A 144179-nucleotide genomic window follows, 5' to 3' on the forward strand; every position below is an offset into this window, starting at 1 on the left:
GCAGCATGGTCTGCTGATGGTGTTGCTTCCACCCATCTGTGAAATCTGTCTATTATCACCAGCATGTACTTTTTTCTTGTTACTTGTCTTACCACATCCACATAATCTATTACCAGGTGCTTGAATGGTCCATCTGGTACTGGTATGTGTCCTATTGGTGCTGATGTTCCTTTCCTAACATTGTTTTGAGTGAAAAATTAATTTCTTTATTTTTAACTGAAAACAATGTTAAAAAATATAGAAAATTATCCAGCATTGCCTTTAAATAAAGAGACCAGTATCCATGTTGTTTTAGTTTTCTTATCATTTCCCCCCTTGCACAATGGACAAAACCATGCACATCTGAAATAAGTACAGTGAGAAGCACCATGGGTGCAATCATATGTCCTTCATGTGAGCGCCATATGCTGTTTGCATCTCTAGTAGCACCTCTCTGTTGCCAAACTGAATGTTCATAAGTATTTGCCTGATGCTGTATACGAGCAATATCATGTTGAGGCTGAATAAGGACCATCTGTGCTATCACTGCTATCTGGCAGCCTGAGGCCTTCTTGGCCTCCATATCTGCAGCATTATTACACTTGATAATAAAATCATTGCCTTTTTCGTGTAGCTGACATTTAATGATTGCTAATCGTTTTGGATATGTCATAGCAGAAATCAATTGAACTATTTGCTCAGCATGTTGGGCCCATCACTCTTTCTAAAGCCTCTTTGTTTCCAAAAAGGCTCCAAATAGCTGACATACACCATGGGCATAAGCAGAGTCAGTGTATATACAGTATTGGCAATATGACCCTATGCCAACTGACATGCTGTAGTGAGATCTTTTAATTCAGCTAATTGGGCAGAGCATGGTTGGTCACAATGCTATGTAATTACAGTAACAAAATCTTATTTTTGTTTTTTCAATTTTTGTTGCTTTGACCTTTTTGATTGTGACAGCTGAGTCGGAGTCCTGAGGCGAGGAAACCAAATGACCACAGGTAAGTTATCTTTCATCACTATTTATCGTTAATGCTGCTGAAAATGTCTGGCCGAGTTTGTGATATTTAGGCAGGTCTCAAAAATGTATTAATTGGAAAAAAGTAACTCAGCAAGTGATGATTAACTTTACCTATTGTGACAGCTACATGAATATCAAGTGCTGCTTCCTCAGTTTTACACAACTAGTATCATGTGTTTATGTTGGCTGTGAAATATGGATTAAGGTTATTCTATAATTTTCTGGCTCTGCATTTTATCTGAGGTTCTGAGTTAGGGTTAGCTAGCTGGATGCTGTGACCAATCACAGTGTGAATGAGTGATGCTAACCTAGACACTCACTTGACTCATTTGGTAATGACAGTACTATTCTATAAATGTTGATTACAACATTCATAGTCCTGTAAAAATACAGCAAGTGGCTGGCAACTGAGCTGCCAGTATTTTGCTGTAAATTTACAGTGAAATGTTTTACAGTGTACATTCTATTCTACGTGAAAATACTAGGAGATCAACACTTTTTGAAATACTCAAACCAGCCATGTCAAACATTAACTGAAGCTCTTGTATCTGTACTATTTTATGCATTGCACTGCTTCCACATGAATGACTGATTGGATGACTGCATGAATGAGCAGTATACAGTATACAGATGTTCCTATCAACATGGCCAGTTAGTATATCAACACTTACTACTGGTTCTGGCAGTGTTTTAGATTGTATTGTCTTTTGACATAGGCTCATATGCACTAAGAATATGTTTTTCAAGTAGAAAACCAAGCACTTCTATACTGTATGTTAGTCTGGATAAGACTTTGGCCGAAATGTTGTAATTGTAAATGCATAATGGTTGCTCAATTAAAAGTCCTTTAAGTGTGTATTTATTTCTTCAATATAGCATCTGCTCATTGGCAACAGCATAAAACTGTCCAGGATTTTAACATTACACAATAGTGCAAATGTTATTTGAAAAAGCTATCCCAGAATTGCCATCTTTGTGTTCTATCTTGTCATGTGATGGAGTCAGAGATGGATGCAGTTACAGTTAGAAAGTTTAATAAAACTGGTAAACATATCCAAAATGTGGGGCAAACTCATAATCGGGGAAGGAAGAAAGTCAGGCGAACAGCAAACAACAATACAGAGACAACATCCAAAATGCAAAAACCAGAAAACAAAGCAAGATTAAAAAAAGAAAAAAAAAAAGAAAAAGAAAAACAGGATAGCACACACATCAACAAAGGCTTGGTAAGTCAGGTAATGAAACACTGAATGTTACTTCACAAAGTTCCCATGTGAGAGTCCATGTTTATACATGTGTGTGATTGGGAACAGGTGTCTCTCATCAGTATTTGGGTGAGCGTGAAAGTGCCGGTGGGGAGCGGTGTTGGGGATTGTATGTATGCCATGTTTGAATGCCGTGGCGCAGTCTAGGGGTGCTTCTCAGTAGTCAAATTGATGCTTCCTTGTTTCGTCGATCCTCCACACTCCAGCCTGTGACTCAGAAATCCATCGAAGTCATTCATCGTGAAGGACATATCAATTCTCTAATTGCACCACAAGGAGGCAAGAAATGATTGAGGAAGCTTTCAGAGGAGCAAGGATACACAGGTGAATGCAGGTCTATGCAGAACTGTTTCTTGCGCATATAAATTCCCCTCCTCCTTTGCATCTGCCACAATCTCAAACAAAAACTCCTTTGGTGATGTGATGGAATTTTGTGTGAAATATTATGAAATAATAATATGCTTACAATGAGTATTGTAATTAATTGATCCTTGCATGTTTGAATATGCAAAGCTGCACAAAAGATGTGATAAATTATGTATTGTTCATTAATTCATTGTTGAATAACCCAGACATTTAACAAACTATCAGTGCAATTTGCTTTATTAAGAACGTTTTTATTAACCAAGCTCCAACAACATAACGGCAGATCCCTGAAGCACAGTGAGGTGACACTTGAGAGAGTGAGGATATTCCATTTGACTTGTTTTGATTCCTCCCTCCTCGCATCTCATCTTTGCATCCTTCCCTTGTATCCTAAGGGGTTGGAGCTAAGATGCAAAAAAAAAAGCAAACAAGGAAAAGAAACAAGGATGCACAAATAAGAAATGAGAAGCACCTTAGGAGGTAGAGTTCTCTGTGGATTCTGGCATGGGTGTGACATATCTCAAATGTTATGGTATGGTTTAATTTAACAAATGTTCTACACTTTCAATTGAGTTTGACCTTCCAGTAGAGATCCTCTCTGCTACTGACCTGCTGTGCATTTCAGGCCACCACACACCCCATGCAGATGGTCTGTGTAGCTGAATATGGACCTCCACTACACTGATTTTAGGTCGATCTGATTACTCTCTGCAGGAATTATAATGGCCTTGCTTAAAGGTTTGGATCTGCAGAGGAGGCCATTATCTGCTTAACATTTCAACTTAACTCCTCAGTTTAAATTTCTAAATTGTGTAGTGTGTGCCCAGCATTACTCAATTTACTTGCTCTTTTCATACTTAAAAGTATACTTTGAGTATTTTTTTTGGTAGTGTATATATATATATATATATATATATATATATATATATATATATATATATATATATATATATATATATATATATATATATAATATTATATATATATATATATATATATATATATATATATATATATATATATATATATATATATATATATATATATATATAATATTATATGCTGATGATACCTAGTTGTACATACCATTGAAAGCTGGTGTCTCCATTCAGCCATTGTTGGACTGTCTGGTCGACATTAAGAAATGGTTAACAAATAATTTCCTCCAACTTAATGAAGACAAAACCGAAATAATTGTTTTTGGCCCCCTGAGATTGAGAGATGGTCTCATTAATGAGCTTCGTAACCATTTCCCCTCAATTTCTTCCCAGGTTAGGAACCTTGGTATCATTCTGGACTCAGAATTATGCTTAACCAAGCAAATAAATGTGGTCGTTAAACATAGTTTTTATCAACTACAGATTATTTCTAAACTTAAAACATTTTTGTCTTTCCAAGATTTGGAGAAGGTCATTCATGCTTTTATCACTTCGCACTTATTGTAATTCATTATACTTGGGTCTTCCTCAGTCATCTCTTGCTTGTCTCCAGATGGTTCAGAATGCAGCTGCAAGGCTGTTGACTAGGGCAAAGAAATTTGATCGTGTCATCCCAATTTTAGCTTCGCTTCATTGGCTCCTGGTCCGTTTTAGGATTCAGTTTAAGATTCTAATGTTTGTTTTAAAAACTCTTAATGATCAACCTCCTTCCTATCTCAAGGATCTTCTTAAACCCCATTTATCAAACAAACTTCTAAGATTTTCTGATAGGTTTCTTTTGCGTGTCCCTCATTCCCGGTTAAAAACAAAGGGGGATAGAGGTTTTTCAATTGCTGCCCCTCGTCTATGGAATCAGTTGCCACTGGACATCCGCCTTGCACCTTCTATTACCACTTTTAAAAAGAGGCTTAAAACATATCTCTTCTCCCAGGCGTTTTAATCTAATCTTTACTATTGTCTATTGTCTGTTATTATTTGGTTTTATTCAGTTTTCTATTTTCCTTACCTAACTCTGTTCAGCACTTTGGTCAGCTTTGCTGTGTGAAATGTGCTATATAAATAAAATTTACTTACTTACTTACTATTGTCTACTTCCAGTCATTGATTGTTGAGTTTCTAAACTGGAGTTAGAGGTTGGAAAAAAAAAAGGTCAGAATGAGGCCTCTCCTTCACCAGGAACAGCTCCAATCCTTGTGAAAGAATGAGGTCAATGCACTAGAGATGGCTTCAATTGGGGGAGAGAGATGAGGAAGGGTCAATGTATAAATTCTGTTGTATTGGAAAAGAGTTTAGCTCCCTTCCCCCTTCCTAACACTTGTCACACTATAAGTTGTGTTAAATATAAATTATTTGAATCATTCTTATATTGTCTATCTACCCTTTTTAAATGATTTAAAATTTTAATTAAATGCCAGTGAACGTTCTTCAGAGTGCCATGTCATGACACAAAGAGCACAAACACCCATACAGTAACATGAGTCATTAGTGCCTCATAAAAGGCAAGCTAGCAGTTTGATTAGCAGTAATCAGATTATCTTATCAAATTAATATTTATAATGTTTATCATTATTTTGACTATGCTCTCTATGGCTAGCTGTCATATTTGTCAAGTGATTGTTAAAATACAAAGTAAAATTCTTCCAAGAAATTAAACTGGTTTCAGCCCATTACATTGCCCATTAGTAAAACAGGTGCTTATATTTCCCTCTGAGCTTTCTCTATTTTTCTTCACAGCATGGATCCCTTTTACTTTTACACATTTACTTATGCAATATCTTTCAGGTTGAATTAACCTGTTGAATGAACAAATTTTATTGTAGTCATTTAATTTTTCTTCTGTTTTTTTTGATGAATATTTTATATTGCTCCCATAGTTAGTTTTTGCCACAAATGGTGTTACATATAGTTAAAAATAAAGGTTACTTAAGAAATCAATAAAAAGCTCAGATCATGCTTATTACTTTTCAACAATACACATTCACTCGCTTTGTTTCCAGTCAAGTGGATCAAGTGCATTATTAGCCATGAAATTTTAATTAGAAATTAAAAAGTGTTACAAAAACATGCAGCACTGATACAATCAGAAAAGGAGACAATAAGGAGACAATATTTAATATACAACATTTAATAGTTTAATAATAATCTGCAGTGTACATTCAATGATAATTCACTTTTTATGTTGCCAGATGCTGTTGGTGAGACCAGCAAAAACATTCAGGTACAGGATCTATATCATTTGCATTTTAACCATCTGAATCTATCTTAAAGCAGTCAGTTTTCCAATTTTGAATTATGACATTCCATTCCTCAGTCCAACATTTCCATCTAATCTATGTAGTCCTGTCAACAATAAACATACTGGCATCACTGTGCTAGTCATAACTGGAATGCTTTTTAAATCTATTCAGACACATGTAGCTACAGTAAGCTACATAAAGCTATTACCCATGGAATATATCGAGTGCCTCAAATAGTACTTCACAAATGAGTGGAGTACCTTTCCTTACTTAAAAAACAAATGTGACCCTTGTCCTTAAATTTTAATTATGAGCAACAATAAGTTAACTTGTGACATTAATGTTTGCGTAGATTCTTTTTTTTTCCTTTGTAACATTTCCTATCTCACTCTAAGCTCATTGTACTGAAACACTACTGTTGGAGCTGACATTGCTTTTTTATTTACTTGTTTTTTATTTATTTTTTATTTTTTTTTGTCTTTTCCCTGCATTTTACCCACACAGAAACTTAATGGCACAAAAACTGACCAATAAGATACTTTTTACAACAAGACTGAAATAAACAGTTACAAGGGGTAACACATTAAACAGAAATCTAAGATCAGTTGAAAGCAAAAGTAATCAGTTATTTAAAAAGCCTGTTAATTTCAAGTGTATCTTGTTGATAAAAGAACAACAACAGCATTAAATATTATCATTATATATATTTAAATTATTTATAAAATATATTTTCACATTTCTTTCCTTTTTTGTGTTTGTGTAACAAATGCTACTGTAGCTTCAGTTGAACACCAGGGTTTATTTTTTTGTTTTTGTTTTTTTGTTTTTACTCAACAAAACATTAAAGGGATTGTCACATAACAACAGGTTATTAAAAATTATCATAGTAAACCCTATACAGAGTTTCACATAGCAAGACATGAATGACGACCTCTTCTATGCTAGTCCCATAGATAAGTTAAAAACAAAAAACAAAAACAATAACAACAAATATAAAGCAAGGGGAGAAAAAAAACAAACAAGACCAGAGCACAATGCTCCATTGGCTACAGTCAAGAATGTGCACAGAAGATTTCAAAGGCAAGGAGTCTTTTTTCCCATGGAACATGTTTCACCAACTTCAGAGAATTGTGAGAATTAACTTAATTTGCGGTAATAAACATATAAGTTTTAATTGCTTATTATATTAAACAATGTATTGAGGAAACCCGAAGAGCTTTGTCCTATCTGATGAGGAAAGAAGAAAGGAAATGAAATGAGATTTGCAGAGCATTCCCACACATTCACGTACACCCAATGTTGGAAGAGCTGAGCTGGGCAGTGCAGAACATGAGAAAGTTCTCCTCCAGAACAATGGATTATTCTCTCTGGGTACAATGGGGCCATTTGGCAGCTGAAGCAAACTGCACACTGAAAAAGGTATTATCCAAAAGAAGTCTATTATGAGTCTAAAAGGCAATGAGTGTACTCAGATGGTACCCCTGGTCCACCAAAATATCTTTCCTGCATAATGATTAAAAAAGACTGAGTGAGACAAAAAGGGGGAAGGGATTAGCATGCACACAGCTAACACTGACCCGTTTGTCCACTGTTTGCCATAAGAGAAACAGAAGTAAAACAAACAAATAAGACAAGAATTCTTGTTACTGCAAAGCCTTGGCTTCTGCTGCCTGAGCCTGGCAGATACATTTTCAGTCCAACATACTCTTCCATGGTGCTTACTAAATGTATGCACTTTTTCTCTCTAGAGACAAAGCTGTGTGCCCCTTCTTTCTCTCCCATATAAACACACACTCAGAACAGCACTTCCAGCCTAGGTGCGAGTGTCTGCGAGCTAGTTAAAGCACAATATCCTTCAGGCGCTTGCTACTAGGGGATTCCTTCTCCCGTCCATCCTGCAGTAATGTGTTGATCTCACGCAAGGCTGGCTCGCTGTCTTTGCCCTCTGGCTGGCGTAGCAGACTATGGTTTGCGATACGCTCAACATCGCAGCATTTTAATGAGTTGTAGCCAGTGGGTGGCTTGGACTGCGGGCTCTTAATGTGTGCTGGTGATGTGATGGGGCTAATAGCCTCACGCCCATTTCCAGCCTCACGAATGCCACTGTTAGCTTTAGGGCTGCAGATGCCTGTGGTCATCTCATTTGTCCTCTTGCCTTTTGGCTCCTCATCTGGCCCGTCCTTGCCAAAGGTGGCAAAAGTCCTTTTGGTGGTACCACAATCCTCATAATGTGGCAAATCCATGCCAGTAGCCTCAATAGACAGGGCAATGACATCACGACTGTGTTCGGGTGACTTGACATGCGCTGGCACTGGCACACGTGGCATCCAGCAGCGGTCTGAATGGCCCAGGATCCGACACTCGTCCTGGCAGTGGAAGCCTTCTGAGGGATCTGAATGGATGAGAAATAGAAAGTTAGTTTTGTTTCTTAAATTTATCACAAAACTCTTCTTCTTCTTCGTTGATTGTTACATTTCTCACTCTTTCTTCTTACATATCAAAGCAGTCATGAAAAAGTATGCAAAGAAAGTGGCAAGTTCAGAACATCCACTCTAATTTCATGCAAGTAGTTTCTATTACAGGGAATATCACAACATTGCATCTTTCCTCATAGCCAATTTATACTAGTTAAAGCTAAATACAGTCATGGGAAAAAAAAAAGTACACCCTCTTTCATGTCCATGTTTTTATTTTTCAGTGTCTAAATAAAAATTGTGTGGTCCTCACCAAAGTCTTTAAACAAACAAATAACCCCAAGTGACAACAAAAAACACTTCCTACTTCCACAATCATTAAGAGAGTAATTAGCAGCCAAGTGTTACTAAAAATGCACAAGATTAGTTAATCATCAAGAAGTGTGACTACCTCCATAAAAACTGAACTCCTGGCCGTTTGGTGTTCTGGAGCATTCAGGTGTGTGTCTACATCATGCCAAGAAGAACGGACATCAGCAATGACCTCAGAGAAGCAATTGTTGCTGCGACTTTACACTGGTTCTCATTCACCCATTCACACACACACACACCAATGGTACCAGAGATGCCATGCAAGGCGATAAATTGCCATCGGAAGCAAATTGGGGTTCAGGGTTCAGAATTACTGCATCAATGTGGTGTGGCATGGAAGCAATCAGCCTGTGGCATTGCTGAGGTGTTATGGAAGCCCAGATTGCTTTGATAGTGGCCTTCAGCTCGTCTGTATGTTTGGGTCTGGTGTCCCTCATAGATTCTCTATGGGGTTCAGGTCAGGCGAGTTGGCCGGCCAATCAAGCACAGTACTACCATGGTCAGCAAACCAGTTACTAGTAGTTTTGGCACTGTGCGAAGGTGCCAAGTCCTGCTGGAAAAGGAAATCAGCATCTCCATTAAGCCTGTCAGCAGATAGAAGCATGAAGTGCTCTAAAATCTCCTGGTAGATGCTGCATTGACTCTCGACTTCAGAAAACACAGTGGACCAACACCAGCAGATGATATGGCACCCCAAATCATCACTGACTGTGGAAACTTCACACTGAATTTCAAGCAACTTGGATTCTGTGCCTCTCCACTCTTCCACCAGACTCTGGGACCTTAATTTCCAATTGAAATGCAAGATTTACTTTCATCTGAAAATTGATTGTGAATGTGTGTACTGAACCAGACTGAGAGATTAAAGGCTCAGGAAACCATTGCAGGTGTTTTGAGTTAATTAGCTGATTAGAGCTCTTCTCATGTCGACATTTCTGTATTACAAATTCTTTATTCTTATATTTTGAGATACAGGATTTATGATTTCCATGAGCTATAAGCTGTAATCATAAAGATTAAAATAATTTAAAAAAAGGCTTGAAATATTTCACTTTATGTTTAATGAATGTAGAATATATGAAAGTTCCACTTTTTGAATTAAATTACAGAAAAAAATTAACTTGTCCACGATATTCAATTTTTTTGAGATGCACCTGTAGGAGTTGGTGAGGACCACACACACACACACACACACACACACACACACACAGTTGCAATCAAAATTATTCAACCCCCACTGCAGTTTATTGTCAAAATGTACAGACTTTCAGCTTCATGAACAAATGAAAAAAAGCAATTGAAATAGCTCAACACAAAGAATGCTTCAAGTGGTTTCCCCAAATTCAACTGAAAATGTAACTTATAATGATTTCTCCAGTTTAAAAATTATTGAACCCCTTCATGGCAAACATCTTTAGTACTTATTAGAGCACCCTTTTGCTGTTATGACCTGCTGCAAATGAGATGCATAGCCAGACACTAGCTTCCTGAGGAATCTTAGTCCATACCTCATGAGCAATGGCCTTCATTTCAGTAATATTCTTGGGTTTGTGTGCTGCAACCGCCTTCAAAAATCCCACCAGAGATTTTCTAAGCGGTTCAAGACAGGTGACTGTGATGGTCCTGCACAATCTTCCAGGACTTCTTCTGCAACCAAGCCTTGGTGTAATTTGAGGTATGCTTAAAAAATATTATAGTAAGTATAATTACCAAGTATAATATTTTCCTCTCAATTGTTTAATTGGGTTCTCATTTTACGTTTACTTTTAGGACTTGTGTTAAAATCTGATGAAGTTTTAGATCATATTTATGCAGAAATACAGAAAATTAAAAATTCACAGCAAGGCCAATTCATTTGGTTTTAAGATCAAAAGACGGATATGAGACACGAGTTCAGGGATTTTATTTTCCTGGTATTTACATCTAGATGTGTTAAGCAGCATAAAACATAGAACCTTTTGTATCAGACCACCCAATTGTAGATGAGAAAAAGTATAAGAACAGATAAGTCTTGAGGTAAATTAAGTAAATAACTTGGTTATATTTGGTTGCATGTCCACTGCTTGCAATAACTGCATCAAGTCTGTGACTCACTGACATCACCAAATTGTTGGTTTCTTCTTTTGTGATGCTTTTCCAGGCTTTTACCACAGCCTCTTTCAGTTGTTGTTTGTTTCAGGGGTTTCAGTCTCCTCTTCAGGAGGTCAAATGCATGCTCAATTGGGTTAAGGTCTGGTGATTGACTTGGCCAGTCTGAAACGTATTACTTTATCTCCCTGATAAAATCCTTTGTTGAGTTGGCAGTGTGTTTTGTATCATTGTTTTACTGCATGATAAAGTTCCTCCATATTAATGTGGATGCATTTCTCTGTAAATTGGCAGACAAAATATTCCTGTAAACTGCTGAATTCATTCTGCTGCTACCATCACGAGTTACATCATCAATAAAGATTAGTGAGCCTGTTCCAAAAGAAGCCATGCAACCCCGAGCCATGACATTTCCTCCAGCATGTTTCACAGATGAGCTTGTATGTTCTGTATCATGAGCAGATCCTTTCTTTCTCCACACTTTGGCCTTTCCATCAATTTGGTAGAGGTTAATCTTGGCTCCAGAACGTTTGTGGCTCCTCTCCGTATTTTTTTGCGAATTCCAATTTGGCTTTCTGAATCTTACTGCTGATGAGTGGTTTGGATCTTGTGGTATGGCCTTTCATATTTCAGCTCTCTAAGTCTTCTTCAAACGGTGAATTGTGATACCTTCACCCCTGCCCTGAGGAGGTTGTTGGTGATGTCACTGACTGTTTGTTTTTCTATCTTTCACAATGTTTCTGTCATCAGTTGTTGTTGTTTTCCTTGGCCAAGCAATTTGGTGTCTGTTGCTCAGTACCCCAATCATTTCTTTCTTTTTCAGGACATTCCATATTGTTGTATTGGCTATGCCCAATGTTTGTGCAATGCTTCTGCTCTAGTCTTCATGTTGGTTTATCCTTTTTAACAGTCTTCACAGGTAAATCCCAGAGTACAAACCAAGAGTAGATCTTAAGAGCTATTAACTGTTTAAACAATCAATCTAACAGGACACACCTGGGTAACAAGAAACACCTGCCAGCCATGGTGCTATGTTCTATGGCATTTAACACATCTCCTTATAAATATAAATAAAAGCTGAAATTCTAAACTCTCTTCTCATATTCATCTTTTGGTCTCAAACCCAAATGTCTCAGTCAACAGCAAAAATAAATTAATTGGCCTTGCCTTTCCAATAGTTTTGGACTATTGCACTGTTCATTCGTGTCTGTGAGCTCTGTCATGGTCTTTTTATCTTCCACTTGCTTTCACAAAGAAGAATAACAAGAATTATTCCAAATTGTCTGCTTCTTTCTATGCGCACGCACACACAAGCATGCACACTCCCTACTCCTTACTTCCTTTTATCTCCTCCACCACACCCCTTTTTTTATTTGCAATGCATTTAATGTTAAAATGAAAGTTATATATTATTAAATATATACATTAAACCGGGCAGAGAAATAGTCTAATACAAAGTGCAGTTAAAGGAATCCTGAACGTCCACATACTGCATCACCCTAAGTTCCTGTGTCCTTAAACTGCACTTTCAGTGCTTTAATGTTTCCCCAGTATATTCATGATCAACAATTATGTTCAGTGCCTTCTGTACACTAGGGGTATAACACAATACCATTATCTGTATTTATACCTATCTGTTTAATTTGCAAAATATTCATAACTGTTTTCACATTCGAACCGGAAGTGGGTGTGGTCTATACCGGAAGCTTTTTAAGCCTTTTTTTTTTGTAAATAAAATGAATAATTCACTCTGAACAATGAAGGCGAAATCGTCACGTGACTGAGGAAGAAAGTGTGTAACCTCCAAGTCATCTAAGGCAGGGTAGCATTTTAAACACCGTGGTAACCAAACTGATGCCCGAGGACAAACTTATGTCTATATCCAAAATGCTCCACTGTGTGCAAGGGGTTGGGGAAACTGGTGCAAGCTGCTTAAAAGGTTTATATATATATATATATATATAATGTGTGTGTGTGTGTGTGTGTGTATATATACAGTATCTCACAAAAGTGAGTATACCTCTCACATTTTTGTAAATATTTGATTATATCTTTTAATGTGACAACACTGAAGAAAGGGATGCACCGAAATAAAAATTCTTGACCGAAGCCGAATATAATGAAAAACTTGGCCGGAGGCCAAACACGTTTTTTTCCCACATTTTTCCCATTTATTTTACCATTTTTTTCAGCACTGCATAAATTAAATAGGCAAAATGTGCTTTTTACTATTTTGTCTTGCTTTCCAAAGAAAAAAATCAATTAGAAAAGCTACAATTTCAAAATATTTATTTAACACTGAACATTTTTTTTTTCATTCCATCAGGCATAGGCTACCAACAAGGCACAATATAACTTTAAAGAAATAAATGAGTAAAATAAAAATATTTTTATGTGGTCATCTTTGAGCCCCCCTTGAATAGCCTATGTTAGGCCTATTCAAGTTAGGCCTAGGCCTATTAGGCCTATTCAAGACTGCTGAAAGAATGTAACACTCTGTAGCCTACAACAAAAGAGTGCATTAAAAAGTGCATTGACAAGAGTGCAAAAAATGGTTATATTCGGTTATATACGGCTGATTATATTCGGGATATATACCGCTCACGTCCTTGAACACCTCGCGGAGTATTATAGTAGATGTAGTATAGTTAGATACGTCGTTAATGTTATATTCCCTTAAATAAATACGTCTTTACCTGCTTCCGTACTCTACTCCCTTACGTCTCGCGACGTGACAGAATACTCCGGAACAGAAACAAAACAAACGCACGTGTCCACAGTAAACAATGTCACGGTTGTCAACATCCGAAGAGCATGCGCTCGTGCACGTAGCTCGTGCATGCACGCCCCCTCATCGCTCCGAGCGCGCTGCCGGAAGTGGAGGTCGTGAAATTTGCGCATTTCACTCTGGTTGCTAGGCTTTTCATCAAACACGTCATTGTTCGGTCAAATTTATTCGGCCTTTTCACTTATTCGGCCGAACACCGAAAGTGCTTTTTTTGCTATTTTCGGTTGCCAAACATTCGGTGCATCCCTAGAAGAAATGACACTTTGCTACAATGTAAAGTGGTGAGTGTACAGCCTGTACAACAGTGTACATTTGCTGTCGCCTCAAAATAAGTCAACACACAGCCATTAATGTCTAAACCACTAGCAACAAAAGTGAGTACACCCCTAAGTGAAAATGTCCAATTGGGCCCAAAGTGTCAATACTTTGTGTGACCACCATTATTTTCCAGCACTGCCTTAACCCTCTTGGGCATGGAGTTCACCATGGAGCTGGCATCACGGAGCTGGTGGATGTTAGAGACCTTGTGCTCCTCCACCTTCCGTTTGAGGATGTCCCACAGATGCTCAATAGGGTTTAGGTCTGGAGACATGCTTGGCCAGTCCATCACCTTCACCCTCAGTTTCTTTAGCAAGGCAGTGGTCGTCTTGGAGGTGTGTTTGGGGTCGTTATCATGCTGGAATACTGCCCTGCGGCCCAGTCTCCGAAGGGAGGGGATCATGCTCTGCTTCAATATGTCACAGTACATGTTGGCATTCATGGTTCCCTCAATGAACTGTAGCTCCCCAGTGCAGGGACACTCCCACCACCATGCTTGACTGTAGGCAAGACACACTTGTCTTTGTACTCCTCACCGGGTTGCCGGCACACACACTTGAGACCATCTGAACCAAATAAGTTTATGTTGGTCTCATCAGACCACAGGACATGGTTCCAGTAATCCATGTCCGTAGTCTGCTTGTCTTCAGCAAACTGTATGCGGGCTTTCTTGTGCATCATCTTTAGAAGAGGCTTCCTTCTGGGACGACAGCCATGCAGACCAATTTGATGCAGTGGGTGGTGTATGGTCTGAGCACTGACAGGCTGACCCCCCACCCCTTCAGCCTCTGCAGCAATGCTGGCAGCACTCATACGTCTATTTCCCAAAGACAACCTATGGATATGACGCTGAGCACTTGCACAAGGCCTGTTCTGAGTGGAACCTGTCCTGTTAAACCGCTGTATGGGTCTTGGCCACCGTGCCGGAGCTCAGTCTCAGGGTCTTGGCAATCTTCTTATAGCCTAGGCCATCTTTATGTGGAGCAACAATTCTTTTTTTCAGATCCTCAGAGTGTTCTTTGCCATGAGGATCCATGTTGAACTTCCAGTGACCAGTATGGGGGAGTGTGAGACCAAATTTAACACACCTGCTCCCCATTCACACCTGAGACCTTGTAACACTAACAAGTCACATGACACCGGGGAGGGAAAATGGCTAATCGGGCCCAATTTGGACATTTTCACTTAGGGGTGTACTCACTTTTGTTGCCAGCGGTTTAGACATTAATGGCTGTGTGTCGAGTTATTTTGAAGGGACAGCAAATTTACACTGTTACATAAGCTGTACACTCTCTACTTTACATTGTAGCAAAGTGTCATTTCTTCAGTGTTGTCACATGAAAAGATATAATCAAATATTTACAAAAATGTGAGGGGTGTACTCACTTTTGTGAGATACTGTGTGTGTGTGTGTGTGTGTGTATATACACACACACACACACACACACACACACATATATATAATTTATTTTATAGTATTTATGCATTATTTTTATGGATGCACAAAAAGCACCAAATTACACTAAAGTCCTAAATTAATAATATATATTCTGGTGTGTGTGTGTGTGTGTATTGGGTTCTTTTCTGTTTTGGACAAACAGTTGTGTAAAGTTTTAGTCTGAAGTTTATATTTGTAACACTCAGTTTATGGATTTTATTTTAAAATGTACCAAAAAAAAAAAGAAAGGTATTGAAAGTTTGCCCCGCCCCCATCCGATTAATCAAAAAAATATTTGACCAACTAATCGATTATGAAAATAATGTAACAGTTGGTTTAAAATTGCTCACAGTTTTTACAGTAAGGTACCTTCCACAATTAGGGCCACATTTGAGCAATTTTATTGGGAAATCTGCAACAATTTTGGAGACTAAACTGATACACATGCAGTTCCGTCAACTAATGCATGGGTGAACAGCTCTCAGCTTGACAATTAAGCCAATTAACATCTCTAATAATCAGTTTTCCAGCATTTCTGGACTGAGAACCACCTTGTAATTTGTAAATTGATATTTAACTCTGAGATGAAGGCAAATGGTGCTCACACATGATCATGAGGCAGAGAGTAGAAAGAAATGGGAAAATGTTGAATATCACAGCCATCCTTTGCTCACATTAACAGCAAAATGTAGATATCAAAAAGGAATGGAAGATTAGGCTCTATAGGCCAAGGTTGGCTGAAGTGACTTACATGAGTTCATAATTACTAGGCCTGATGAGCGCACACAGCGCACACAAGTAATGGCTTGAAAGCGCTTTTTATCACCAAAAGTCAATGCCATCACCATAGCAACATCTGCGAGCATTAGTATTATCCATATATATACAGCAGCAGTGACTAGCTAGAACACCTTCCAAAACACGAAATCTTCTTCACATGAATGAATATGCTTCACTTTTATGAAACATGGATTTGTCTACATCCTGCACCTCAATATGTAGCACATTATAGAGCCTCAAAATTGCTTTTGCCCCAGATGAATGATTTGGGGATAATGAAAGTCCCTTTTTAAATATTTTCCTTTGTAGTATGAAGGACATGCTTATACCATGTAGCAATCTTTTGCCACATTCCTTTTCGTGGTCTCCTGTGGTGGCATTGTAAATGACATCTTTCTGAAAAGCATTAACAGCCCTCTCACATCCTGCTACCACTTTATCCTCAAATCAAAGATGTTTCTGTCAAAGGTCTTCACTAACTATTACAAATAGCAACAGAACATGCCACCCTGCCAACCCCAGATAAAACTATATATCTAGCTTTTTTGCCATGAAAAAGATAACAATGTCAAAAGTGAAAGCAATTACATGCTCAATATTGCTGAACTTCAAGCAAAGACAGAAAAAGAGCAGCACATACAGAATACCACTTAAGTACATGCCCTCACAGAGAAATTCATCTATTGAAATTCATCAGGAAAATAAGCTTGCCAATCAGATCTATTAAATAAAAAAAGGTGTAAAGTACAGTTCATTGCTTCAAAGTAATATGTCAGCTCTGGGTTGGGATATTTTTCACCCCTCTGTAAATAAAGTTGACTTGTATATTAAAAAAAATGCATCAGTATCCAAGTCTCACAGCACTGCTGTGATAAATCAGAAATATTGCAGTTTAGTACCCTAACTTGTAGGATCATTTGGAATATATGTACCTAGATACAGTGGTGCTTGAAAGTTTGTGAGCCCTTTATAAATGTCTATATTTCTGCATAAATAGGACCTAAAACATCATCAGATTTTCACACAAGTCCTAAAAGTAGATAAAGTGAACCCAATTAAACAAATGAGACAAAAATATTAGTCTTGATCATTTATTTATTGAGGAAAATGATAGAATATTAAATATCTATGAGCGGCAAGAGTATATGAACCTTTGCTTTCTATCTTTGCTTTCTCTCGTTTGACCCCATTGTGTAGCAATAACTGCAACTAAAGATTTTCAGTAACTGTTGGTCAGTCCTGCAGACCAGCTTGGAGGAATTTTAGCCCATTCCTCAGTACAGAACAGCTTCAGCTATTGGACGTTTTGGGTTTCCTCACATGAACTGCTTGCTTCAGGTCCTTCTACAACATTTCTATTGGATTAACGTCAGGACTTTGACTTGGCCATTCCAAAACATTAACTTGATTCTTCTTTAACCATTCATTGGTAGATGACTTGTGTGCTTAGGGTTACTGCATGCCCCACTTTCTCTTCAGTTCATGGACAGATGTCTTGACATTTTCCTTTGCTGGTATAAATCAGAAGTCCTTGTTGCATCAGTCAGTACTTTTACATGGACAGCAATAATCCGATATTAACCCGATTAAGACAATACTCTGATTAAGAAACTACCATGTAAACAGTAATTATTGATTACCTTAATCCGACTAAAGTCATACTCGAAGTAAACACAAATCAAATTAAGACATGTGGAGTATTCCTATTTTAGTCACATTATCGACGTGCATTATAGACATGTACACACCTCAATCACACTTAACATTGTATGGGAGTTTTCACCGCATTTTGTAACAGGACACATACACACACAGGAGTGGTCAACCATTTGGCGGCAAACAAGAGAGCATGGCTGCATCCAAAACTGCGTACTTATACGTGTATTTCGACTACTATATAGTAGGTAAGTATGTGGTTTCAAATGCAGCCCATGGCTTCAAGCAGTTGTCTATTTGCACGTATAGCATGACAAATAATTAACTGCACTTGGACCTTTCGTAAAATTAAAAATGAAACACCCAAAATTGTATATGGTACCATAACAAAGACAAACTGTATGTTGATACGTGAAATTCTGGAGGGAACATTGGACACCATAGCATAGGCACGTACTGACGTGCCATTAATCGAACTATGTGCTCTAACATGTCAAATGGGAACATGAAAGGAATATTCTAAAAGCAACTCATCTAAACACCTTAATCACAATATTGTCTTATTCAGAATAAGGTCAATAATTAGATTATTGCTGTCCATGTAAACGTGGTCAGTGATGGCAAGTTTTTCAGGCCCAAATGCAGCAAAACAAGACCAAACCATATACTACTACCACCATGTTTCACAGATAAAGTTCTTATGCTGGAATGCCATGTATTCCTTTCTCCAAACATAATGCTTCTCATTTAAACCAAAAAGTTCTATACTGGTCTCATCTATCCACAAAACATTTTCCACCTGACTCTAATCTCACCTTCAAATTAAACTGCAAATCCTAGAGGTTCACATACTTTTGCCACTCAGATATGTAATGTTGGATAATTATCCTCAATAAATAAATAACAGAGTATAATACTTTTCTCTCATTTGTTTAATTGGGTTCTGTTTGTCTGCTTTTAGGACTTGTGTGAAAATCTGATGATGTTTTAGGTCATATTTATGCAGATATATAGAAAATTCTATGCACACTAAAGGGGCTAAATAATAATACATATTTCCACTTCAAATGAAAAAAAAATTCTCTTGTTCTCATTTTGAGAAAATCTGTAAAATTTGTTGAAAGTTTAATTGGAAATGGCAAAGCACATTGTAGCAAAGTAAATAGTACATCCTCCTCTAAAGTATGGAAAGGCTTTACATTACACTATGTTGTTGGGCTCATGACATAACTTGTGTTTTAATGTAAGTAATTTTTTTTATTTGTAATCATTCATATTTGTTGTCCTACCTTATCCTGTTTTGTAGTTGTATTACATGTTTATGGTCACATACATACATACAGACAGACATATATATATATATATATATATATATATATATATATATATATATATATATATATATATATATATATATATATATATGTGTGTGTGTGTGTGTGTGTGTGTGTGTGTATACACGTGGAGTCCAAGTGGTGCTATTGACCTAGCCAGGTGATTCAGCCTGAGTTTCATATATCAGCTGTGAGCCCTAAGCCCTGAGGGACTACAAGATGGAGTATGATGGTCTTGGTTTTACAAACCGGGGGCAGCACCACCAAGCAACAGATGCACAACTTGGAGCATGGGCTTTTCCATCTACAGCAGATGACCTCCCATTCCCCTCCTGTACCTTGCTTCTTTTACACTCCTTCCACTTATCATCTGATGTGCTCTCTCTTTGCTCTTTTCTCTAGCCCCTTCATCCAAATGACCTTTAATTATTTCTACAGTCAAATATTAATTATTGAGGATATTATAATCCTGCCATAGGCCTGTTAATACTGCTGAATGGATGGCAATTCAACATTTAATATCTTAGCATTACTACAAGTCAATTTAATGGGAAGTGAATTAGTGAAAAACACAACCAGCAGTTGTGCCTTACACACAGTCTCCTCCATCAAGCCACCATGCAGCTCCTCAGTTTAATTTATAACTGTGCTATAGGCTTGTGTGATATAGATTTTTCCCTGCTCACAATATTCCATAAAAAAATTGTGATAAACAATGGAATCCTCCAGCAAAAAAAGGAAAACGAACATTTCTACCATTTCAGGTTTAAGGAGAATATGGGAGGGCATAATCATATTATCACCTGGCAGCTGCAATCATGAAAACTCAGCTTGATGGTGGATTTTTAAGTGATTCTGCAGTAATGCACAGTAAACTACAAAAAATACAGTACATTTTTTATATAATATTTTTTTTTATATAATCCTTTTTTGTTCAAAACACCTGCACAGATCATTCCACATTCACATGTCAATTGGCTCATGTCCTATTTTGTTGGGGAGAAAAATACTTTTTGGCTTATTTTTGAGTTATAACTCATGCAAGCATGCTGTATATTAAGCATAGTGTAATATTGTGTAGGGATAAAAAAAAAGAAAAAATGGCAAAAGATGGCATTCATACATATGACAGGCTTTATGCTAAATAAATGCCAGATCTGACGGCATTGGCTGATTGGACAATATTTATTTTTTATCCTTTACTACCACAACTAATACAATGGCCATTTGAATCTGACTTACTGTGAAAATGTGATAAGCACACTTGAGAGGTCTCAGTTCTAGATTTCAGAAGATGGCTTAGGATTTCCATGCCTCTCAATGCAGCTATAATCAGAGAGGCACTGAGCTGAGGAGATTTCCCTGGGGAGTGTTATGTTTGGATGTCACCGCATTTCTACTGTGGAGCCAGTGTCTCTCCTGTAGAGGCGGCGAACAATTTGCGCAGGGTCATGCCAACTTTGCGGAAGCCACTGAAACAAACCAGAATTTATGTCACTTCTATGGCACTAAGAAAGTGCTGACTCCCCCATTAGAGAAAGACAAGCACAAAAGAAGCCCCTGCAACAATACTCAATCCCCAAGTCCTTTTTCTGATGGCTGCAGCTAACAGCCTCTATATCAGGGATGCTGAACGAGGTAGTACATTTTGGTGCAATCACATGGACAGATCTCTCCCTATCTTTCCTTTTTTTTTTGTCTGGGGGGATTAGTTGGGAAGGACCTCTTTAAATACACTGTAAAAAATTATGAATTCTGTGTTTAGGCCTGACTGAGCTATCTAGCTCATTTACTCAGAAACCCTTGAGTCTATGAAGAACAAAGTGACAAAAGCAGTCAGAAAATTACATCTCTGAGGGAATGAGCTGGGCTTTGGGGGTTGAGGAGGATGGGGGAGAAAAACCATGGTGGACCAGTGGTGCAAACCAGTGGCTGATTGGACAAAAAGAATGGAATGATCTGTGAAATGTGCACTGCTAAAGAGCCTTTGTGAAATGTCTAGGGGACAGGGCAGCTTTAGTTACAACAAGCCTATGAGCCTTTTCCCTGTTATGCCTTTTAATTGCTATTTAAGCTGAGACAATGTGAGTATTTTCAGGGCAGAAATGAAATATATGTATAAATAGGAGGTTATACATAAATGTGTTAACTTTATATCATATTAGAGAGCCTACAGAACATTAGAAAGTTAAGGTAACCAATACTTCTGTAATACTAGTGTTCGATTATTTAAACAGTTACGTATTTCCATCTGCAATTGTTGAAGAGGCTTCAAATGTCTATTGTTGAATAGGTTAGAAACCAGAAAAATTAACCTACAGTGAGGGAAAAAAGTATTTGATCCCCTGCTGATTTTGTATGTTTACCCACTGACAAAGAAATGATCAGTCTATAACTTTAATGGTAGATTTATTTGAACAGTGAGAGACAGAATAACAACAAAAAAATCCAGAAAAACGCACATCAAAAATGTTATGAATTGATTTGCATTTTAATGAGGGAAATAAGTATTTGACCCCTCTGCAAAACATGACTTAGTACTTGGTTTAAAAACCCTTGTTGGCAATCACAGAGGTCAGACGTTTCTTGTAGTTGGCCACCAGGTTTGCACACATCTCAGGAGGGATTTTGTCCCACTCCTCTTTGCAGATCTTCTCCAAGTCATTAAGGTTTCGAGGCTGATGTTTGGCAACTCGAACCTTCAGCTCTCTCCACAGATTTTCTATGGGATTAAGGTCTGGAGACTGCCTAGGTCACTCCAGGGCCTTAATGTGCTTCTTCTTGAACCACTCCTTTGTTGCCTTGGCCATGTGTTTTGGGTCATTGTCATGCTGGAATATCCATCCACGACCCATTTTCAATGCCCTGTCTGAGGGAAGGAGGTTTTCACCCAAGATTTGACGGTACATGGCCCCGTCCATCGTCCCTTTGATGTGGTGAAGTTGTCCTGTCCCCTTAGCAGAAAAAAACCCCCAAAGCATAATGTTTCCACCTCCATGTTTGACGGTGGGGATGGTGTTCCAGGGGTCATAGGCAGCATTCCTCCTCCTCCAAACACGGCGAGTTGAGTTGATGCCAAAGAGCTCCATTTTGGTCTCATCTGACCTCAACGCTTTCACCCAGTTGTCCTCAGAATCATTCAGATGTTCATTGGCAAACTTCAGACGGGCATGTATATGTGTTTTCTTGAGCAGCGGACCTTGCGCGCGCTGCAGGATTTCAGTCCTTCATGGCGTAGTGTGTTACCAATTGTTTTCTTGGTGACTATGGTCCCAGCTGCCTTGAGATCATTGACAAGATCCTCCCGTGTAGTTCTGGGCTGATTCCTCACTGTTCTCATGATCAATGCAACTCCACGAGGTGAGATCTTGCATGGAGCCCCAGGCCGAGGGAGATTGACAGTTCTTTTGTGCTTCTTCCATTTGCGAATAATCGCACCAACTGTTGTCACCTCCTCACCAAGCTGCTTGGCAATGGTCTTGTAGCCCATTCCAGACTTGTGTAGGTCTACAGTCTTGTCCCTGACATCCTTGGAGAGCTCTTTGGTCTTGGCCATGGTGGAGAGTTTGGAATATGACTGATTGATTGCTTCTGTGGACAGGTGTCTTTTATACAGGTAACAAACTGCTATTAGGAGCACTCCCTTTAAGAGTGTGCTCCTAATCTCAGCTCGTTACCTGTATAAAAGACACCTGGGAGCCAGAAATCTTTCTGATTGAGAGGGGGTCAAATACTTTTTTCCCTCATTAAAATGCAAATTAATTTATAAAATTTTTGACATGCGTTTTTCTGGATTTTTTTGTTGTTATTCTGTCTCTCACTGTTCAAATACAACTACCATTAAAATTATAGACTGATCATTTCTTTGTCAGTGGGCAAACGTACAAAATCAGCAGGGGATCAAATACTTTTTTCCCTCACTGTATTTAACCATAAATCTACTTTCTAAATGAAATGTCAAATCTTTGTTGACCAACCTTAAAATGCAATGCTCATGAGATTGCAAAACATTTGCCCCTTTCTGTTTGTCTATGCTGCCAGCTTAGCTGAGAAAGAAAAAGAAGCTTTAGGAAAGCAGCTGTGACTGTTATCACTTGCTCCAGAATACCCTCTTATTTCAAGGTGAGGAACGTAATGCCTAAGCCCACTCATAGTCTCATGCCGGGTGTGACATTAAATGCTCTTATCGTTGGCAGAAGAGTAAGAAAGAGCACAGAAAAAAGTCACCAGTTGTTTGGAGTCATCCAGCACTCTACTGTCACCATTTTAACCGAACTGTATAAATTCAACCTGACGTGACTCTCTTCCAGTAAGGGAATGTGGGTTTCAATGGAGAGAAGAGGTGAAGTGTATGCAAGTTTGTGTTGAGTAACAAGAACAGCCAAACAACATAAGAAAACTTAGGCACAATTATGGACTCTTAAGATTGCATGTGATAATAATCTTACATGGCAGAAAATTAAATGAGGTGTCCACTGTCAATGTTAAATCCCAATGTCTACTGAGATAGAGATAAAAGTTAATCTTTAAGTTAATGTGAACTGAATAATAGGAGTATGAACCTTTCATTATTGTGATGCATATTCCTGACTCTAAAAGGTTTCTAAACCTTCCAGTTTGATGTTTATCCTATACATGAGTGTTGATCCCTTTGACCCAACCCAATGTTGTAGTCCACTGCAGAATAATCAGTAATAAATAGAACAATTGTGCATGAAAGTAGTTCATATCACTAGGCTCTTCACTCTCCCATTAAATTTAGCAGCCTATCAACCCTATTACTTTTATCTTTTCATCCTCCTTCTAGAAGCTTGAATGCAATGGCCTAAAGGCAGAAAGGTTAAATAGTTACCCAGAGAAATGACTGAGTTCAATCATTTCCATGGGAAGGATTGAAAACAGAACATGAAAGAGGAACTACTGGGGAAAAATATCCATTCCAATGGCTAGCTCAGAAGGTGTGGCAGTTTTCTTTCATAGGTTTAAGGTTGCATAAAAGTCAGCAGAGAGAAGACTGCTGAGGAGATCATTTGCACATGAAGGTTTGCTGAGTGAGATGGGGTTTAACTTGTAAACAGACTGGATTTATCATCTGCAGTCACAGAGGCCCCTGGGCAAAAGGGAGGGGGAGGCTCATGCTGTATACATCAACAGGAGATAATCTGTTCTTACTGAAAGATTTTTGGAAGTGACTAAGTTTGGTGCAAAATGACATTCTAACGTGCTGCGCTCATACAGGACATGGTGATTGATGCTGATGAGAAAACAGACATGTAGCATGAGTGATTATTTACTGTGGCATGTCTGTGCATGGTTCTGTCACTCTCCATTTGCATAATCTGTAGATTTGGTTCACAGAGTTTTTGCATCTTTTTGACTTCTCCACCATTTCTCTTAGGAGAGATTTATGTTGCAATGAGATTAAGGTGACAACAGTTTAAATCACACAGAATATGTATGAGTGCACTGGGTTGTGAAACAAGCTGCCGAGGGCCACAAACTTTAATTTACTGTTGCAATTATCTTACATGAGGAACTACAATTTCACTGCAACAGATTCAGAGGAGTTTAGAGTAAAGATAAGTGACACATGGGGTGTCAAATTCAGAACTGAGGCCATCATGCAGAACATAAATTGCAAATGTACTAAAATGCATGCAATGTATAACAGATGGAGCTGATAAAAATGTTGTTTTTTTTTCTGTCCATAAAGCTTCTAAGTAATAGCAGCACTAATTTTATGAAATTAACAGTTGGATGTGCCAAAACTTCCTTCAGTTAAACAAAGACAAAACAGAAGTCATTGTGTTTGGAAACAATGATGAAAGTCTCAAGTTGAACACGTACCCTGACTCCAGGGGTCTAAAGACAAAAAATCAAGTGAGGAATCTTGGTGTCATTTTGGAGTCTGATCTAAGTTTCAGTAGTCAAGTGAAAGCAATAACCAAATCAGCCTACTATCACCTCAAAAATATAGTGAGAAGTAGGTGTTTCATTTCCAGTGAAGACTTGGAGAAACTTCATGCATTCATTACCAGCAGGGTGGATTTCTGCAATGGACATCTTTCCGGCCTCCCCAAAAGGATTCTCACCCAAACCAAAAAATCTGAGCATATTACTCCAGTCCTCAGGTCTTTACACTTGCTTCCAGATCCCTTCAGAATTGATTTTAAAGTACTATTACTAGTTCATAAACCACTCAATGGCCCAGAACCTAAATACATTACAGATATGTTTACTGAATATAAACTGAACAAGTGTCTCAAATCATTAGGCTCAGGTCAGTTATACCAACGGTTCACTCAAATCAAGGTCAGAAAATGTTTAACTATTATGCCACCCGTGGGTGGAACCAGCTTCCAGAAGAAGTAAGATGTGCTCAAACTCTAGATCACATTTAAAACCAGACTGAAAACACATCTATTTAGCCTCACATTTACTGACTGAACACTATGCTGCACTCTACTGATTGATCAATATCATTTTAGCTCTGTAACTTTCCCCCTTTTTACCCATTACATTTTTTTATATTCTTTTTTATCTCCTGCTCATTTTAATGCATTTTTCTAATTTTTATTTCTTACTTTTATTTCTTGTTCTTATATTTTTTAATACCTTGTATTTTCATTATCATTTTAATGTAAAGCACTTATACTTACCAATGTGTATGAAATGTGCTATATAAATAAACTGGCCTTGCCCTAAAGAATATCACACATATACTGCTGTGGTGATAGAACGGTCCTCTGTCTCCAACTTTTTCATTCTTTTTTTATTCCCAGCTGCAGTGATAAATGTCTGTGTATCTCACACAGAACACTATGTGCTTTTCCTTTAATCAGTGCAGGATGCATGTAAAATTATCTGCCTTGAAATAAAAAGGTTGAAAAGTGAAGGGGAGAAATATAATGTGGTAAACATTCATCTATTGCCAAAGTACATGATGAGCACATTTTAGTGTGTTTCGTCACATAAGTGTAGATGTATTTGTAGAACAGACTCCTCATGTATGACCTAATTGTTTTGATGTGTATACTCTTTGGCAGCTGTGTGCATCAACTTTTTTTGGTGATGAGTTTTAGCAAACTCAGCTGAGCTGATCTGATAAAACTTAATGGATTCGAGTGAGATTTGGGTGGGGGCTGTGGACCATCTGCCGGCAGGGATCTCGTTCCACTGCCTATTATACTTGCCCACTGATAGAGCCTCTGTCCAATACCATCACTGTTAAAATGAGGGCAAGGGTCCAGTGAGGATTAGGGTTAGGTGTAGACATATCATTGGTTGTGGACAATGAAAGGCCTAGATTTCCTGCCTTCTTACACTATTCCCTCTCCTTAGTCTTTTTCTCCCCACTGGATTACTATCTACCCATCCCTACATCCATCTCTTACATGTCATGTTCCTTTGGAGTTAGTGGTAAACAAACACTTTTTTATTCTCTTCTTCACTTCACTCACTCACTAACTGACTTTAAACTGAAGAAGAGCCATGAATTCCCTTAGTTAATATTGACCAGTACAATATAGTAATAGCTCACTCTAATCTCCGTTCAGGCACAAATAATAAGCTTGAGGCTCTGGAGGATCAATCCATGTGGAATTGCACACTGCATTAAATACCTGTTTAAATACCTGCTTGATTTCTGAAGAGATTATTAACTGTCCATATGCCAGGATCATGAATAAGCAATATTTGTTCTACCTCATCTTTATTTTGATTGTTCCCTCTTTTTCTCCTTCTTGCTCCAGGTGGCAGTACTCTAAGATTGTCTGGAGAAAGAGCTGTCAACTGAGGGTTTGCAATGAGATATCAGCTTCATTGCCGACCCTGGAAAATAATGAGCTATTTTTCATTTCAATTAATTTTTATTATGATGTTTATATTATTTAATTTCCATCTTCAATTTGCTGTCCATAACAAGCACAGGGGAGCAAAAGCGATTATTCACCCAGGCGAACAGTAGCTGTTAAGTGTTTCTTCCTTGATTTTTAGTTTAAACTAATTTTAGCATCGATTGTCAGATAGAAGCTGTTCCTTGTTGCTACGAGCTGTTTACACATTGCTAGATTAGAGCTAATTCCAATATTCATATTCAGTTTCGGTTGGGAGTCGCTCGTTCACGTGATTACACTTTGTTTTGCTAATTAAAAAGGTGTGCCCAGCTGTGAAGCACCCCACCACAGTACTTAAGAACTAGGAAATGCTGAGGCAGAAGCGTCAGCCATTGTTGTGTGAAGACCGAGCTCGTGTAAAGACCTGCGAGTCTACTTGCGTGATTCCATCGTGCAAGGACACCAACAAGACACCACTCACGCTTTAAAGTATACTTTTCCTCCTCTCTTCCCCTTGCTGTTTACCTGTTTACACACTAACACGTGTCATCAGTTTATCCCTGTTATTTACCACAGGCGTAGACCACGGCACACTCCTAGTAAAGTACGTAACTTGGACAACCTACTCTCTACATGTGGCCTCTGCAGATTCCTTCTCATTCTCTATCGGACTTTGGAACTGCCAATCTGCCGTCAACAAGGCAGATTTCATTCTTGCCTTTGCAACCCACTTCAACCTCAGAGTGCTGGCTCTGACTGAGACCCGGATTCACACTGAGAACACTGACACACCCGCTGCCCTAGCCTCCAACTTCAACTTCTCCCATACCTCACATCCCAACAGACGAGGGGGTGGTACAGGTTTGCTTCTCTCCAAAACATGGAAATTTACATGTCTTTCTCCCCCTTGCTCCTACACTTCCTTTGAATTTCATGCTGTTACAGTTACTGACCCTGCCAAAATGCACTTTCTTGTTGTTTATCGTCCTCCAGGTCAACTGGGGAAGTTCATCGAAGAGTTTGACATGCTACTGTCCACCATCCCGGATGACGGAACTCCTAGACAATTTCCTAAACATTTACCTACATAGACAAGCCGCATGCAGCTGATTTTCTTGCACTCCTCCCCACTTTGACCTCAAGCAGTTTGCCACACCAGCAACTCACAAGGTTGGCAAACAGCTCGACCTCATCCTCACATGTAACTGCACCACACAAAATCTTCTTATTACTCCTCTCCACACCTCTGTCCATTTCTTTATCCAGTTTTCTATTTCTCTCCCCTCACCTCACTATCTCCACCTTCTATCTCCTTTCATCGCAATCTTTGCTCCCTTTCCCCTTCACACTTCACCACTGTCACAACCTGGAATTAAAAAACACTGCAACTGACATGCTATGTTCCACTCTAACATCTCTTGACAGCATCTGCCCCCTAACCTCCAGACCAGGTCGCACATCACCCCCTAGCCCTTGGCTCTCAGAAGCTCTGCGTAACAACCAGGCTAAACTAAGAGCAGCTGAAAGGAAATGGAAATTAAAACTTTTAAATGCTTGTTTTGTGCCGTATGCAAATTTAGTTTACTTTAACTGGTTTCAATCCTCATTATTTGGAGGCTTATTAAATAGCACTTGATCCAGCACATCCTATTTTTTGCACGGTGATGAATTGTGCACATGCAATATAATACAAAATTTAACATGGCCACAAGATAGTAAATCTGTCCAAACAGTGCTATAGCTTAGCCTATAGACTAAGCTTAAGTCTGACTAGGAATGAAATCTCTTCACAGTTTTGGTGTCATATTACTTAGCAGACCATAAACCTCAATAATTATCACAAACATGTTGATATTTGTAAACAATATGGCTGCCACTGGTCAATTAATACCAATGAGGCAGAGCCTTACTTACTCAAGCAGTTGTAACTCATAAGTGCTTGCATGGATTCGCACGAAACTGGAAAAGCATATACAGGAGGAGATTCTCCCGTCAAAGCTAAGGTTAGATAATTGTAATTGTTAATAGTTTAAATTTAGTATATTCCTTCTATGTGCTAATCTTTCAGTAGATTTGTAATGATGAACTAATTAATTTAAAAAACATGGCTGCCATGCTTTCAGCAGGCATTGGCAGGATTAACAACATCGTCATGAACCTTGAATAGTAGGTTCCAGTGGTGACCTACTACTAACTGATGGAACTGATCAAACTAGAAATAAACTCAGAAAAAAAAGAAACGTCCCTTTTTCAGGAGACTGTATTTTAAAGATTTCAACAGTTTACATGCGGTAGGCAATTAAAGTCATAGTTACAATAACTTGGGACACTAAAGAGACCTTTTGACTGACTCTGAAAAACACCAGGAGAAAGATGCTTAGGGTGTGTGCTCACCTGCGTGAACATGCCATAGGCCTGTTGCAGGGAGGCATGAAGACTGCAGATGTGGCCAGAGCAATACACTGCAATGTCTAATGAAAGATGCCTAAGACAGTGCTACAGAGAGACAGGAAGGACAGCTGATTGTCCTTACTGTTTAAAATTACATGTAGCCATGTGTCCACCCAGACGTTATCGAGAACTTGCAAATGCCTTTGATAGAAGAGTGGGGTAACATCTCACAGCAAGAACTGACGAATCTGGTGCAAAACCTAAATGTACCGGACCGAATCAGAATTTCTTTGCCTCATTTCGATGCCACTTAAATGCCTGAGCTGTCGATTAAAATATCTGTCCTCTGGTGCTCCGAAACGGACGTAAGAAGCATCATCACCGCACGTGATTGCTAGTTAAATTATACTGCATTCATGTGGTGTCAGAATAATCAGAAAAATTATTTTCCAGCTGAGAAAATTCATGTGAATGCAAGTCGGAACAACAACACGGAAAGTCGAAGAACATGGCAGACAACAGTTATTGGTTGATGGTAAGAAACTTGTATTTAATGGGGCAAAATCACATACTGCATATGAATTTTTTGCTAACATGCCATTTGTAATATGGTATTAGTTTATAACGGTTAGCTGCTGTCCAGGTAGGTTGACTTAGATTAATTAGAAGTGTTGTTTATTAGCAATAAGCCTGGTAAAGGTAAAGCAATATTTAGTGGTTTCAGGTAATATACTGGTGTAGTAACAACTCTGGGACAAAATGAATTTGTAATATAAAGCTCTGATAATATAAATCAAACACATCTTTGTAGTAATGTTAGTGTCCATGTTGTTTTCATATTCCTACTTAAAAGCACAATTCGGGAAATGAGACCATCCGAGGAGAGCCTGAATGCAGCAATTACACTTGCTCTGATGGCAGCAGGTAGCGTACTGTTAGCTAGCTACATTAAACGTGCTTAAATTAAAATGTCTAAAGCTAAACATTCTAAAGTGTGGCTGTATATCACAAGAAAGGATTCAGACACTGTGACGTGCAATAAATGTTTTACAACAATCGTGTGTAAAGGGGGAGACATGTCAAACCTAATGAAACATTTGAAGGCACACTTGAAAGCAGAACTTGAAAGGATAAACTTGAAAGCAGAGGGATGCACCATGTTTGACAGCTTATGGACATCAGCTGGCAATGTGGGGGTCCCCAGCCCCAGTCAGACCAACCCTACCATTGATTATGACGACGACAGCAGCCTTTCCGCAGGTTAGTAGGCTGGTGTAACGCTGATTGCAAATCTTGCATTTATGCTAACAAATGATTTGTAAAATATTTAACATGAATTGTGTTTATAATTTTGGCTCTCCAGCTAGTAGTACTGGTAGTACAGTGACCCCATTCACCTTGGCAAAGAAGGCTACTTTGACAAAGGAGAAGGTGGAGGAATTCCACAGGGCTGTGACCAAATTTGTGGAATCTCCATGGTTCAGGTAAAAACATTTAAGTCGTGAAAAAATTATGTCTTTACTTGATGTGTGTAAAAACTGTGCTATTAAATTTGTAAAAAGAATCCTTTATTTAATACAGAGAGATGACCACTGCCCTTAATCCGCGCTACTGACTCCCATCCAGGAATGATCTGTCCAGCACTCTTATTCCTGCATTGTACTCTGTTAAGAAACAAAACGTTATTCAGGAGTTAACACAGGTGAGTAAAGCCTTATTCACAACGGTCCGTTTAACAGCCCAATGGCTGTCAATGAGAGTGTTCACACCCACGCGTAAAACATGTGGCATCAAAGTGTCAATTTTTTTTTAACGCCGAGGGGTTCTCTGCCGACCAATGAGACTTGCACTTTTGTTCACATACAAACACACACACACATACACACACACACACACGCACACACAAATACATACGTGTTGTGGCTATTTTTTATTTTCTTGATGACACTAAAATGCAAGCATATATTCTAAGTGATCCATTTAATTCTTTCAGTGTTGCTTTCTACACTAAATAACATTGTTTGTTTCTTTGTTCTTCCTTGTAAATGAAAATCTGCTGATTGCTAGTCCATTTTATTTATTTTGCACCTGGCATATATATGCATATAAGTATTCTTGACCTCTTATTCAAAAAGCTAAAGCCCCATTATTATAAGTATTTGTAGCAGTGGCCAAATCACCAAATACCATACATTTTGCAAAAGTGCATACATGCTTTAACCAGTTCACAAAAAAAGTGTGTGAACGGCTTTTTGCAAAGACGAAAATACTGTCTCTTTTCTTCTTATCAGTGATAAGCGGGTGTCAGAAATGGAACGTTGCGCAGCACCACCTTGTACCGGGGTATTTCTGCTTTTCAATAAATGCCATCTACTGTCAGGAAGTGTATATGCACTTTTATCCAGTGTGTCGCCCACGTTTGAAGCCTGGGTGTGAACACAAACACACAAAAAAAGTGGTGAAAAGCGGACCATTTAACATACTGCGAAAAACGTCCGGTGTGAACAGCCCCTAAGGCTGCTATTACATGTGATGGGTGAACCAATGTGGCACAGGATCACTATTTAACAGTTACTGTGCACTTACACCAGTGATGGCCACATTAAGCGGAAGGTGCTAAACACCAAAGCTGTGTATGAGTCACAGACAGGCCTCGTGGTGGCAGACAAGATAAACTGCATTCTGTAGGAATTCCAGATAAACACTGAAGTTGTAGCTACCACAGTAGACAACGCCAGCAATATGGATGTTGCACTGAAGAATCTGAAGCTTTTAAAGGTGGGATGCTTTGCCCATACCCTAAACCTTGCAGCACAGAAGGTTTACAGCATCCGTGCCATTACAAAGTGGTTTGCCACACTTCAAGCTATCGTGGTATGGCTAAAGAGGTCCTCCATGGCTAAGACCATCCTGCGGCAGAAGCAGCAATTTCTCAGTAAGTAGCATAGCCTTATAAATCTTAAAGTTATGTTTGTTTCAAACATCTTCATTAGATTGTAATTCAAAATGTGCATTTGTGTTTCAGATCTACCAGAACACAGTGGCACTGCCTTTTCCTGATGGTGGAGAGGTTTTTGGAGCAGTACCCAGCCATCCAGGCAGCATCACTTGACCAACGACTCAGGAAGCCAATGGAGAAAGACAAGTGATAGACAAGAAGATCAGTTCTTGAAACAATGAGTGAAAATATAATAGTTGATATTTTATTCTTATCATCATATTTTCTTTTTCCCTCAGGCTGGAAAGGCTCAAGATGACGACTTCCAGAAAGCAGAGGATTTTGTTAAAAACATTAAGTTGTTGTACACCACAACCCTCAGTGTATCCAGTGAGAAGTCCCCCACATGCGTCCAAATTCTCCCCATACTGACTAAGCTGGAGGCGCATTTCACGGTGGCTCAAGAGGACACTCTGTTTACCAGTGCTTTGAAAGAGAAGGTCTAGGGAGATATGGAAAAATTATATCAGGCATTTTCCATTTCTACTAAGAGCTTATGCTTAAAAAGAAAGAAGGCAAACCACATCATTTTAACTGTTAGACCCTAAATAGTTTGTCATGTTTTATTACAGGATGCAGACATTCAGAACTTCCTCCAGGAGGTCACTTTGATGGACCCTCACTTCAAAGGCAAACTTGGATGTGCTGTTGCTGATGCTTGGGGCAGGTTGGAGAAAGCAGCAGTTTGAAATGTAACAGAACAGGTATTTTATGCTCAGCCTTGTTTCCTATGTGTGCCATGTTACAGTTTCTATGATGAAGTATTGCTATTTATATGTGTAACATTATTTTTACAGCTTCTAATGGAGGGTCTTCAGTACACTGTGGAAGAAGGATCGGATGACCATGAGGAGAGAGAGGAACATGTAAGGTCATAATCTTTCATTTTTTTAATGAATTTTTTGAAGCATGTTTGTCTAAACACTACTTTTATCCTTTTTTTCAGTCTCCACCTCACAAGAAGCATGCCAAGAAGTCAGCCATAGAAGAGCTGTTTGAGGATGAGGGCCGAGAGCTCCTTCAGGCAACTAAAAGTGGTGCCCCCTCCGTAGCTGAACAGGCACAGAAAGAGACTGAGATCTACACAAGTCTGCCTTCAATCCCATCAGGACAAGACCCCGTAACCTGGTGGTGGGGGAAGCAGGACAGCCTCCCCATATTGTCTACACTTTCAAACACATAACTGTGTGTACAGGCCTCTCTGACACCATCTGAGATGGTTTTGTCCTGTGCAAGACATGCAATAAGTCAGGAGAGGTGTCGTATTTTGCCAGAGAAGGCAAATATGGTGATATTTCTGCAAAAGAATAGTTGGAATTTGAAGCTGGTTTGTAGCATACCAAGAATACCGACTACTTTGGTAGAGCGGGCTGTCCACTAATCGTAGGGTTGTTGGTTCAATTCCCAGCCCACAGGGTTCCACATGCCGAAGTGTCCTTGGGGAAAACACTGAACCCCAAGTTGCTCCCGATGGCAAGTTAGCACCTTGCATGGCAGCTCTGCTGTGTGTGTGTGTGTGTGTGTGTGTGTGTGCGTGTGTGAATGGGTGAATGAGAAACAATATGAAGCGTTTTGGAACCGCTAAGGTTAAAAAAGCGCTATATAAGTGCAGACCATTTACCATTATTGGATGTAATTAGTACTGTAACTGTTATTTAGTGTTATTTATTATAGTTGGGTTAGGTGGCTTAGGTTGTATTGTGAATTTGTTATGTAAATTTGTTGTGTTTTGTATTTACTTTAGTATTTTACTTTGTATTTTAGTACACTTTAAACTTTTAATATATTGTTAAATAATAATAAAAAAAATCAATAAAAAAGCCGTTCTTTAATATCATCCACCGTCGTTTTGTGGCTCTTTTTATTTATTTATTTCATTTTTTAAGACTCAATTGGGCACCGGTATCATAAAAAACCCAAACGATACCCAACCCTAATGTTAATACAAATATTTACACATGTTAAGAAATTTGCTGGAAATTAAAGCAGTTGAATGTGAGAGGATGTTTCTTTTTTGCTGAGTTTAGTGCAAGGTCCTTAGAAGGTCTGTAAAAGGTTGGGGCATGGTCATACATAGGGGTAGAATTTAAGTCCAAATAACTGTTTCTCAAGAACCATAAGGTCATTCAAGCTGGAATTTGGTGGGGTGCATTTATGTGCAATCTGTAAGTGTATTTTTCATGATCCCTAATTACTAAAAAGCCATGGCCACCATTGGCAAATTGGGTTTTAGCAGGCATTTGACGAGGTTCCCATTAAGCTGTCGTCATGAAACATGAGTTGTAGTTTCAGGAAGGGACCTATTAATAGCTAATGTAGTCTCACTCAAATTGACCACTGGGGGCGCTATTCATATTAACAGGGATTACTGTTCAGTTCAAATAGCTGTTTTTCAGGAAGTCCAACTGAGCTGAAATTCAGTGTGATGTATCAATCTGCTAATCTGTAACTGGATTTTTAATCATCACTGAATTTAATCAAAAGTATGGCCACTTTCAACAGGTATTTTATGGTATATTTTTCGATGTATCTTGGCAAGCACTAGCCACTGGGGGCACTATTTGTTTGGAGTGCGACTGGAAATTGACTGGTGTGTAAATAAGTCAAATCTATTAGCAAATTAATGCCCCATTTTAAAGGAAAATATGTCAGAACGTAATCAAATCATTAACTTCAGGTAATTACCTTTACCATTTCTGGACAATTTAAATTTACCATGCTTGTGAAATGATGCTTCCCTTTTGCAAAGACTCCTGAGAATGATATACATTTGCATGACAGAAGGTGGGGGTGTGGGGTTATACAACCCTGCCTTTCCTACCTCTGTTTCTGGAATGAGTGGTTAAAAGACATAAGCACAATAGTTAAAAAAAAAAAAGAAAAGAAATAAGAAAGAAAAGAAAGCAGAAACTTTATCCAGACTATATCCTAAGCCTCTTTGTGTCCGTTAATGGCTTCATTGTATAAAAAGATGGTAGACCAGAGCTAGGCCCATTAAAAGTAGCTAAATAGAGGCAAGAGGTATATTTGTAAGCCCTGACTGGAAAGACCTATATTTAGTAAAATAGTAAAGTAGCCAATACTTATGCAAGTAATAATGTTGTAGTAAAGTAGTAAATAGCCAATACTTATGGGTAAAATAGTAGTAGTAAAATAGCCATATTACTCTCATATTACTTATGAGAGTAATAATCCTGTTAATCTAATTGTTCTCATAGAACAGCCTTGATATATCATTGTTCATTGTACCAGTGTATGAGCAACCCTTTCAAAAGCTTTAGCAATGCAGCAAAAGGCCTGAGATTGTAATGGAATGATGATTCCATTTCCAATGTCCTTATTTTTCTGCATATCTAAGGACATTTTGGGCTATTCATTAAAAATTATCACTCAGCCTTATTACAATTCTATTTGTGCACCACCAGAGAGAGAGTCATTAAACTCAATGCAAGTGCAGGCAGGAAGTGTAGGCAACTGCAACGGGCAGAAAGTGTAGGCATTTTCTTGACATTAATTAGTAAAAACGCATGTTCACACCGACTACTGTAACTGGACAAACATATGATGCTATTGCTCTTGCTCTCTCTCTCTTTTCACACTCACTGCAGTTGCTTCTATTAACACCATCACCTTTATTTACACTCACTGAGCACTTTATTAGGAACACCTGTACACCTACTCACACCCAATCCACCAATCGTGTGGCAGCAGTGCAATGCAAAAAATCATGCAGATACGGGCCAGCAGCTTCAGGTAATGTTCACATCAACCATGGTGCAATAAAAAAAAAAAAAAAACATGCAGTGAGTGGTAGTCCTGCAGATGGAATGGTTGATGAGAGAGGTCAACAGAGAATGGCCAGACTGTTTTAAGCTGACCAAGTCTACAGTAACAGTAAAAATATATATACAGTTTGTAAATAATTCTGTGGCTGATTTGTTTTGGAACACTGTCCTCTCTCCTTTTTCCTCTCTCAAATCTTCCCCAGGCAAGTCAATACAATAGCAACAAGGGCAGAGGGCAGTTACAGGGAGCGCAGAGCCAGACCATCTTTCTGGCCTGAATACCTTCTTTACAAACATTTTTAATTCCACTCTAATTTTCCTAACCAAATGTCAAGTAATTCTTGTATTCACATGGAACAGCTTAAGCCTGTTGGCTTATGAAAGAAGACATATAAAAGAACACAAAGCAGTCAAATAATTAAACAGCTGAGAACACTGTTTTAAACCCCACTCTTATTCAGTGCAGTGCCACTCTTTAGCACTCTCTAACATGGAATAAGTGAGTGGCAGGAGCTGAAAGCAAACATGACCCCCTACCAACTCCTGCCAGCCAACTAGATGTCTTCGTAAATGTGAGTTAAAAAGACATATAAACATTAATTCCCTGCTAGATGAGCCATCGGAATAATGCATGAGGGTGTGAGTGAGAAATGTAGATCTCCAACCTTCAGCCTTTACCAGTCTAATTACTGTCATTCAGGCCAGTCTAGAGGCAGTTTCTATCCTAATGGCCTTAAGAATGCACGTTTTTCAGTGGTTTCACGCGATTCATCAAATGTGATCATGTGCCACCCTGCAGGCACGCTTCTTAGAATTCAAATTCATGAATTGTACTTCACACAATAACCACCTGGTGGCACATGGAACAACATACTGTAGCTCAACACAGCATACTAAAAAAATTGAATGTGTTTGGTTAGATTTAAGAAAAAAATATTACGTCTGGTTTGTATTTAAATGTTTACATATAAATATTATGTTTCTCATCAAAACATGATTTCATTGCTTATGCTAAACTTAATTAAACAAGTTTCTAATTTCAAGACTGAATTATGTAAAGTGAGTGTTATAAATTCACATAGTACAGGAACTATAACTATAGTATTTAAATGAACATAGCTAAAATGTGTGTTGTAGTATAGCAGAGTGGTAACATGGTGGTTGCATAATGTCAGCAACAAAGTGTGGATTTAATGAGGTTTTTTTTCCATGTGGAAAGTCGATTCATCTGTGCACGTGTAAATATGAATGTCCTTCCTCAAAGTAGCGTTGAATTAATTCCATTTTCTCCTTTTTTGCCAACAGAAACTTTTGTTCTTTTCTTAAATTTAAAGTTTCACTATTGAAAAAAATTAGTTTAAAGTGAACACAGAAGTCCAGGCCAGATCAGACTGCTCTTGGCCACTTCAACTTGGCAATGATTAGTCTTGAATCGATCTTTAAATATGCCTAGCCTTATAGATTATTACATTATATATTTAACATAGAATTCACATCATGCTCTGATGGAGTATGATCATTTATTAACTGCATGTTTAATGTCGTGATTGAGAAAACAAAAAATATCCAAAATAAAATATAAATATAAAATAGCTTAAAAACCGACACAAGTATTTAGTAATAAGGACATTGGAAAATCATGAATGAAATACAGTAAACTAAAACTTACTAACGGCTTAATTAACTCACCCAAACGCATCCTATAAAAGATTAATCAGATTCATATACAACATAAACGCAATATTACAACCTGCATCTGCCCAAAATGACATGAATGCACAACTATACATGATAGTCAGGATGTGTGAATCACGTTGTGAATATGCTCTTTCTGTAACAACACATTTGATAAATGTTGTCACATGTTTAAATTAATATAAAAATGTTTGAATATTTGGTTTAATTTCCACTCTTATAAACTAAAATATTATTTTCAACCATTTTAGTTAGAGTACAATTTACAAAAGTTTATGAATATGGCATGACAAAATATTGACTAAATTCTGCAGCAACCACTTTACCACTGCCCTATTCTACCACACACATCTTAGCCATGTTAAGTTAAATACTATAGTTATAGTATCTATACTATGTGAACTGAAAACTCACATTTTACATAATTCAATTTTGCAATTAGAAACCTGTTTAAATTAGGTTTAGCATAAGCAATGTAATCACGTTTTGAGGAGAAATGTAATATTTTTATATAAACCATACGTAATATTTTTTCTTAAATTTAACGTTTAATGTGCTCTGTTGCTTGCTGCAAAACAACTCTAAGAGAGGTTCACAGATCTGCTGGCCAAGCACAAGAGATTTTGGGCTTCAGAACAAGAAACAGCACTGTTTGGTTGGAAAAAAGAGTATATGCTGTATACAGTATATGTCCTGGCAGAACTACTGTATCTTCTAGCAGGCCGTGTTTGTTCAAATGAAACATGACTGCCCCCTACTGGTCTTGTCATTCCTGCGGCTGCAGCATGCGAGTGATACCGCGTGATACTGCACGAAATCGCAGGATCCCCTTTCTTTTAACGTGCATTCTCAATGGCCACATCTGTACCATTAATATCAAAGGCTGGACTGGGTTCAGAGCAAGCTTATTACGTTAATGAAGCTACTACAAGGAACAGGCCAGGGTATGATTAAAACAGGTCATCAGATTAAATCTGGAGGCCCTGATCTAGCATCAGTGTAAGAGAAGTAAAAAAAGTATGCTCATACTGAACAACCTCTAACTAACCCCCTGCCACTCCCATCTTTATTTTTCGTTGCTTGTACCCTTTCACACACACACACTCATACCTGGATCTGATAGTTGGCAGCTGTTGGGAGGCACAGTCATATTGAGTACATCATTCACAGCTGTGTCAGCATAGTGGCCCCTCTGTACGTCATGCTCACTGTCCGTCTGGTCACTTTCTTCATGACCACTGTCCTTTAGGCTGTTACCCTCCATGTCCTTAAATGTTGATGTACTAAAAGGAAGGAGGTGAGGGGCAAAGTTTTCAATTAGCTGTTACATTGTGTTCAATCTGACCCCTCTGTTTTCACTCTGTACAATAATAGTGCCACTGCCTCGATTCAGGCTGAGCTGGAAAGTTAGAGTATAACTCAGATCCTACTGCAAATTTAATACTCAAAAAAACCCTGTGGTTATGAAGTGGCTTTCATTAAAGATGTCCGTGTGCCCAGCCTCTCTGCCAGTCACTAGTCGGCCAGGTGGATCAAGGAATGCCAGCCAAGTCTTTACAGGACAGCGGGCCCATTGTTCCTTATTGTTCCTTTCCACAAAAGGAAACCTTTCTTCTTATCTCAGTGGCCTTACAATGTCCTCTCTGTCTGTGTGCACTGATTCTGCACCCACTAACCTTCTAGCCACATATAAGGTTCCTTTAGTGTACTCTGTTGATGGAAACTGTAGACTAATTTTAATATTGTCTTATAGTCAAAATACATACATGTTTAGGACATTCTTAAGGCAAGTTCTTAAGGTGCTTGAAAGTAGAATTTTCAATATATCTGCATCTAACAAATTATCAGAATTTCACACAAATCCTAAAAGTAGACAAAGAAATCCCAATTAAACAAATGAGACAAAAATATTATACTTGGCCATTTATTTATTGAGGAAAATTATCCAATATTTAATATATGTGAGTGGCAAAAATATATGGACCTCTAGGATTAGCAGTAAATTTGAAGATGAAATTAGAGTCAATCAATGGGATGACAATAAATGGTGTTTTCAATCAATGGGATGACTGTCAGGTGTGAGTGAGCACCCTGTTTTATTTGAAGAACAGGAATGTATCAAAGTCTCATTTTTACAACACCTATTTGTGGAAGTGTATCATGGCATGAACGAAGAAGATTTCTGAGGACCTCAGAAAAAGAGTTGTTGATGCTGTTGAGGAAAAGATTACAAAGCCATCTCTAAGGAGTTTGGACTCCAACAATCCACAGTCAGACAGACTGTGTACAAATGGAGGAAATGGTTGACCAGCAAAGATCACTCCAAGAGCAAGACATGTAATAGTCTGCAAAGTCACAAAGAAACCCAGGGTAACTTCTAAGCAAATAAAGGCCTCTTTCACATTGGCTAATGTTAATGTTCACACAAATTGTTCTGCCAAAGAATAGTCAAAGAAGAATAAATTTAATGTTTTGGAATGGCCAAGTGAAAGTCCTGACCTTAATCCAATGGAAATGTTGTGGAAGGACCTAAAGCAAGCAGTTCATGTGAGGAAACCCACCAACATCCCAGAGTTGAAGCTGTTCTGTACTGAGGAACGGGCTAAAATTCCTCCAAGTCAATGTGCAGGACCGATCAGTTACCAGAAAAGTTTAGTTGCAGTTATTGCTGCACAAGGGGGTCACACCAGATACAGAAAGCAAAGGTTCACATACTTTTCACACTACCAGTCACAGAAATGTAATAATGGATCATTTTACTCATTAAGTAAGTGACCAAGTATAATGATATTTGATAAATTATATTTTTGTTTCATTTGTTTAATTGGGTTCTCTTTATCTACTTTGAGGACATCAAATTCTAAAGGATTCACAAACTTTCAAGCACCACTGTACGTGTTAAGTGATATGGACACTTACAAAACAACAGAAACACAGAGTGCTACATTGGTGTCTACACATAGCCACTGGTGCTCACTGGATAAACTGGAGGTCAACATCAAATTATAAAGATGAAATACTCCAAGGCACTCATGTGGTGAAGTAAAAAGCCTTTAATTAAATGGGCTAAATCATTAAAAACAATTAAAAGAGTAGACCTACACATTTCATCCATCTGATGTTCTATAAGAGGTGGAAATAGACAGAAACGGCTTCTGCAATGAGAGACTTTTTGTATTTACACACTTGAAGGGACTAAGTCTCCAGGAGATAATGAAGACATTGATTTCTTACCATTTTTGTAATGATTCATATCATGCTGATGTGCATGTTCATATTGTGATGTGTGTGTATATACATATGTATGTGAAGTGAGTTTTGTGTTGCTATGCTTTGTATTAAGAGGCTAGTTATAGCCACTCCCACAGATCGACCAGCTGTCTTTGATGATCCACTAATTACTAGTAGTTTAAGAAGACTTGTTTGACCAATTGATATGTATCCTGAAGAAGGCTGCGTAGCCGAAACGTATAGATCTACACTTTTAATTGTTTTTAATGATTTAGCCCAGTTAATTAAAGGCTTTTTACTTCACCATGTTAGTGTCTTGGAGTATTTCATCTTTATAATTTGATATGGACACTTAATTGTTAACAAAAACAAATATACTGTATACATGCTGCTGATAACTACTCATAGAATACAGTATTATTGAATCAAACTAAAAATATTTAAATATGAGTCTTTTACAATCTTACATGTTTTTAATCAGTCAATTATTGTGACAAACTATGTGACATTGCCTACAAAAATCTATGGATTATCAAGTGGAAGTGAAATATTTAAAAAAGAAAGAAATCATACCTTTTGATGAGGTGTGCTCTGCTGTTTACATAGCTGGAGTCAATGGAATAATTCTCTGTCTGGAGAGAGAGAAATGGGGGGGGGGGGATTTAATTATACAGCAACTAAAATAAAATTATTGCTTACTGCCTTTCAATAGAAATGCTATTTTGCACAAAGACCCTTGTGAACGGCCTTAGCTGTCAAAGGCAAGTTCTTATTCTTTTTCCGAGTACATGTAGTCTGCTATGCTGCAGTGAGCCCACTCCCCCCACCGTCCTCTCCGTTCTTCCACCATCTTCTCCTTGTCTCCACTCACTTCTCCTTATTCAATTTGACCACAATTTTCAGAAAGGGAGGACAGTGTTGCTTGAACAGAATAACAGAGCGAGTAAAGATAAGAGAACAATGGAAGAAGGATAACTTTTGTGTTTTTAAATAATGTAACAATAAGAAAAACACTATTCTTATATTTCAGAGGAGAATTTAGATATTAAAATCACATACAGTGAGATTTCTTCTGTTTTTGTATACATACTAAATAGTTTTTTTGATGGTGTAGTGGCTGGCCGCCTTATGTCATAGGGTGCCCTCATGTCTGTGTTACCTTCTGGCTCTTCCTTATAGATATGCTGTCATAGCTAGTCTTGCCGGAGTCCCTGCTTGCACTCATGCAAAGTACATTGTCCTTAACTATTACGGGACAATAAGCATACTTAATAATCTCTCCCTCTCTTTCCCTCTCTCTTTCTGTTGAGATACACATGATACTCCTGATCCTGACCCCTTCTGCTCACCGGACCTGCCAAATCCATCCTGATGCCCTACTTCTGGTTGAAGTTCTCATCAACTGGAAGTCAAATGCTTAAAAATCATAAAGATAGCTTGGAGCTCAATTCATGTGAACAGCTATGCTACGATGGGTAGGACTGCAATTGCTATTTTAGCTTTAGGACTACAATTGCCACAAACATTTTTGCACTCAAGTCTCCATCAGTGAACAGTGGATAAGTTCAGCAAAACAATGGTTATGTATGTAACCACGGTTCTATGAATTTCGGCCGCCAGAGGCGGTGCTTTATGCACTTGGATGTCCATCATGTGTACATGTAGGTCGAGTGTTTGTATCAACAAAGTCACCCGTGACCTGGGTAACGTATGCCTTTTGTCCGGGTACTAAAGGCGTGTTCACCATGGAAGCGACCTCATGGCAATCTTCTTGTAAATATGTGAACAGATCAACCAGTCGTCCAGGTATGGGAAAATTTGCATACCCCTGGCCTGTAATGCAGACATTGCCACTGTTACACAACTGGTGAAGACCCTTGGCACCAGGGAGATCCCGAATGGGAGCACACAAATCTGGTAAGCCCTTCCGTCGATGGTGAAACAGAGGAATTGCCTGTGCTGGGGCACGATTGCAACGTGAAAATATGTCTTTCAGGTTGATGGTTGTAAACCAATCTTTCTGCCTGATGCCTTGCAGCACGTCCACTGTACATGGAGCTTGAAAACCTTGAGGTGTCTGTTCAGAGGTATTACATCCAGTATGGGGCGAAATCAGCAGTATTTTTTTTTGCGATAATAAAATAAGTGGAATAGAATTCACTGTTCTGTAAAACGCTGTCTAACTACTTGATGGCACCCTTCTTCAGGAGAGCCCAGACCTCCTGGTGTAGGGCCAAAGCCTTGTTTGGGTCCTTGACTAAGGTCATTTTGACTCCACGGAACCCCGGCGGTCGACGTCTGAATTGAACGTTGTAACCCTGTAACAGGGTTGATAAAACCCAATGGTCTGACGTAAACGCTTCCCAGCACCTGAGCTGCTGGCTGGTGAAGCATCAGACTGTGGGAGTGGTATGGTCATTGTCTACCCCCTCGCCCCTTGTAATTCCTGGAGGGGCGATGGCCAGAAGTCTGGCCTTGCTATGCCAAGCGAAGGGGCTGGGTGGGGGCTGGCTGGACGGCTGGCGAAATCTCTCTGGGCGTTATTTATCCTACTGAGCCGTATTTGTTGCCATAGAGGGTCTCTGTCTAGTGGGGTGTTCACGGCACAGACTAGCAAACTGTTGTCTGGCCTGTGTAACCTGTAGACTGCGCTCCAGGGCTTGCTGTGTAGCAGGGCCAAACAGCTCCCCAGGAATGACAGAAAGAGAGCAGAAGCCTCTCCTGTAGGGTTACAAAAGAAGAGACTGGCCAGCCATATTTGGCATTGAGCAAGGGTTAACAAAGACATTAGCCTACCCAAATCCCTGGTCATATAGACGAATGACTGCCAAGAGGCGTCACTCAGACTCTGGGCATAAGTGTCAATCTCTGAAGTCTGCAATGTCTGGGACAGGGCCAGCATAAGGTGTGACATGGAATTCCATCCATCCATCTTCTATACCGCTTATCCTTCAGGGTCACGGGAAACCTGGAGCCTATTCCAGAGAGCATCAGGCACAAGGCAGTGTACACCCTGGACAGGGTGTACACTGCAATCCATCACAAGGCACAATCACATACACACTCACACATCCATTCACACACTACGGACACTTTGGACATGCCCATCAGCCTACCATGCATGTCTTTGGACTGGGGGAGGAAACCGGAGTACCCGGAGGAAACCCCCGCAGCATGGGGAGAACATGCAAACTCCGCACACACAGAGCCATGGTGGGAATCGAACCCCCAACCCTGGAGGTGTGAGGTGAACGTGCTAACCAGTAAGCCACCGTGCGCCCGACGTGGAATTCCCAATACGTCCAATACGTGCTGCTGTGTCATAGCTTCTCACAATGAAGTCATCTATCAAACAGCACTGTAACCATGGTTGGTTATCCATGGTCGGATGCATACTGCATGTTAGCTAGTGCTCTACAGTCTGTCAATGGTGCTGAGGGTGGGACACAGAGAGCTGTGGACTGAGAGGTCTTCCTGAAAAAAAGCGCTCTGAGGAGTCACCTGGACAGGTGCCGCATCTAACTCCAGACATGCCAAGGCCATTTTTACCACAGGCCTGACTGGTCTCCGAGCCCTTCAGTGTACTGTGGCTCGTCCCCTGAGAATTGGGATAAGATGAATGCGGGGTTTCACCTGCCCCCTCCTGGTCATAATCTCCACTGATACCTAGGTTCTCCGAGGCCCTAGTGGAGAGTGCATCCTCCTCCTGGATCTCAAAGGCTGGTGACAATATTGGAGGCAGTGCCATATGAAGAGACTGCAGTGCGGCTGCAGCGGGACCACTTGTAGGCTGTGCACTGGGTGGTTGCACATTAAGGGGGAGAGACGTAATCTCTGCCAAGTTGTCTACCTTCTGGGCTAGGGGATCTAACTTTCTGTGTTTACCCTTACCAGGGGGCCTCCGCATATCAGTCTAATGGCACTTATGAGAGCTAGGTGACATGGCCTGTGTAGGATGCAGTTGAGTGCCCAACCTGCCCTCTATCTGGGCCAACCTGGTTGCTCGTGCTGTTAAGGTCATGGAGCTGCAGTTCATGCATGCCATCTCAGACAGTCCCTCTCTTAAGTGTTCAACCCCCAGGCAAGAGGGACATCTCTCATGGCCATCCTCTAGTTCAACAGGAGCCTGGCAATCAATATATGTCATAAACATGGGTACCACCAGTGATTAATATCCACGTGGTTTTCCGCATGTGAACACTTTGCCAGATGGTAATTGAAAATGAAAGAGAGAAATATATACTATTTGCAGTCTATCTGTATGGTAACACAGCTGAGATCACTATGATGCAATATGGTACAGTTAAGAGCAACACTCTCTTGCACTATAAGTAATAATTAAAGAAATCCATGAACTAAATCACGGGGACGAAAAACAATCACCCCTTTCAATCATCCTCATCAGGGTGCATTGTGTAGCCTGTCCTACCAACAACGAGTCAATTATGAAAATGAAACAGTGAAAATATTGGGGAATGATCCCTCTATGATCACTCTGTACTGTGGGGCAATATGGTGCACTATGCACTGTAGCCAATAAGTAAACAAATTCATGAACTAAATCACAGGGATGAAAAACAATTCAACGAAGCCCAATCGAGATGCGTTGCTTACTGACAGCGCGTCAAACAAATAAACAACCAAAATCGTGGGGAATGACTCCACGGTACGTATAAACAGAAAACTATGGGAGGGGATTCCAACCCGACCTCAAGTATTTAGCGCTGTATCAGCGTTAAGGCAAGAAAAACCAAACTGATCATGAACTATAAACTACAGATTGCTAAATTAGAGTATGTCCACTCATAAACAGCACTGATCGAAGAGTTCACTCACTTCTTGCTGGATAGCGCCCTATCTGAATTTAAATAATCACAAAAAAGGCTAGTCTTTGGAGGACGAACATTCATAGCTCCAACCCTACTTTGGGTTACAAGACTACCAGCGGTGCCTGCACTCCTGAAACCTGCTTACCGATGCAAGAAGATAACAAGAGGTCACTTCCAGGGTGAACGTGCCTTTAGTATCGGGGCAAAAGGCATACGTCACCCAGGTCACAGGTGACTTTGTTGATACAAACACTCGACCTGCATGTAGACGTGATGGACATCCAGGTGTTTAAAGCACCGCCTCTGGCAGTTAGTAGAAATCGCACAGAACAGACTTCATGCAAAAATATATATATATTTTTTTTTCTTGGTTACACAACTGCACAATTTGGCTATGTAGTATTAGCAGATTTATAGAAGGTTTATTTATTTATAACTGCACTATCTGCTGTCACCCAGATTTGGATGGGTTCCATTTTGAGTATGGTTCCTCAAGGTTTCTTCCTCATATCATCTCAGGGAGTTTTTCCTTGCCACCATTACCTCTGGCTTGCTCTTTAGGGATAAATTCATACATTTAAAATCAATATCCTGAATTTATATATTTCTGTAAAGCTGCTTTGGGACAATGCCCATTGTTAAAAGTGCTATACAAATAAAACTGAATTGAATTGAATTGAATAAAACAAAGGCAACCTGAGTAAGACACACAATACAGTTTTTATTTATTTTTATTGAAGCAAAAAAGTTTTCCAACCCAAATCGCCAATGTGAAAAATTAATTGGCCCTTAAACTTAAAATCTGGTTGTGCCACCTTTAGCAGCAATAACTGCAACCAAACACTTCTGATAACTGGAGATCAGTCTTTCTTACTTCTGGGAATAGGACTTACTCTTATCCTTTGGATCAACTTACGGACTGAAGACCGGACATTCTCCTTTAAGATTTTCTAGCAGAGAGCAGAATTCATGTTTCCCTCAATTATTGGAAGTTGCCCAGGCCCTGAAGCAGCAAAGCATCCCCACACTGTCACACTTCCTCCACCAAGCTTGACCATAGGTATGATGTTCTTTTTGTGGAATTCTGTGTTTGGTTTACGCCAGATGTAACGGGACACCTGTCTTCCAAACAGTTCTACTTTTGACTCATCAATCCACAGAACATTCTCCCAAAAGGTTTGAGAATTATCAAGGCAAAATCCAGACGAGCATTAATGTTCTTCTGGTTTAGATGTGGTTTTCACCTTGCCACTCTTCCATAGATGCCATTTTTGCAAACTGTCTTTCTGATAGTGGAGTCATAAACAGTGACCTTTTTTTCATGCAAGAGAGGGCTGTAGGTAGTTCCTATAATGTTGTCCTTGCTAGATGAGTAGTTGCTGTGCTCTTGGAACTGTATTGTGTTTACTCAGGTTGCCTTTGTTTTATCTTAGATTTTGAGTTCTGAAATAATTTCATGTGAGATATACACAAAAACATAAGAAATCAGGATAAATCTCTTTTTCAAACCAGGGAGAGAGGGGGGACAGAGCTGACAGAGGTCGCACATAACACACACACCTACACATGCTGGAGTGTGAGCTTGGACAGTGTTGATGGGAAAGTGTTTTATTTTGATTTTTCTGTTGAGTGTTGAAACTGCGCTCAAACCTCTGTCAGTCTTCATGTCTCCTAAATCCTATTTCCCACCTACCTTCATACACACATACACCCACACACTGGGTTCTACAGAGTCTCATATTCTTCATTCCTCATTATTTGCTACACCCTATCAGAATGTAGAATTCTCTTTTGCTCTCACCATTTATCTCTCCCTTTTCCCCCAATTTCACACCTACATCTGATGTTTTGTTACTGCCACTTCATCAGGTTTGGCTCTGCTCGCTATTCCTTGCTGCAACCAGGGGCGGACTTTACCATTGAGCAAAGGTTGGCAATTGCATTGGGCCCCGAGCTACCAAGGCCCCCCAAAATGCTGCATAAACTTATGGTTAAGAAAGTTTTATTTTTTTACTTTTCTCTAATTAATTATGTTTTTTCTAAAAATCCATACATTAATGACCCCCTCCCCCCCTCAGTACCCACTACATTGGACTATTCCACAATTTTATGATTCAGGAAGATAACAGCCAACTCGTGCAAACATCGGCGACGTCACGTGTAGCGTACAGACAGAGCAAAAACGAAGCAAAGCAGCGGTGCTAAAAAAAGGAGAAAGCAGGAGGAAAGCAAAAAGTTTTTTTTATCAAAACCTGTGATGTCTTTTAGTTAACAAATTTTCCCTTTGGCGTGCAGGCAAGTTGCAGTTCTGCAGGGGCTGACGGCTCTAGCATTACAGCCAAAGAACAGTAAGGCTGGGACAGGCAGCAGGATCCATTCTCTCTCTCTCTTTCTCCAAGTGAAACTGAACTCTGCAGTCATGATCATATGTGAGTTTAATGTGTGCCATTCAGATGTGGATTCATGGTCAGTGCTACTCCAAATGAATATGTTTAATATTAACATAATTTAGAAAAAAAAATATTTTAATAAGCTGCTGTCCTACTGTACCATACAGCAACTTATTGTTTGCCCTTGGTTAGTGGTTGTAATGAAATAGACTTCTTTATTAATATAGGCCTAATATCAAGATTAATTTCCTAATATTAGAAAATAAAATACATTATTATTATTATTATTAGTAGTAGTAGTAGTATAGAAATTGGGGGGGGGGGGGGTGCAGGGGGGTGGTAAAATTATTAGATGTGGATTCATGTTAGTGCTAAAATATAAAGTTTCAGTCCTGATTCAGGAGATGTACAGCTGAGTGGGGCAGCTCTCCTACACTGCACCCAGATGATTCCTCCTGACTAGCTAACATGCTGTCTTGATTGTTTTATATTCTTTGTCACACTGTTCTTCTGTTTCTATTTGCCTATTTTACTATGACTATGACTTGATATCTGTTGTGCTACTTCAAAGAAATATGTTTAAATAGCATTTATGTTTCTTTATTGTGTTATATTTTTTGCTAGTAACTGGTGTTAAAAATGGGTCTAACAAACAATGAGCCGGTGTGTTATGATGTGGCATGTTGTGGGCCCGGTGTGGTGGTCCGCTCTGGGCCAGAAAGTCCAGGGCCACTTTTTGGTCCCAGTTCACCCCTGATTATTGCTATTAATGCTAAATAACCTATGCTGAAAATTTAAATATCGATGTTAAAACACCAAAATGAAGGTCCAATTCCTATATTTTGCCTATGGCCGCCAAATCACTAAAGCTGCCCCTGGCTGCAACCATTTTTTTCAGGACAGCATAACAGATATTGCATCATCAGGTAGGCATGGTCTGTGATCACAGGGATTTTGTGCCCAAATACCCTTTCCAATCATACTGCTATATCTTCAGATATCAGTCCGTGATCGCAGGGGTTTCGTGCCAAATACCCTTTTACAATCATACTGCTATATCTTAGGACACCTGTCCGTGATCGCAGGGGTTTCATGTTTGAAAAAATACTATTGTTATTAAATGCTTGTTTCACTTAAATAAGCTCAAAGTCTTTCAATTCAATTCAATTCAATTCAATTTTATTTGTATAGCGCTTTTTACAATAGACATTGTCTCAAAGCAGCTTTACAGAAACATATAAACATGGTATACAGATTTTAAATGTGCAAATTTATCCCTATTGAGCAAGCCGGTGGTGATGGTGGCGAGGAAAAACTCCCTAAGAGGTAAAGAGGAAGAAACCTTGAGAGGAACCGGACTCAGAAGGGAACCCATCCCACCCATAACAACAGATAGTGTAAAAGTAAAGTTCATTATGGTTTAATATGAAGTCTGTTTGGCCTTATAAGCAACCATAGACCCAGCAATCACAGTGAGTGTGTCCATCTGGAATTGGAGTAGATGAGAGCTCCATCCAGAGGTAGAGCATCTGAACGGATCAGGCAGGTCCGTCTTACTGACTTTACATCAATTCTATCATGTGTCCTATCATCAGACTAACAATCTGCAGTGAAACCTTAGTTTATTTTAACCTCAGCATCATTTCCACTGCTGTTGCCCCATTATAAAATACAAACTCATAATTATCCACGTTTTCATACTCAACTTTATTCACACAGAAAGAGCAAAGTTGACAGTTTGAAGAACCAGTTAATTTAGCATTTACAGGATTAAAAAAATAAATAAATAAACATAAAAAAAAGTTACCGATATGACCATTTTGTCCTTCATCTTACATCACTGATCCTGGGAATGCCCCCACACAAAAAAAAAGTATTCTGCTTATGTTCGGTGACCTGTAATTTTTTTGTGAAAAAAAGGCCACACCTCCAGAAACGGCCATTTTATGTCGCGGTACTGAAACCCTTGGAATTTAGTTAATTCCCAACCATGACATCAGCAAAAGAACATTATATATTCATTCTGTTTTGCTATAAGCAGCATTATCATGTTTTTTTTTTTTTTTTCAACTCCCATCATCATGGAAGGTGAAAATACTCCTTAGTGGTGTTGGGTTGCCAACCCCCTAATTATAGAATTTCCAAAAGATGCACTGCCATATATTAGATAACAGATTTCCCGTTCCTTTACAGAATGTACAAGCCTTCAGAGAAGCATAAAAGGGTGAAGGACTGCCTGAGGGTTACCCTTACTACTGGAGGACATAATACCTTACTTTATCTGCCCTGACTGCTGAAATCATGATGAATATAAGTACTTGCTGTTATTTTATAGCCATTGTCATTGCAGTCCTTGCAACAATTTGTCACTTACTTGTCAATATGTAATGAACTTGGTTTACTTCATTCAGAATCCAGCCATGCATTTTAACATTTTGTGACAAAATCGCAAAATGGTCTTGCCTGTACAAACTACATATCAAAAATTGTCCCAGGGCCACTTGTGTGTTCGATTAACTGTATCAATGATTACAATTATCTTTTGGGATAAAGGAAACACTATATAACAGATCTGTAACACAGTACTCCTTCCTGCTTTATTCTACTAGTGTTTGTTTTGTCAAATGAATGTATTAATACCCTGTCCAACCTTGTGCCCGATGCTTCCTGGGATAGGCTCCAGGTTCCCCCGCGACCCTGAAGAAGGAGTAAGCGGTAGAAGATGGATGGATGGAATGTATTAATTTAGATTAATTGATGAAAAAATGAATAAGGGTAGGAGAACTGCTTTAATGTGTGCCTTCAGGTAAGGTCAGCAAAACCGACATTTGCAGGTCCGGTCTTAAAGTACACCCAATCATTCAGGAAGCATCTTAATCCAACATGCATCTAAAATACAGATAAATTGCACTATTATGCCTCTGCTCATTTCACTTTTTGCATCAAAGTCACCAGAGCAGCCTGCTGGTGCACATATCTTGGTTTAGCTCAGCATCGCTTCCATGGAGGAACGTTGCCTCAATGTGATAAACAGAGAGGCTGAATTTTATCTTGCTTTTCAGTTTTGATTTGTACAAAAATACTCATTAATTAATTAATCATTGATCATTTCCATAGGTGAACATTTTATGGAAATAATTCAAGGTACCCCGTTTTAAGAATTTTAGAGTACTCTGTACAAAATGGCCAGAATGATTGGGTTTCAATAAGATTTTCAAGTTTGTTAACTTTTCTCTATTCATGTCTTACAATTAATACTTTGTGTCTGTCTGACATTGGATCTTGACATCTGTCTGACCTTGGTATTACATTATCCAAGTTTCTCAGTATGCTGATTTGTCATTTACAACAAAAACCTAGCTCTGTTAAAAGTTTGATATCATGCCAACAAAATACATACTAACCAAATTTTAACATCTTTTTTTAAAGTTGGAATTTGACAGATAATGATAGGTTTTGGGCAGAATACTGTGGCTTAGGGGTTAGCACGTTCACCTCACACCTCCAGGGTTATGGGTTCCAATCCCACCTCCACCCCGTGTGTGAGAAGCTTGCATGTTCTCCCCGTGTTTCAGGGGTTTTCTCTGGTTACTCCGGTTTCCTCCCCAAGCCCAAAGACTGACTTTGTAGGCTGGCTGATGTTTCCAAGTTGTGTGTGTGATTGTGCCCTGCAATCGACTGGCATCCCCCGCCCTGTGACACAAGTTCCCTGGGATAAGCTCCAGGCTCCCCCGCGACCCTGTGTAGGATAAACAGTACAGCAAATGGATGGATGTTGGGTTTTTGACAGATATCTGACTATGATTTGCAACCAAAATTCAATGTCTGTCCAACATTGGAGGTAGACATCAAGCCAATGTTGGGCTTTGACCCAACCCAACAAATTTCAATTCAAACCAAAATTTTATGTCTGTCTAACATTGGAATCCAACGTCATTCTAACATTAAATAGATGTCCGGTGCCAGCTGGGATGGAATCTCATCAAACTAAAATGAAGCCACTTTATAGAGACTGGCTTCCAGGATTTTAAATGCTAATTTAGACACCAGAACAAAAAAATATTTCCATATCCATACAAGAAATTTCAATATGCCCTGAAGGTCAGGGACAAGTTTTGGTGAGCAGAAATCCCCACCCTTTTAATTTTAGGTCTGCTTCATCCAGTGTACTAGTAAGTCCTGGAAGATTCTACAGGGCCATTACAGTCACCTGACCTGAACCCCATACAAAATCTCTAGTGGGATTTGAAGAAGGCGGTTGCAGCATGCAAACCCAAGAATATTACTGAACTGGAGGCCACTGCTCATGAGGAATGGGCTAAGATTCCTCAGGAACGCTGTGAGAAGCTATGCATCTCATTTGTAGCAGGTCATAACAGCAGAAGGGTGCTCTACTAAGTACTAAATATTCTTGCCATGAAGGGGTTGAATAATTTTGAGACTGGAAGTCATTATAAGTTGCATTTTCAGTTGAATTTGGGGAAATCACTTGAAGCATTTGTTGTGTTGAACTATTTCCATTGCTTTTGTTTGATTTGTTCACTGCAAACAGCTGAAAGTCTGTAAATTTTGACAATAAACTTGATTTGCAATGGGAGTTGAATAATTTTGATTGCAACTGTATATGCCAAATGATCAAAGCAGTAAGGGAGGGAGAAGACAAAAACTCAACAAGACATTGTCTCATTATCCATCTCTGTCTTTCTCCCACTCTATATAATACACATACTCACTCTTTCACTTTCTATTTGGTATAGCAGTGCCAGAAAAAAGAGATGAGGGATGTGAACACCTTCACATCATTGTAATATGCCAGCACTAGGGCTTATGCAGCAAGCTCGACCTCATCCATTTTGGATTCCGCTTTTGTTATGAGTATAAATCAAATCCTTGCCTGACACTTTGACCCAAAGTAATGATACCACACCTCGGGTCAGTCCCCTGCAAATATCTGTCAGTGGAGCTGATATCTAATATATCATCTTCCTACTCCACTCAAACCTATCCTCTTCTCTACAGCACCAGTGTTTCCCGTCACTATGGGATATCTTCCAGACAATTTTTAGACTAGATACAGATTTTCAGTGGTTCATTATAGACTCTGAAGCGTTTCTCGTCTGCTTTCTCCCCTGCTGTCTGTCTCACTGTTTCTCTGTGTCCCAGACATGTGCTCTCTCTTTCTAACACTCTCTGCAAGATGAATTGAGTCTGCCCTATTATCAGCATCCCTTAATCTGATGCTCAGTAGCAGATGCCTCAGAGCTCATGCTGTCACTCTAGAATCTCTACAGCAGAGCCACTCTAGAAACAGTTATAAGAAATTCAGGTGCAGCTTCATCATTGCTCATTAATCACTTCACCCCGGCTGATAATAAACTGATGTTTATCACTCACTCAGCTTCAGGCTATGGATTTTTTCAGTCATTCCCTCTGATCATGGGAGATAATGCCATGCACCACATTACTGGGGCAATTTTGTGAGTATTACCTCTGAATGGTAGCTTTGTTGACCAGGTTGGGTCTCCTTGTGTCCATTGTCTCATGATTGCAAATTTCTCCATCCCCACACCATCACACTTCCACTACCATGCTTATGTTCTTCTAATGTTCTTCTGGGTTAGCAGTAGTTTTCACCTCACCACTCTTCCATGGATGACACTTTTGCCCAGTGTCTTTCTGATAGTGGAGTCATGAACTGTGACCTTTACTGATGCAAGAGAGGCTTGTAGGTCCTTCGATGTTGTCCTTGGGTCTTTTGTGACTTCCGGGATGGGTAGTTGATGTGCTCTTTGAAGAATTTTGGAAGGTCAGCCACTTCTGAGAAGATTCACTACTGTGCAGAGTTTTTCCCATATGGAGATAATGGCTCTCACTATGGTTCTTTAGCATCCCAGAGCCTTTGAATTATCTTTGTAACCCTTCCCAGACGTATTTTAAATCACCTTCTTCCTCATAATTTCTGGAATTTATTTCAATTTTGGCATATTGTGTTACTAGGTAAGACCTTTTAACCAAGTTCATGCTGTTGAAAAAGTTCTATTTAAGTATCGATTTGATTGAACAGGGTTTGAAGTAATCAGGCCTGGTTGCATCTAGTCCAGCTGAACCCCATGATGAATGCAGTTTCATTGATTTGGGGAATTAGTAACTACGGGGACAAATACATTTTCACACAGGCCCAGTTGGTATTGGATAACTTTTTTTGCTTCAAAAAATATAACTATCATTTAAAAACTGTATTTTGTGTTTACTCAGGTTGCCTTTGTTTTATCTCACAGCACTGTATATTTTTACAGAAGATTTAAAAGCTGCCAACATATGTGGCTATATTTTATTGAGAGGAGTTCTGTGTAGAGGCCAGAGTCTAATAGACAAGTTGGGGCTAAAACGCCCACATGAATCACAACCAGGCTAACCCAATAGCCCAACTCATGATCCAGTAATTGAAGTCTAGTGATTAGCACTATGATTCATCCATACTGGGCATATCTTCCATTTAATTTGAAACATCGGGATTGATAGAAGAGCTTTACCTCTCTGCACGTCACTGGCACATCTGTAGACTGAAAAGCAGACTGCAATCAGTGAACCAACAGGCCACTGATAGCATTGCAAGAGTAATGTTGTTTCATGCCATTATGGTAGGTGCTGCAGAGCACAGAGAAATAAAGCTATCTTTATTACTTGCTATTTTGAGCATGTATCACTCATTCTCCAATACTTCCAGACTAAAGCTAGATTTGACTGCCATTTACTTGCAAGGTTTTTTGAATATATGTAATCAGTAAACCCTAATCAGTCTACAACACACACTCTTCTAGGCCATTAACAAATACATGCAAATAGGTAGCAACATACTTTTCATAATGTATGTTAAGACACATGCACACAAGTAAGTATATAAAACTCTCACACTTTTTCAAAAAATGCTGACCTCAACAGTCTTTAGAGTTTACACACAAATCTAAGGCTACAACCTTGCTAGAGCTCGGAGGAGAACAACTGGAACACATTTGAGGGGAATATGACGAGACAGCAGATAATCGATGGAGATATTCTTCTGACTTACAGCCATTCTTACAAATATTCTTCTGACTTACAGCCCATATGTGGAAATTTCCTGTTTATCTACGCCTTAACTAATCAGAATCATTCAACTTGACCTGATGACTACCTTAGTGATTGTGTGAGAGCTTAACTGTTGCTGTAATGAGTGTGTATGCAGAGTGGCCTACGAACTCCTTGCTGAATGTGAAGCTGACTTCTGCTTGATGAAACTGCAAACTATTCTTCAGTAAAATTTTCTTCAATTGATCGCATCTCTTGACTCCTGCTCTTCATTCATCCTATCTGGTCCTGGGGTCTTTAACTGTACATTCCCTTACATTATGTTTATGGGGCTACGTAGCTGTATTGCTAAGATACACCCTCACATCATGTTTTTTGCATTTGCTAGCAGGTTACAGGAGAACAGTTTTTGAGTATCAAAATTCATTTGGTAAGTTTTGTTCAGACAGGTCTCAAGATGACATGAGCCAAATTTGGTGACGATTGGACAGAATTTGGAGGAGGAGTAGCAAAAATGGCAGTTAGATGTAAGCATTTTTAGCATTTTATTGTAACTTTAGACTAGTAGGTGGTGCTGCCATACAATTTGTTGCATAGCCTCAGGTCATGGTCCTGATGTGCCTACCAAAGTTCGTGTCAGTGTGCAAAGTCATTGCTGAGATACAGCCTCACTTCCTCTTTGGTGATTTTGCTGTCGGATTCGTTTGCCCATTACGGCAGTTTGGAATATTAAAAATTCTTTTGATAACTTTTAGGACGCTTACTCTGAAGATGACGAGCGCCAAATTTGATAATGATTAGACAAAATATTTAGGAGGAGTAGCGAAAAAACAAACAGTTTTGACACAATCCAAGATGGCATAAAATCTAATAAGGCAGAAACTGACATCATACTACAATCTAGAGATGCCTGGCTTTTGAATTTTGGACACAGTTCAAAAGTTATGACTATAAACATAATTCCAAATTAGGCCCAACTTTGATCCGAAGGTGGCGCTAGAACATTGGCAGCACTTGGCCCATATTTGGTAAGCACCTTCGGTGCTTGGCCCCCTAAAAAAATAAAGGAATACTGCAGCTCCTGTTCGTATCTATATTTGTATTAACAATATCTGTTCAGTCCCAATAATGTATGGTATTCAGTTACTTCCCTAATATACACACATAGACTTTAGCATTTTATATATCTCATCCAACACACACACACACACTACCTGTTTTTTAATATCTGCAACACAAAAACAAATGAGTGATGCTCCCAGTGGGCCAGTCAGTAGCCTAAACCCATAGCAGCTTCCACATATCTGCAGAGCCGTAGATAAAAACCTTTTTTACAGTCTGTGAAGGGTGCATCTAGCATGCTTACACGTAATAAAGTTTGCTCTCTCTTTTAAAAACAATAACACACCCAGTGTACATATCTCACTTCACTGTCTCCCCTTACATAAAGACCTGAAATCATTTTGTTATTCTGCTGTCGCCCTTACCAAAGTCTGGGGTATGTATGTGTGTTGTGTTTCCATCACACAATGGTTTATCATCTTTTGCAAGATGTAGCTACAGAACAAAGGGTCTCCTCTACTTTTTCTGTATAGAGTAGGCTAATGCCTACTGCAGGATTAAGTGCACTATTATCCTTTTCAGTTTCTCTGATTCCTTCTAAGGTCTCCAATTGTGGAATTCATTGACCATTTTGGAGGTGTTGTTGAAACAAAACACAGAGAAACACTCTCTCACCCACCAAAAAATGGAGCAGCGTGCCAGCTACATCTCCCTCCTCTTGCAGTGTAATTTGCTGTGCCTCTCAGAGGACATATGGTAAGATGCAGTAAGAGTAGCCATCAGCTCCAAGAGAATCCTCTGCATATTGTTCAGCTGAAGTTCAGTGGGGGAGCTAATACTGTTCACTAAGGAACGTAGTTGTACTTAAAAAAAAAATGACATCACATCTATGGCAAAAGATATTTCCCCATGAGGCTGATGAAGGAAAGAGAAAAATGTACTCTTCCCCTCTGTTTCCTGGAATTTTGGACCTCTCTTAAACCCATTACAGGACAATCATGCAAATTTAGAGAACACTCAAAAATTACCTTACCTGTCTTACCTGAGGTCACAAATAGTAGTTCTACAAGCGATTTAGTTTTTTTAATCATTCTTTGTGATGAGGTTGTCATACATCTAGAGGAGGAAGTTTGATGAAAATTAGTATTGTCTATACTTGGGTGATCATAGGCATTAGGAGCATCTGTCTTGGTTTGGTTATTACTTTCTTTCTCCCTCTGATCTGGCTATACAGATACAGTAATGTCCCCCATAAATAATCATGCATAATGAGTACATTGTTATAGAAAAAAAAAAAAATGTTTTGATGATATTTTTGTAGGAGTGTTATGATTGTTATTTTCATGCTGTCTAGTGCCCATATTGAATCTGGCTTTGACTACACTGCCAAAACAGGTGAATTATTTATAGTTCATAATAAATCATTATAAATGTATTATAATTAATAGTTAAAATAGTCTCTAATGGAGATAATTAGACGGACAGTATTAAAGGTCAACACAAACAATACAACAACAATGCTGGCTCTGAGACATGAACAGAAACTGTCCTCTCTATTCCAGTAGCAGACAGGGCATCATTTGGGTACTCGGTGTATTTTATTGCTTTTCAAATATAATGTGCATAAATGAAAAACCCCATGCTCTACCTCTGTATTTTCTTTTTGCTGGGGAGACTTTTCAGACCCCTTTTAGCAACGAAGTGCCTAGGAATAAATCTAGCAACTTTTTGAACAAACCTTAGCAACTTTCCAAATGTTGGCAGTACTCTCCTGCAAGCACGAGGTCTTGCTATACCGCTGCATTCACACATCCCTGCGTCTGCTCTGTTCAGTGAGGAACTGAGAGCCGGAGATTTAACAATGTCATGGCTAAGGAGGCGCACCCTTCGTCCCAATTTACATAATTCGTATGCAAACGTTTTTAGAATGCAAGACGAATGGAATGCAACATGTTTCACATGTAAAATAGTACACGTTATTACAGCCTAGTTCTCTTGTTCAACGTAGTTATAGTGTTCAGAAACATTTTTGATAATTCATGTTACATACCTGTCTGTTATATAGTTTTATAAAAGTCATAAAAGTTCTGAAAAGTAATTTAATAAAAGTACAAAAACACAAAATAAAAAAATATATCTATCAATCAAAAACAGATTATAGATTAGATTATATATAGATAGTTTTTATATAGAATAGATAATCATTATAGCTGGTGCTTTAGTGCTTTAGTGCTTTAGTTAGTGCTTTAGTTACAAAAGGTTGAGAACCTCTGCTCTATTCCATTTGTAGCAGATTTGAGCAATGATAAATATACAGAAAAACAATGGGATATGAGTTGCTCCTTTATGGTATTAATAATTAAGAAAATTTACTTGTTTCGTGATGTAACAGCCAGTGCATAAAGCTGATCTTGTAAACAACATAAAGCAGTGATGTTGCAGCTAATCTAATCTTACTGACAGGCTTTTCTAACAGAGTGTAAATTGAACAAGTGATTTTGTTACCCAGCCAAGATGTGAGATTTTCTTTTTAATCTCTTTTATGCATTTACTTTTTAGCCTTTGCTCATGTGTGCTGTGAAAAAGTATTTGCCCTGATTTCTTGTTTTTGTGTATATCTCATAATAAAATAATTTTATATCTTCAAACGAAATGCAACATAAAACAAAGGCAACCTGAGTAAACACACAATACAGTTTTTATTTATTTATTTATTTATTTATTGAAGCAAACAAAAAAAAGTTATCCAACACTCATCATCAATGTGAAAAACTAACTGCCCCCTTAAACTTACAATCTGGTTGTGCCACCTTTAGCAGCAATAACTGCAACCAAACGCTTCCGATAACTGGAGATCAGTCTTTCACTTCTGGGACTAGGACTTACTCCTATACTTTGGATCATTGTCTTACTGCAAAATCCAGTTGTGCTTGAGTTTCAACTTACGGACTGAAGACCAGACATTCTCCTTTTAGGATTTTCTGGTAGAGAGCAGTATTCATATTTCCCTGAATTATTGCAAGTTGCCCAGGTCCTGAAGCAGCAAAGCATCCCCACACCATCACACTTCCACCACCATGCTTGACCATAGGTATGATGTTCTTTTTGTGGAATTCTGTATTTGGTTTATGCCAAATGTAACGGGACCCCTCTCTTCCAAACAGTTCCACTTTCGACTCATCAATCCACAGGATCTCCCAAAAGGTTTAAGGATCATCAAGGTGTTTTGGCAAAATTCAGACAAGCCTTAATGTTCTTCTTGGTTAGCCATGGTTTTCGCCTCGCCACTCTTCCATGGATGCCATTTTTGCCAAATGTCTTTCTGATAGTGGAGTCATGAACTGTGACCTTTATTGATGCAAGAGAGGCCTGTAGTTCATTTGAGGTTGTCCTTTAGTCTTTTTTAACTTGCTGTATGAGTAGTTGCTGTGCTCTTGGAGGAATTTTGGAAGGTTGGCCACTTCTGGGAAGGTTGACTACTGTGCCAAGTTTGTCCATTTGGAGATAATGGCTCTCACTGTGGTCCTTTGGAGTCCCAGTGCCTTTGAAATAGCTTTGTAACCTTTCCCAGACTTTCCCAACTTTGGCATGGTGTGTTACTGGGTAAGACCTTTTAACCAACTTCATACTGTTTGATTAAACAGGGCTGGCAGTAATCAGGCCTGGTTGCGTCTAGTCCAACTGTACCCCATTATGAATGCAGTTTCAAAGATTTTCATAGATTTGAGGCTTCAATAAATAACATCATAAAAAAACTGTATTTTGTGTTTACTCAGGTTACCTTTGTTTTACCTTAGATTTTGTTTTAATTTGTTTTGTTTCTGAAACAATTTAGCATGAGGTATACACAAAAACAGAAGAAACCAGAATGGAGGTAAAAACTTTTTCACAACACTGTATGATCAGAGCTTTCTCAAATGATTGGGTAAAAGCTATCAGAAATTACTTCTCAGGTTAGTGTAGTTTAATGAGAGGAGTTAATAAAAGATCTCACCTTGTAAACAAGTGTTACACACACCAAGACACCACTATTTCTGGCTTGTTCATTATCTCTCTCTATTTCCCTGCCTCTCGCTTCCCTCAAATACCTTCTCATAACCTCTCCACCCCTTAGGCATATACACTCACCATCCACTTTATTAGGAACACCTGTACATGAGAGGTCAGAGAAAAATGGCCAGATTGGCTCAAGCTGCCAGGAAGTGTAATTCATAAATTCATATAATCACTATTTACAACTGTGGTGAGCAGATAAGAATCTCAGCATCCAAAAAAACATCTAAGTTTGATTTGGATGGGCTACAACAGCAGAAGACCACATTGGGTTCCACTCTTGTCAGACAAGAACAAGAATATGAGGCTATACTGAGCACAGGCTCACCTAAACAATAGCTGAAGATTAGGAAAAAAATCACCTTCTCTTATTCCAGTCTTCAACTGACCGGTTTCACAGAGTCTGTGCCCATGATAACCTCAGTTTCTTGAATTCCTGTCAACTTAGACCAGTCTGGTCATTTTCCTTTGATCTCTCTCATCAACAAGGTGTTTCAGCTTGCAGACCCTCTGCTCACAGGATGTTTTATGTTTTTCTGCATTCTAAAACATTCTGTCTAAGCTCTAGAGACCCTAAAATCCCAGGAGCTCAGCAGTTTCTGAAATACTCAAAACCATCTGGCACCAACAACTATGACATTTCCCCATTCTGAAGTTTGACGTGAACATTAACTGAAGCTCTTGATGTGTATCTGCATGATCGTATGTCTTGCACTGCTGCAACATGATTGGTTGATTAGATAACTGCATGAATGTGCAGGTGTTCCTAATAAAGTGGATGGTGAGTGTATGACAACCTCTCACTTTTGTGAAATTTAAATTTTTATCAAGTGCTAACTGGTGCCGATTCTCCCATCAGACTTAAACAAAGAACACAAAACACAACACTTCATTAACAATATTGTATGTCAAACAGGGTAATTTGAGAGAGTGTCAATCCCTCTAAAAATTCCTGTATGACTATAACCAGACCTCTTCTCTAGATACCTTTTTGTAGTTGCTTAGAAGTGTTGAGGGTTAGCACTCATCCATTTAAAGATGACCCCATAATCCTTCAGAATTGAAGCTTCAGCTTTAAGAGACTTAGACTGGATTACTGCTCATCCTCCAAATTAAACTAAAAGCAAGCTTTCTGCCGTTGCTCATGCAAGCTGGAGCCTGGTATGGGCCATCACAACACAGTGACTGGAGGGTTATTTAGAATCTCTTTCTGTCTTTTTCTCTCTACACAACTCATCCTTTCTCCTTCCCTCCCTTACACAGAGTCTCTCTCCAACCTAGTAGAGCCAGGTAAATAGGGACTTACATATGCAGGTAAGCACTAAGGGACAAAGCCAATTTGCTTTTTTCTTTCTCTCCCAGCTGGCATCCTGTAGCCTTTTGCCTGTTGTTTTGTTTTGTACCGACTTGGCACTCTGTGCCATCCAACATCTAAGCCCCAGGCATTCCTCTGTGGCAGGCTTGTTACTGTTGTTTTAGGCAAAACAAGGTCAAATCAAATATTTAGGACATATATATAGACAATTCTGAGATAAAGTTTCTGCAAATTACAGATTATATTCACTTATGTGTGGATACGGTACTTCCCAAAAAAGACAATTACGTTCCTTAATAATAAACATCAGAGGGGAAGGACAGTATCAATAGGAAAAAAGTAGCCTTTATGAAGAAGGATCGGGCCGAGCTTAAAGTTGTCCAAAATGAATTTAATAAACTGTTGTTGGGAGTTAGGAAACGGAAAAAAGGACATTAGTGAACAAAACTTATGAACAATAAAAAACTGTGGGACTCCTTGAAAATTATTTCTATCATGGACTCCAAAGACAGTGTCTTATTACAATTAATGATTTTAAAAAAGCAAATGAACTAAATGAGTTTTATACACGGTTTGACAATAAGGTTTTTATCAGGGAATGTGAAGCGATTTTACAAACTGTTTCATGTGAGACGAAGGCTAGATTAATCGTGTCCCCTCAAGATGTTACTTCACTTTTTCGGAAAATTTGCACTAAGAAATCTACTGGACCGAATGGTCTTTCGGCTTATCTTCTGCGGGTCTGTGCAGAGGTGCCCAATTTTCCAGCAGTCATTAGAAAACCACATGGTCCCTCTATTATGGAAAAAGACTATCATCACACTTGTTCCCAAAAAATCTTGTGCTATCGACAATAATGATATTAGACTAGTTGCTCTAACTTCCATAGTTATGAAGTGCTTAGAGGAATATGTGGGGTCTAGATTGAAGTGTTATGTAAACCCACTACTAAATACTTTTCAGTTTGCTTATAAGGAGGGAAGAGGGACTGCTGATGCTGTTAATACTGTCACCCATTTGATTCTTCAACATTTAGAGAACTCTAATGCTTACGCACGTCTACTCTTCGTAGATTGTAGTTCAGCTTTTAACACACATCAGCCACATTTACTGCCTGATAAACTTGCAAAGATCCTTTCCTGTCAATCATTTTATTATTAAATGGTTCTTTTCTTTCTTAACTAGCCGTACCCAGTATGAGAAAGTAAACAATACCTTTTCTAATGCCAAATCCATCAGTACTGTTGCTCCTCAAGTTTGTGTAAGTTCTCCCATTCTCTTTACTTTATATACAAATGATTGTCTTAATAGAAACAAGAATAATTACATCATAAAATACTCTGACAGTGCAATACTAGGTTTGTAATAATTAGTAATAATTCATGACACCATTATTAATCAGGTGGGTACTTACAAGTTGTCACAGCTCAGTCAGATCAGAACTCAATTTCCCAAGATGCAACACTCACTTCTCATGCACGCATGCGCTCACCATCCCCGGAGTTCTGATCAGACACACCTGGCACCAATCACACACACACACTCTCACCGCTAGTACTTAGGGATGTCATTCACCTAGAGTCAATGCGAAGTATACGTTCAGTCAACTCGTTTCTCTGCGTTACCAAGCCGTTCTAGTTAGTTTGTCTTCTCGTTATCCTCGACAAAGCCCATATTGCAAATCTCTGTTCAAAATTGAAGCAACGACGGGTATTTTTTAAGAAAGCTTAGGTTGTTTGGTGTGAGTCAGAGGATTATGCTTTTATTTTAACAGGCTGTTCTGGGAAGTCTGTTACATTATGGAATGCAAGCCTGGTATGGTAATCTGTCTAAAACCTGGTATGGTACTGTCCAGTCAAAATCACAGTTTGCTCGTCTTGTTAAAATTGCTATACCAATTATGGGTGTAAGGGAATGTACATCACTTCAATCCATATTTTAGCAGTTGGTTAGAGATGCACAAAGAATTGTGACTGACTCAAGCTATGTCTTATCTAAAATGTATCGATTACCACCTTCAGGGAAGCGTTATAGGGTTCCACTATGCAAAAGCAACCATTACAAAAAATAATTTGTACCAGTGTCTATTAATATTTTAAACAGCAACATGTAGTTGTAAATATAAATGTATTTATATTGGTTCTCTTTTTAATGGTTTTGTTTATTATTATTATTATTATTATTATTACTAATATTACTATTATTATTATTATTATTATTATTATTATTATTATATCTGTGTCAAATGTTGTGTGTTGTGTTTGTGCGGCTTCAGAGCCCAACATGAATTTCAATGTAAACGGACAATAAAGTATAAACTAAACTAAGCTAAACTAAATCCCTTCAGTAATGACTGCTTTTCATATATTAAATATTTAAAAATATTTTTACATATATAGCGGGATCAAATATTGTCCCCTCCAGGACCACAGTCCAACATACTGCACAATACACAGTTCAATGCAACGTGAACAGAATGAACAAGTGCAAATTGTGCAACAAGTGTGAGACCAGGTACAATTTCAGTTGAAGGAGTCTTGCTAACGGTGCAAACACACCGTCATATTCAACCTCCAACAGTGTGCAGTGTTACTCTGGAGTAGCTAGATTAACTAGCACCACAAAATATGAAAATTACATAAAGCAAACTGTCAGAGAGCATTTGAGGCAGCATTATCTACCTTTGCCTGAGCATGTAGCACAATAACAATTAATCATTCTCTTCAGGGAGAACCTAAGAATCCCTAAGAGAAAGCTGCCTCCCTCTGATTGTAATATGATGTACCCGAGACAGCATAAACAACATACCTCAGGGAATAATTCACCTCCCTGTGCTCTCTCAGCTTTATTTTTACACAATGGCAGTCTTCTGGGTGTGTTTTTGCTAAAACGACCCCTGACGGATAGCTTTAGGCTAATGAAGGCTCAGAACCATGAGATGTTGAGACCATAGCTCCATAGTGACCTTTTCCTATTCCATGGACCCTTTTCATCATTCTGAAAACCTCTCTTTCTGAAAGTTTTGGGGAAGCAAATCAATAAAGTAGACATACTTGAATCACTTTCAGGAGACATTATTTTTTTGCATCAAAATGCAAAACAGTATCACCGTGGAAAAAAAATACAGCAAATAGCAAGATAATTTCACCACCTTATGAATAACATCAGCACTTTCCCCCTCCTTGAATTTTAGATTTGCTTATCCACAGCCATTTTATAGAATAGAAACCATACCATCAAATTCAGCTTTTATAGAAGCAAAACAAAGAAGAAGAGATAGGGAGTGGCTATGAGGTCCTGAGATATGAGAGAAGCAGGACAAATGGAAAGAATGATATGAGCAGCAAAAGCCCTTAGAAGGCCTGGTGATGGTATACATGAACATGGACTCTAGACAACAGGCAGGGAACAAACCATAACATAGGTGATACACAGCAGAAGCTAAACAATGAGTGTTATACACTAGAATAGACAATAATGTGATTTAGGTGCTCATGGTCATGTGACTTTGTGCGTGCTGTGATGATGTGACTGCTGTGGCTGGTGGGTAGTGTAGTTCAGCTCCATTATTGGTGCGATAATGACACTGTCCATGCCGCCTAACATCACTTGACTTCCTTCTAGTGCTCACAGAGAGAAGAAGGCAAGGGTGTCTACTCTGATAAATAGCATTTGTAGTGTCAAAGCACTCTTCTCCACGTTGCAGTATTTGCAAAATGGCCTTGCCATTTCTCTGAATGAGCTGGCACATTGGCACATCATCCTCTATAACCAAGGTCAAAGAAGATCATGACAAACAGAAATAATTAGAAAGAATTTGTTTTCATTTAACTCTGCATTAAAAAAAATTTACATCACTGAATGCTCTTGGGATATCTGAAAGGTACATAATTTAAGTATGTCCTCTTTCCATTTGCTTGCTCAAAAGGAGAGATATTCACAGTCTCACAGTTTGACATGCAAACTGAGATGCAAAGTTCCTGTTTCTGTCACATCAGCATACATTACCACCTTCAGTCAACTGTAGCCAATAGGGATCAGAAGAAGAAGAAGCCTTTATTTGTCACATATACTGTACATTACAGCACAGTGAAATTATTTTCTTCACATATCCCATCTTGTTAGGAAGTCTGGGTCAGAGCGCAGTGTCAGCCATGGTACAGTGCCCCTGTAGCAGGGAGGGTTAAGGGCCTTACTCAAGGGCCCAGCAGTGGCAGCTTGATGGTGCTGGGGCTTGAGCCCTCGACCTTCTGATCAGTAACCCAGAGCCTTAACTGTTGAGCCACTACTGCCAGCATTCAGCATCACATAGCTTTATTATCTTTCACTCTGCCATTTTTAAATTAATAAGTACCTAGTTTGCACAGTTTGGTAAATTTATTGACATACAGTATACATTTTAAGGTATTGTGAGTACAAGTACAGTAAAATACTTTGCTTTTCTCTGCTCCTGGGTTAAAGAATCTTGCCAGACCACTCCTATTCTAGTAATTTATCTGAAGGCATTTTCAATGCTGACAGATAAATCTGCATTAATGAGAGACAAGACAGAAAGGAAGAAAGAGGGAGAAACAATTTAATTAAGTAATTTTCTGTCTCTGGCTAGTTTGATTTCCATCAGGAATGCTTTCATAGGTTTTGTCTTCCTACTGAAAATCTTAGCAATCTCACATAACAAGTGCTGCTTGAGAAAGTGTAAAAAATGTTTTGTTTTGTTCTGTTCCAAGTGCACTTTTTTCTTTTTTTCTCATTTTTTAACGAACAGCATTTTAAAACCAGTTGGAAAGTTATCCAAGTAGAACAGCAGGGGGTCAAACTACAATGCTTTTAGCCATAACAGCAACAAGATGGATTTCTATTTTAAAGACATTTCATGACTGCAAAGGCTAGTTGCAGTTTATTTTGTTTTATATTATGCTACATTTTCTTTCTTTTGCATATATTTCAAGAGTTTAAATTACACACTTTTGAAATGGAACAAAAAATAACGCATGGTCTTACAGAACATTAATTACAGTTGTCATCACAATAAATAACTAAAGCAAACAGTTATCATTTATACTTAGCACTGGATTGCGTCATTTGCGTCATCCATGTGTCATTTGCTGTGCTTTTACCTTGGCCAGAGGCTAGTAGCCACAGGGAGTGCTACTGACTGCATTTTGTTATTATGCCATATTTATGTACTCTCATACAAAGGAGTCACTCAGCAATGGGTGAACTTGTCTGCAGCCCACCTGCTAAATTAATCATTTAAGTCTTCAATATAGAACAGATTGAAAGCTCATATTAGAAAATACATTTACGTTAAAACAACGTGTCACAGAGATGATTATTGCTTTTATCATTACCAAGCCCATCCAATGAAGGTATCAACTTTGCAAGCGCTATATTACAATGCTCATGAGTGAATAAGATTGCTTGACATTATGTTGCTCTAGTATTCATACAGTTGAGCTTTAGTGGATGAGCAAGTAATAAGCACTCCTGCAATTCTCACTCAATTGCATGTTGTGTATCTTAAGATAACATTTGAGAAAGTACAATAATCAGTGGTTCACTAATGTAACCTTGTTAGATCATTTACATCTCTATCTGTCATAATTCATTCATTCATGCCTGAATGAAACTATCTCTCTCTCTCTCTGTGCATGCACTGACTGTGGAGGGTGTGCAGAGCTCTCTGGCATTTTGTAAATCTTCTGCTTGTTGAGAGTGTTGAGAGATGAGAGTTAGAGTAAGTAGGACACCGTGGCCTCAGAGGCTGGCGGGGAGATGGTGTCTCTCCAGCATAGCATCAGGTGTTTGGTGAAGAGTGGAGTGCATGTGGAGGAGGTGCTATTAGCAGTGGGAGAACAAGTCGGGTGTTAAAATATATCATACTGAATGAACAAAGTAGTGGTGATGTTCCGGAGATAAAGTCTGAATAAAATGCTGGTCCAAGCTGGAATATGGATAAAAGAAGCCCTGGTATAGGTTTCCCCTCTGTGTGCCCCAGCAACGGGAATTGTGATTTCAACTTTGCCCTCATTCATAAAAGATGAGGTAATAATGAGGAGCTGACTCACTTCAGAAAGTTCTCCATCTCAATGAAAACTATTCTACTTGGTTGCAAAAACATTGCAGTGAAGCATGTTCTGCTTTTCTGCAGACAAGTTCATATGTTCCTAAACAGCCAAGATGAGACCCTGGATATAAATTTTAAATGCAAATATGGAGACAACAATTACATTGCATATTCTAAAACTGAATGCCTGAGGTTTGTGTTTGGGACATCGGACACAAAAAGCTGGTCTGCTTGCACAGAGCTGTGCAGCCAGGGAGTGCAGGGGCTGACACGGCTGGGCCACAGCAGCATTAATGATAGTGGGGGAGGGGGGGTGTTGGGGTCCAGCCAGCGGGAGAATAGCAGGGAGCCAGAACCTGGAGTAAACAGCTTACCAAACAATGAAATGCCAGAGATGGAAGAGGTCAGTAATGAACAATGATGAAGTAACGACAGGGATGCAATGGCAATTCACATCACAGACAGTGGAGCTAGTGCTAGCACTGAACCTGAGGCAACTGTGGGTGTTGGCGTTAATAGCAACCCCAGCCTCAATGTCCACACTGAAGAGGTCACTGACATTGTAAACCAGCAGCAGCAGGATAAACCACAGAGCTCACTCAGGAACACACTGAGCCAGACAAAGAAACATGACCGAGGCTAAGGACAATAAAGCAAGAAATGGGGGAGAGAATATGAACATGGTTATAGAATTGTCTAAACAGCCACACCACAGTGAATGATAGAGGAGACTGAAGGTCCCGAGTGCAAGGAGCTACAGGAGGAGGAGAAGAGCTCACAGACATAGTGGAGGCAGAGGTCAAGGTTATGAGCCAAAGCACCAAAAACACCAATTTTTTAAATTATTATTATTTTACATGGTTTGACTGTGACGGCAATCTTTGTGTCATGGCACAACAAATTTTGGTTATACAGCTGTTGACGGAAACCTCAATATCTCGGCTCAGGATGGTCCTAGCTCCTTAGAACAAAAACTGACCTCTTAAGCTATTGTGTTGTTTCTCCTGTGATAATGGCAGTAATTGACTACAGCTCAGAAGTCACTTACTGCTTTTATCACAGGAGAAACACACCATAGCTCTGTTTATGACACATTTGTAAAACACACAACTGAACACTGTACTTCCATATTTGGATATAATCTATACACCAATACCAACTGTACACCTGTACCAACATGATAGATCAGGCTGGTTCTTCAAATCTGGCTCTCAAGGTCCACTGTCCTGAAGAGTTTACCTCCACCTCTCAAACTCACAATTTTTACAGCAGAAATGTTACTACAGTCAACCAGAATGCCTTACTGCAGCTTTTGCAAATACAAACCAGTCACATGTAAAAGTTATTTTTGAAATTACCACCAGGTGGCACAAAGGGACAGTTTGCAAAACGTCTGGAATTGTAACGCGTGACATATGACTGGAAGTGTTACAAAATGGTGCATGAAATGGTTTGGTGTGATTTTTTTCTATAATAATAATAATCATAATAATAATAATAACAAATTATTTATTATTATTATCATTACTATTATTCTATAAAATAATAATAAAAATCTTTAGTAAATATGAATAGTTAACACTTGTATACCTAGAAATGTGCGAGAATCCTCGCACTCCAAAACGAGGAGCCCCTCCTCTCAATCCCCACATAAGCTGACCCATCCCTCTCCAGCAGCATTAACAGCTTTTGTTTTGCAAATAAGATCACAATCACTCAGTCGATGTCATCCCCCAGCCAGAAGTGAAATCTTCAACTCAACTCTGCATTGAAGAGTTTATTTAACAGTGTGTTCTAAAGGGTTATATAATGCACCCGTTGATATTTTGTAATTTGAAATACATACATTTGATGTGTTCTTAGTCTACAACAATGTGTAAGAGACAATGCTAACAGAGAAAATATTTAGATATAATGAAGAAATATTGTTAACTTGAGGTGTAAAATGTGTAAAGACTGAAGTCCAAATATCACAGGACAAAATAAAAACATGTGCGTGCATGTATGTGTATGCGAGTACATCACATTCAAGTAGTTATATTTAATATAAATGCACACATTTGATCTGTGTCTGTGACAAGCTGTGTATATTTATTGTGATGTAAGACATGTTACTTGTAATAGTTAGTGCTAAAATACAAACTATTTATGTTTGCCGTTATAATTACCCTGACATGACATAAGCACAATACAGTGCCCTCCACTAATATTGGCACCTTTGGTAAATATGAGCAAACAAGGCTGTGAAAAATTGTCTTTATTGTTTATCCTTTTGATATTTTGTTAAATATACACTGCTCTCACGGATATCAAACAATTGCAAACAAAACACTGCTTTATCCAAAAAATTTACCTTTGTTAAACATATGTGTACCACAATTATTGCCACCCCTATGAATTTTATGAGAAAAATATATTTGAAGTATATTCCCATTGATATTTTTTTTAGCACACCTGTATTGTTTTGAAATTGTTTGATTGAGAGTGACACTAGATTAACCAGATGGGTGGGCCCATGGGTGCATTAATGGGCACAGAGTACTAGTTTGAGTGAGGCACCAGCAAGGTAGAGGAGGGGTACTGCTGTGGGCTGGTCAGTGTTGGGGAGTAACTAACTAGAAGTAGCGCACTTTAAAAATGGCGAAGCTTTTCCAGTAATGAGCTCCAGTAAGTAGCGATGCAGTGCAACCAATCGTTACCTTTTTTGTCCAATTATAATGGTGCGCTTCATTGCATATCTGCGGTGCCTGCTTGCTTCACAGGAATTAAGAGCCTCATGGTAGCTCACATGGATAGGAAAAGCCCATCTGATGGACACGTAAAGCAACCAACAACAGTTTATTACGTGATGTATGGGGTGGGTAAATGATAATACAATAATAAATAAACACTGGAGTTTATTCTCTGATACAGAGAATATTACTGGTATTTTGTTATTAAAAAGCAACACAACACAATGTTTACATTTATTTAGTGTGCAATCGAATTGTCTTGAGCCAAGGAATCAGAGGGAAAAAAGAATTTCGTTTCTAGGACACACGATTCAAAAGTTATTAACGTTTTTAAATTTAAACAGTTAGTGGCGCTAGAGGGATTGAGTTAGAGACTCTAAATTTGGAGTCTCTAACACATCAACCTCTCTACTACCTGTGTGCCAAATTTCCTGAAAGCAGTTCTATATGGGTTGCCATAGACTCAAGAGTGGAAGAAGAAGGAGAAGAAGAAAAAGAAGAAAAATAACGAGAACAATAGGGGTCTTCACCCCCCGGGGTTTGACGCCTAATAATTTATCGTTGCATGTATTATTATTGGCCTATCGGAAGTTTCAATTATTCAAGTTCGACACACTCATCCTTATTATCCATGATGGTGCAGGAGATGGCAACGGATTCTGATAGAGAAAACCAATTACCCATGGCCTTATTTGTCAAAGGTCAAGTGTCTTAAGGAATCAAATAATGAAGCTTACACCTTTGATATGTAGTTTTTTGCAAACCAAAGATTAAAATACTTCATCCAATACTTCGATTATAATATAATGTCCAAGAGTTCAAGCACAAATTTAAGGACGCATATAGAGGTGAATGCAATTGTCATTTTAAATTGATAAGTAGCCTAATCTGCACATTAAAAATTCATAAATATATTGAAATGTTTTAAAATTGTGTTTAATTTCTTTATGCAAAATTATACAGTTATTCTTAAGCTGTTTCACAATCATGACATATAAAAAAATGTTTCCCATTTAAGTAGCTTCAATGTAGTTAGCTACTTTTTATTAGTAACTTGCAGTGTAGTTAACTCCTTTTTAAAAGTGTAGTTTGACTGTAGCTTAACTACTTCAAACTATGAGTGGCTTGTAGCTTGAAAAGCTTTCAAAGTAGCTTCCCAAACATAGGGGCTGGTCTCATTAATGATGAGCTAGTTGGACCTTTTCTGGTTGAAGGTGGGCTGAAAATCAACTCCCAAACTTACTGCCAGTTTCTACAAGACACTTTCTTAAAACAGTGGTACATGAAGAAGACATTCAAGAAGGCCATGATCTTTATGCAGGAATCCAAGACAGAATTATGAACTGGTCCCCTTCCTCACATGATTTAAATCCTATTTAGACTTTCTGGGCCATTCTGAAGCATAAGATTTACAGTTTACTCTTTGAACAGCAGTTGGGTGGCTGTGGTGGATGCCTCAGCTAAAATTGTGAACAGATCAAGAAACTGACAGATAAAATGGCTGGAAGGCTCATGGTGGTTATTGAAAAGAAAGGTGACTATATTCATCACAAAATTTTTTTTGTTAACCGCTATATATTATTTTATGTTAGTTATTCATTAAATAATAATTTAAGACTGAAGAATAAACAAGCAAGTGAAACAAATTATTTGAAATATAGTTGCCTAATAACTGTGCATGCTAATAATTTCCTCTGAGAAAGACAAATTAAATTTTTTCTATGTTAAACATTGTATTTTGATGTGAAATATGCATGAAATATGAAATATAAAATCAAGCTGAGAAATACCATTTGCCTAATGTACACGCCGTGTAGCTGCAGAAATCAAGCTGATCTTAATCCATTGTGATTCTCAAGTGCATTTTATTGTAGAGATGCATCAGATGGCTCATCTAATTCATTTGGGTGTCTATTTTAGTCTACTTTAATTTGCCTTCAGCAAGAAGATCTTCTTGATTATTACCCATTGCCAGTGTACAAGGTGTATGATTTATCAGTGATAAATCTCCATCAATCATTTCCTGTTTTCTAGAGCCATGTCCTTGATTGTAGAGAAAATAAGACAGGCAATCGTAATAGTTTTACCAACAATGCCTGAATAAACCATGTTATCCATCCTGGAGAAACTTTCAAGCATAGGAGTGGAATGTAAGTCTAACCTGAAGTTGATTAAGGAGAAGGAGCTGCAGGAACATCTTTGGTCTATACAGTCTTGCAAACTACTACAGGTTTGGAACACTGAGGGTAATGTACCTAATTGTTTAATTGTTCAAACGGTTTGCCCAAAAAAGATGGCTGATATTTGTTGTACAGTTTAAGTTGTACTTAACAGGGTATCATGTAGAATATAGTTAACATGACTTATTTTATATTTGAAACAGCATGTTGCTAATATTCATGCACTGGTTTGATGTTTTCAGAACATATAACATGTGCCACAGATTCACCATCAACAAGAAGTAGTACATCATCTACAGATATATCAAGCAGTCCATCTCTTAGGAATACCTCTTCCACCTCCAGCACACCAAGTCCGGCCAACACAAACAGGAGGTCCAGCACTGACCTCATTATGTGGCCTGACAGTTTTCTGGTCCTATGGAGTAAGGAGCAGCAGCCTACTACTAGACATTGTTGGGAGATTATTCTAATAATCGTAGATGAAATGAGACCTGTTGAGTTTAATCCTACAAGATCAGACTGCCTTACTGTAGCCAAAATGGTTGTAAAACAATATCCAAAAAGCAGACATTCTGGTACCAGTATTGGGAGTGGTTATGCCTCCTTTGTGAACCACCTGAAAACCCACGTTGAACACATCAACTGAAACAAAGTGTAATCATGACACAAGAGATCTCTAGTTCTTCAACTAAAAACAGTGCAAGAGGGCCATCACACCATTCTGGCTTCGTCAGATCAGGTAGCCTAATTGTTCTCCAAGGGAAACTGAGGCAAGTCTAGATGAAAAGCAAAAGGAAATGAAAGAATAGTATTTTTGGGAGGATCTAGCAGGGGTGGCGAGAGGTCACCTCAGACAGCTCATGGAGATAACATACTATATTTAACATAAGGCCATCAATGCAAGCCCAGCACCATTAATAGTGAAGCTGAGAAATACCTGGCCATTTCTTTTCACACAAAAGGCACTTTTGGGACTTTAAGCTACTTACTGACTTTTCCTTTACTGATTTTTTTTTTTTTTGCAATTAATGACAGAGGAAAGATGATTTTGTAGTTTTTCCAGCAAAAACCAGTACATGAATAGGTTAGACACTTCCTTTCAAGGTTTGATGCCATTGAATACCATCCTAGATGTGATCTTCTTGCTAATGGCACACTTTAAAGAAAAATCTGAGGCACTCATTTTACAAGTTGATGCAAGTGTTCATTTTATTTAATTCAATTACGTTTTTTTTTATAAATATGATACATAAACCACAATTAGTTGTGTCCAAGGTCATAGATTTCATGCCTTTTATTTTGAGAATAAGTACTTTGGAAATGGTGTTCCTGTAGTTGTGTTATGTTTTGACTGTAATGTTTAGCATGTGCCACTTTGTGGCTAATGTTTAGTTATGGACAATGTTTAGTTTTTATCTTAAATACATATCAGTCTGATACAATAGTCTTTTAAGCCAGTGATAGTCAAATGCAGTATTGGAGTTGTGACAGGGTTTAATTCCAATCCTAATATACTTGATCGAGTTAAGTAGGACCTTAAGGAGCATATTTAGCTATAGGTGTGTTAGAACTAGGTTTGCACAGTATACCGGTAGTATGGTAGTATCGCGATACTAAAGCTTAAAAACACAGCCGATGCCAGTGTATTATTTTAAATGGTAGTATCAGCAATATGGTAGTACTGTAAGTAATGTTGTATGTGTGGAAGTTAATACTATTTTCACCAATTCGACACATCCCACTGCTTTTGCAGAATACAAAAAGGTTAGTGAAACTCCATTTAACCTAATTTCTTTACTTTGATCTTTAAAGATTTCCTGTTTGCTACCAAATGAGCTAACGTTACGTTAACTGTGGTGTGTAAATAATTAGCAGTGCTTGCTAGTATGCAAGCTAACGTTATGCTAACTGCTGTTTCTAAATATGAAAATCAGGGTTTGTACAAGGTGCTAGAGGTGCTTGAATTTGGCGTTTTGAAATTTAAGTACTGGAAAACCTTGAAAAAAGCTAATCTGCTGTCTAATGTGACTGAGAATGCATGTTACCTATGTTTCAAAACAACTGTGCCTTGTCTAAATCAAGAAACTGCTATTTAGGCTACAGTTGACAACAACAGCCATCTCATAATATTTTATCAGGTTTACTTTATTCCAGAAAGATCAGAAAATTTTGCTGGACACATTATCAGAGTCTATCATAAAACTGAGATGCACTTACAGTCCTGCTATGATCCGAAATGGATCCTTTAAGCAGCATTTCATTATAATGCCTGTAAGAGTTTCTGAGACCTTTTTCTATAAATAACATTATAGAACAATAATTTAAGATCAAAGCTCTGTGCACAGCATATGGTCAGCATCAGCTATATGAAGCAGTGGCTCAATACATGAAAGCATATTTGTTTTGTTTGTACAAAAAAGTAGTATGGTAGAAGTGTGGTTTTATTTTGCAGCTCAGTAAGAAAGTCAGGCTAAAACGAAACAGTTAATCTACCATTAATATAATTTAATGAACTTGATTATTTTTTTAAATGCTGTGAGCAGGGTTGCCAGATTTCCCATGTATAATTTCCATGTATTACCAATATATACTGTAAATCAGAACTACATACCACTATTAATTTATTTCTCCCAATAAGACAAAGAAAAAAAATACATGTCTACCTTTTCCTTTCCCGGTTTTTGAGTAGCAGTTAGGGGTGGGAAAGTGCTAAAAAAAAAAAACCTAGCAACTCTCCCAACAAGCTCCATCAAGCTGTTCTGTAAGACTCAAGATCAAAATAAAAAAAACCTTTTTTTTGGTCAAGTGGAAGCCCAGTCCCTAAAGCTGGCAAGCAAAAAAAAAAAATCTAATAAAAATAAAATAAAATAAAAGCAATACTATAATACTAAAAGAATACCTATTCTTTGTGTCTGCATTTATAGTACTCATTACCTGTTCAATCTAAATAATGAATTGATATTCTGTTACAACCCTAATATACATGCAATAAACAAAAATATGTGCTCTTGTTCAATGGCCAAGTAATGAAATTTACAACCCTATAGTAGCTAGAACAGATCCTTAAATGCTTGGCCCTCATGTGCTTCACCAACACTGTAAACTTAGTCCCCTTTTAACCAATGGCACCCTAAAATCCCATGCAGGACTCTAAGACTGATTTAGAGTGGCTCTCACCTCTGGCAGTGGCATGCCGTTGATGATTAGGTCGGGCTGTTGTGGGCCCTGCCCAGTGAAGGTGTGGTGGTAGCCATGGTTCGGTGCAGCATTTCTTGAGTTCTGGCTTTCCACGTTGAGGAAGGTACTCTCAGAGCGTCTGCCGCCCAGTGGCAGTGTCTGCTGGTGGTAGTCAAAGTAGTTGAGAGAGGATGTGAGGGATGAGCAGCTCACCACATTCATCTTGTCTGTCTCCTCCATGTCTCGTGGCACCAGGCGGATATCATTCTTGCTCAATTTCTTTTTTTTGCTTGACTTCTTCTGGTTGCCATAGGAGTACTCCGCCACCCTGCGCAGGTACAAAAAACTGAACAGACTCAATAAAGCAGTGCTCTATCTTTCCAGCTAAATACAGGGTCCTATTTTCATGATCATAATGCAAACACAAAAATAAAGCATATGATTGCAATGCTAAAGTGTGCAGTCATGGCAGATATTTTTGTGCCCAATGGACAATAATGTGAGAAAGAGTTATGGCTGTGCAATTAATTGAATTTTTGATTTTAACTTTGCTTATGGCCTCCGACGATTATGAAAACAAAATAAAATCAAGATAAAATGATTACTGTGCCGCATTCTGTTTTGCAATGTTCTAATTTTTTCTTTTTAAAAACTGCATGCCATTTTTCTTTACAGTGTTGCGCTTTCTCTAAAAGGCCAAAAAAAAAAAAGACTAAAAAGGCCAAACTCACTCCCCGCCAGGCTGTGGCATTTTTAGTTCAGCTCAAGCCAAGATGACAGAAAGAGAGCCTTTGGTCAACAAGAATGGTTAAACCATTTCACCCGTTTGGAAACAATTTGTTTTCAAGGAGTCCGATGTGGAACAAAAAGAAATAACTAGAGATGCAACGATACTAAATTTCTCAGCCAATACCGATACCGATAGTTCTGCCTTTTTTGCCTTCTTTTAAATTATTAATAACTAATTCCATAATTCTGAAAGAAATGCAAATAAAAACTTTATCCTCTCCATTTCAACAAGTTGTTTCACAGTAACTGGTCTCATAAACAGAAAACACATTACTCTAATTAACATTAACACATTAACTAAATTCTGAAGATTAAAGTAAGATTTCTTAACTTATTGAATGTTATTCATTCATATTAACATTTACTGAATCCAAAAAACCTCCTGTTAGGCTCGTATTCACTCACCACTAAACAAAAGCATTTCTTCTTCATCATTGAACATCTAACTTGTAATATATAATATCAACTTTTTTAGATATTAACATTAACTGGATATGAAATTATACTACTCCATAAATATATTTTTCTGTGTAATATATACTTTTTTGTCAACTAATTTTTATTTAAATCTTTCAACTGTGTACTGGCCCTTTAATTCAGCGCGAGCAGCACGGCAAAAAAAATATAGACTTGACGCCAAAACTCCTGCTTCACTGCTGCTCACTTCCGGTGTAAAATTTCAGCAGTGCAGCGCTTACAGAGCTTACAAACTGCAGTTCTGTCGTCATTCCGCACAAGTGACATCATCTTTACACACAGGACGAAATCGATGTGTTTTCCCGCCCTCTTTTGATTGACAGGATATAATCAGACCTGAACATCAGATGTTTTAAAACTATTGGCCGATGGCCGATAGCGTGAAAATTGCCTGCATCGGTGCATCTTTAGAAATAACGTTCGGTATCATTGGGCTCATTTCCTCTAGCGTCATGACAGCTGGTCTAAATACAGTCATTTTCTTTCTAGAGCTCACTAATAGTGAGAAACTACAGACTGATCTAAACCAGGAGACAGAATTTCATTGGCTAAGGATGGAATTTCATTTGTTAAGGAAGTTTAAAGTTCATTTCTGGCAAAAAGCTCCGCTAGCTTACAAGAAACATCAATACAGTAAAAAGAGATGTAGAAAATGCAGAAATTTTGAGCAAAAGCATAAAAAAAACGCAATGTAAGTAGCTATCCATAGTTCGAATAAGTAAGGAAAGTACATGTAGAGGCATAGTAATCTAATTTATTTTTACATTATTATTTATTACATTATTTACACATATACATACATACATATAGATTAGAGCTGCAACAACTAATTGATAAAATCGATAATAATCGATTATGAAAATCGTTTCCAACGAATCTCATTATCGATTAGTTGGTCTGCGCGCAGCACGGGGTACATTTACTCACTACGTTACTTCTGTTCCGAAAACACGCTTCGGAGAGTAAATACTAAAGTTGTGTCCCAAATGACGTACTATACACTTACACTTACACTGTGCACTGTGTACTCTACCGTCTAGTATATGAATTTTAGAAGGGTAATACCATCTCAAAAGGATCACTAGCGGTTTTTTTAACTAAGTATAAGCTGCTTCCTAGTTGACGGTGCATGATGTCATACTCGTGTAATGCGATGCCGCTAGCTTTAGCCTAATACCCAGAGTCACCGACAATAACTTTCTTCAGTTTACTGTTTATGTCAACATTACTTTTTATAAAACGTAATGCATAAATACCATTATATAACAAATTTCTATATTAGTTTATATTATATATAAGTATTTATGCATTATTTTTATGGATGCACAAAAAGCACTGAATTAAACTACAGTCCTAAATGAATAATATATATTCTGAGGTGTGTCTGTGTGTATTGGGTTCTTTTCAGCCTTATATAATTGGACAAACAGTTGTGTAAAGGTTTAGTCTGAAGTTTATATTTGTAACACTCAGTTTGTGGATTTTATCTTAAACAAACAAAAAATGGTACTGAAAATTTGCCCCCCCCGCCCGATAATGGAAAAAAAAATATATAATAATAATAATCAGTTAACTAATCGATTATGAAAAGAATCATTGGTTGCAGCCCTAATTAAAAAATATATATATACACACAAATATAAACTTCGCCATGGACACACACACATATATTATATATTATATCATATTGTGTTTAATAATCGTGATCTCAATATTGACCCACCCACAGTACTGCAGGTCTTTTTGTTCAAGAGTACAAAAACTATTAGTACTATTAGAAAACAAGTTAAACTGGTCTATCCAGAACAATGCTGGCAAAGTGTCAGTTTTATATCAATAATTTATTCTTGCATTTGCATGAAAATAGAAACCTCACAGAAAAGGTGTCAACTCTGCTACCAGACCTGGACTCATTGGCAAAGCCACAGTCAAGTGACCTCCGGCCACCAATGGAACAATCATTCCTAATTTGTTTGCAGCCTCATGTATTGCAGCTTTACTTGTCACAAATAAGCAGCACAAGGCAAACATGCTAGACCACAGCAGCACACAAAGTGACAAAAGACACAGAACACCATCAGGGGAGTGGGCAACAATATTCAAATCTCAACTCACACTTATGTCCTTTAAAATGTAAATTTTCAGCACATGTCTCTATGACTTCCTAACTCAAGCACAATAATTTGATTGCAATCATAGTATATGAATGACAATGGAACATGCTTTGTCTGCACTGTTTTCACACTAGACATGAACCTATGAGCTCATAAGCGAGGCATGTGTTGTAAGCATCTCTCCCAGCTGACTTTTCTACTTTCCCAAGAGGATCAGTATTCCCATGAAATACTATTACTCTAATAACTGTTCAGATTTCTTTGAATATTTTTTTAAAACTCTTTCTTTTTCCTTTGGATGCTGGCTGCATTCACGCATTTCTTTTTTCTAGTGAAGAAAAAATATAGTAGTGTAGGACCTTATCTAATGGACACCATCTGAAACAGCTTGCTTCCTCTTATTCAAACTACAGTGGAAGCAATCTTTGGAATATTAATACTAGAAATAAAGAAAAACTAGAACTAAAGAAACTAGAAATAAAAACTAGAAATAAAGAAGAAAATTGTTTGTTTTTTTTTCTTTTCTTTTGGCAAATTAACTTGTGTCCAAAAGCCAATATCATATGTCTGAAAATTGTAAATTGTTTAAATCAAATATTTATGTTTTATCCACACTGTAACTGCTTTGCATCTGCAGTGTCATATTTTTGGAATTAAAATGTAAATGTATAATGTATTTATCTGACTTTAAATAGAGGCAATCCCACACATCTTGGATGAGCCAGTAAGGTCTTTTAGCGCAGCGCATGAAAAAACACATCAAGCACTTTCACTAACTCACCACTTGGGAAGTGGATAGATTCAATCAGTTTTATCTAGAGAGAGAAAAAAATGAACCGCAGCAATGAACATATAACCACGGGGAGTCTATGAAAAGGCTTGTAAATATATAACCTGAAACCTTTATCTGTCATGCTTGAAAATATTCTCTCATTCAAAACACCCCTGTTAATATGGTCTGTAACACATGATGCATTCCATGATAGAAACGTCAACAAAATTATATTCCATATATTGATGATGAAGAATGAAATTGAATTTGAAATTTGCAAACGCAATTTGCATGAACATATTCCATGGTAATGGGGTGATGGGAAATCAGCTTGCAAAAGAAAGACATAATAGTTTGGTCTAAAGAACACAATTGTTTATATTGTTATACATGTTAGAAATTGATCATTTTTATGTTGTTGCTTTCAACTTAATAACTGCAATCATGCCTTTTATTATATCTGCTATATTTATATGCATGTATTAACATACAGTGCCCTCCACTAATATTGGCACCCTTGGTAATTATGAGCAAAGGAGGTTGTGAAAAACTGTCTTTATTGTTTAGCTTTTTGATCTTTTGTTAAAAAAAATAAATCACAAAAAAACTCTGTTCTCGTGGATATCAAACAATTGAAATGAAACACAGGTTAATCCAAAAAATATATATTTGTTAAATATAGGTGTACAACAATTATTGGCACCCTTTTAGTCAATAATTTGTGCTACCTCCATTTGCCAAGATAACTGCTCAGAGTCATCTCCTATAATGCCTGATGAGGGTGGAGAATACATGGCAAGGGATCTGAGACAATTCCTCCATACAGAATATTTCCAGATCCTTCAAAGGTCCATGCAGGTAGACTCTCCTCTTCAGTTCACCCCACAGGTTTTCTATGGGTTTCAAGTCAGGGGACTGGGATAGTCATGGCAGAACCTTGATTTTGTGGTCAGTAAACCATTTTTGTGTTGATTTTGATGTATGTTTTGGATAATTGTCCTGCTGGAAGATCCAACCACAGACCATTTTAAGCTTTCCGACAGAGGCAGTCAGGTTTTCATTTAATATCTGTTGATATTTGAGTCCATGATGCCATGTATCCTAACAAAATGTCAGGTCCTCTAGCAGAAAAACAGCCCCAAAACATTACAGAGCCACAACCATATTTACCCATGGGCATGAGGTACATTTCCATATGGCTACCCCTCTGTGTGCGTCAAACCACCTCTGGTGTTTATTGCCAAAATAAAATTGCCACAACAACTTGTGGTGATGTAGGTGACTTCGGATTGTAGTTTTGGAGATTTTCTGACCCCAAGACACAACTAACTGCAATTCTCCAGCTGTGAACCTTGGAGATTTTTTGGCCACTTGAACCATCCTCTTCACAGTGCGTTGAGACGATATAGACACACGTCCAATTCCAGGTTGACATTTCCAGTTAACTGGAACTTCTTAATTATTGCCCTGATGGTGGAAATGGTCATTTTCAATGCTTGTGCTATTTTCTTATAGCCACTTCCCATTTTGTGAAGCTCAACAACCTTATGCTGCACATCACAGCTATATTTCTTGGTCTTAACCATTATTATGAATGACCAAGGGAATTTGGCCTATGTGTAACCTCATATTTATGCCCATGTGAATGGTTGAACAATTTCCTGTTCCTAGTCACCCAGGTGTACTAAAAAATGTAAAATATCAATGGGAATATACTTCAAATATATTTTTCTCATATGAATTCATAGGAGTGACAATAATTGTTACACACCTATATTTAACTAAAATATTTTTTATAAACCTGTGTTGTGTTTGCAATTGCTTGATATCCATGAGAGCAGAGCATTTTTGATAATTTGTTTGCACAAAAGATCAAAATTTTAAACAATAAAGACAATTTTTCACAGCTCATATTAACCAAAGGTGCCAATATTAGTGGAGGGCACTGTATGGTGTATTATGGCATCATCTTTATAAAAATCTATCGATTTATGCACCCAGTTAATAAATGAGGGCTGTGCAAATCACTGGATAATATTCACTTAATTCTCACCACTCTGTTCATTTTCTGGAAATTGGTTTCTGGAAATCTTTCGGTATAAGAAACAAGCATCGTTCTACATTGATCATTTACAAGTTGGAATAGTATTTAGCACATGTAATGCCATTTATAAGATTATTTATGTTCAAAAGATGTACCTGTACCTAAAATTAAAACTGAATCAATCACTATTAAAATAGAGTAGATATATGAAGCTACGTAACCCTGACTTGCAAGCTTAATTCGACTTGGACCCTTTAGATTTGCAATACTGCTTGGCCACATTCCAGTAAGGTCTTGTCACAGGCCCACAAAACCACAGAAAATTACACTGCCACTGTCAAGTTAAACTAAAACTCAAACATGCATTAGATCCTACTTGAACATATATCACATGCACAGTTCACCAAGAAAATCACTCAGTAACAACAGGGATGATGCTGTGTTATTAAAGCAAAAGGAGCTGTTTCAAAAATAGCTAAGATACCTGCAGTTGTATGTGCGAATTTCCTTGTTATCCCTTTTGCACTTCACGGCTACAAAGATCATTGTGACAAACAAAATAGCAGCAATGGATCCCAGAGCGATGATGAAGATGAGGGACAGGTTTACTGATCCAATCTGCTCCTGTGTGTCAAGGTCCGGAGAGAGGTAGATAATGATGTACGCAGAAGCAGATAAAGATGTCTGGCCATGGTCATGGGCCACAACGGTGATTTGATAGGACGGTTTGGCGTTTTCTCCAAACATTTTTGTGGTCCGCACCTCACCATTAATCTGGTCAATTTCAAAGTATGCCATGTCTCCCTCTGAGATGGAATATGTCAGTCTTCCATTTTCTCCCTCATCATAGTCATCAGCCTTGATTTGAGTAACCAAATAACCAACACCAGCATTTTTAGGGATGGAAATCTCCGCAGTGCCATTAACGAGTGGTGGGGTCGTCATCACAGGTGTATTGTCATTTACATCCAGAACAACAATTCGCACAGTGGCATTACTTGTTAATGAAGGATCTCCCCCATCTTTGGCAGAGACCTTAAATTCAAATGTCCGTGTGTCTTCATGATTAAAAGCCCTGACCCCATAAATTTCTCCATTTGAGTTTACAGTAACATATGACTCCACTGACATTCCTCGAACTTCTGATTTGATGATTTCATAAGACACTGTGCCATTCATTCCCAGGTCAGGATCTCTAGCAGACACTGCAAGCAGGAATGCACCTGGGACATTATTTTCTAACACCATTGCTTGGTAATGTGGCTTTGTGAAATAAGGGGGGTTGTCATTTTCATCTGTTACTTTAACTGCAAAAGATTTTGAACTTCTCAGTGGGGGATAACCACTATCCTCAGCCAAGATAGTAAGATTGTACATATCTCTCTGCTCCCTGTCTAGTCGGCCATCAACAAGTAAGGTGGAGAAGCTCTCAAACTCATTGAGTCTGAAAGGCACGTTGCCCTGCAGTCTGCACTGCACTTTCCCGTTTGCACCTGAATCATTGTCTGAAACTCTCACCAGTGCGATGACATATCCAAGAGGTGCATTCTCACTGACATCTACCATCTCACTGTTTTCAGACAAAAGCTTAATTTCTGGTGAATTGTCATTGACGTCTATTACATTGACAATCACTTTGCAGTGAGCTGGAATGGAATTTGGACCCAGATCTTTGGCTTGAACATCTATTTCATGCACACGCAGTTCTTCATGGTCTAAAATTCCATTTACACTTATGACGCCAGTTTTGGGATCAATTTTGAACATTTGTTTAGTCAGGTTGGACACAAAATTAATAAATGAGTATACAACCTCACCGTTTATTCCTTCATCTGGATCAGTGGCATTCAAGTCTATTACTAATGTATTTATAGGAGAATTTTCCATCACATTAACGGTGTAAACGGGCTCATCAAACACAGGATTATTATCATTGGAGTCAATTACTTTGATGTTAAGTTGTACACTCCCAGTCTCTGGTGGTTCTCCTCCATCCTCGGCCGTGATTTCAAACGTATAATGAGACTGTGTTTCCCTGTCCAGAGTTTTTTCTACTATGAGCTCGGCTATTTTAGATCCGTCTCCCCTGGTCTTGATCTCCAGGCCGAAAATATCGTTGGGGGTGATGGAGTAAGTCTGAACGCCATTGCTTCCCGAGTCCGGATCGCTTGCGCCCTCTAGGGGAAACCGCGTGCCTGGAGCGGCGTTTTCCGAGATCTCGATGTCGATATGGCTGGTGGGGAATCGGGGCGCGTTATCGTTCACGTCCAGGATCTCGATTTTAATCACGCATATCTCCATCGAGTTGGACATTACCTCCAGAGAAATGGTGCACTTCGGCATCTGCCGGCAAACAGCGTCGCGATCGATTTTCTGCTTAGTGAGGAGCAGTCCTGCCGGGCTTAGGTTTACCCATCGCGGTTCGGAATTGGAGATTACTCGCAAAAAAGGCTGCCGATTCCCGAGCGCGAATCCAGCCACTTTCGCGTCCGCAGTGACATTGGCGATTTTCGTTCCCGCGCGCAATTCTTCCTCCACTGTGTATTTCAGATTGAAAACTGCTCCTGCGCCGCTCCAGCACGCCATAAAGCACAGAATCACTTGCACGAAATCCATGTCCTTATAGCGATGGAAACCTGTTGACGCCCTCCTCTTCTCACTTATTTGCCGACTAGGTTACAGCCAGGAACGGCATGACGGACATTTTGTTTATATATATATATATGTATAGGTCTGTAAAAACGATGTCTGAAACACGGCCTTAAAAAAGCCTAACTGATTCCATTGGAATTGCTGAGAGTGAGGGACAACTCAGTCGCTCTTTTCTTGCTGGCCATTTTTTACGTCATCGAAAAAAATATCTTTGAGCACTGCAGGAATGCGAAAATAGGCTGTTGTGAACGAGAACAATACGTGCATAAAAATTAACTGCATTTGCGCACATCAAATACAATATCGCATCACAGAAAGCGAGCGCGAGCTGACCATTTTGTGACAATGAGAAACAACAGTCGCCACGGCGATAGACAGGCGTACAAATTAGGCTATGTGTCGTACAGAAGTAATTTTAAACGTTCCAGTCCGAACGCATCACCTCGTATCCATGATTGGCCTCTATGTCGAAGCCCAAATCCATTGAACCGGTGAAGAATCCAGATGGAGAGTAACGAAAAAAAATCGGTCGGACAAAGAAACAAGAACAGAAAAGATAATGCTGGTAATGACGATAATCATGCACGAATCAGTGGTAACTGTCCAAGGTAGATTCACGGCACTCCAGTATTCCTAAAGGAGCCAGCTGCGGGCGCTTCAGCCTTAAGCGACTGGCGGATTTTTCGCAGCAAATTTCTTCGGGGGGGGGGGGGGGGTTGAAGGGCCGTATTAGCAGCCTTTAGTCCAGTCACGGGAGGAAATCCGTATTTAACGTAACTACTTATCAGTAAGTTCAGTGTTGACTCTGAGTATGTGGTAGTCCGTGTAGCTACTTTGGAAAAAAAAAATTATTATTAAATATATAATAAATCCAGTATGTGGACGAGGCTGGTTAGTTCCGAACGAGACTGTATCTGCAGATCACTACACGCACCCCCAATGTTCACTAGTGAACACGGAGCCCAGCGCGCGCCACTCTCAGGACCCGCAGGACCCTCAGCCAATCAGCTTACATTGACGAGTGGGCGCGGCCAAACATCGCACTGAAACCAGGCCAAGATCCTGCTCCAGCACGGCGAAGTGGATATTACTGGAGAGACAGCGGAGTGGCTTAATATCTCTCACGGCTACACGAAACTAATTCTAAATGTAATTCATACAACAATGTTAAACGTTAAAAACCTTTCGTTTTCGTATTAGTCCAGTCATTTGAACCAATGGTCAATTGAGGAATCTCAGCTACATGCCTGTTGAAACTGTTTTCTTTCGATTGTTAAATATTATGTGGTTGTAGCCGTTATGGGTAAAAGCATGGTTATTGGTATTAATATTAGTACATTTTGATAGTTGATATTAATATTAGTACATTTTAGGATTCTGAAAACTATTCGGTTGCGGCAACAAGCACATAAATGCAAGCGCGCTAAAAGAAAATAGCCTACAGGCAGCAGGTTGGGCTACGTGGTCCATCTTGAAGTAAACGTATATAATAGGTTATACAATCCGAAAGCATAAAATATATCTATATTGTGGTAGATATTTGTGATGTTGTTAAGGATTGAAAAGAAAATGCGGTTCTCCTACAGATGCATTTTTGCCCCCAGGGATGCCTCGTGTGGCGTTTGTTTGTCTCCTCCATCTGCGCGTACAAACACGTGACCTCCATACGACTGTTGGGATTCTGTCTATTTATTTGTCTGTCTGTCTGTCTTGTACCCGGTGATTTAGACTTTGGGATTTTTTTCAAAATGATTTTCCTTTATCTAAACATTTTCTTTGCATTGCTTCGTCTACTGCTATTCTGACGCTGGCTTCGTGTTTGCAGCATTAGTTTATATGCAGAGACCGGTGAAGAACGACGGGAAGATATATTTGGCTGCAGTGCAACCTATTTCACATATATGTAAATTAAACATTTGTGCTTATATTTGCTAGATCGAATATATTTGTAAGATCTAAGATTGTTAAAGCGATTGTTGGTGTCTGATTATTTTTGAGTTACTGTCGCCACAGTTTATCCCCCTTCTTCCCTCATACACAATGAAGCAGAACCTATACTATGACGCAGAAAAGTGAGTTGGAGGCTGAAATGTGGCTTTCGAGTCACAAGGGTGACACCTAGCGTCCTTTTGCTCTTTCTTTCCTATGAATGAGACTTAGCGGAGTCATTTATTCCACCTAGTTATTAAACAGCTGTAGGCTTTGTAAAATATAGGCTTCGTTGAAAGCTTCGTACTACCATTTACAATAAAAGTTGTTTGCGTACCATCTGACAATTACTTGGTATGCTAGCAGGTAATACGCTTATGGGAAGGTATAGCTCCAACACATCATATTAAATTTATGTTAAGATTAAAAAATGTATCCTGTTCTATCCTGCCCTGTTGTTTTCAAATCATATCTATTCTAAAACCATTAGTAACCAGAGAACTTGTGGGTGTGATAGTGGAATACTAAAATCTATCTCCAACAAATTCCATCCCTCCAACAAAATCCTAAAAAATATCAAAGATACAACACTGTGTCCCACAATTTGAGGGAAGATACTACTCCCAAGATGGAAACGTGAAATTATATTTAATACTCAATAATAATTTAATATTCAAGTCTCACTCTCTTAAAAAAAAATCAAATGAACAAATTATTCTAACTCTATTGGTTCCTGCACTACTTTTGTCAAAAAAAAAAAAAAAAAAAGGGTTCTAGACTATTCTGGGGTAAAATTCCAAAACTCTTTGTGAATAACAGAATAACTTTGTTCAGGTTGACAGATTGTCAAGGTATTGTTCTTGAGTTTGCTTACCAAGATTCTGTATAAAGTCTTGCACATTATTACACCATGACCAAACACACATTTCATTGGCCTTGAGCATTTCCTTTCTGCTCATCTGTATTCAACCAAAAGGGTGAAGTGTTTTTGAAGTAAGGCTGTCAGACCACCATGCCTTTGCCCATGGCTGAAGTCTCCATGGTGTTTAGCATGAGATTTTAGCCTTGTAATAAAAAAGGAGAATGCTGAAGGTGTACTAGACTGCTGGTTTATCCCATTAATGAATTCTTAATGGTGAGGTGAGATTAAACTGTGGGCAAAACATTTTTCTCAAGCCTTTTTATAATTCATGTTTAGAATAGAGCATGTGATACAGCAAATCAATAAACCGCTGAAATCGGGAATTTTATGTGCCCAATAGATTTGTTCTAGACAAGCTTAGCTTATCTCCTTTTCTATGAATTACTGAAATTCGAGCTCTTATTCCATCACTGTAAGTTATGCTTAAATAATACCTAATTGTATGTTTAGTAATATTAACTATTAAATAATCACATGTTGATTAATAATCAAGTTCCATATGTGTTGAATGAATTAGTCTGTAATATTTCTTTATTTCTATACAATAGTTTCATTATCTTTAATATCAACACTGTAGCTTACTTAGTGACTGCTGTGGCATACTGGGTAGGATTTGATCTTGGAATTTTGAGTGATACATTGCATTTGAGTGAGCTAGTTGTAATCTAGTGGGCCTCCATTCGTTGTAATGGTAGAGAAATGACCATCAAAGGCAGAGTGAAGTCAGCTATGTGTTGAGGGGCATGCTGAAATGACCGCTGCACCAGCACACTCTAGAAAAAAGTTGACACAGGGTGATGCATAGATGCTTTGAAGTATTTTGAAATGAAGCAAAAATAATGTAAAAAAAACAAAAAAAAAACAAGAGAAGGTAGAAAGCACTCATTATAAGTCACAAAAGCTGATGTGTGGTTAATAAGCCAACAGAGTTTGGGGACAACTATGTATGGCAAGCCATTTTAGCTTTTAATCATGGCTTTCTTGATATCAGGAATTTGTTTTCCACATGTGAAAATTTCCTTTCCATTCAATTCTTGATATCAAAAATAAATTTTTACCAGTAATAATTCCAATTTCACTAGTGCATGCACATTTTTATTAAGAATTCAATTATCACCAGTAAAATTGTTTTGTACAAGTAAAAATATAATGTTCACATGTAAAATTGATATTATCACTAGTAAAAATTAAATTTGTAATTTATGTTTTACTAGGGTTAATGACATTTTTACTAGTAACCATATAATTTGCACATGAGGGATTTAAAGTTCAACTGGTGCAAAATGTGATTTTCACTAGTAAAAATATCACTTTAACTAATAAGAATTACAGTGGTGCTTGAAAGTAGAATTTTCTATATATCTGCATAAATATGACCTAAACAACATCAGCTTTTCAGTTATAAAAGTAGACACCAAGAACCCAATTAAGCAACTGAGACAAAAATATTTGGTAATTTACTTATTGAGGAAAATGATACAATATTACATATCTGTGAGTGGCAAAAGTATGTGAACCTTTGCTTTCAGTATCTGATGTGGCCCCGTTGTGCAGCAATAACTACAACTAAACGTTTCCAGTATGTGTTGATCAATCCTGCACATTGGCTTGGAGGAATTTTAGCCCATTCATCAGTACAGAACAGCTTCAACTCTGGTATGTTGGTGGGTTTCCTCACATGACCTGCTTGCTTCAGGTCCTTCCACAACATTTCTATTGGATTAAGGTCAGGGCTTTGATTAGGGTTGGGCTTAGGGTTGTTCTCTTGCTGCATGACTCACTTTCTCTTGCGATTCAGATCATGGACAGATGTCCCTACATTTTCCTTTAGAATTTGCTGGTATAATTCAGAATTCGTTGTTCTATTCATTGATGGCAAGGCTTCCTGGCCCAGATACAGCAAACTAACAAAATTTCACCTTCTAATTAACTGCTAATCCTGGAGGTTCGCATACTTTTGTCACTCAAAGATATTTAATACTGGATCATTTTCCTTAATAAATAAATGTTTTGCTTGTATTTTTCTCATTTGTAAGTCGCTTTGGATAAAAGCGTCTGCTAAGTGGATAAATGTAAATGTAAATGACCAAGTATAATATTTTTGTCTCATTTGTTTAATTGGGTTCTCTTTGTCTACTTTTAGGACTTGTGAGAAAATCTGATGATGTTGTAGGTCATATTTATGCAGATATATGGTAAATGGTCTGCACTTATATAGCGCTTTTTTTAACCATAGTAGTTCAACAAAGCGGTTCATACTGTGTCTCATTCACCACACACACACACACACTAATGGTAGCAGAGTTGCCATGCAAGGCACTAGCTTGCCATTGGGAGCAACTTAGGGTTTAGTGTCTTGCCCAAGGACACTTCAGCATGTGGAGTCATGTGGGCCGGGAGTCGAACCGCCAACCTACCCTGTTAGTGGACACCCCGCTCTACCACCTGAGCCACCTGGAAAATGTATAGAAAATTCTAAATGGTTCACAAACTTTCAAGCACCACTATATATTGTCGTGACGGGCAGAGAGCCGGCGCACACAAGAAGGAAATCGCTCCTTCTCCAACTGCCGCACCGGCACGACGTGGGCAGCTTCGTGCCGAACATTCCGCCAGCCGGAAGGACCGCCGCGGCGGGGCGGGACTGATGCAACGCCGGCCAGCGATTGGCAGACCCAACGGAGAAATTCCACCACTCAGGCGACGGCGGAGGAGGATAAAAGGGCGCGCTTCCGGCCGTACGGGAGAAGAGAAGACCGTAGCGACAAGACGGACTCCGTGCGTGTTTTCCAGCGACATAGAGACTCGCAATCACCGAGCACGACGGTAACCTCACGCCCCACGCTAATCTCTCTCTCTCTCTCTCTCTCTCTCTCTCTCTCCCCACAAAAGGTGCAAGCGCGGACGAGATCGCCGGGTGGTGAGAGTCCCACCTACGGAGGACGCCGGCCCGGGAAAACCCTCGCCCCCGTCTCGGGAATCCCGCCTCCACCACGAGTAGGCTACACTGGCAGTCACGCCTCCACAAGCCCCGCACTCATCCCCTCACAACCCACTCACTTCACCCTTACACCAATAAACCACCGTTTGTGAACGTTCTTCTGCCTCCTGTGGGTCTGTACGCCGCCTTCCCCGGGCTAATTCCTCACACTGGTGGAGGATGCGGGCATAGTACAGACTCGCCTACCACAAACGTTAAAAAAAAAAAAAAAAAGAAAAAAAAAAAACAAGAGAGAGAAAAAATAAATAAATAAATAAATTAAAAAAAAAAAAAAAATTTATGAGAGAGAGAAAAAAAATAAAATAAATAAATACCAAAAAAAAACCCCCCTAAAATGGACCACGCCCTGCAACACCTGCTGGAGACAAGCCTCCAGCAGCACGCTGTGACGCAGCAGCTCGCCGAGAGCCTTCAGGTCGCCACACAGACACTGATCGCCATGAGGACTGAGACCCCCGCCGCCTCCGTGCCTCTCCCCGACGCAAGAAGCGAGACCCGCCGCCTACTACCCCCCCTCGGCCCCGAAGAGGACCTCGAGGCGTACTTCGAAGCCTTCGAGAGTATCGCCCGCCGGGAGGGGTGGGACCGTGACGACTGGCCACGTGCCCTTGGTCCACTGCTCATGGGAGAGGCCCGAACAGCCTACTATGCCCTCGAGCCGGAGGAGGCCGCGGACTACCTGGCGATGAAGGAGGGAGTCCTGGCATGGTGTGGCCGAACCCCTGGCCAGGCTGCTACTGAATTCCATCGCTGGGTTTATCGACCAGTGGCCCGACCACGTTGCCAGATGAACGCCCTCATCCGGACCACCAAACGTTGGCTCCGGCCGGATCGGCATACCGCCTCGGAGGTGGCGGAGAAAGTGGCGGTCGACCGTTTCCTGAGGGCGCTACCCCGGGCAGAGAGACAGGCCGTGGGGGCACACGCCCCAACTACACCCCAGGAACTCCTAACTGTCCTGGAGCGAACCTTGGCCACCCTGGAGCTCGACCCCGGGGAGCAGCAGCACCTCGATCGGCCCCCCCCAGTGCCCCGGGCCCCCGGTCCGACCGCCAGACCCGGCCCCGCACCTGGAGGAACCCCCCAGAGGGCGCCCACTTGTGAACACCCCCGAGACGAGCCCATGCCTACAGAGCCGGAGAGGGAAGCCGCCCGGCTGCTTACAAAACCATGGCTGGCAGGCTGCGCCCTCCATCAGCAGCAACCACCGGAGGCGCCCTCCTTGACGGTGTGGGTCGAAGGGAGACCGGTAACCGCCCTGCTGGACACCGGGAGCACGGTGACCCTCTCCCGGCCCTCCATCCTGCCTGAGGAGCGCCGCCCAAGGGGGACGCTCACCGTGACCTGCGTCCATGGGGACACCCGGGAAGTCCCCTCAGCCGAGGTCCAGATCCGGGGCGAAGCCAGCACCTGGACCCTCCAGGTCGGAATCGTCCCCGAACTCCCCGTGCCCCTCCTCCTGGGACGAGACTGGCCAGGACTCCTGGTGGTACCGAGAGCCGAGCCCCGGAGATTGCGGCGACGTACGAAGGAGACCCCGGCCCGGCCGGCCTACCTGGCCCAGGACGACGGAGAGGCCACCACGGAAGGTAAGACCCCCCAAGCTACTAATCCTCTGTCGTCTGTCTTTCCCCAGGGTAACCGAGAGGGGAAGTTCGGCCGGGAGCAGAAGGAGGACGACCGGCTGAAGCACTGCTGGGCTCAGGTACGGGTGATAGAGGGGGTCGACCAGAGTACAGACCTGAGGCTCCCCACATCGTACTTCCTCGTCCGAGGGGGGCTCCTCTACCAACGGGCCTGCCGCCGCGGGGAGCAGGTGGACCTACTGGTGGTGCCCCGACCCAAGACGGCCGTCTTATTGCACCTAGCCCACACCCATCCACTCGGCGGCCACCTGGGGGCCCGAAATACCCTGGAGAAGCTGCGGGACCGCTTCGTGTGGCCCAGGATGGATGCGGAGGTCAGGGCCTTTTGCCAACAGTGCCCGCAGTGCCAGCGCACGGCCCCGTGGAGGCCCCCGCCGGTGCCCCTGATCCCCCTGCCCATTATCGGCGTCCCGTTTGAGCGAGTGGGCATGGATCTCGTGGGGCCCCTACCCAAGTCTGCCCTGGGCCATGAATACATCCTGGTCCTCGTCGACTACGCCACGCGGTACCCCGAGGCGGTGCCGCTCCGCAAGGCCACCTCGCAAAACATCGCCAGGGAGCTGGTACTCCTCTTCAGTCGAGTGGGGATCCCCAAGGACGTTCTGACCGACCAAGGTACGCCTTTTGTCTCGAAGCTAATGGCGGATTTGTGTCGTCTGTTGCAGGTGAAGCACCTCCGGACGTCGGTCTACCACCCCCAAACCGACGGGCTGGTCGAGAGGTTCAATCAGACCCTCAAGCGGATGCTGCGCCGGGTGGTGGACGAGGAGGGAAGGAACTGGGACCTCCTCCTCCCCTACGTACTTTTCGCCGTTCGGGAATGCCCCCAGGCGTCCACGGGCTTCACGCCCTTCGAGCTCCTGTTCGGGCGGCGCCCGCGGGGATTGTTGGACGTGGCCCGCGAAGCCTGGGAGGAGCAACCATACCCCTTCTGCTCCGTCGTCGAGTACGTGCAGGACATGCAAGCAAGGATTGACAGGGTGGGCCCCATCGTCCGGGAGCACATGCACGCGGCGCAGGAGGAGCAGAAGAAGGTATACAACCGCCCCGCACAGCCCCGGGAATTCCAGCCGGGGGACCAGGTCCTCCTGTTAGTGCCCAGCAGCGCCTGCAAGTTCCTCGCCCGGTGGCAAGGTCCATATACCGTCCTCGAGCTCCGGGGCCCGGTCAACTACCGCCTGCAGCAGCCCGGTAAGCGGACGGACGAGAAGCTATACCATGTAAACCTGCTGAAAAAATGGGTGGAACCAGCCCCGGTGGTGTCGGCGTTCGCAGCTCAGGACTCGGACCGGGGCAAGGGTACCTTGGTCGGCTTAGGGGAGGACCTCACCCCCGCCCAAAGACAGGAGCTTACCGAGCTGATTGACCAGTTCGCAGATGTGTTTTCGGCTACCCCGGGGATGACCCAGCTGGTCCAGCATGAAATCAAGACTCCTCCCGGTGTAGTGGTGAGACAAAGGCCCTACCGTGTCCCCGAGGCTCGGCGCCAGGCCATCGAGGAGGAAGTCAGTCGCATGCTGCGGGACCACGTCATCGAGGAGTCCAGCAGCCCCTGGTCCAGCCCCATCGTCGTCGTGCCAAAGCCGGATGGGAGCATGAGGCTATGCAACGACTTCCGGAGGCTGAACCAGGTGTCAGAGTTCGACAGCTACCCCCTCCCCAGAGTGGACGACCTGGTCGAGAGGCTGGGGAGAGCCCGATTCATATCGACCCTGGACCTCACCAAAGGCTACTGGCAAGTGGCGCTCGCACCGGAGGCAAGGCCCAAGACGGCCTTTAGCACGGCCACCGGCCACTGGCAGTATCGGGTTCTCCCCTTTGGGCTGCACGGGGCGCCCACCACGTTCCAGCGGCTAATGGACATCCTCCTGCGGCCCCACCGGCAGTTTGCAGCGGCCTACCTGGACGACGTGGTCATCCACTCCTCCACCTGGGCCGACCACCTGTTCCACCTCAGGGAGGTCCTGAAAGCACTCCGGGCGGCCGGCCTGACCGCCAACCCAAAGAAGTGCCACCTAGGGCTGACGGAAGCCCAGTACCTGGGATACCGCATCGGACGGGGAATGCTGAAGCCCCAACTAAAGAAGATCGAGGCTGTGAAGGGCTACCTGCGTCCGACATCGAAAAAGCAGGTACGTGCCTTCTTGGGATTGGCGGGCTACTACCGCAGTTTCGTGCCTAATTTTTCTGCTGTAGCCTCTCCCCTCTCAGACCTTACAAAGAAGGGCCAGCCAGACCAGGTCAGGTGGACAGCCGACGCAGAAAGGGCCTTCCAGGCCCTAAAAGGGGCCCTCACCAGCGCGCCGGTACTCCGCAACCCGGACTTTGACCTCCCGTTCACCATGCATACGGATGCATCCGAGACCGGGCTGGGCGCCGTCCTCTCCCAGACCTTCGACGGGGAAGAACACCCGGTCCTCTACATCAGCTGAAAGCTGTCCCCGGCCGAGAGGAAGTATGCGGCGGTCGAGCGGGAGGCACTGGCGATAAAATGGGCCATCGAGGAGCTGAGATACTACCTGGCAGGCAGGCACTTCGTCCTCATAACGGACCACGCCCCCCTGCAGTGGATGGCCAAGGCGAAGGACACCAACGCCCGGGTAACCCGCTGGTTCCTCGCCTTACATGACTTCTCCTTTCAGGTTAAGCACCGGGCGGGGGCCCAGCATGGTAACGCGGATGGGCTCTCACGACGAGACACCCTCTGGGCCCACCACCGAGCGGCAGTAGGCTCGGAGCTGAGGGGGGGTACTGTCGCGACGGGCAGAGAGCCGGCGCACACAAGAAGGAAATCGCTCCTTCTCCAACTGCCGCACCGGCACGACGTGGGCAGCTTCGTGCCGAACATTCCGCCAGCCGGAAGGACCGCCGCGGCGGGGCGGGACTGATGCGATGCCGGCCAGCGATTGGCAGACCCAACGGAGAAATTCCACCACTCAGGCGACGGCGGAGGAGGATAAAAGGGCGCGCTTCCGGCCGTACGGGAGAAGAGAAGACCGTAGCGACAAGACGGACTCCATGCGTGTTTTCCAGCGACATAGCGACTCGCAATCACCGAGCACGACGGTAACCTCACGCCCCACGCTAATCTCTCTCTCACAAAAGGTGCAAGCGCGGACGAGATCGCCAGGTGGTGAGAGTCCCACCTACGGAGGACGCCGGCCCGGGAAAACCCTCGCCCCCGTCTCGGGAATCCCGCCTGCGCCACGAGTAGGCTACACCGGCAGTCACGCCTCCACAAGCCCCGCACTCATCCCCTCACAACCCACTCACTTCACCCTTGCACCAATAAACCACCGTTTGTGAACGTTCTTCTGCCTCCTGTGGGTCTGTACGCCGCCTTCCCCGGGCTAATTCCTCACAATATATATATATATATATCAGAATGTTATTTTTGATATCAGGAACAAATGTTTTTTCTAGTGAAATGTTGATAATTGATATTAAAAACTTCATTTTTTATACAAAAATAGCATATTTACCAATGAAAAGTTTTGATATTATATATTCTGCAGAACAGGGAGAATAGCTGATTCTATATTGTATTTTATTGTGCTAAGGCATCATAAACCTCCCAGATGCTCAATTTCAAAAGAATCCTTGAGCTTCTCTGACATGTTGCAATTTGCTTTGTGTTCCATCTCTCTCTTCTTCGTTTAATTGTTCCTCTCTCTCTCTCTCTCTGTCTGTGTGTGTTTGTCTATCTATCTGTCTCTGTGTGTCTGTCTGCATGTGAGCACTCCTGCATTGATTCAGACTTGAACAAGATGGCAGTGCTTGCTTTGGCTGTGTTTGCAGCAATGTGGCTGTGTTTGCAGCAATCCACCACATTATAATTTGGGATAACTGCTCATAAACTGCTCATAATGTAAGCAGTTTAGACAATCATCCATTCTAGATTTTTGTAAAAAAAAAAAAAAAAAAAAAAAAAAAAACAGTAGCAGTATATATACTTTTTTATTGCTACAAAGGACTTAAATACCTTACCTGTTAACACTCAACCACAAAGACTAAAATTAAATACTTCCACCTTTTCGCTTAAAATAAATATGAAAGATAACCGAGTTACATTCCTGTAATATCTCAGATTCCGTTTCTATAAGAATAATTGTACAGAGGGTTAAATATAAAGAAAATATTTTTCATATTCATATATATTATGACTCCAATCTTATATCTGCTCCTCACTACCAGGCACATTCGACGTGTTCCAGTTTGCTTATCGTGCCAATAGATCCATTGAAGATGGCCATACACTCTGCCCTGGAACACCTGGAGGTGTTGCTCTAATGAATGTGGATGCTGTTTATTGATTTTAGCTCTCAATTTAATACCATCATCCCTACCAAACTAATGAGCAAATGAAGGATCTGGGACTTAACAGTCACATGTGTAACTGGATCCTGGACTTCCTGACGGGCAGACCCCAACTGGACAGGATTGGCAGGCACACATCCTCCACACTCACACTCAACCCTGGTGCCCACAGGGATGTGTACTCAGCCCCGTCTTGTACTCCCTGTTCACCTGTTGACTGCTCTGCTAAGCACAGTTCCAACATCATCTTCAAATTTGCATGACAACAGTGACAAGACATTCTACAGAGAGGAGGTCAGAGCACTTGGTGTGATGACAGCAATCTCTCTGAAAGTCAGTAAGACAAGGAGATGATTGTGGATTACAGGAAGTCACACAGAGAGAGGGTCATGCTTCTATCTAAATCAACGGGACTGAAGTGGAGAGAGTTAAGAGCTACAAGTTCCATGGTGTCCACATCTCTGAGGATCTCTGCTGGAGCCTACACACAGACACAAAAGTGAGAGCAGCCCATCAGTGTGTCTACTTTCTGAGGAAGCTTAAGAGGTTTGGTATTTACACTGCACCATAGAGAGCATTCTGACTGGCTGCATCCATGTCTGGTATGGCAGCTGCTCTTCCTCTGACCGTAAAGCTATTCAGAGAGTGATGAGAACAGCAGAGCTCATTACTGTAGACAAACTCCCGGCCTTACAGGACATTTACCAAACACTCTGTTTAAGGACAGCTCAAAATATCATTACGGACTGCACTCACCCTGCTCATTACCTGTTTGCGAAACTGCTGCCTGACAAATGCGTCCGTTGCATCCAATCACAGACAACCAGACCGAAGAACAGTTTTTATCTCCAAGCCATCAGACTACTTAACAGCCAGTAGTCCTTCAATTAGCACTGCGTCACTTTATTACTGCCACTCCCGAACACTTAGATATTTACTTTTCAGATTACTTTTTACTGTTTATTGTATTTGTATTTACTGTTCTGCCTTCTTTAATAGCACGTCACTTTTACTCTGCCATTGGGAAAAAAAAAAATCAGTAGCACGTGTAACTTTTACTCTGCCACTGAAATAATTCAATAGCACAGGTCACATTTACTCTGCCATTGTAATAACTTAATAGCATTTCACTTTACTCTGTGTCACGGTTTCCCCTTTAAGCAGCGCGCGGGAGCGCATGTGAGCGCGCGTGCACGAGCAAGGTGCGCGAGCAGCTGCTTCTCGTTTGTTGACAACCGTGACATTGTGTACATTGGACACGTGCTTTTATGTTTCTGTTATGTCTCCTCCCAATTCTGGCATTGGCTGTTTAGCGTGTTTAGCGTGTGTCTAGATTGGTGTCTACCATCAGCAATTACCACGCTGATTATGTTTGTATATATACCGCGCGTCTCCCAGCACATGGCGCGGAATATTATAGTAGTAGAATATAGTAGATTAGAATAGTTAAGATTTCCTGCGCTCATTGTTTGGATATGTGAACATTTAGTCATTAACACAATGTAAGTTGTGTTATGATTAATCTAATACTTGTGAGAGTGATGTACTAATTAATAACTACTCACACTAGTCTGATGGTATGTTTAATGAGAGTTGTATTGTTATTATATTGATTTATATAGATTTTTTGAGTTACTCCTCCATTCTTGCTGCAATATGTAGCAGCCATGTGTTTAGTAGTGTTGTGATACTCACAACACCGGTCTTGGCCTCAAGAGCTGTCTTGAGATCCAGATCAATGGTCTTGGTCTTGTCATAAACTCGGGTGAAATTTTACTCTGTCTTGTCTCTGTCTCTGCCTACAAAGACTCAAAATTTTTTTTTTTGACACCACCTGAGACCATAACGTAATTTGAATGAAAATTTCTTTCTAATGTTCCTGTTCCAGTACAAAATGTAAATGTCAATCTCTGCATGTGGAGTTATATAGTGCCTATAAATTTTAAGTGACTATGTTTTAAACACCATTCACCATTCACACCATTCTGTGTAAACTAGAGACTGATGTGTGTGAAATTTCAAGGAGATCAGTATTATCTAAAATACTCAAACCAGCCCATCTAGCACCAGCAACCATGCCACGATTAAAGTCACACCTAAGATCACACTTTTTCCACATTCTAATGTTTGATGTGAACATTAACTGTAGCTTCTGACTTAACTGAATGAATGAGCAGGTGTACAGGTGTTCATATTAAAGAGGAGGATGTCAGGATGTCAGAATATTTATCTGTGAACTGAATCTCAAGAGAAAGTGGGGCATGTAGCAAGACGATGACAAGTCGTTCTACCAAAGAATGTTTAAAGAAGAGATAAGTTAATGTTTTGGAATGGCCAAGCCAAAGTCCTGTCCTTAATCAAATAGAAATGGTGTGAAAGGCCCTGAAGTAAGCAGTTCGTTTGAGGAAACCCACCAACATCCCAGAGTTGAAGCTCTTCTATATTGATGAATGGGCTAAAATTCCTCCAAGCTGATGTACAGGACTGCTTAACAGTTACTGGAAATGTTCGTTTAGTTGAGGTTATTCCTGCACTAGGGTGTCACACTGGATACTGAAAGCAAAGGTTCACATGCTTTTGCCGCTCAGAGATATGTAATATTGGATCATTTTCCTCAATAAAATCTGATGATGTTTTAGGTATTATTTATGCAGAAATATAGAAAAGTCTAAAGGGTTCTCAAACTTTGAAGCACGACTGTATTTATTTTGAATCATGAATATAGTTATGGTTTCTTAAAGTAGGAGGTGTCAAAGTATGTTATAGGCACAAAACCCAGTTTTTGTCCAAAGAAAAATTTTCACCAGCCGAAAAAGAATTTGATGGCTTTTCTCAGGCCACTACACAATTGTCAGTAGACATTTCCCGTTGTATGTCAGAACTAGGCAGTAGTAGTAGTAGTAGTAGTAGTAGTAGTAGTAGTAGTAATAATAATGATAATAATAACAATAATTCCTTAGATTTATATAGCGCTTTACATTGGGGGGGGGGTCTCCTCAACCACCACCAGTGTGTAGCATCACCTTGATGATGTGACGGCAGCCATAGTGTGTCAGAATGCCCACCATACACCAGCTATTGGTGGAGAGGAGAGGAGAGTGATGTCAGTTCTATAATTGAGATTATTTGGGGGCTATGATAGATAAGGGCCAATGGGGGAATTTCACCAAGACACCCAGGTTATAACCCTACTCTTTATGAGAAGTGTCCCAGGATTTTTAATGACCAGAGAGAGTCAGGACCTCTGTTTAACGTCCCATCCAAAAGACTGTGCCAGTTTTACAGCCATGTTCCAGCCATGTTCAAGCCTGCTTAGCTTCAGTGGGAAACCAGGCTAGATCTGCTGGGAGATATGGTTCTGGCAGTGGTAGGTCTTGTCTTTTTGCTGTTGCTGTATGCTAGTACAAATGCACTATCCAGTCAGGTCCATAAGTATTTGGACAGTGACATAATTTTCATAATATTTCCTCTGAACCCCACCACAATGGATTTGAAATGAAGCAATCAAGATGTGATTGAAATGTAGACTTTTTTTTCTACATTTCTACAATTCAGAGGGTTTAAGAAATATATTGCATTAACTGTTTAGGAATTACAGCTATTTATTACAGAGTACCCCCATTTTCACAGGCTCAAAAGTAATTGGGCAAACTAACATAATCATAAATATTAGGATTATTTTAAATACTTGGATGCAAATCATTTGCAGTCAATGACTGCCTGAAGTCTGAAACCCATGGACATCATCAAATGCTGAATTTACTCCCTTGAGGTGCCTTACCAGGCCTTTACTGCAGCCTCCTTCAGTTGCTGCTTGTTTGTGGGTCTTTCTGCCTTCTGTTTTGTCTTCAGTAAGTGAAAAGCATGCTCAATTAGGTTGAGGTCATCGGACATTTAAGAAGATTTAATGTCTTTGCTTTAAGAAGCTCTTGGGTTGCTTTGATGGTATGATTTGGATCATTATCCATCTGTACTGTGAAGCACTGTCCTATCAGTTTTACAGCATTTCACTGACTGAGCAGAAAGTATAGCTCCGTATGGTTCAGAATTCATCCTGCTACTTCTATCAGCAGTCACATCGTCAATAAACACCAGTGACCCAGTTCCAATGACAGCCATACATGCACATGCCATAACACCCCCTCCACATGTTTGACATTTGGATCATGAGCCCTTGCTTTCTGTTTCCAAACTCTTCTCTTTCCATCATTCTGGTACAAGTTAATCTCACATCAGAACTGGGAAGGCTATTTTTAGAGTTTTTTTTTTTTTTAAATTTCTTTTAGCAATGTCTAATCTGGCCTTTCTGTGTTTCCAGTGGTTTGCATCTTCAGGCAAACCATCTTTATTTACATTAACGAAGGCATCTCTTGATAGTAGATTTTGACCATAATACCTACCTCTTTGAGAGTGTTCTTAACTTGGCTAGATGCTGTGAAGGGGTTGTCTTCCATGGTCTTCCAGGCCTTTTGGTGTTGCCGCGCTCAGCAGTGCATTCCTTCTTTTTAAAAATGTTCCAGATTTTTGATTTGGCCACTCCGAAAGATTCTGCTATCTGTCTGATAAGCCCGTTTTGTTTTTTAATCCAAATGGTGGCCTCCTTCTCTTGCATCAACACCTCTTTAGACTGCATATTGAGAGTTCCCATGAACAGCTACCAAATGCAAATTCAATGCTTGGAATCAACTCCAGACCTTTCATCTCCTAAATTTTTCATGAAAAATGGAGGAATCAGGTCACACCTGGCCATGAAACTGCTTTGAGCCTGTGAAAATGGAGGGACTCAAAATGGCTGTAATTCCTAAATGTTTAGTGCAATATTTTTGTTACCCCCAGTGAATTAAAGATAAATGTCTACACTTCATTTTTGAAGTGTAGATTGCTTAATTTTAAATCCATTGTGGTGGTGGTGTACAGAGACAAAATTACAAAAACTGTGTCACATTGTGTTACTGTTCAAATACTTACATGGCCATCACAGCATTATGCGGGCCTTCCTCATACTGTTGCCACAAAGTTTGAAGTGCACAGTTGTGTAGAATGTATGCTGTAGCATCATGATTCCCTTTGCTGGAACTATGGGGCCTAGCCCAAACCTGTCCCAGCAGGTGATGTCCTATTTTTCAATACCCAGGTTTTTGCTTGTGAGCCATTTTTGTATTGAGGTGTGAATGGCTATAGGTGTATTTAACTTACTTTTTCATTTTAGAGTATTCTACCACAGTTCATTGTGTTAATGGTTGTAAGCATTCATTGTATTTTTTTGATGTTCAGAAGCTGTTGTCTATTTGTAAATAAAGAAATATTGTATTCTCACAGGCATCTATATGTTGCAATGATTGTAGGAATGTGTCAGGTGAAGGGTTACTAATTTTTGTTACTTTCAAAATTTCACCCACTTGAGGCTGATTGTAGAAATGTGTCAGGTGAAGGGTTAGTAATTTTTGTTACTTTCAAAATGTTATCCACTTGAAGCCATTTTTCCATACTATCCATCCATCCACTTTCTATACCGCTTATCCTACAGTGTCACAGGGAACCTAGGACCTATACAAGGGAGCATGGTGCACAAGGTGGGGTAAACCTGGACACGGTGCCAATCCATTGCAGGGCAGAATCACATACACATTCATACATTACAGACACACCAATCAGCCTACCATGCATGCCTTTGGACTGGGGAAGAAAACCAGGGTACCCAGAGGAAACACCCGCAAGATGGGGAGAAGATGCAAATTCCACACATACAGGGAAGCGACGGGAATCAAACCCCCAACCCTGGCGGTGTGAGGCAAACGTGATAACCACTAAGCCACCGTGCACCCTTTTCACACTATAAAGTTAATACAATAATAAATAGGCATTCAGTCTAAATGTATTTCACCAAATTGCATATATTTAGATAATGGCACAGGGAAAACAGTGAATGACTGATGATATTGGAATGCTACACTCTAGTCTACGGTATATACTAAAAAACCAGAAGCCAGAAGGTTCAGCTATTAAACAAAACAATTTATGTGTCATATCTGTGATTTGTTTATTTGCTACAAAGTAAAAAATTTGGGTGAACATCCTCTAAGTGCGGTGATTCCATAATTTTTGCCAGGGGTTATAACCCCTATCTTTTTCGAGCTGTGTGGTGCAAGACATGAATTGCATATGCCCAGCTGGTAGGCACCTAATAAGCCTTTGGCCTTTAACAGTTCTTGTAAAACATGCAGAAATTCCATGCCTTCAACATATCTGGAACTAATAAGTTGTTAAATAAAAGAAAAAACTATTTTGTCTAAGCATAGATTAGGTTGGATTTTTAGATGCAGCAGTCTGAGAAATTTAGATGTATTGGTTTACATGTAGCAGATTTGAATCTCTTCTCTTTATTCACCCTATCTGATCTACATTAGGTAACAATCTGGCTCTGACAGCAAACACAGCGGTCCATATTCATTACTGCTTGATAGGATTTAACCTGGCACACTCCATTCATATAGTAGAATACTAATTGAAGAGACAGAAGCTGACCTTGGAAAGAGCTTCAACTTTTTAGACTGAGGAGCTACAAACAACTGTAAAAGTGGGGACTAAACTGCTGCTTCTTATCAAATATTTGTGATTTCTTCAACATACCACTGCAATATTGTTAAAATGCTGTGTAATGCCTTCCACAGAATAACACATCCAACATACAGTATAAGGAAAGTATTTATTAAATGATCTATAAACCTAATACACAATCATACAGAAAACTATTGGCTGTTAAATCACCTAATCACAAAGTTACCTCTAGTTATCTCAAGTTAATGTCTGTGATGTTAAAGGGATACATGTCAGAAATAACATTTGCCCTGATGTTCTAAAAGATTTTTGATACCATATTTACCATATTTGAAATTGTAAAATTAGTACCAGTGTTATACACTTTATAACTTATCCCCAGGTGTGCAGCACCTGCATATAGATTACTACTGTGCAAGTTACTGTGCAAGGTCTAAAAAAGAACAAAAAAACAAAGAATGAATATTGTAGGAACAAATGACTTCATTTTATTTTGCGAATGCTGAATTTAAATCTAAGTCAAGTTTGAATGAAAATAAAATTACAAAAACATTACTTGATGAGACTGTTTTTAATGTTTTTTTTTTCTATGTAGCTATTGTACATATATGATGAAATGGAATGGTACACCATTCTTCACACAATTTTCCACTGACTTCTACTTCTTCCTCTCACATGCTGTACAAAGATGAGACACAACATGGACCTGTGAGTTAGTGCTCTGCAGTCATTAAAAAGGATCAGCTGGACCATAACTGTCAACGTGTATAAGCTGCAAGGGAGAAGGGGTGCAGCTGAGAAGGTGAGAAGTGCAAAGCTTTAGAGAGGAAGCTAAGATGGTTCATGCTTTAGTATGTTTGCTCTCATTTCCTTCAACAGCTGTGGGCATCTCTGAACCAGACCAAGCAGATTGGGACATTCATCAAACCAAACAGTCTGCATATAATTGGTGCACATCCTCCACCTGCTGTCACTCACCTTAGTAGCATGAGGGTAAACAAACAAACAAAAAAATACAGATGTAATGCCATGAATGCACACCTCGTAATAGCAAACTGGGTGTAGACAGTGCCATCTGAATTGCAGATATGGAAAGAAAATGACAGAACCTTGCACCCTCTTTCTCTCTTTGTCTGTTTCTCTCTCTCTGCCTCTCCACAATGTTGTATGCAGGGATGGTAATGATGTTTCCTATCAGTCTGCAGTAGTCACCCTTGGCATCTCAAAATACCCTGAGGGGTATGACAGAAGAGCAGCCCACTTGCAATCCCCCACCCCCACACTGACTCACAGTGCTACTTTAGCATCTAGTTCCTCAGCTACTTAAAAAAGTTATGTGGTGCTAGCTTTATAGCTCTTAGACTTGATTCTTCCCATAACACAACCCCTAGCAAAAATGATGGAATCACCACACTTAGAGGATGTTCACCTGGCTTTTATTTATTTATTTATTTATTTATTTTTTACTTTGTAGCAAATAAACAAATCACAGATATGATACAAAACAAATTTTGTTTAATAGCTGAACATGCTGGCTTCATGAAAGATACCTCAAACAAGTTAAATATATATTTTTTAAATTAATAGCATATTTTTTTCCAGATCAAGTAGAGGGAAAAATCATCAAATCATCTTGTAATTTGCATTTCTAAAACAAATACCAGTAGAAATCTACAAATTCAAATTAGTCTGCAGTTAAAAAGAGAGTGCTTACTAACCATAAAAGACTTGGAGTTATTGAAAGTAAACATGACCCCAAAAAGAGAGTTTTCAATTGAAACAATGGAAAGGATTATAAAACTCCTTCAAGAAGGAAATCCAACATGGCGTGTGGCAAAAGATGTTAGTTGTTCCCAGTCAGCTATGTCTAAAATTTGGTGCAAGTATAAACAAAATGGGAACACTGAAAACATTTAAACGACCATGTCATTGATTTAAAGTTCATTTTTATATTGGTCTAATCGAAAATCATGGTTTTTGGTTTAAACCTGTTTTGTACAGTTTGGCTAAAAGTAAATAACACTCCCATAGAAAAAATTAAAAGTAACAATTTTGGTTAAATAGTATTTTCACTCGACACCAGAGGTTTTCATATCACGTGACTACATGTGGGCAGCTGTGGCTCAGGTGGTAGAGCTAGTTGTCCACTAATCGTAGGGTTGGCGGTTTGATTCCCGGCCCACAGGACTCCACATGCCGAAATGGCAGCTCTGCTACCATTGTTGTGTGGGTGTGTATGTGAATGGGTGATTGAGACACAGTGAAAAGCGCTTTGGATTAAAGCGCTATATATAAGTGCAGACCATTTACATGACATCACATCAGGTTGCTCTGTGTAAATTTTTTTCTGTCCGATATTATCTCGCTCATTAACAAGGTTAGAATTTGAAATTGCGTTATTTTAAGGGGACGGTTGGGTTTTCCATGCACATTTAAGTTTAGTGGCAGGATGGACAACTAGTTTACAAATTGCCTTTGCAATGTAGTCGTTTCATGTGTGTTAGCTAACACATGTTGCGCTCCATTGCCTTAAGGCTAACTGCTAAGCTAACCTAAATCAAAGGACGATGCCTTCGTTGCCTCCATTTGACAAGTGCAAAGATAATATTGTTGCTAATGTTATTTTGCTTTCACATAAGTAAAAAATAATGGTAGTATGATTAGGCTGTTTTTTTTTTTTATAGTGCATGAATAAACTAGGAGAGGGCATGTCCTACTTTGTGTCTGGACTTATTTTTGTCAACGGCGAGACTGGGCCCCCACCACACACAGGCTACGTTCACACTGTAAGCCTTAATGCTCAAATCGGAATTATCGCACAGATCCGATTTTTTTGTTAGGCTGTTCACATTATTTTTAAAAATTCCATTAAAAAATGGAATAAAGATTCCAGTGTGAACTGCTCATGTCTTGAACTGACCCACATACGCAAAAGAACAATAACATTATACGTCACACGCAGCACACTGTCATACGGAAATAAACATGATGGCCACTGAAGTCAGCCTTTACACATTAGGGGCTGGAACACAGCCTTTTGTTGCTCCCGCCCCAACTTTTTGAGACATGTTGCAGCCATCAAATTCAAAATTACCTTATTATTTTCTTAAAATGGTACATTTCCTCATAAATGGTACATTGATGTATTGTGTGTGTGTGTGTGTGGCCCTGCGCAGAAATATTGTGTCATCATTATAAGGTATTACCATCAATGGCCACGATAGTATTAACTTTCAGAATCAGTGCACAGCCTCACAAACTTTCGGAGGACGAATAAATTGCTTAGCTGTTATTTGATTCTGGCAACATTCCCTCAATTCAATTTAAGAGTCCTAGGAAGCTAAGGTTTTCCTATGTGTATTGGTGGAGAATATAGGTCACTAAATTTAACTGTCTAAATTTTCCTTAAATAAAATGGTGGACAATTCAATAAATTAATTTAAACAGCTAATTTTCCCTACAGTTGTCTATATTTATAGTAAGTAAACCAAATTAAACATTGACTCACAAAATGTTTTTAGTTTTATCTTAAGTGAAAGCGCTACTTTCGTATTATAGCTAATTTTGTTTTTGTTTATGGTGAAATTTATGTTTTAAAGCAAACCGTTATTATATTGACACATTAACTTACATTTTGGCTTGTGTCTAAATAAAATGTTCATTAAGGTATCATTAGAAATGGTAGGTTCTACAGAATCAAAAATGTAACTTGAGAAGTTTATAAAATTGCCTGTAACAAAATTAGAGTTTTTAATCAATTAGTTCATTCAAAAGAAATAACTATATTTGTCATGATTCCCCCTTGAAGCAGCGTGCTCTAAGCGCGAATGCGCGAGAGAGAGAGATAGTTTGTATATATTGTAACCGTAGTTTTGACAGGTATAGGTCAAAGGTCAAAAAGATACACATTCTAACTCTCTATATCTAGATCAAAGGTCATGATCATAAAAATATGAATAGTTATGTTAAATCTGGATCACATCCATTCGTGACCATATATGGTGCTGCCATGTGTGTTTTTCCGCCCCACACGTTGCGCACACCTGGTACATCTTTTCACATAGAATATGAAACTCTCTGTGGTAGGACATAAAAATATATATAGTTTTGTTAAATCTGGTTCACATCCAAATCGTGACCATACCTGGTACGACCATTTGTTCCCCCCACCCCACCCCACCCCACCCCACCCCACCCCACACAGACACAAGTTGCATACTCATGTTTTTCCTCTTCACATAGAATATGAAGCTCTCCGTGGTAGGTCATAAGAATATATATAGTTTTGTTAAATCTGGTTCACATCCAAATCGTGACCATACCTGGTACGACCATTTGTTCCCCCCACCCCACCCCACCCCACCCCACACAGACACAAGTTGCATACTCATGTTTTTCCTCTTCACATAGAATATGAAGCTCTCTGTGGTAGGTCATCGACCATGTGTCCCCCCCCCCCACCCCCCCACCCCACAGCACCCCACCCCACACAGACACAAATTGCATACTCATGTTTTTCCTCTTCACATAGAATATGAAGCTCTCTGTGGTAGGTCATAAGAATATATATAGTTTTGTTAAATCTGGTTCACATCCAAATCGTGACCATACCTGGTACGACCATTTGTTCCCCCACCCCACCCCACCCCACCCCACACAGACACAAGTTGCATACACCTGGTACATCTTTTCACATAGAATATGAAACTCTCTGTGGTAGGACATAAAAATATATATAGTTTTGTTAAATCTGGTTCACATCCAAATCGTGACCATACCTGGTACGGCCATGTGTATCCCACATCCAAACAAAAATATCACACACCCACACACACACACACACAAACACACACGTGCATGTACAGACAAACGCATGCATACAAACCTGCTTATAAAAGTCGAGCATCCCTCTAGGCTTTATAATACTCTGTACTTAGAACAACGTGTGCGATCTTACAACATGGCTGATGTTTGTCCTAACGCGCCGAAAAAAGCTCACCCTTTTTTGGGAAGAATAGAAAAAATGTTAGAACATGAAAAGATTCAATATTGGGTAATGTCAAACGGATGTACAGCCGGGTTTTTTTTCGATGCAGAAAAAGGAACCGTTTTGCTTTTCAAGTTCTCGGTCCCGGCACACACGATCTTTTCCTTTCACGTAGAATATGAAGCACTCCGAGTCAGGCCTAGGTCAAAAGGTCAACAACGTAAAAACCCCGTTCTGATGCATTCCCGAGCACAAACACACCCCACACACACACTCGAATGCATACGAACCTGTTTATAAAGTCGAGCACTTCGAAAGTTTTAACATCGGAAAAGGTTCGACCGAATTTCCAGAGTCAGTTCTTCACTACTTCGAAAGTTTGAACATCGGCAAAGTTCAACAGAATTTCCAGACCCCATGGATTTCTCGGCAGGTAAAAATTTGTATTTTAATCAATTAATAGTTAAATATAAATTGAAATACAATGTTTATGTAATTATCCAGTAGGCAATGATATTGATATAAACTTAGAACTAATCATTCTGAGTACAAAAATCATCATACTTATCTGGTCATTATGTAATCTGGTACGATACTTTATCTAAATTGTAAATATTCATTACATTTATATTACAGTGCAAGACCGAGTTAAGCTCATCTGTTTCTAGTGTATAGGTAATTAAAATTTGTCTCTTAGATCTATGTAGTGATCTAAAATGAGAATGTTAAGTTATTAAAAGTATGTTTTACTGTTTTATAGACAGCTTGGTGATTATTTCTGATGATGAGATTCCCGAAACAACCACTCAGGACCTTTTGAATCTGAGTTCCACACGTAAGTCACAACATAAAATTGTGAATGTTTCATGCTGTAAAAAGTCTTTCATACGTGAATATAACATTGTTTGTATCATATTCAGAATTTGAGGGACACGTGTCTAACAGTGATTACGACGGAGATATTTCAGGTGAGTTGTAGTATATTTACCTTCTATTTACACAACAAAAAATAAATAAATAAATAAAATAAATAAAAGCTCTTTCACATGTTCTGTGACTTATAGATACGAGTGCTGCAATAGAAGACCCAGAGGAAATCATCTCGGAAACCGACATTCAACAAGACATCGAACTACAACAGATCTGCGCAGTGTGGCGTGAATTCTTCGAAGCAAAGACTGATTTATTGGAAAACTTTGGACAGATTGATTATACACTTGAATCTGGTCGAGGTACAGATTTTATCCCTTTACTGTACAGCACGCTTGAAAATGTGAATAGATGTCTCTCAGTGAGCATAAAGTTGATTAGAAAATTGTATGATAGATATGGCGCAGAAACGACTGAAATGCAGTTCGGATATGGAGATTAAAAAAAAGAGAACCGAAAATTCTCCATTATCGCATGATTTCTTTTATGACGGAAACCAGAGTTTTTCAAATGATTCGCACACACCCCTGAACCCATATTTAACTGAAGCGATCAACAGGCTGAACGAAAGTTTAATACCGTCACACCAAGTCGTTAGTGAGAGACCTAATCAGAGTCCAAATCACGTCGTATCAAACACAACGGTAACGCCGAATGATATATTTTCTGAATTAAATCAATGTCTGTTAGAGTTACATAATAACCTAAATGAACACGGTCATTCAGTACAAATAAACCCTGATCTAATCGATGCAGTCAATCAGTTGAATGAAAATTTAAGATCGTCAGAACAGAACAATACTCAAAATGAAAACCCCAGACGAATTTCCAGTCAAAATGTATCAAGTACGCCGGTCACGTCGCACGACATATTTTTCGAATTAAATCAATGTCTGTTAGAGTTACAAAATAACCTAATCGAACAAAGAGAATCTTTGCAGATAAATCCATGTTTAATAGACGTGGTGAATCAAATCAATGAAAATATGTCATTACCTCCCGTTCAGAATATCGTCTCGACTCCAGAAAACGCTCAGGAACCTAGTCCGTTATCTTCTCATGATATGATACACGAACTTAATCAAAGTCTTATGAGGATAAATGACGGTCTTGTTAACTTAATCGAAAACCCTGACAATATTGCACAAAATTCGGAAAACGATAATGAACGCAACCGCCCGATGGAAAACAAACACTCACCTAATACCCAAGATTCTCAAATGGAAAACACACATTCGCCCGATACCCAAGATTCTCAAATGGAAAACTCGCCCGATATCCAAGTAGAGCAAGAGGGTGATGGATTAGATCCTAATATTAGAATAATTAATCGGGAAAGATTCAACAACACTGAGATTAGGAGAAGAGTGAATTTTTCTTCTATCGTTGACAGCTTTGCAGATTTTTATAATTATGTTTTAGAGATTTTAAACAGCGCGATTGAAATCGCTAACAATTTAATTTCTGCCAAGGATGTAGTCACCGTTGAAATTAGAGGTGATACGATCAATGTTTCATCACGCGTTCAATTAGACAATGGTGTCATCGATTTAGGTTCTTTTCTGACCATGCTCGAAAATGCAATTCAGAGTAAACGTGAAATTTTTACCGATAATACCCTCGAAATAGTCGTCCAAATCGTTCGACCACCTCGGGGTGGTGGAATTAGAAGGAAAATAGGCCATATATTCAAAACAGAAACCCTGCAGAAGAAAATGCAGCATCTATACATTTTTCACAACAGAGACAACATGTGCTTTGCCTTGTGTGTTAGCCAACTTTTGAATCGTGAAAAAAATGATTTTGAAACCGAACAAATCGCTAGAAAATTACAACACGATGTGGGATTATCCGTAAACACCGCTGTCAGCTTCGCTGACGTACCGAGATTTGAGAGACATTTGAATTGCAAAATCGTAATCGTACACTGTTCTGCTAGCAAAGCCGGATACTCTTTCTTTCAAACTAGCAAGAACCCCCACGAAAAAACCATTTACTTGTTTTTACATGACAACCACTATTACGGGGTTAAAAGTATCAACGGACTTTTAGGAACGAGTCATGTTTGTCATTTCTGCCATTCGGGGTTCGACGTTTTATGGAAGCATAAATGCGCTTATAGCTGCAACGTTTGTCACGACCCCGATTGTTACAAACACCCTAAGAATGTTACTAAATGTCCAGAGTGTCAGAGACTGTGTAGCTCCCAATACTGTTTCGAGAGGCATAAAGCAAAGATTCAATCGCACAAAGGCGAATATTCTATGTGTGAAACGGGATTCTACTGCGGTAAATGTAAACGTGTGATAAGGGATAATCCTTCTAATCGTGAGAATCACGTATGTGCCCATTCGAAATGCATACTCTGTGGCCAAAAACTCGATGAGGATATCGAGCATAGATGTTTTATACAGAGGGCCAGGAAAGAAAGCGAAAATACGGATTATGTGTTTTACGATTTCGAAACTAGGCAGGAAACAGGAACACATGTAGCTAATTTCATATGCTGTATTGATTTTAAGGGAGAGGAGTGGGTGGCTGAAGGGGATGATTGCGTCAGTGCCTTCTTTAAAAAGTTTCGGTGTAATGCATACCACGGATACAAGTTTATAGCCCATAACGCTAGAGGGTTCGATTCATACCTTTTGTTAAACCATTTAGTGAAAGAAGGAATCACACCCGAAATCATAGCACAAGGCGGTAAAATTTTGTGTTTCATCGATACCGCGTTTCGTCAGTCCTACATTGATAGTCTATCGTTCTTACCCATGAAATTGAGTAGCATCCCAAAAGCCATGGGTTTTTCGGAAAGCAAGAAAGGCTATTTTCCCCATTTCTGGAACACCGTAGAACATCAGGATTACGTAGGGCCGTATCCTGACCCTAAGTTTTACGGTGTAGATGGCATGATGCCTAAGGATAGAGAAGAATTCTTTAAGTGGTACAGAACGGTTTCTGACAAAGTGTTTGATTTCAAGAAAGAGATGGCGGAATACTGTGTGAACGATGTAGAAATTTTGAGAAAGGGTTGTATAGCTTTCAGACAAGAAATTCTGGATAGTACAAAGGTCGATCCTTTTAAATGCATAACGATCGCGTCTGTGTGCATGAAAATCTTTAGAACCAACTTCCTGCGTAAAGACACTTTAGCTATTCCGCCTCTTGATAATTACATCACCACTCAGAAATCTTTCTCAACACCATCCATACAATGGCTCGAATATGTTTCAAAAACGCAAAACCTACCCATTCGCCACGCGTTGAACGAAGGTGAAGTCAGGTTCGGTACTTATTACGTAGATGGTTACTGTGAGGAAGGGGAAAACCGTAAGGTTTTTGAGTTTCTTGGGTGTTTTTATCACGGCTGTGAAAAGTGTTTTCCCTCAATGACCCCGCATCCTCTTACCAAATCAAATGCAACCTTCGGAGATATCCGTCAAAAATCGATGGAGAGAATTAAGAATTTGCAAGACACTCTCAATTTGCAAGTCACTCTGATGTGGGAACACGAGTGGAATGAAATGAAGAAAAACGACAATCTCGTGCAAAATTTTCTAAAAGACTTTGACTTTCCTGAGCGTTTAAACCCTCGAGATTCTCTTTACGGCGGTCGAACAAACGCGTTAAACTTGCATTATGTAGCTCAAACCGGTGAGAGAATCGATTATTTCGACTTTACCTCGCTTTACCCATTCGTAAATAAGACAAAGACATACCCGATCGATCACCCTATCATCATTTATCGTGACTTTCAACCTCTGAAAAATTACTTCGGTATCATTAGAGCAAAGGTATTACCACCTAGGGGTCTGTGGGCACCTGTTCTACCATTTCGTGTAAAAAGCAAACTCCTCTTTCCTCTATGTAGAATGTGTGCCGAACATCAGTTAAAACATTGCGATCATACGGCTCAGGAGAGAGCTCTTATCGGAACATGGGCATCTATCGAAATTGAGAAAGCCGTCGAAAAAGGTTACAAAATTCTAAAAGTGTTTGAAGTGTGGCACTTTCCTAAAAGGTCTGATAAGCTTTTTACGAGATATATTAAAATGTTCCTCAAGACCAAACAGGAAAGTTCAGGTTATCCGTCCTGGGTCGTTGATGAATCATCTAAACGTGAGTACATTCGCAAATATGAGGAGAACGAAGGGATTACGTTGGATCCGAAATTTATCACTGTTAATCCTGCCAAAAGATCCGTGGCTAAACTCGCGCTAAACTCGTTGTGGGGTAAGATGTGTCAAAGACCAGACAGATCGAACACGACCTTAATTCGAGATCCTGCCGAGTTTTTACAGTTCATGTTCTCCGATATTTATAATGTGAGTCAGTTCTCTTTTTTGAATGAGGAGGTGGCGATGGTACAGTGGCGTTACGCAGACGAGAGATTGATTAAACCGCTAAACGCTAATGTATTCATCGGCATTTTCACTACAGCGTACGCTAGGCTTGAGCTGTACAATTTGATGGATCGATTGGGTCAGCGTTGTTTGTACACAGACACAGATAGCGTCATTTTTAAAAGTAAGGAAGGTGACTGGATGCCACCCTTAAGCGATTACTTGGGTGGTCTTACCAGCGAACTAGATGATGGCGATCAAATCGTGGAATTTGTAAGCGCAGGTCCTAAAACCTACGTTTACAAAACCATGAAAGGAAAAACAACAATGAAAGCTAAAGGCATTACTTTAAATTATATCAATTCTGAAATTGTCAATTTGAAATCACTAACAGAACTGGTGGACGAGCGAGTGAAAAATCCGGATCATACAGGTCATCTCGTAACCACGCATAACCAAATCGTGAGAGATAAAAAGGGGTTTCATTTGAGAAACAAATCACAGTTGAAAAGGTTCAGGGTTGTGTACGATAAGCGTGTTTTATTATCTGATTTTACAACTCTCCCTTACGGCTATTAAGACTATTCTTGTATATATGTGTATATAGTTTCTGTTGATGTGTTTTGTAAAGGAAAATATGAACGTGACTGCTTTTGACGCTAGGATGCAACTTCCCTTTTCATGTATCGTATGTGGACCGAGTAATAGTGGAAAATCTTTTTTTATCAAAATGCTGTTGGAAAACTGTAAAGAGGCAATGTCGGTTGTTCCGGAAAACGTTGTCTGGTGTTATACGTGTTGGCAGCCTCTGTACGATGAATTATTGACCAGAATAAAAATAATTTTTCTTCAAGGAATCCCTGATTCTTTGTGTGATGACGAACTATTTCCTCCAAATAAAAAAAACTTGTTGGTAATCGATGACTTGATGGAATCCGCCAGTAAAAATGACGAAGTAGAAAAGGCTTTTACAAAATACACACACCACAGAAATCTGAGCGTCATCTACCTCGTTCAAAACTTGTTTTTTCAAGGAAAGACCAGTAGAACAATCAACCTGAACACCAACTACATGGTTCTTTTTAAAAACCCTAGAGATAAATTACAGATCAGCATACTGGCTCGTCAAATGTATCCGGGTAACAGCAAGTATTTTTTAGAATGCTTTCTCGATGCCGTCTCTAGACCTTACGGGTATTTATTTGTTGACCTGAAAGCACAAACGCCAGAAGAACTTCGTCTCCGTTCAGGGTTGTTTCCGAGGGAGAAACCGGTTGTGTATGTTCCGAAGAAGAAGAAAAAACTTTAAAGTATCGACAACAAATGTCTGAGCGATTGAAAAAAACCCTCCCGTTGCTGAATTCATTACACAGGTCTCCATCCCGAAGGAGAAAGGATATATTACGCGATGCGCCCACAGATCTCATCCTGAGCATATGTGAACTAGCTTTAAACGTGCTCAGGGGAAACATACCACTGACGACAAAACAGTATCGGGTTTTAAAAAAACAAAAAAAATGGATCAAACTATTTGCTGATAAAAGAGCATCCGTTGAAAGAAAAAGGAAAGTTATTAATCAATCCGGAGGATTTCTTCTGCCTTTGCTCAGTGTAGCCATTCCTTTTATAAGCAGCTTAATCGCGTCCCGCAACAATTAACATGGAGACTGCTGAGAAAATGTATTTAGTCCCTCAACATCAGATCGATAAACTTAGAAACATCACTGCGGAGAAGGAAACCATAAGAAAGACTGTTGAAAACAACTTGGACGATGCAATACGTGGTATTTTATCAAGGACTGATCTGAACGATTACGATAAGGCGAAACTCTACGCGTCTGTGCTGCAAAATTTTTTAAACTTGGTTAAAGTAGGAGAGCAGGAAACCGCCCAATTGACCCTGTCTCTACCTAAAATATCGGAAAGCAAAACGGAAGCAGCTGTGACCGAACACCCCAAAGACGAGATCGTGCAAGAGGTCCTCGCTAACATTTCTGCTAGAAACAAAAGAAACGCTTCGTACGTTATGGAAAAACTTTTAAAAGCCGGGGCTGCGTGGAACGATAGCGGTGAATTCATTTTTAAAGGAAACACTATCAAAGGATCTCACATGGTGGATTTGCTAAAAAATCTCACGGCCCCTCATCGAGTATCCGACGAACGGAGGCCTTTAGGTTGGAAAGAGTTCTTACAGACAGTAGCCAACCTAAATATACCCTTTTCAGCAATACCTAATGGCGGTGTTCGACGCAAAATATCTGACATAAAAAGATCTAAAGATATCTCTCATCTTGTTTCCCCACCTAAAAGCAAAGACCACGATTCTGAGCCAGTTTTCAAATCCCCCGTTTTTAACCGTACTGACTGGTTTGATTTTTGAAAAGGACGAGGGACAAAGCATGTTATGTTATGTTATGTTACCCTTTATTTCAATAAAATAACTATTGTTTAACATTTTTCTTGTGAAGCATCGTCATTTAACATTCCACTACATATGCAAATGAAACATATCTAGAGAGTTAACACATTGTACACATGTAATTGAATGCTTTTTATTTACTCTAGGGTACATTTTTTTAACGAATGACACAACAGTGTTATCATTTCTAATTAAATCTTTGCTATACATAGACATAATACGGTTAAATGAATAACCTTTAGCTTTGTGACACAGAAAAAACACACAGTGTTGCCCGCAGCAAACCGACGTAAAGTTTTGAACTTGTACAGGGTTATATTTTATTTTGCAACAGTTCTTTGTCAAAAAATAATGAATCGATCGAGGAAAGAGTTCGTAGTCTGGAGGGTTTCCGTACGAGTCAAAAAATTCTCCTGTGTTTTCGTCATTAAGGCATAACGCTAGCCAGTGCTCACCCGGCATGTGTCTCGGATGTGTGTTTACGATGAATAAAGCTGGAAACTTTCTCAGAGTACTTGTAGGTAGCTCGTCACAGGCCATCACGCCATGAAATATTTTATCTATTTCAGGACAACTTCTCATAACCTCCGTTAGTTCTCTGGTATCCATGAGTTACTGGTAATCGATGAGCACGTTTCTTCGATTGTTTATTTCTAGAATGCTGTCAAAACTGGCATACACTATTAGATTCACCGTGATCGGAAGTGGTTGACGAAATCTGAGTTCCAATCGCATATTGCCCGATTTTATTAATGACAAATGTTGCCCACAATCGTCATCGGGATTCATGTTGAAAGCGAATAAAGTATATCCGTTCAGGTACTCTTCTCTGTTTATCGACAGTGCCTGATCTTTCAGCTGCTTTCCTGATGCTAAAATTAGAGAATGGAATTCACGGACCACGTTACCGGACTGAAAAACAGGCTGAAACGGTTTTGCGGGATATTGCGTACCATCTACGTACAGCGCGATAAACTCTGCATCGTAATGTTTAAAATTAAAAGGGTTTTTATTGTACGACCCGCTGAAGGCGTCGTTGTCAACCATCCCAAAGATAATGGTTTTAGGTAAGGGACCGAGGAAGAGGTTCTCTTGTGAACAAATGCGGCTCCCTGCAGCTAGACTGAAGGTCTTCAAACAGACTCTTTCGATCGGATACTTGGCTGTGGCGGTGAGAAGTGCTTGTCCGTGACCGATTTTTACAGACGGTGAGACGGTTACTTTCTTCACAAAAAGAGAAGCGTTGAGTATTTTCAGATTGAAATTTGCATTTCCTTCCTTCATCAAACAGAATTCAGCTTTGCTGCGAACCATTTTAATCCTCAAATCGATCCCATTCAGTAAAAGTTTATCCTGAAAAAATATATCCGAGTGAATGTGTCCAATCAGGTCGAAGGTGTTGCTTTCAGCACTGAAACTGGCCCGTTTTTTGAGGCCTTCGTTTCGTCCGTCCGGGTCTGTGGCGTCCATATGCCCCGCTGTGTCTTTGTAGAATAGCCCGGTGCAAAATTGTGTTTCCAGTGTATCTTTTCCATAGTTGATAAGACTTTCAAAGGTGGCACGGTATGGGTATGTACTGCTAGATTGAGAAATAAGACGATCCCCGAGCATGACATCCACTTGTGAAAAAAGTGAGGCTACGGGGTAGTTAACGACCCCAACCTTTGCATCGTTAGCTATATTGGAACCGTCGGGGTTCACGATTTTACAGGTCAGATGTAAAAAAGTGTTGTTCAAGTCGAGGTAATCCTCCCCGTTTCCAGCCACATAGAACTCCAGGGGCCCGTTGTCCGTAAGAGCGGAAAGTGGTGGTATTTCGACATAAGTGTACTTTTCGATACTCGTTTGGGTAAAAGGTAATGTGAAAATATCCAATTCTGTCTTGGTACACTCTGAGGATAGACTGTGTAAGAACGCCATGATGTTAGAAAATGTTCAGCCGATTTCTCTTGTGAGAGATGTAAGGGTGCCTGTTGCCTCTCTGCTCGGTCTTTTTCACACTGTTCTTGATTTTAGTAACCTTACGTCTTTTATTAGGAACCACATGTCGACGCCCTGGGAGCCTTTTAGATTTTTTACGCGCAGTCAACGCAAGCCCCGATCCGTCTTGATTCTGAGCTTGTGTCTTGCTCATAATGTTGTTGAATACGTCACTTACGAACCCTTTAGCAGCTGTTTTTAAATGAGGCTTTGCAATAGCAAAACCCCTTTTGAGGAACGGAACCGCCATTCTAAAAAGACCCTTGAACAGTCCTCCTAGCCCCGACCCATACATGGTGGGGGCGCCTTGAAACCCAGGAAGACCATTTCCAGCCTGGTGGACATAATAATCCACGTAGGTCTGCGGATGAACGTAGCCCCTATCCATCATTTTACATACGGAACGAATGTTTAGCGGGTCTAAAGTGTAGTTTAGCAATAAATTTCCCGTAACTAAAAGGTATAGGCTTGTTCTGATCCGTTTTGACTTCGATTACTATATCGGTAATGTGGTTCTTGGTGAGAGGTACGTAATGCAACTTATCATAAGTAATTGTGACGACTTTGTTGTTTTCACCCGTTATATGTACGCATCTCAGTAACGGAGCAAAACTGTCACCAACTCGTTGATACTCGATAACGTCTGTATATACATACATCGTATAAAAGCCTGCGTGAATATCAGAGGGGTTAGGCGCTTCTGGTTCTCGGGCCGTTATCGGAACACCGGGGTTCATACCGAGCATATATGCTAATTTTCCATTAGCTTTGAACGCAAAATGTTTTTGGGATACGATGCGTATTTTATTTTTCATAGGGTTATAGAATAGCTCTATTCCGAGCTCCATTTTCTTTAAGTTGTTGTTGATTTCACTAACCACTTCATCGATATTTTTATAATATCCTGGAGTGATATTAAAGTTACTGTTTAGTGTTCTCTTTCCATCCCTCTGAATAATATGACACATACTGTCTTCCTCCGTTAACGAGTACCAACTCTGGATATATTGAACCTCTGCGAGCGATACTTCCCATATTCCGTTCAAATCGATTGGTTTGGCGAATTTAGTAGTGTAATGCGAGATCTTATTATTAGGGTAAATATCCAAAGACGCGTTGCTTGGAAGGGTCACAAAGAAACCACACTCTTCCATGGTTTAATGAGTATAGTTTTCAGTTTTGTTCACGGTGATCCTTTTGTTATGTTAACTACGTCTTCGACCGGAACCCACGAATTAAATTTATCGGGCCAACCCACCCATTTCACCAGGCAGATTTTTTTCTGGTTTCGGGTCTTTTCAGACAAGATTTTCTCAATTTTAAACGTCTTGTCCTTACCGATAATGATCTTTTGTAGCTCGGGTTCATAAAATGTTCCGTCAATTTTTTCACCATCATAGTCTCGTAATTTATACACTGGGGGATCTCTCGGTATCCGTTCGGAGATTGTAAAATATCCATCCGTAAAGTTTTGCTCGTATCCTTTCTCAAACTGTCTTTTTAAACGAGAAATTCTAACGATATCACCAACTTTAAACTTGAAATTTAGTTTCTTTAATTTAGGTGTGAACAATCCGTAGAGGGTTTTAAATACTCTGAAGGAATTGGATTCGTTGACCTCGGCAGGTTTCATTTTGATGCTGGAATGGTAATTGTGATTGTACGCTTGAATCAAATCCTGAACTATGTCGATGTATTTTCTCGTGTTAAAAGCGGTAAAATATCTCCACATCCTGGTCTTTAGCGTTCTGTTGAACCTTTCACACACCGATGCTTTTTGCCCCGTACCCGTAGCAAAGTGAATAATGTCATGTTTTTTCATTAATGTTTGAAAATTTTTGTTAAAAAACTCCTTCCCTTGATCAGTTTGTAGTTTTCTGGGGACCCTACCTTCATTTAGAATGGAATCAAAAGCTTTAGTTACTTCGATTCCGGTCTTGTTTCGTAACACACGTACCCAGGCATATTTGGATAAAATATCTATACACGTGATCATAAATTTCGCATTGTCGTTACTCTCTGACAAGTTGCTCATATCGACTAAATCAGCTTGCCATTGTTCATCGATGTTCTTCACAAAAACCTTGTTTCTTTTAAACTTTGTAGATACTGGTTTATGTAGACTGTATGCATCCTGCTCTGCTAACCAGTTTTTTATTTCAGTATCATTAGCTCTTTTACCTATTTTCTCAACAATAGCTCTTTGCAAACTCTCAACACCACCGTACGAACCAGGTTCTGACGGTGTATAATATATATTCTTCATCAATCGTTCAGTCATTTCGAGTGTCAAGGCAAGAATGATCAAATACCAGTGTAGAATAAGCATTTATCTCAGAACACGTGAGTAAGGTATTACATATTCAATCAAAGTAACATTTTCCATTCTAAACACACGCAGGTTTAGATACATGTTTAGTTTACATTCAATTGATTCAGCAATACATATAAAAAAAATAAAAAAAAAACTTGTTACACACCTATGTGTTAAGGACACACGCTATTTACGAATGTCTTCAGCATTTTTGTTTTAATCGGCTTCAGCCTTTTCTCGCAGTTAGAATAGACGTGGCTTGTTTTGAGGTTTCCCATGTATGCGATGGTTCAGCAGGTTCCAGAGATGAGTGAAAGTTCCAGTAATCTACGACGTCTTCGCACACTTGCTCGTTGAAAACGTCTTTGGTTTTCTCCTTGACCTCGTTCAGCACGGTTTTGATGTGAGGCTCGTCTCGCCATTCACACACGGTGGCTTCAGCGATGCCTTGAATTTTTTCCAGGGAAGGAGTGTGTTTGATTCCACACAGTTTCAGACCTCTTGCCAATGTGTATTTGAACCATGGTTTAAACAGTTTTTTCAGCAATCGGTAGGTGTTTAGGTGTAGATAGTACTCTTCAGGATCGAACAAACACGCGTGTTGGAGTTGACTCGGGTGATCGATCGCGCAGCCGTGACAGTTGTCCTTCAGATCTTGTTGGATAACTCTGTCCAGCAGTTCCCCCGTAACAGCACGTATGATGGTTAGAACAGTGTTGGTTATACACCCGTCGGCTTCATCGTTCGTTGTCAGATAGGTCAGATTTCTTTTTCCTAGGCTTTCACCGTCTTCAAAACCCGAACTGGTCACATCATCATCATCATCATCATCATCAGCAGCAGCATACAGGGTTGCATCAGAGGTGTAGAAAACGGGGTTGATTTCACAAGACATATTGCTGGTTGACGTTCAGAATACTTTGGCTCGATATGTAATCAGACTCATTTATATAGCGTGTGGGAGGAGTCTTGGGGAGGTGGAGTTTCTGATCAAGAATAGTATATTGACGATCTCAGAATAAGACTTCTTCTAGCCTTTTTTTTATTTGCATCATTTCTTTGTCTCTTCCAGTTTTTTGGAATAATTCATCGATTTGCCGGAAGTAGTGTTGCAGATCGTGCCAGCTGGTTCGGTCATACCTCACTTCACAATTCTCTTTGTTATCAGGGGCGTTGTCACCGGTTAATACAGCAGCACAGTGCAGTGAAACTTGGTTCTTGGAGAAATTTGTTGCTCTGATACGGTATTTGCATTGAAGAGACGTACTGTTCCATTTACGTCTGTACGCATCCGGGGAAAAGAAATCCATTCTAACAATGTAGTCAAAATCCTTGCACCATTTTCTGAACTTTTTCCAGTCACCTTTGTTAAAAGTTACGTTCTCTGTAGCACGGCTCCAGTGGATGTGTCCCGGGACCGAGAACTTGAAAAGCAAAACGGTTCCTTTTTCTGCATCGAAAAAAAACCCGGCTGTACATCCGTTTGACATTACCCAATATTGAATCTTTTCATGTTCTAACATTTTTTCTATTCTTCCCAAAAAAGGGTGAGCTTTTTTCGGCGCGTTAGGACAAACATCAGCCATGTTGTAAGACCGCACACGTTGTTCTAAGTACAGAGTATTATAAAGCCTAGAGGGATGCTCGACTTTTATAAGCAGGTTTGTATGCATGCGTTTGTCTGTACATGCACGTGTGTGTTTGTGTGTGTGTGTGTGTGTGTGGGTGTGTGATATTTTTGTTTGGATGTGGGATACACATGGCCGTACCAGGTATGGTCACGATTTGGATGTGAACCAGATTTAACAAAACTATATATATTTTTATGTCCTACCACAGAGAGTTTCATATTCTATGTGAAAAGATGTACCAGGTGTATGCAACTTGTGTCTGTGTGGGGTGGGGTGGGGTGGGGTGGGGGAACAAATGGTCGTACCAGGTATGGTCACGATTTGGATGTGAACCAGATTTAACAAAACTATATATATTCTTATGACCTACCACAGAGAGCTTCATATTCTATGTGAAGAGGAAAAACATGAGTATGCAATTTGTGTCTGTGTGGGGTGGGGTGCAGTGGGGTGGGGGGGTTGGGGGGGGGGGACACATGGTCGATGACCTACCACAGAGAGCTTCATATTCTATGTGAAGAGGAAAAACATGAGTATGCAACTTGTGTCTGTGTGGGGTGGGGTGGGGTGGGGGGAACAAATGGTCGTACCAGGTATGGTCACGATTTGGATGTGAACCAGATTTAACAAAACTATATATATTCTTATGACCTACCACGGAGAGCTTCATATTCTATGTGAAGAGGAAAAACATGAGTATGCAACTTGTGTCTGTGTGGGGTGGGGTGGGGTGGGGTGGGGTGGGGTGGGGGGAACAAATGGTCGTACCAGGTATGGTCACGATTTGGATGTGAACCAGATTTAACAAAACTATATATATTTTTATGTCCTACCACAGAGAGTTTCATATTCTATGTGAAAAGATGTACCAGGTGTGCGCAACGTGTGGGGCGGAAAAACACACATGGCAGCACCATATATGGTCACGAATGGATGTGATCCAGATTTAACATAACTATTCATATTTTTATGATCATGACCTTTGATCTAGATATAGAGAGTTAGAATGTGTATCTTTTTGACCTTTGACCTATACCTGTCAAAACTACGGTTACAATATATACAAACTATCTCTCTCTCGCGAGCACCTGCTTTTCCATTGTTGACAGTAGTGACATCTGGACACGTGTGTTTTGTTTATGTTTCTGTCATGTCTCCTCCCTGTTCTGTCATTGGCTGGGATTTCACATATGTCTGTATTGCCCTCAGCTGCTAGCAGTTTAGACGCTGATCATGTCTACATATACAAAATTATATTTCTATTATCATAGAGTTAGATTAGTTCGTTTAGTAGTCATAGTCACGTTCCATGTTTATAGTTAGTTCACGCTGGATTATCCGCTCCCAGTTCCTTGTCATAGTTCATGTTTCTCGTTTTGTTCATCGACCCTGTTTTCCGTGACCACGACTTTGATTCATGTTTAACCCTGTGTATGCCTGTTTGCCGATCGCCTGACCTTTGCCTGTTGTGGATTACATTTATGGGTCACGTTTTGGATTTGTCTGCCTGTCTCTCCTTTAAAATAAACACTGTTCATACTGCACTTGCATCTGTCCTATCTCCGCTCCGTCACGATACGTGACAGAATCTTCCGCCAAAACATGGATACAGCGGGAGAACGGAGAAGACGCAGAACCCGGAAGAGGACGCCAACCGTTCCCGCTATGGACTCAGTCCAATTCCCACAATGGACATTTATGGAGCTTCCTGATCCATTTGACGGATTTTTCGGTGCCCCAGAATATTTTCTGGTAGACTGTCAATTCTATTTCTCCAGCCTGTTAGACCCTAAGCCAGAGGAGAAGCAATGGCTCCGATTCATGTGGTCCCAGTTCTTTGGACCCGCCCATCAGAGGGTGCAGCTCCAACTGGATAAGCACTGTAGGAACCTGGACAGTGTAGAACAGTTTGTGGGGGAGTTCATGATGTGGTTCGGGAGTCTGGAGGCGAGGGTCGAGCTAGAACAACTTTTCGGGGGGGTAAGTCTGGCAGGCAAACCTGCCCTGCCGTTTACCAACTACTATAGGCAAACTCATACAGAGCCCCAGCCGGAGGTTAACCTGGCGACCTCTGAGCTCGAACCTGAGACCACGAGATGGGCTCACCTGCCGAGCTCCAGCTAGAGGTCAACAGGGAGGCTCCAGCACCAGAGCTCAATCCTGAGGTCCAGATCCAAGTCAAGTCTCAAGTCTCCGAAGTCCAAGTCAAGTCTCAAGTCTCTGAAATCCAAGTCAAGTCTCAAGTCCCTGAGGTCCAAGTCCAAGTCAAGTCTCTAGTCTCTGAAGTCCAAGACCAGTCTCCAGTCTCTGAAGTCCAAGTCAAGTCTCAAGTCTCTGAGAACCAAGTCAAGTCTCAAGTCCCTGAGGTCCAAGTCCAAGTCAAGTCTCCAGTCACTGAAGTCCAAGTCAAGTCTCAAGTCCCTGAGGTTCAAGTCCAAGTCAAGTCTCAAGTCCCTGAGGTCCAAGTCAAGTCTCCAGTCTCTGAAGTCCAAGTCAAGTCTCCAGTCTCTGAAGTCCAAGTCAAGTCTCCAGTCTCTGAAGTCCAAGTCAAGTCTCCAGTCTCTGAAGTCCAAGTCAAGTCTCAAGTTCCTGATGTCACACCCAAGTCTACTGATACGGCCGACCAAGTTCTGCTCGAGCCCAAGTCTACTGATATGGCCGACCAAGTTCTGCTCACGCCTGAGTCTACTGATACGGCCGACCAAGTCCTGCTCACGCCCAAGTCTAACGACACGGCCGACCACGTTCTGCTCAAGCCCGAGTCTACTGACCCAGTCGCCCAAGTTCAGCCTACGCCCAAGTCTACCGACCCGGTCGCCCAGGCTCAGCCCACGCCCAAGTCTACCGACCCCGTCGCCCAGGTTCAGTCCACACCCAAGTCTACCCACCCGGTCGCCCAAGTTCAGCCCATGCCCAAGACTACCGACACGACCACCCAAGCTCTGCCAAAGCCCGAGTCTGCTGACACGCACAGCCAAGTTCTGCTCACGCCCGAGTCTGCTGACACGCACAGCCAAGTTCTGCTCACGCCCGAGTCTGCTGACACGCACAGCCAAGTTCTGCTCACGCCCGAGTCTGCTGACACGCATAGCCAAGTTCTGCTCACGCCCAAGTCTGCTGACACGACCAGCCAAGTTCAGCTTGCAGGCTCAGACGAGGACGTCGCTCTGCCTTCCTGCACAGCCGAGGATGTTGCTCTGCCTTCCTGTTCAGCCGAGGACGTCGCTCTGCCCTCCAGTTCAGCAGGGGACGTCGCTCCGCTTTCATGCTCCGACGAGGACGTTGCCCTGCTTCCCTGCTCTGCTGAGTACAGCACTGTTTCCCTGTTCAGTTGAGGACGTCGCTCTGCTTTCCTGCTCCGCCGAGGATGTCGCTCTGCCTTCACGCTCCGCCGAGGACTTTGCTCAGCCCGCCTGCCCTGCTGTGAATGTTGCTCTGCTTTTATGCTCAGCTGAGGTCGTCGCTCAGCCTCCCTGTTCAGCTGAGGTCGTCATTCAGTCTCCCTGCTTGGCTGAGGTCATTGCTCAGCCTTCCTGCCCCATGGCGAACATCGTTCCCCCCTCCTGCTTCGAGGGGACCCACGCTCCTCTACTTGGCCTTACAGGGGACTTCGCTTTGCTTTCCTGCTCCGCCGAGGAAGTCGCTCAGCCTGTCTGCCCGGCTGTGGTTGTCGCTCTGCCTACCGGTTCAGCCGGGGACGTCGCTCCGCTTTCCTGCTCCGATGAGGATGTCACCCTGCTTCCCTGCTCTGCTGAGTACAGTGCTCTGTTCCCTGTTCAGCCGAGGATGTCGCTCTGCTTTCCTGCTCCGCCGAGGACGTCGGTCTGCTTTCATGCTCCGCCGAGGACTTCTCTCAGCCTGCCTGCCCGGCTGTGGTCGTCGCTCTGCTTTCATGCTCAGCCAAGGACTTTGCTCAGCCTGTCTGCCCGGCTGTGGTCGTTACTCTGCCTCCCTGTTCAGCCAGGGACGTCACTCCGCCATCCTGCTCCTCCGAGGATGTCGCTCCGCCGTCCTGCTCCGCCGAGGACGTCGCTCCGCTTTCGTGCTACGCCGAGGAGGTCGCTCAGCCTGTCTGCCCGGCTGTGGTCATTACTCTGCCTCCCTGTTCAGCCAGGGACATCGCTCCGCTTCCCTGCGCCGCCAAGAACACCGTGTGGTTTCCTGGCTCTGCTTGGGACATTCAGCCCAGGGGGCCGGGGCCGCCAATGAAATGGGATGACTCATGGCACTCTGGGAGGAGTGCCTTTGGAGGGGGGGGGTTCTGTCATGATTCCCCCTTGAAGCAGCGCGCTCTAAGCACGAATGAGCAAGCACATGCTTTTCCATTGTTGACAGTAGTTACATCTGGATACGTGTGTTTTGTTTATGTTTCTGTCATGTCTCCTCCCTGTTCTGTCATTGGCTGGGATTTCACGTGTGTCTGTATTGCCCTCAGCTGCTAGCAGTTTAGACGCTGGTCATGTCAACATATATACCGCGCGCCTCCCAGCACACAACGCGGAAGATTATCATAGAGTTAGATTAGTTTGTTTAGTAGTCATAGTCACGTTCCATGTTTAGAGTTAGTTCACGCTGGATTATCCGCTCCCAGTTCCTCGTCATAGTTCATGTTTCTCGTTTTGTTCATCGACCCTGTTTTCCATGACCACGACTTTGATTCATGTTTAACCCTGTGTATGCCTGTTTGCCGATCGCCTGACCTTCGCCTGTTGTGGATTACATTTATGGATCACGTTTTGGATTTGTCTGCCTGTCTCTCCTTTAAAATAAACACTGTTCATACTGCACTTGCATCCGTCCTATCTCCGCTCCGTCACGATACGTGACAATATTTAGATGTCACAGTAAATATTAGATTATTCCAAAATGAAAAAATGAAGCCGTAACAAAGAAAACAAATGGTGTATAGTCTTTATAATAAATAATCTTTTTACTTTGTATGAATGTAATTTTTTTGTCTGTGGGAAAAGAAATATTTTTGATGAATTCTAAAGCAAAATTTAAGGTTTGAACCAAATCTTAAATATAATTTGAGAAAAACTAATAAATTTGGGTGTAACTAATTTTTTTAATTGGTCCAAAGTATATTTTTTCTATGAAGGTTATAAAAGGAAAACATACGGGTATACCAAGGAAGGTGGCAAATGTCAGGATAGAATACTTAAAGCAATATGCCTTGAAAATAGAAAATGCATAACAAAACAAATGTGCAGAAACAGGACTCAATGTTTGACAAAACTGTAAGAAATTGGCTGAATTAAATGAAATCTACATGTAGAAAGCCAAACGAAAACCAGCACTAACACCTAAATAGAAGAAAACAAGGTTACAGTGGGCTAAAGAGAACAGTCATGGATGTGCGTGATTGGATGAAAGTCATATTCAGTGATGAATTACAAATCTGCACTGGCCAAGGAGATGATGCTGGAATTTTTTGTCTGGTGCTGTTTTAGTGAAACATATACAGTAAAGATGACTGTGTGAAGAAAACAACCAAATCTTCCCACTCATTTATGATATGAGTTGCATGTTGGGTAAAGGACCAGAGGAGACCTCAACAGTCAATGCACAGGTATACATTGAAATTTGAGTGTTAAAGCTTTTCTTTAGGAAAGGAATGAATGTGTATGTGAGTTTGCCCTGCAATGGATTGGCACCCTGTCCAGGGTGTACCCTGCCTTGTGCCCGATGCTCCCTGGGATAGGCTCCAGGTTCCAAGTGACCCTGAAAAGGATAAGCGGTATAGAAGATGGATGGATGGATGGATTCCTCTCTGACTCCAAGGAGCCAGAAGGATGTGCTAAAAACTGAGAGCAGCATATAAAGAGCTGCTTGAAGTGATTACTAAGGCTAGATGAGCCTTTTTCTCCCCAGTGAAAGTAAATCCCTCACAGAAAACTCGCCTTTCTTCCAGAAGTGCATGACAAAGTATCAGGCTTCTGGGGGAAAACCATGCATAAGCCGTATTTATAGCCCGACGATGTTGGATTATTCAGCCATTATGGGGAATGAACGGCATGGCTATTTAGCTATGCTGAAGGTGGAAGAGGCGCTTGCGAGCTACATCTCTCCATCGACGGCAGGTAATTTAGGGGGGCCGGCTTTGCTATCCAAGCCATCATGTAAGGCCACCGTGGCATTCCTGGGCAAGGCCAATGCAGTAGTAGTCTTGCGGTCCTGAGGGGCCGTGGAGGGACGTATCAGGGGACATGAGGTTGTTAGAGCCGTTAGCCCCCAGTGCTACTGTAGGGCCTCCCCTAGCCAAGGCTGTCCCAAGCGAGCTGTCACAGGGCAATGAAAATCTGATGCTTTCCCTCTAGTAGAATGTGGAATAGTTAACGTCACTAAAAGACCATCTGGCAGCGTGGAAACTACTGCCAAATATGTCTACATGGGTTCTGTCTACTGTAGAAAAGGGTTACTGGGTCCAGTTTAGCACTCGACCCCCCTGTTTCAGAGGTGTGCTCACCACAGTAGTCAGCTCAGACCTGAGCCTGACGTTAGTGCAGTAGTGAAGTAAGTTCCCTCTTTGACAAAAGGGCCATAGAACATGTGCCCTCTTCTCTGAGGAAGGGTGGTTTTTACAGCCGTTATTTCCTGGTCCGCAAAAAATGCAGCCAATTTTAGATCTGCATCATCTGAACTGTACACTTCGGAGATACAGGTTCAAGATGCTGACACCCAAACTTATCGTTCCATAGATTCAATTTGAGGACTGGTTTGTGATGATAGATCTAAAAGGTGCATATTTCCACATAGAAATATCACTAGCTTTATCCCCTTGCACCTTCACAAAATGCATGGATGTCATTCTGGCTCCATTGTGACTCCAGGGCATCCGTGTAGTAAACTACTTGGACAACTGGTTAATTCTAGCACAATCCAGGGAACTGGCGGTTCAACATTGAGATGTTGTTTTCGTCCACATGAAGAGCTTGGGTCTCAGGTTGAACCTCAGAAAAGTATGCTTTCTCCAGTGCAGTAGACAACTTTTCTAGGGATTATAAGGATTCTACTATGATGAGGGCGCTTCTATCCGCAACATGCATAGGGTCAATCCTATCAACACTGAGGGGATCTTGGCATCCCCTCCAATCTCTATGGGAGACTATTGGAGCTTATGGGCCTATTGCACAGGAGACCGCTCAGTGGTGGCTGAGAAGTTGGGGGTTTTGTCCAAGGACGAAACCTCTGAGAGTAATCAGTGTCACGCAGCGATGCCTACGTGCTCTGAGAATTTGAGTGTCCCCGGTTTCTAGCCTTGGGTCACACTCTAGGGGTGTCTCCTTAGTGCAAGACATTAATGACAGACACCTCCCTCACGGGTTGGAGCATGGTCTTAGACAGCTGTCCAGCTCACGGTCTCTGGAGGGGTATATAAATTGCCTAGAAATGTGGGCCATATTTCTAGCACTGAAATTCCTTCTTCCTCAAATGAGAGGTCATCATGTGTTTACAGACAACACAGTGGTGGTGTCATATATTCGCCCTCACTCCTCCTGCAGAATTAGGACTGGATGCCATGGTGCACATGTGGCAAAGGTCACATCTGTACACTTTCCCCCCTTATTGGCCAGCTCCAATATGGTTCTCAGAGATAATATCCCTGCTAGATGGCACTCCTTGGGAGATTCCCATCCACAGGGATCCACTGTAAACCCAGTGAACTGTGCAATAGCTACAGTCCTGGAGTTCTTACAAGAACGTTTCTCAGTGGGGTGGGCTCCTTCTACAATCAGGGTTTGCGTGGCCGCCATTTTGGCCAGCCATGCCCCTGTTAATGGAGCCTTTGTGGGGCAACATCCTCTAACTTTGAGGTTCGTGCATTGTGTCAGGTGGCTGAGGCCCATGTGCAGGCCGCGCATACCTTCCTGGGACCTTTCTGTGGTCCTGGAAGGTCTGTCAGGTGCCCCATTTGAGCCCTTAGAGTCAGCCTCTGAGAAGCTTCTGACTCTAAAGGTAGCTCTTCTGCTGGCCCTGACATCTCTCAAGCGAGTAGTAGATCTACAAACTCTCTCTGTTGCCCCTTCCTGCCTTGACTTTGCCCCTGGATTAGCCAAGGCCTTCCTGTATTCTAGACCGGATTATATTCCTAAGGTGCCTACATTGGCTGCCCACCCTGTGGTGTTGCAGGCTTTCTGCCTTCCTCTGTTCCTCACACCAGAACAAGAGAGTATGCACCTTCTGTGTCCAGTAAGGGCTCTCTGTACTTACGTACACCTGCTCTGGCCAGCCAGTGGCCTACGTCGGAGCAGCTGCTGGTCTGCTTTGGTGACGACAGTAGAGGTGATGCTGTGTCAAAGCTGCTCATCTCTAACTGGATAGTGGAAGCAATCTCTATTGCTTTTGAGGCGCGTGGTCTCGCTACGCCTCTGGGCATAAGGGCTCATTCCACTAGGGTGGTCGCCTCCACGAAGGCTTTGTCCAAAGGGGTATCCTTACAGGATGTGTGTGCTGCTGCAGGGTGGTCTATGCGACATTTTTTACAGCCTGGATATTCATTCCACCCAGGGCTCGAGTGTCTTGCAGTGACCCTCGGGCTTGGGTCTTTTTGAACAGGCCGTACCCTCGGTATGATAGAGTGGGTATTCTCATTCCCATACTGTTATGCTAAACGCAACGTTGAGTTCCCTTTGAAAGGGAACGTCTGGGTTACGCATGTAACCCTGTTCCCTGAGAAGGGAACGAGACGTTGCATAGCTTTGTCATACCAGGGCAGGCCTGTGAATTGCGTCTTCGCTTCTGACTTCGCGTCAGAGGCTGACGGCGCAGTTCACAGGTACCATATTTATATCATGCGACGTGCTTAATTGCCACGTCACCTGATCATGGCAGGCTTATAAATAGGCATGATTTTACACAAGCCTCAGATGCCGGTCGCGCGCGAGGGGTGCTCCCATACTGTTATGCTACGCAACGTCTCGTTCCCTTCTCAGGGAACAGGGTTACATGCGTAACCCTGACGATCTGTCAACTGCTATTTGAGAAAATTGGAAACAGCATGATGGAAAATATTATTTTTCATTAGTAAAGTCCATGCCTCAGAATTCAGGCTGTAATAAAAGCCAGAAGAGGAGCAAGAAAGTACTAATTGTGATTTTTTTTTACTAACATTGAGTGATTCCATAATCTTTTCCTCTACTTGATTTGGAAAAAAATATGCCATTAATTAAAACAATTGAATTTGTTTGTGGTATGTTTCGTGAAGCCAGAATGTTCAGCTATTAAACAAAAATTGTTTTGTGTAATATCTGTGATTTGTTTATTTGCTACAAAGTACAAAACTGGGTGAACATCCTCTAACTGTGGTCATGCCATAATTTTTGCCAGGGGTTTTTTATTTTTTGAGTTACTAGTGTGATGTAAGACATGAATTGCATATGCTCTTTACTGGGCCCAGCTGGTAGTTACCTAATAAGCCTTCTGCCTTTAACAGTTCTTGTAAAACATGCAGAAATTCCATGCCTTCAACATTTCTGGAACTAATAAGTTGAAGCAAAATGTGGCATTTTATTCAATCCAATCCTAGAAATAATTAAAAGATAAACCTATTTTGTCTAAGCACAGTTTAGGTTGGATATTCAGATGTATCAATCTGAGAAATTTAGATGTATTCGTTTACATGTAGCAGATTTGAATCTCTTCTCTTTATTCAACCTATCTGATCTATATTAGGTAACAATCTCTGACAGCAAACACAGCGGTCCATATTCATTACTGCTTGATTGGATTTAACCTGGCACACTTCATTCATATAGTAGAATACTAATAGAAGAGACAGAAGCAGACCTTGGCAAGAGCTTCAACCTTTTAAACTGAGGAGCTACAAACAACTGTAAAAGTGGGGACTAAACTGCTGCTTCTTATCAAATACTTATCATGATTTCTTCGACATTCCACTGCAATATTGTTAAAGTGCTGTTAATGCCTTCCATAGAATAACACACCCCACATATAAGGAACGCATTAAATGATATATAATCCTGATACACAATCGTACAGAAAACTGTTGGCTATTGAATTAGATTTTTCAAATGTGGCTTGTTGCAGTAAATTCAGTCTTCAAATTGCTCCATGTCTCCAGTGACTTGAAGCAATTTAGAGGTAAGATGAGCTGGGTATCACACACTATGCTTAAAGTCTTGCTTGAACAAACTGGGCCAGAGTGTGAACCAAAGTGAGCTAGTGGACAAGAAAAGACAAGAAATGACAAAAAGTGGCCTAAAAAAAGAGAAGAACTGGTATTCTGAAGCAGTGTTCTGTAACAATGAACCTGATAACACTAGGCTAGAATTAATGGCAGCATAATAATTGCATATTAGTTTGTGTAAGCATGATTCAGTTGTTTTAATTTGAATAAACATTTTAAATGGACTTTAGAATATTTCCTAGCATGTATTATAGAAAGAAGGATCAGATTTCATTTACAGATCGTCTCTGCCATGGAACAAAATCAGTGTGGATACTCTGATGTGCCCTGCAAAATCCATAGCAAATGAGCATCTTGAATATGCAAGGTTCACTTCTAGAGTACCCTGCAAACACACAAAGGCGGCCTGTACAGTGAGACAGATTGCAGTGTTGCTACATAGAAAACCTATCGTGGTACCTCTACATTATTTGAATGTCACAGACTGCAATGGCTCTGATGAGATTATTTTAGTCAGTAGCTTACTGACTGATCCAACTAAACAAACGTTTACTCCATTAAATAAAAAAAAATAAATAAAAAGTAAAGAATCATAGCTGGATTAACCAATCTTAACAAGTGACCAGCCTAAATATACCATGTATATTTAGCAGGTAGCCCAACTGACCTACACCAGTTACACCAGTTCTGTCAAGAAGCATGATAAAAAAAAAAACATTCTGGACATTAAAGTAGTATGAAGTTTGTGGGAGGCTACCCCAAGGGTTTGATTCAGGTTAAGCAAGTTAATAGGCAATGTCACTTTGGAGGTAGAGACGTGGTCAAGTGCCAGTTTATGAATGGAGGGTAGAGCTGGGAGCAGCAGCAAGGATAAAGTGGGGGGAGACGAGCGCCAAGAGAGAGAGAGAGAGAGAGCGGAGAAGCACAGAGCCAAGTGTATGTGTGCATGTGTGTATAGTTATATGTGCATAGTAAAATAAAAAGAACTAGGGATGAGAAATAAAGAGCCCTTTTACCTGCTTCTCACCTCTTTATTTCCCCCGTGAAGTTTCAAACTGGTGCCGAAACCTGGGAAAGTGAGGAAGAGCCACCGTCATGGAGTCCTCACCACTCACAGAAATGTTGAAAGACCCTCCCCGGCATCCACCTGCATCCGTCTGCTGGGTACAGAGCAGGAGCAGCACTTCCAGGTCCATCTCCAATCTCAGGCAGAGGCCTAGCAGGTGCTAGGGAGCCTGGTCCACCCGGTGCGTATTCCAACAGCAGCCCCTACAGCTGCCACAGCCATACCTAACATCTCACTTTCAAAGATGGGACCTCAGGACAACGTGGAAGCATTCATCGAGCTCTACGAGCATGCAACAGGGGTGTGGGGCTGGCCAGACTCGTGGTGGGTATTCTGCTTGCTGCCGCTACTGTCGGGGGAAGCCCAGCTCCAGTTGTATACCTGCAGGAGTACCCAGACCTAAAGCAGGCTATTTTTCAATGGGTTGGTCACACCCCCAAACAGCACTGTCAGTGCTTCTACTTGCTGATGAGATTGACAGCAGATGCACCGAAGACATAGTAGACCTAGTGGTGCTCACCATGTAAAGGTGAGGTGTGTGCATGGGAATGTGCATGAATATCCCTTAGTGGACATCACGATCCAATTCAGGGGACAAAAGCATAGAATAGAGGCGGTGGTCAGTGGCCATCCACTGATTTTGACAAATTGGCTGGCATTTCAGATCTTGTTGAGGAGAATGTGTGTGTATGGGCTCTGCAACAGTGTAGCATGTTGTGGGATGTGCGCAGCATTGTTCAGTCCAGTTGCCTGTTTCCCAAGACGATTCAGTTCTGTGTGGACTTTAGAAAGGTCAACATAGTGTCTAAATTTGATGCATATTCATTGCCCACATTTATTAACTGCTCGATCGGTTAGCTGCTGCTCACTTTTACTTGACACTGGATTTGACAAAGGGATGTTGGCAGATCCCCTTGACTTCCATGTCCCAGGAAAAATGGCCTTTTCCACTCCGTTTGATTTGCACCAATTTGTGAACCTTTCTTCTGGGTTGTTTGGAGCCCCAGCAACATTCCAGCGACTCATGGACAGAGTCCTCTGCCCACACACTGCCCACACCTTCTGCATGTCAGTTTCCAAGCGAGATGTTATTTCTGCAATAAAAACTTATGCAAGAAAGTACAAGTACATTGTTTTTCTGAGATAAAAACATGGATGACCCAAAACTTTGTGTCTTAATAGTGATAATAATGAGTCTTTATTGGACACATATACAGTAGAGCACATAGAGCACATAAGACTGAGGTTTTGCTTATTGGATCTTCTCATCTGCTTAGAAAAGCTGGTTCACTAATGTTGAAGGTAGACAGCTCTGTTTTGGAGTTCCAAACTAAATTAAAAAATCTAGGAGTCATATTTGATTCAAGTTTGTCTTTTGACCCAAACGTACACTTTACTGTCAAGAATTCCTTTTTTCCATCTCAGAAATATCGCTAGACTTCGCCCTATGCTATCTTCTCCTGTAACTGAAAGGCTTATCAACATTTTTGTATTTTCTCGTAATGATTACTGCAATGCATTTCTTGCTGGGGTTCCTAAAGCCACACTAAATAAATTGCAATGTGTGCAAAAATTCTGCTGCTAGGATCCTGACTGGTGTCAGGAGAAATGAACACCTCACTCCAATACTGAAGTACTTGCACTGGCTCTCGGTCAGGTTTCGCGTTGTTTTTAAAATCCTTATGTTCACATGTGAGGCACTGCATGGTCTGGCCCCTCAGTATCTGTCTGTACTTTTAACGCTTTATATACTCCCAAGCATAATTTGAGCTCCTCTCAAGCTGGTTTACTGGCTGTCCCACAGTCATGTTTGCAATCTGTAGGGACTTTCTCGTCCTATGCTCCCAGATTCTGGAATGCACTCCCTGCTCATATTAGAGATGCACAGAAGTAGAGCATTTTTAAATCTAACCTAAAAACATTTTTTTAGGTTAGCTTTTTCTTAATGGCTTTAACCATTTTGTATTCAAGTCTGTTTTTTTGTTTTTGTATGTTTTGTGTTTTTATCTGTTTTTATCTTGATATTTGATATAGTGTAAAGTGATTTGAGAAGCTGCTTTAAAGGTGCTATATAAAAATAGAGTTTATATTTATTATTATTACAAGCACTCAGATATAGTTTTTTATGCTTCCGTTCCATCTAGTCTGAAGGCTGAGGCAAGAACCAAGCAAAGGCAAGGAATTAGAAGGACAACCTACTTCACCAAAACACCCAATAATTCTGCAAGACAATACCAATAAAACTGAGCTCTTTCATTTTCTAGCAGACAACATTGCTGGCATCAAAACTACAGATATGATTGTTGTAACCAAAGCAAACAATGCCCAGTCCAACCAATCAATGTGTTTAAACAATGTATCTCCTTGTATTCATTAAGAGACAGATACACAAAGGTTTGTACATGGAAAAGATTAAGTCCTAAATGGTAATAAGTTATTGATGATTAAAGCAAATGCCACACATGTGATTGTAATAGCAGTATCGTATTTTCCATCCCTGAAAGAGCTGGGTTTTGTAACACTGTAGATTGCCATTGGTCAAGGACAAAGCCTAAAATGGATCCCCATTCATGAGATCTGCTCCGAATTGGGCTAGAAAAAAAAAAAGAGGAATCAACAAACAATTTAAGATCTCACAGCAAGAACTGACAAATCTGGTGCAGTCCATTAGGATGAGATGCACTGTAGTGCATGACTGTTACTTTTGATATTACCCCCCCCCCCTTTGTTCACGCTCTCATTTTTCCATTTCTGTTTGTCAAATGTCTGTGAAATTTGTTCAGTTTATGTCTCAGTTGTTGAATGTTTTTATGTTAATACAAATGTTTACATATGTTAAGAAATTTGCTGGAAATAAAAGCAGTTGAATGTGAGAGGACATTTTGTTGCTTAGTGTATATATATATATATATATATATATATATATATATATACACATACTGTAGGGAATCTAGCCAGCTCAGGACGGAGCACAGACACACAGGAGGCTGTTTTGGTGTTACTCGTGGAGAAATCTTTATTCAGAAATAGTTTTTGAGAGGGTGTGGGTGTGCGTGTGGGCGTGTGTGTGTCAAAGTAGGGGTGTGAGATGAAGTGTTTAGTCACCGTGGGGTTGCCGAGGGCGTGTTGGGGATTTCCCGAGTAACGGGGATCCCGTTCTGCTGTCAGGAAAAGCCGCAGATGCAGCCAGAGGGCAGAGTCTTTGCTTGCGTCTGGATTGCCTGGAAAACACACAGAAGAGGTTAGCGCATACCCCCTGAGAGCCTTCTCTCTCCTTGCAAGTGGAAAATCGCCCTTTTATACTCTCCCCTCGCCTGCTGGATGGTGGAATTCTTCCGTGCCACGCACCATTCACTGGCCGTGGGTGTGTCAGCAGCCCCGCCCTGCCACCACGTGCTTTCCAGCCATCCAAAACATTGGTGGTGCTGAAGCGGAGCTGTCTCTTCAGCACCACCGTGGCAGTCAGGTAGTATTGTAGCTCTTCGATGGCCCACTTTATCACCAGGGCCTCTCTTTCCACGGCCGCATACTTCCTCTCAGCTGAAGTTTCGACTGATGTAGAGGACCAGGTATTCTTCTCCGCTGAAGGTCTGTGAGAGAACAGTGCCCAGCCCGGTTTCGGATGCATCTGTGTGCACGGTGAATGGAAGGGCGAAGTCTGGGTTGCGTAGCACTGGGGCACTGGTGAGGGCTTCTTTCAGGGCTTGGAAGGCCCGCTCCACCTCTGCAGACCATTTCACCCGGTCTGGCTGGCCCTTCTTTGTAAGATCTGAGAGGGGGGAGGCCACAGAGGAGAAGTTAGGCACAAATCTGCGGTAGTATCCCACCAACCCCAAGAAGGCACGTACTTGTTTTTTTGATGTAGGCCGGGGATAGTCTCTTAATGCCTCAATTTTCTTTGTCTGGGGCTTTAGTAGACCCCAGCCAATACGATACCTGAGGTACTGTGCCTCAGTCAGCCCCAGGTGGCACTTTTTGGGGTTGGCTGTCAGCCCGGCCTTTCCGGAGCTCTTTCAGGACCTCCCCCAGGTGGAACAGGTGGTCCGACCAGGTGGAGGAGTGGATGACCACATTGTCCAGGTAGGTGGCTGCAAAGGCACGATGGGGATGCAGGACAATGTCCATCAGGCGCTGGAACGTTGAGGGCACCCCGTGGAGCCCAAAGGGGAGAAGTCATTGCATAGGCGAAGGGAAGTCATTGTATAGGCACATACTTCCATCGGGCTTTGGCACGACTACGATGGGGCTGGACCAGGGACTGTTGGACTCCTCGATGATGTTGTCCTGCAGCATTTGGCCAATCTCCTCCTCGAGGAGATTTGGCCAATCTCTCCTCCTTGCGGTGGGCCTCCGGGACACGATAGGGCCGCTGCCGCACCACCACTCCCGGCCGGGTCTTGATCTTGTGGTGGACCAACTGTGTCATCCCTGGCGAGGTAGAGGACACATCTGTGAATTGACCCACCAACTCGGATAGCTCCTGTCTTTCCCCTGGAGTGAGGCCATCACCCAGCTGGACCAAGGTACTCTCGTCGTGACCTGTGTCCTGTGCCGTGAACACAGACACCACTGGCGCCGGCTCTAACCATTTCTTCAGCAGGTTCACGTGGTATGTTTGTGTCCCCGCTCACTTACCAGGCTATTGCAGGCAATAGTTTACAGTCCCCTTCCGCTTGAGGACTGTGTATGGCCCTTGCCACCAGGCTAGGAACTTGCAGGAGCTGTTTGGCACCAGTAGGAACACCTGATCGCCAGATTGGAACTCCTGAGGTCGTGCCGGACAGTTGTAAACTCGTTTCTGCTACTCCTGGGTGGCTCTCATATGCTCCTGGATGATCTGGGCCACTCGGTCAATTCTCCCCTGCATCTCCTGCACATAATCGACAACCGAGCAGAACGGGGAGGGCTGTTCCTCCCAGGCTTCCCGGGCCACATCTAGCAGTCCTCAAGGTCGCCGTCTGAAGAGGAGTTCGAAGGTGGTGAAGCCTGTGCAGGCTTGGGGGCACTCCCGGACAGTGAAGAGAACGTAGGTAGGAGGAGGTCCCAATTTCTCCCTTCTTTGTCTACCACCCGTCGTAGCATCTGCTTCAAGGTTTGGTTAAGCCTCTTGATGAGCCCGTCGGTCTGTGGGTGGTAGACGGATGCATTTAGATGTTTAACCTGCAACAGCTGACACAGATCAGACATTAGTTTGGAGACGAAAGGCTTGGTTGGTCAAGATGTCCTTTGGTATCCCCAAGTGGCTGAACAGGAGCATCAGCTCTCTCGCAATGTTACAGGAGGTGGCTTTGCATAGCGGCACCACCTCGGGGTATCGGGTGGCATAATCCAGGATGACGAGTATGTACTTGTGGCCCCAGCCAGATGCCCCCAAGTGGCCCCCAAGTGGGTGGGCCAGGTGCATCAGCGTCTGCATCTTGGGGACTACCAGGAGGTCCACAATTTCCCCTCAGCGGCTGGCACGTTGATACAGGAGGCCTCCCCTGATGAGGAAGTAGGAGGAGGGGAGCCTCTGGTTCAGACTCTGGTCGAGCCCTTCTATCTGACGCACCTGGGCCCAGCAGTGTTTCAGGCGGTCATCCTCCTTCTGCTCCCGCCCGAAATTCCCCTGCCAGTTTACCTGTTGGAACACAGACAAGAGGGGGTTAGGGTGTGTGGGCAGCTTACCTTCTGTCCCAGCGTCCTCCTTGCCTCGGGCCATGTTGGCCTGCCGCACTCATGCTTCCTTCACTCGCTGGGGCAGTTTCAGCGGGTCCAGCATGGGGAGGATACACTCTGCTGGCCAGGTTTTCTGGGCCTTCTTCGGCATCCCCTAGTCCGGCTCTGTTGGTCTGGGCTCGTCCTCGGATGTCCCATAGTCTGGGCGGCTTTGGTGATGTTGTCTGTCCTCGCCAAGCGCCAGGGTTGTCAGGGTGCGCTCCAGGGTGGTCAGTAGTTCCCTGGGTGTCCCTGGGGCTTGCATTCCCACAGCCTGGAAGCAGAGATGTCTCTTCAGAACCACGGCGGCAGTCGCGGCAGGAGCGATCTTTTTTTCTTGTGTGCCGGCTGCCAGCCTGTCACCACAATACACACATACACACAAAAAAGAAAAAGAATACAGTGTCAGAGTGTGATGTGGTACTGCAATAGTGTGTAAACAGTGTATAGATACAACAGCAGATTTGAGTGGGATTACAGTGGAAGTGCAGTGCAAACTTGCCAACATTGTAAATATTGTAAACCATGTAAAAAGCTGAAGTAAGGTGGCATACACAAATGCATGTGGGTATGGATAATGGATAGCGGTAGTTCGACTATCGTTTAATTAGCTTCTACTTAAGAAGCTCTGCTGTTTAACTAGTATGCCTTGGAGGGGATGCTGTTCATTGTCCAGAATGGCTGTGAGGTTTTTGAGTGTCTTCTTTTTCACCACAACCTCAAAACCGTCCCGAGAGCATCCCAAGACTGAGCCAGCCTTCTTGATCAGATTGTTGAGTTTTTTTTTGGCAGCTCTAATGCTGCTTCCCCAGCATACTGCTGCAAAGAAGACTGCACTGGCTAAAGTTTATCGGGCAGATTTAGTGATTTGGGGGCCCTAAGCAAAATATAGGAATGGGGCCCTCATATCAGTATTTTAACATCGATATTTAAATTTTCCGCATGTTATTTATTTAGGCTACACAGATACTAGTCCAGGCTCTTGTTATCTCAAAACTGGACTACTGCAACTCACTACTCTCGGGCCTCCCGGCCAGCTCCATCAAACCCCTTCAGATGATTCAGAATGCTGCAGCGTGCCTCATCTTCAACCAGCCCAAGAGAACCCATGTCACACCCCTCCATCTCCCTCCACTGGCTTCCTGTAGCTGCCCACATCAAATTCAAGGCCTTGATGCTCACCTACAAGACCTTGTCTGGAACAGCACCCTACTACCTCAACTCTCTCCTGAAGGCTTATGTTCCCTCATGCAATCTGCGATCGATTAGCGACCGATGTTTAGTAGTTCCCACTCAGCGTGGCGCAAGGTCCCTTTCCAGAACCTTCACACTAGCTGTTCCTCAGTGGTGGAATGAACTTCCAACCTCAATCCGGACCGAAGAATCTCTCACCATCTTCAAAAAACAGCTAAAGACCCACCTCTTCCGTGAACACCTAACCAGCTCATAAAAAATAAAAATAAATAAATAAATAATTTTTGGGCACGTACACCTCTGCTCTGTGCACTTTGCTTCTTCTGGAACTCAATTAATGGATCTTGTATGGTAGCACTACTTGTATTGTTTTATGCTTGATATATCGCTTTGCTTGTATTTTTCTCATTTGTAGGTCGCTTTGGATAAAAGCGTCTGCTAAATGAATAAATGTAAATGTAAATGTATTTAGCATTAATAGCAATAATCAGGGGTGAACTCGGACCAAAACTTGTCCCCGGACTTTCTGGCCCAGAGCAAACCACCACACCTGGCCCAAAACATGCCACATTATATCACACTGGCTCATTGATGGTTACACTAATTTTTAACACCACTACTAGCATAAAAATATAACAAACATAACATGTTTATTTGAAGTAGCACTGAACAGATATCAAGTCATAGTTGTTAAATAGGCAAGCAGAAACAGAAGAACAGTGTGACAAAGAATATAAAACAATCAAGACAGCATGTTAGCTAGTCAGGGGGCATCATCTGGGTGCAGTGAAGGAGAGCTGCACCACTCTCCTGAATCAGGACTGAAACTTTATTACACTAACAATAATCCACATCTAATAATTTTACACCCACCCCAAAAAACATAGATCACTATTACTACTACTACTACTACTACTACTACTACTATAATATAATAATATTATAATAATAATAATGTATTTTATTTTCTATATTATGAATTTCATCTTGATATTACGCCTATATTACTAAATGTGTCTATTTCACTACAACAATTAACCAAGAGCAAACAATTAGTATAGTACAGTAGGACAGCAGCTTATCAAAATATTCTTCTCTTTTCTAAATTGTGGTAATATATAAACATATTTATTTGAAGTAGCACTGAACATGACTCCACATCTGAATGGCACACTATCATCACATGGCATTAAACTCACCTACTGCCTCATTTGGGAGCAGGTCAGCAGAGCTTTAGGAGGGAATGAGGAGGAGGAGAAGAAGAAAGACGTATGCATATGAGAGTATGTGTGTGTGTGGATGAGAAAATTTATATTTGAAAGAGCATGTCTATGAGAGAGAGAGAGAGAGAGAGAGAGAGAGAGAAGTCTGCTCCCTGTCCCAGCCTCACTATTAATTGGCTGTAATGCTAGAATAATCTGTAATGTTAGAGCCGTCAGCGCCTGCAGAACTAAAACTTGTCTTCACGCCAAAGGCAAAATCTGTTAATTAAAACACTTTACAGGTTTTGTTAAAAACTTTTTGCTTTCCTCCCGCTTTCTCCTTTTTTTGAACACCGTTGCTTCACTTCATTTTTGCTGTGTCTGTACACTACATGTGACATTGCCGACATTTGTATGGATTTTTAGAAAAACATAATTAATTAGCGGAAGGTAAAAAAAAATCTTAACCATAAGTTTATGCACCCTTTTGGGGGCCCTTGGTAGCGCGGGGCTCAAGGCCATTGCTGACCTTTGCCTAGTGGTAAGTCCACCCCTGCAAGGTATCTGTAGGTGTCAACCAGCTCAGATACCTTGGTATACAGCTTGACAACAAACTGGACTGGAACTTAAAATGTGTAATGTGAATTAATGTGATATTTTTATTATAAGGTGGCTGAAATTTTTTTTGTGTTGGCCAGTGGTAGAAAGTATACAAAACTCATTGACTTCAGTGAAAGTACTGCTACTATAGTAATAATTCACTTGAGTAAAGGTGTTCAAGAAAATTTCTAAAGTAGGAGTAAAGAAGCCATTGGTGTAAAAAAAAAAAAAAAAGTACTTTACAAATTACATGTTAACTAAACAATGTTAAAAAAGCTATGTTAACTAAACAAGTGTATTATGCTGAAATGAACACCACTTTGATTGTAAAATATCTACAACGAAAGGTATCAGTAACAGGCTAGCTAATTTAGCCAAATGCTGTTCTGGTCTCTGTAGCTTATTATTTTCATTAGCTGGCTATATATGAATTAGATACATGAATTAGCATGAGCTAGCTAGCTCATGCTAATTCATATATATTGCTGTTGTAGCCCTAAGTCACTAAGATCACATTTTCTCCATTCTGATGTTTGATATCAGCATTAACTGAAGCCCTTGACATGTATCTGAATAATTTTGTTCATGGTGCTGCATGGTGACCTGCATGGTACTGCATCATGTTTGGCTGATTTGCATAATTGAATGAATGTGCAGGTGTACATGTGTTCCTAAAAAAGTGGACAGTGAGTATATTTTTCTTGTGTGCTTGTGCTTTAATATGTCTATTTTGTAGATTCTCGCTCATGGATTATAATGCTGAGGAGGCAGTTAATTTGTAGCAATTATTACATCAGCTCTCAAAAAATGTGCATCACAATAGCTCAAAGTGCAATATCCCACAAGAATTAAAGCACAAACTGTAACACAAAGCACAAACAAAGCATTAAAGCACAAACTGTAACACAAGCTCTTGAAGTCATCAACAACATAGTTTGTAATGACGACCAAGCAATGACTCACAGAATGGCAGAATGCAGACGGTCTCAATTAAAGCACCGAACAGGGACAAGATTGCCACAGCACTGCTTTAAATATCCCTATCCATAAATATCTCAAAATATATAGTGCCCTCCACTAATATTGTTAGGCATTGTTAAATATGTTCAAAGAAGGCTGTGAAAATTGTCTTTATTGTTTAACCCTTTGATCTTTTGTTAAAAAAAAAAATCACAAAAATACTCTGCTCTAATGGATATCAAACATTTGCAAAACAAAACACAGGTTTATCAAAAAAATATCTTTGCTAAATATAGGAGTGCAACAATTATTGCCACCATTATGAATTCATATGAGAAAAATATATTTGAAGTATATTTCCATTGATAGTTCATATTTTTAGTACACCTGGGTGACTAGAAAGAGGAAATTTTTCAACCATGACTTCCTGTTTTACAGGGGTATAAATATGAGGTTACACATAGGCCAAACACCCTTAGTCATTCATAACAATCGGTAAGACAAGGGACTATAGCTGGATGACTAGGAACATGAAATTGATCAACCATGACTTCCTGATTCACAGGGGTATAACTATCAGGTAACACATAGGCCAAATTCCCTTAGTCATTCATAACAATGGGTAAGCCCAAGGAATATAGCTGTGATGTGCGGCAAAAGATTGTTGAGCTTAACAAAATGGGAAGTGGCTATAAGAAAATAGCACAAGCATTGAAAATGCCCATTTCCACCATAAGGGCAATAATTAAGAAGTTCCAGTCAACTGGAAATGTTATGAATCGTGTCGCATGGACGAGTGTCCATTTAGTGTCCATATTGTCTCAATGCACTGTGACGAGGATTGTTCGAGTGGCCAAAAAAATCTCCAAGGATCACTTGAATTGGAGAATTGCAGAAGTTAGTTGCATCTTGGGGTCAGAAAGTCTCCAAAACTACAATCCAAAGTCACCTATATGACCACAAGTTGTTTGAAAGGGTTTCAAGAAAAGACCCTCTACTCTCGTCCAAAAACAAACTCAAGCGTCTTCAGTTTGACAGACACTACTGGAACTTCAATGGGATTGGGTTCTATGGTCAAATGAAACCAAAATAGAGCTTTTTGTCAATAAACACCAGAGAGGTAGCCATATGGAAAAATACTTCATGCCCACAGTTAAATATTGTGGTGGCTCTTTAATGTTTTGGTGCTGTTTTTCTGCCAGAGGACCTGGACATTTTGTTAGCATACATGGCGTCATGCACAAATATCAACAGATGAACACCTGACTACCTCTGTCAGAAAGCTTAAAATGGGCCATGGTTGGATCTTCCAGCAGGACAATGATCCAAAACATACATTAAAATCAATGCAAACATAGTTTACTGACCACAAAATCAAGGTCCTGCCATGGCTATTCCAGTACCCTGACTTGAAACCCATAGAAAACCTGTGGGGTGAACTGAAGAGGAGAGTACACCGGTGTGGACCTTGAAATTTTAAGTATCTGGAGAGATTCTGTATGAAGGAATTGTCTCAGATCCCTTGCCATACATTCTCCAACCTCATGCGGCATTATAGGTGACTGACGCCTAAAGATGTGGCCTTAAGAAATGTATGTTTTGTCATACAGGATCATGAAGCCTATCATGCAGCTTGCCGCAAGGCCAGTTTCTTAGAATTAAGTACATATGTGACAC

At 40.6% G+C, this 144179-nt stretch overlaps 1 protein-coding gene and 1 long non-coding RNA gene across 4 annotated transcripts; one reads left to right on the top strand and one right to left on the bottom strand.

Moving 5' to 3' along the window:
* Positions 1–6411: 6411 nt before the first annotated feature.
* pcdh19 (protocadherin 19) lies at positions 6412–85310 on the bottom strand. Of its 2 annotated transcripts, none has more exons than XM_053630421.1 (5): positions 82492–85310; positions 75812–76139; positions 41509–41567; positions 38815–38987; positions 6412–8204 (listed from the first exon to the last, which is right to left on the bottom strand). In XM_053630421.1, the coding sequence occupies exons 1-5, from the start codon at positions 84621–84623 to the stop codon at positions 7651–7653; spliced, it is 3246 nt and encodes a 1081-aa protein (XP_053486396.1). In that variant the 5' UTR covers positions 84624–85310; the 3' UTR covers positions 6412–7650. The 2 variants fall into 2 exon arrangements, with proteins under 2 accessions (XP_053486396.1, XP_053486395.1); XM_053630420.1 differs by having other exon boundaries at positions 75812–76157.
* Positions 85311–107552: 22242 nt separating this feature from the next.
* LOC128611916 (uncharacterized) lies at positions 107553–109183 on the top strand. Of its 2 annotated transcripts, XR_008386636.1 has the most exons (4): positions 107553–108694; positions 108780–108854; positions 108940–108987; positions 109084–109183. It is a non-coding gene; the product is annotated as an uncharacterized LOC128611916 (long non-coding RNA). The 2 variants fall into 2 exon arrangements; XR_008386635.1 differs by having other exon boundaries at positions 107553–108854.
* The last annotated feature ends 34996 nt before the right edge of the window (positions 109184–144179 follow it).

The sequence above is a fragment of the Ictalurus furcatus genome, chromosome 8, assembly GCF_023375685.1.
Source record: "Ictalurus furcatus strain D&B chromosome 8, Billie_1.0, whole genome shotgun sequence".
NCBI classification, from domain to species: Eukaryota; Metazoa; Chordata; class Actinopteri; order Siluriformes; family Ictaluridae; genus Ictalurus; species Ictalurus furcatus.

Coding starts and splice junctions, on each gene's coding strand:
- pcdh19 (XM_053630420.1), bottom strand. CDS start 84,623: ATGGATTTCGTGCAAGTGATTCTGTGCTTTATGGCGTGCTGGAGCGGC. Junction 41,568..75,811: donor ACGGCATGCCACTGCCAGAG/GTGAGAGCCACT, acceptor CTCTCTCTCCAG/ACAGAGAATTATTCCATTGA. Junction 8,205..38,814: donor CTGCCAACTATCAGATCCAG/GTATGAGTGTGT, acceptor TCATCCATTCAG/ATCCCTCAGAAGGCTTCCAC.